At 47.5% G+C, this 144,179-nt stretch overlaps 3 protein-coding genes across 7 annotated transcripts; 1 reads left to right on the top strand and 2 right to left on the bottom strand.

Moving 5' to 3' along the window:
• Nucleotides 1–5,836: 5,836 nt before the first annotated feature.
• On the bottom strand, nt 5,837–9,228 carry LOC139050373 (DNA repair protein RAD51 homolog 4-like). Its single transcript, XM_070526626.1, has one exon. It carries the CDS (start codon nt 9,089–9,091, stop codon nt 8,108–8,110), a length of 984 nt encoding a protein of 327 aa, XP_070382727.1. The 5' UTR covers nt 9,092–9,228; the 3' UTR covers nt 5,837–8,107.
• Nucleotides 9,229–10,017: 789 nt separating this feature from the next.
• On the top strand, nt 10,018–66,770 carry LOC139051094 (AT-rich interactive domain-containing protein 4A-like). 5 transcript variants are annotated; one of them, XM_070528184.1, is made up of 21 exons: nt 10,018–10,273; nt 12,524–12,637; nt 22,044–22,112; nt 26,700–26,793; nt 27,965–28,044; nt 30,893–30,996; nt 37,241–37,549; nt 38,307–38,613; nt 39,904–39,976; nt 42,038–42,233; nt 43,716–43,866; nt 44,256–44,603; nt 45,429–45,677; nt 46,696–46,748; nt 48,329–48,571; nt 48,957–49,035; nt 50,937–50,960; nt 51,365–54,323; nt 58,586–58,732; nt 59,018–59,155; nt 60,940–66,770. In XM_070528184.1, exons 1-21 carry the CDS (start codon nt 10,271–10,273, stop codon nt 61,041–61,043), a joined length of 5,844 nt encoding a protein of 1,947 aa, XP_070384285.1. In that variant the 5' UTR covers nt 10,018–10,270; the 3' UTR covers nt 61,044–66,770. The 5 variants fall into 5 exon arrangements, with proteins under 5 accessions (XP_070384285.1, XP_070384286.1, XP_070384288.1 ...); XM_070528185.1 differs by having other exon boundaries at nt 44,259–44,603; XM_070528187.1 differs by lacking the exon at nt 10,018–10,273 and adding an exon at nt 20,233–20,546 and having other exon boundaries at nt 12,531–12,637.
• A 42,305-nt stretch (nt 66,771–109,075) lies between these two features.
• LOC139050379 (solute carrier family 22 member 7-like) lies at nt 109,076–111,377 on the bottom strand. Its single transcript, XM_070526640.1, has one exon. The coding sequence runs from the start codon at nt 111,254–111,256 to the stop codon at nt 109,385–109,387; it is 1,872 nt and encodes a 623-aa protein (XP_070382741.1). The 5' UTR covers nt 111,257–111,377; the 3' UTR covers nt 109,076–109,384.
• Nucleotides 111,378–144,179: the final 32,802 nt, after the last annotated feature.

Consider the following 144,179-nt stretch of genomic DNA (forward strand, 5'->3'; position numbering starts at 1 on the left):
GGCGCCGTCGGCTTTCCGTTCGCACGTGCGTTCGAATGCTGGCGCATTGACAAACGTGTCTAAGCTTAATTTTTTTCGCGAAACGGGCTATGCGCAAACTTCACATTTCACCATGGTCACCAGTCTCGTTCACCGCAAACATGTCGCCCATCTTCCCGTTCGCCGCAGCCACGTTGCCTTTCGTCGCATGTGCCTTTTGGCCGCACCTTTTCGGAAAACTAGGAAATACAGCCGTCGGAGGTGGTGTTGCATTGCTGACTACTGCAGCAAATCCTCTGTCTGTGCCCACAAGGAGAAGTGTAATTGTCATGTAATTCTCGGCCTTTTGGCTAAGATCAAGTAGTCAAAATAGACGGCGTACCTGTCCAAGCACTCGTCGACACTGGAACCCACGTATCTGCGATGAGTGCTAGCCTACGTAGACATTTAAAGGTCCTCACCTAAGCAGCTGCCCGAGTGCTTTGTGTGGCCGACGGTGGCGTGCTGGTTGTTCTTGGAATGTGTACTGTAATGGAATGACCTGCTTCTGTTCTCTTTGCTGTGATCGACAACTGCCTTCACGACGTGAACCGTGGATTGGACGTGTTATCCCTTCATTCTGCTCACATCGACTGCGCGACCGGCGTTGTTCAGTTAGAACTGCTTCAATTCGCCGATGCTCCGAGCGCCACCCCACCGCATTTGTGCTCGCTTCCATGACGTGCGTCTGTCACCCGAGGCAGTTCCGTGACTTTGACCGCTCAGCCACAGATTCCTGACGGTGAACATGTCCTTCGCCCCATCATCGACGTGCTTTTGAACCGGAACCTTGCTCTTCCGCATAGGCTCGTGAGGATTACTAATAACGGCGTCGTTCTTCCACTTCTGAATTTCAGCGTGTGCCCTCAAGTGAAATCCAGCCGGCATGTTCTTGGCCAGCGTTTCTAATACTTCCGAATTTGACATTGAAAGTCTGAATGCCGAGAGTGGTTTCTTAGCGCCAATTGCAGCTCGCAGCTCTGGTTCACTAATGGATGAATTCGCGAAGATAAGTGCACCAGACCTCACCTCGGCACAGGCCATGGACATACGTCTCCTCCTCGAAACGTACCGTGACACCTTTGATTTCGGCGACAAGCCTTTTGGCCAAACATCTGTTGTTCACCACTGCATATACACTGGAGACACAAATCCTATTCTTCGGCGTCCCTATCGTGCATGGCATGCTGAATGTCGAGTCATCCAATCAGAAGTGGACAAAATGCTCCGAAAAGGGGTCATCAAGCCATCAGCCAGCCCTTGGGCTTCGCCTGTTGTCCTTGTGGAAAAGAAAGATGGTACCTGGCGTTCTTGCGTTGATTATCGCCACTTAAACGAGATCACGTGAAAAGATGTCTACCCACTACCACGCATCGACGACGCCTTGGACTGCTTGCATGGAGCTAAATACTTCTCGTCCATCGATCTTCAATCCTGCTACAGGCAGATTTAAGTTGATGAAATGGACCGCGAGGAGAAGGCCTTCATCACGCCGGATGGCTTATACCAGTTCAAAGTCATGCCTTTTGGCCTATGCAATGCTCCTGTGACATATAAAAGTGTGATGAACTCTCTTCTGCGAGGCTACAAATGGACCACCTGTCTTTGTTACCTTGACGACATTATTGTTTTTTCTCCCATGTTCGGCAGCCACCTTACTCGACTCGCTGCCATTTTTGCAGTCTTCCAAATGAACTCCATGAAGTGTCAGTTCAGGCGCCGTCAGATTACCGTGTTGGGACACCTTTTTGACGCATCCAGTGTCCAACCAGACCCGGACAAAGTTCGTGGCATACGCAGTTTCCCTGTGCCACGTTCTGCTTCTGACGTGCGCTGCTTTGTCAGCCTGTGTTCTTACTTTTGCCGTTTCGTCAAAAACTTCGCTGACATTGCTCGGCCTTTGACAGACCTACTAAAGAAGAGCACGCCATTCTCATGGGGCCCGGAGCAGGCTCACGCGTTTGCCACTCTCATCGGGTTTGTGACCACCCCTCCCATACTTGCCCACTTTGATCCATATGCACCGACCGAAGTCCACACTGACGCAAGTCGCCATGGCAACGGCGCTGTTCTCGCCCAACAACAGAATGGTACCGAGTGCACCATAGCTTATGCCAGCCGCCCACTGTCACCTGCCGAGAGAAATTACTCCATCACCGAGCGGGAGTGCTTGGGTTTCGTTTGGGCTGTTGCCATGTTCCCGCCATATTTGTACAGCCGAATGTTTTCTGTCGTTACAGGCCACCTCGCACTCTGCTGGGTGTCTGCTCTTCGCGAACCAACAGGGCCTTTTCTGGTTTCTGGCTGGTTGTCTGCTCTTCGTTGGGTGTTTTGGCTCCAGGAAGTTTCACTTATTGTCAATTACAAGACTGGATGCCTCCACAAGGACGCTGACTGCCTCTCTCGTCACCCCGTGGATTCCCCTGTTCCTGCTGTGCATGATCCGGTGAGCCCCGTGATGGCTTTTACTGACATGACCGACATGCGCGCTGAACAACAACAAATCCTTACGGTCCATCATTGCCGGAGAGCAATCTGGCAGCACTGACAGCACGTGCTGCATGTTCGTGTTGCATGGCGGCATCCTCTATCACCGCAATATCAACCGTGACGGCCCCGAATTGCTCCTTGTCCTTCCTCGTCATCTGCGATCCGCCGCTCTAGAACAACTTCATGATGCGCCGACGGCGGGACACCTTGGAGTTTTGCATACATACGACAGCGTATGACACTGGTTCTGGCTGGGCCTTTACTGCTCTGTGAGTCGTTATGTCGCAACTGGCGAAATGTGTCAGCGTTGGAAGAAACCTCCCCTGCTCCCTGTCAAACGACTCCATCCAATTGAAGTTCTCTCTGAACCGTTCTTTAGTGTAGGCCTTGACCTGCTTGGCCCTTTTCCGACAATGACTACAGAGAATGAGTGGATCGCCATCACTACTGATTACGCGACACATTACACAATAACAAAGGTGTTGCCGACTAGTTGCACAACAGACGTCGCCAATCTTCTCCTCCACGACGTCATTCTCTACCGCGGTGAACCTCAACAGTTACTTACAGACCGCGGCCTCTCGTTCTTATCTCGAGTTGTCGACGACCTCCTGCGCTCTTGTGCCACTGAGCACAAGCTGTCCACTGCCTACAACCCACAAATGAACGGTCTTATGGAACGTCTCAACCAAACAATCATGGAGATGCGGTCGATGTACACCTCCAATGATAACCTGTATTGGGATGCCACGCTGGCCTATGTGACGTTCGTGTATAACTCGTGCCGACATGACACTGCAGGATATTCACCCTTTTATCTCTTGTATGGTCGCGACCCCACATTGCCGTTTGACAGCATCCTCCCTTCTGTGCCACGTGTTGCAACTGAGTACGCTCGTGAAGTCATTGATCGCACTCACATGGCACGCCAACTCACCCGATCTCGTTTATTAGCCTTGCAGCATTTACAAAAAGAGCGTTATGACCGGTACCATCGCGATATTAAGTTTGCGTCAGCTGCTTCGGTGCTCCTTTGGTCACCATGTCGTCGGGCTGGCCTCTCCCAGAAGCTTCTCTCTCGCTACACAGGGCCTTATGCAGTCCTATGTCAAGCTAACAATGTAAATTACAAGATTTCGTCACTACAGTTTGACACATCCTCAAGTCAAGACGCCTGATGACGTCATGCACGTTTCGCGGCTGAAGCCATACTTTGCTTGCAATTCTTGGCCTACCGAGCGTCGAGACGGTGCTTCAACACCCGGGGGTCCTGTTACGGAAGGATGAAAGAAGACAGAGAAAGAAGATCCGAGATGCTGGCTGCTACGTGTTGTTGGTGGTCAGCCATCTTTACTCTGACTCATGCTGTATATATATATTGTAAATATAGTCCTTCTATACTCCCAACATCCCCGTAACAATATATATATATATCTACGAGGGCGAATCGGAACCTCTTTGCCCCTATTTTTTTAACCAAATTACAGTACGAAGTCAGCACATCCATTCCCAGTGGTAGACCTTTCTTGGACTGGCCCAGCCTTACCTGCCGGTACTTCCACAGCACAGCGCTGCTGTCAGTTGTTGAAGATGGCGGTTGTGCTTCACACGACCACGGCATGCGAGCGAGGAAGTGTGGTTCGTTTTCTATGGAGCAAAGGATGAATGGCCATCGAAATCCACAGGGAAGTGCAGCCCATGTATGGGGAAAGGTGTCTTCTCGCTTTGGGAAGTGTGAGGTGGTGGTGTTGTGAGTTCGCGAAAGAGCTGTGGGGGCTTGCACGACAATGAACGTTCGGGGAGGCCATGTGCGTCGCTAGCTACCACAGTGGCATCTCAAATTTAGTGCTACAATGGGACAAATGTCTGAACCGCTGTGGGGACTGCATGGAAAACTATGATAAGGTATGTGGAAGATAGTATGTGTATTTGTAATCACCTGTATGTACCTTATTTTGTCTAATAAATAGAATAGGAACACTGACTTTCCGATTTGCCTCGTACATATCTATCGAACCTCTTACACCGACCAAGTAGCAGAAGTTGCCTACCAGCTCAGGCCACTATGTATGTGCTCATGATCCTTATGTCTTCGTGGTCGTTCCATCATCGTCATTCTAGCTTCGTTAACAGACTCTCGCCATGCCGTCGTAGTCACGCCTTCTATGCCAGCTTAGTGACCAAAGTTCTCTAATGGCCATTAGGTATGTGCTCGTGGTCATGATGCCATAGTGGCTGTTGCATCGTCGTCATTCCAGCTTTGTCATCCGACTTTCACAATGTTGTGGTCCTCACACAGTTGTGATTAATTTGTTGTCACACTGCCATCATGATCCCGTCGTAGTTGTTCCATCATCTTCACTTTAGCTTCGCCATCCGGCTATTTTCAGGCCCTCATTGTCACACAGGCTTCGTGGTACAGTCATCATACCGTTGTCAAGCCATCGCCGTCAATGCATTGTCATCATGCATTTGTTGTCATAGCGCCGTCGTAATACCATCACAATCGTTTCATCATGGTCATTCTAACTTCGTCATTGTGCCTCTTCATGCTGTCTTTGCCATACTATATTACCATCATGCCTCGTTGTCATGCTGTCAGCGTTGCAAACACTTTAGTAACGTCATCACTTTATCGTCATGCCATCCTCATCACTGCGTCGTTGTCAGTCACTATTATGCATCCGTTGTTGTTACAGTCATCGTCATGTCGTGCCATCGTTGTCATTCCAGCTACATGATACCATCATCATCATTCTATTGTCTTCATGTCATTGCCATCCCGCTATCGTTGTTGTACTATCATCATTTAGACACCATCATCCCATTGTCATGACATCATCATACAGCCTTTGCCGTTCCACTAACGCCATTTCTTCTTCATCATTCCATCGTTGTCACTTCACGCTTCATATCAGTGACGTGTCGACGTCATACAGTCGTCGTCACATCACTATATGCTTATAAACAACCTTGACAAGCGAGTACTGTAGCAAAGTGCAATGATACCGGAGCATATCGCACATATACGAAGCCAAAAGAAGTCTCAGAATGGCTACTACAGATGTTAAATAAATGTGACTTCGAAATACAGTGGGTCGCTACATTGCTCAAAGGCTAATTGCATTACCATGAGCAGCCATCATGAGATGAGTTCTGCCATAATTCTTTTCCACTTTGGCACTCACAATTCTATTGTATTAAAAAAACGTAAATACCGGTACGATAGCTTGGTATTCATGAAGTACCAGATTCCAGGGAGCCTAGCATGCACAACTTTTGAGTCAAAAATGCTGAAACCAGCACAAGATCAGCCAGAAGAAATAAATAAAAGATAGTATTGACATTTAATGAAAACTATTGTGAAAAACACTAAACATGTACATATGTAAATATGGAGTACGTAAATATATGTGGGTATGTGTGCGTTGCTACATGACATGATATGCTGAGAGATGTTTACAAAGCTATCGCTTGAAAGGATACAAATTCAAGGGTTGCTCTACGGGGGTTTACTTTATGGCGATAACAAATATATTGTTACAGGGAGATCTATTGCGCAGTCTTTCCACGAAGCATCAACGACCAGTTATCGGCACTCTTTCCCTATCTACACCAAGGTAGTGCGCTGTCGAGGGTGGGGTGTGCCAGATAAAGCACCAGCTCTGCCACTATAGCTTGTTTGATGGTGCTACTTTTTGATGCAAGCAGACGGTTAGTCACATGACCTTCTTTTTTCTTTCTTTTGCAGGCTTTCTTTATCAGCCGAAAAAAATTAAAATGCAAAAAATGCCTGGCTGATAACATGTCATATGTAGGTTTCTTTCAATTTCCTACAAATTCAAGAGCCCAGTCCTACTACACGAACTCAAGGCTGTCGAGAAGGCCTGCGATGCGGCGGTGAGGCTAGCCCTCTCCGTCCCTCTGTGGGAGTGGCCGCGATCCTCCCCCTATAACGCAGGGGTGGATTCCTTCGGGACCTGAATTGAATTCTTTATCTATCTTATTGACACCACAGCATTCGGGGTAGCAAATAAAAATTAGTTGATTGCAATTAATTAGTCAATTGAATGACATCAACAAAATTACTGGTGGCTACTCTACTTCGACTATGGACACTGTGGACATAGTTGTCGTTGCATAGAATGACCCGGTTTTTCCTTTCTTTCTTTAATGCAATGCATGATAGCTGGGACACCCCATACATAGTGAAGTTCATGCAATCAGCCATATTTTTCTCCGTGTGAGGTGGATGAAGACAACAAGTGTGATTTGCCTCAATGCATTTCTCTTCCCTGACAAAAAGGACAGTGCAAATTGCAATGTGACAGCTCAGCTCGTCGTTGAACTCTCCAGTGCTGTGGTCTTTCAGAGCATCTGTGCTTGGGGGCTCACACAGGGATGTATGCATCACCATAGAGAAACTTATTGTTGAATCTAACTGATTTCATTGTTAGTCGTATTATTTAATTCTTCTCTCATTGCCTTTTATAAATGTATATATATTTTTTTCTTTCTTTTTCTGTGTTCTTTTAGAATGACTATTTACTGGATTAATTTGTTTGCTTAAGTTTATTCATCAAAATTATTGATTTTTAATTTTCTCTATTGACACATTGCTAAAGCCTGCCTCACTCTTGACCAACCCCCTGAGTGGGTATGTTCCAATGACACTAACATTATCATCAGCAGCAGCATCCCGACTTTTTCACTTCGCAAGGGGGGAGAGAGAGAGAGAGACTAGCTTTAATGACATGCTGAAGATGTTAGCCTGGCTTTTCACCTGATATGCTACTCCAGGTACTGGGTGATTAGTACTATATATAGAGTGATGAACAATTAAAAGCACATACAGTCACATGCACACACACATACACTATAGAAATATTTACAAAGTTTCGTTAAGGCTTGTGGCCCACAAGAACATCAGCAGCGCTTTCGTGGCACATAATGCACAGGTGATGCTTTGCCATTGGGTGAGAATATGCCGCAGTTCCAAGCTTAACCAAGTTCACTTCGCGAATTCGTCGCTCAGTAGGCTGGGAAGACGCTGGAGCTTGACCTTCAAACATCGGCTAGGGCAAGACCGAAAAACTTCAAGCACACTTCAAGGAGTATCTTGTGCAGACTTTGGCAGGGGCTTCACCGAACAATGACTTTTCCATGGACTCGTGCCTCCTTTAAAAATGCTCCGCCAGTAACAGCAGCAGCACACTCTGCGACAGAAGCCACTCTTGGAGAATCTTATTGCTGTCATGCAAGCCCAGCAAAGACCCTACACCAACATGGTGAAGGAAGCCCTACACATTGCGAAGGGGAGATCTCAAGCCCAGAGACTTGTATCCAGTTATGCGAACAAGCATGCGAAGCCAATTCATGGCACGAGCCCAGTAAACACGCCAGGGACATGCGTCTGTTTCTGAGCGGCTGCAGCCACAAAGTGGTTTGACACAGGATTGACGCATGGCGTGTGTGCAAAGCGAGCTTTGTCTGGCAGCTTTTGACAAAAACGCTGCTTAAAGGTGGGACCGGGCTATCTTTATTATTATTATTATGGGCTAGCTTAATTAGTGGACAAGTCGATCGTCACAACGAGCACTCAGGAGTTCGCAACCACAGTTGTGATTCCCTTGGGCACAATTCTAAACCTCACGACTCTGCCCAGGGCGCTGGCGTCGGGGCTTTTCACCACTCTCAGTTCACGCGTTTCGCCGCAGTCAAACAGATCACCGAGCAGATTCAGCTCGAGGGAAACGGACGGCACGTCCTCCCAGTACCGACCCAGGGCAGGTTTCATGACGACGCCTTCCCCGGCCACGAGGTCGTTGGTGACCACGACGGCGATCCTAAACCGAGCCGCCAGGTACTGCAGCGCGTTGCAGAGGTGCGACAACAGCGACAAACCGCCGACGTACTGGTTGCCGGTCAAGACCGGAGAGGCGGCGGCCGCCAAGGAATCGACGAGTATCATTTTCACGTTCGATAAGAAAGTCTCGTCCTTTCTTCCCGCAGAGCAGAGCGAGTCGCGCACTTGGTCCACGACCTGAACCATCTCCAGCAAGTCGCAGACGGCGACGTGCCTAATCTTGGAGAGGACAGTTTCGGCTTTGACGTCACCGGTCACTCTGCAAGACACAATCTGGCGCAGTCTCTCGGGCGAGAAACAGCTCAGTGCGTCCACGTAGAGCGCGCCGAAGTGACTGGCGACGACGAGATTGGCGGCGAGGCTGTGGCACAGCTGCGTCTTGCCGCTGTTGCCGGCGCCAACGATTTCGGTGATGCGTCCGGTGTAGACTCCGCCGCCTATGGCCTCGTCAACGTTCACGCTTCCCGTGGTGAAGATGGCCGTTGTCTCCAGTAGCTGCTCGTAGAGTTCGACTCCCGTGCGCAGCTTGGGCGCGTAGATCGCTTGCAGTGAGCGGCGCAGTCGAATCACGTCCCCGTAGGCGAGCCCGGTGCGCTCGGCAAGAGTTTCGCGTTCGGACGACAGGCATTCGAGGACGGTCCTCACACCGGAGGCTCGCAGCTTTTCGACGACCGGCGCTGTCAACTCCGGGCAGAGCCCTACGCGCAGTATCGTCATGCTGACACGACGAGACGTTTACAAGCGCCGGGTCCACGCCGACGCTCAGCAGAACTCGAACTCGGATTTGAAACTCGCACCCACTCCTACGCTCGATCGATTGCGATTCGTAAACTTGCGGCGGCACTTCCGCTTTGAGCCACTTCCGCTGGCTCAAAGCACGTGACATAGACATATGGCGTATTTACCTAAAAATGCACAGTGCAAACATAACACAATGTTCTTAATGCTGATAAAATTACTGTTTGAGTACTTCTACGTTGTGTAATGAGACTAATAAAGCCACATTTGCTACATTTTTTTTATGCCACTAGGTGTCGACTTGTCTTTGCTTGGTGGCATTAAAACGCGATTAAGAAAAACAGGAATCCTGCAAGTTAGTACTTCTAAGCTTGTAGTGCTACAGAAAGAAAGCAATTTTAATTTACACAGCAAAAAATACAAAATAGTTTACTTTCTTTTAAGCGTTGCCGAATTTGTCACGTGTGCTGTGTCGCCACTTCGCGTACCTGGCGTCAGCTGTGGATCAGCTGGAAAAAAAAATAACCAAACTACTCCTTCTTGTTGCTTTCACGAGCGTATTTGTGCTGTTGTGACTTATCACCGTCATATTAAAACGTTCCCCTGGGCTTTACCACGCGTACACTCGTTCATAATTCGCATTTTGCTTGAAAGTATCGCATCAAAAGAGGGAATGTATAGTTATTCGAGCAGGGTTTTCCTATGGAGACAGTCACGACACGACTCGAAAGGGGCTTTTCCCTAGCGTTTGCAAAACGTGATCACTGCAAACAGTGGCGTTACAAACAGTGTGGCAGGTAATGCATATTTGTAAACGTGGGATTATGCGTGCACCGTGTCAACCGCTCGCAGCCAGCGCTCGGCGCGCCTACACAAAACGCACGCACGGAGCGGCGGCGGCCACACAAACATACCCGTGCGGCTGGGATGGTCATGTGACCCCAAGCGGGCCAATCACGAATAAGGCCATGGTGACAAGTTGTTGATGCGAGCGAGAGCGCAGCGGTGCTTCTGCCGATGCTATGAGCAGCCGTAACTTGTGGTGCGGGGATATTTCGAGTTAATTTCGTGTAAAATTTTCGCTGCTTACGAGCTCAACTCGGACCAGGGGCCGATTCAGCGGGCGTCGTCGACGCCCGCGAGCGTGACAAGTCGGAAATGGTACGTGAAACGTTTGCTTTGCGCTGTGAATCCGTATGTGTCTGTGTGTGTGTATACCTGCCTCCGTGCTGTGTACTACGAGCCGCCTAGGCCTAACGGTGTCTGCAATCGCCGATGCCGATCGTACTAGCCAGCGCTTGTCCGGCTCCTGGCTGCACGTACTCGGCACGTTCGTGCCTCGGTGCGTGTGCGCACGTCAGCGTTACGTATGTCTCAGCCGATCAGCTGCACAAAGATGTCGAGGGCCGACGACGCCGAGATGCCAGCAGCCGCGGAGTTTGGAGGGGGCAAAAAAACAGCAAAAGAGAGAAGCACGGCGGATGCTATAGCTTTTATTTTTCTAGGTCATGCCGCTGACTTGCCAGGTGAACGAAAGGTGCATCTGAAGTCGAAAGACGCCCGAGTTTCTGGTGGATTTTGTACCCGTGGCAGACGAACTACACTCGTCCTTGAGTGCAGTCAACCGTCAGCGGTTTGGCGTTGAGGATGGCGAACCGAGTCCGCGACGGAGCCATCATCCCTGGCAGAGCAGCCGTAGCGGTGCTGCTTTGAGGATGCGCGGTGGCTCTTGTTTCCTCGTTCCAGAACTCGGGAGCGCGTTACTTTTTCGAGTCTCTTTGTGCATGGTTGATCGGCTGGCCTAGACGCATCAAGGGGCCCTTCAAACAGCTGTCAAATACCTTATTAGGATGGCGCTTTGGTATTGCCCCACTTCGTAGAACAAAATGCTCACAGCTGTTTCGAGCACCGGCGATACGACGCTACACAGGCTTCCCTGCTGACGTCTCAAGCTCGTCGTGGCAGATGGAATTTCGCTGCTACCGCACGTGTTGCCATTGCCACTGGCGACGTCAGAAAGTGGGGCAAGTTTTTGGTTCCCAGTTTTGACCTTCGCTGTTCGCTTACGTGAACCTGCAGGGGGAGGGGGGGGGGGGGGGGTCTTTGACTTTGGGTGCTATGGCTGTTTCGGATCACCTCGCGGCCCGAGATAAAGGTTGGAGCCGCAACGCTTTGTGATTTTTTTTTTACGTCAGCAGTACACTCGTGTCTTAGTGATGACTTCGCACCTTATCGTTCGTGGGTTCTTGCAAGTTCATTCACTTATGCAAACCTAAAAGATAGGGTATGCGACGCTGGTTCATTACAGAAGTGAATTGGCGCTGTATAGCCTAACTACACACAGCCAGGAAAGATGGTCGGACTATGTGTGTGATCGTCCTTTCTAGCTCGGTGCCTTGTTTCAGTACACAGCACAGCTCAGTATCTATGACAAGTACATGCAAGTGCCATTGCTGAATCAATGCATCACAGTGCTACGGGGATGGCATGAAAATGCATGATGCCCATATGCAATGATGCATAGCGAAGCTGCTTGCATGGGCACCAGTACCGTCGCGCAAGAAAACGTAACACATCCGCACACTTGCCTCATGTGGTATAGGTTAAGCAACTGCACCATTGTTCTATGCAGTTCTCACGTGCTGAAAAAGCTTTGTCACACAGTCTGACCACTAACCTTTAGCGACTTTGACTGGAAAGGTATGACACACGATTTCGCGACTATCGAAATGGCATCGCCATTTTCTTTTTATGTGCAGCAGCACCATAAAGGGTTTCTCTCATTGTCTCTGTGCCCGCAAGATAAAAGAGAACTCGCCAATTCCTGGCAAGTGGCAACAAATGTAGAATTGTCGAGGCGCTGCCTAAAAAAGCCTCCCGTTTGATCACGAACGTGCGTCTGGCTGTTGAAGACAGTAACAACATTTGCAAGGGTTCACGTTGATCTGGTCACATTCTACTATGCCTGAGACTCTCTGCAAGTGTTGAGGACAAAGTTGGGAGCTCAGGTTCAGTGCTGGAAAAGCTAAGCCGGGAACCAGTAACTTCGTGCCAACCCAAGCATATGCAAATGGCTACATTTCTGTATTATGAAGGTCTAAAGACCATTTTGTCAGTGCTTCTTGGGAGCTATATACCACAGTGCTACATTGATGAGGAAAAGACTTAGTGTAAAGAAGCAGTTTGTAACTTCACAGCCCTATCCAGAACCAAATTCAAATGTTGTGTGCTGCCACCCCACTTCTTATTCTAGATGATCAGTTGCCAGGTGTCCTAATTCTTGACCTCCCAGAACCCGCATACCTTATGCAAACAGACATGAAAATTCTCGTGTGTTGGATTATTCCGACTAGGTATTAGAATTTCAAGAGTGTAAAATATTTCCACTGTTCTTGTTATTTTGTGTTTCAGGCTTCATCAGATGAGCCTTTATACCTGACAGTTGGGACGGATGTGAGTGCAAAGTACCGCGGTGCCTTTTGCGAGGCGAAAATCAAAAAAGTGAACCGCATGGTTAAATGCCGGGTGAGTCTGCAACTTTCTTCGATGTTTGTCATTCTGTACTTTGCTCGACACTGCCTTGCCGAAGACGGCAAATTTTGTGAAGCTGCATTTGTGGCCATCGTTTGACGTTTGGCTGACGTTGGTTGCGGCCTGTTAACGTTGCATGTTTCATGACAGTAGGCTCTTGCGCCCAAACTAGGAAACGAATACAGGAGACTTGACAGACTATATGCAAACTTTTGACTGCATTTTATTGGAGAAAAAAAAGGAAGCTTTATACATAGCCGATATGTGATGCGCATCTGGTAGGTGAGAACAAGAAAACAAGGCATATTCAAACAGACAAGCGGAATATAAAAACAATAACACATGCAGCATGCAAAGAAGGACCTATTTATGCGCAATGGGTGCCTAGAAATTCTAGTTTTTAGCAGTGGATCTTGCCATAGAAAATCCATCTCCTTTAGTTTACAACCCTATTGAAGCTACACTGACACAAGTAAAATGCAGTTGAAAGTTCATGCTTGTGTTTGTCGAGTCTCCAGTCTTTCTTTTCTAGGTGGTGCACAGAAGTCTACAGTCGTGGAATATTACCAAATTGTCCAAACCAGTACCCTACTTCATTTGTTGCGATAATGCCTAGGCTGCCCATGATGAGACCTTTAAGTTTTGAGGATACGAGAAAGGCCCTTTGCAGGTGATTTTTAAGTGTTCTCACCAAATGTATGTATGCAACACATGCACAGACACAAGCCTTTTATCATGCACTGGCCTGAAAGCTGAAGTAACGTCTGAAAATTTTATTTTCTGACCACCTCAGCTCGGGCGCCGTATTGAATAGTTCATTCTGATGGTGCGAGTCATTGCTGACTAAACCCCAGTGGGTGTTACCTCTTGAGTAAAGGAATTAGCGTGATGTCTTGGTTTGTAAACAGAAAAAGTTTGCCTGTCAAGTGTGAATAATTCCCAAGAGTGACCAACAGTGGGAATGCTTCTTAAACGCTTGCCACTGGTATCCAAGATGTTTGTATGCAGTACTTGTCATCCCTATTGTACCCATAAAAAGGCGTGCCACACTCTGCCAAAGCAGTACATATGTGATCTGAACCTCTGTTCTCAATTGCATTGAGTGCAGCAGAAGAAGTAAGTGGAAACCGAGGGGCTGAATTTTTACACTGGTAGGCATTACGTGTTCACTCCCCTAATCATTTTCATGTCTGCTACCATCCAGCGCTGGAACCCCAAAACCCTCTGTGAGGAAATTCCCAAGAAATAAAAAATCCTTAATGTGCCTTGAAGATTCGGACTGACGACCAACAGATTGGCTGTCCAGGATCCTGCTGATGGTACAACAGTGGACAATACTGATCCTGGAAGGTGTGATCATGCCAGCAGTTGCCAGGATTGGCTAATGCTCGCTTAGCATCTGTGTATTGGACAGAGCTGGTGTCTGTGCCGCCTTCGTTTTCTAGCACGTCACCTTCCCAGTTGCAAAGGCGGTCCTCTGTGGAGCCTTCTTCTACATATAACGACAGTGATGTGTCGCGAAGCAGATTCAGCTCCCAGGAAATGGATGGCACATCCTCCCCGTAGCGACCCAGGGCAGCTTTCATGACACCATCTTCCCCGGCCAAGAAGTCTTTGTTGATCACGATGGCGATACTAAACGAAGCCAGGTACTGCAGCATGTTGCAGAGGTGTAACAGCAGCAACAAATCATTGATGTGTTAGTCACCGGTGAAAACCATCATGCGGCGGTCGTCAAGGGATCGACGAGTATCATTTTCATGTTCAACAACAAGAACAAAAAGACTAGCCCTTTTTTCCCCAACAAGCAGATCACATCCTGCACTTTCTCTCACTCGTGTCTGCTTCGATTTCATGAGTCGTCTGCTAGTGCTTGCCTTCTTCCTCATGTTTACTGGAAGGCACTTAACGTCCTCACCTTTTTTTTCTTTCCTAGGATAGTGTGAGGCTTCTTAATGGGGTCGCCAGGTATAAATTTGAAAAACGCCGAACAAATCCAGCAGTAAGAAGCTAAAGGGTTGCTTTAGTAGAGAAAAGTGGCTACGTATGGATAGCTAAGAGGAGGAAGATAAAAGCCAGGTCCTTGCACTTCACCACCAAAAGGCGCAACTTCCACAAATTGAATACCACTCACACTTATTTTACCTCTCGAAAGGAGATTGCTCGTACGCACCTGCGAATGTTCACTCCAACAAACACTGAACGAAAGCTTACTGCACGTTGCTCTATCAACTATTGCGTCATTGCTTCGTATAATGAGTGAAACTGCAATTTTTTGTTAAAACAGCTACATAAAGCCGATAGGCAAGGGAGCCAATAAAAGTGTAGGGAAAACTAGCTTGACAGTTTTTCCTATGCTTTGCCTGGCTTCATTGTCTGTTGGCTTCGTTTCTATAAAGCGCAGCAGCTTCGTTTACACATGGTGGGTTGGTGGGACTTCTGTGTGGTTTGGACAGTTTCTTCGTGCATTTTGGGAAAGGCAGATGGGTGATGATTTGATATTTTGCCTTACCAGTTCAGTAATTTATTGCTTTTTATGGCAACGTGAAGAGGATTAGTTGTTTTCGGGAAGGTTGTGTAATGCGCGGAGCATTTAGCCAGCGATATATTGGAGTTACAGAATGGGGCTTGCAGAGGATTAGGTGGCATAATGGGACTGGGAAGTTTGCAGGCATAAAGTGTAGTCAGCTGACAGAGGGCTGGGGTAATTGGAGATCACCTTCATTCTGCACTGGACATAATATGAGCGACGATGGGAGTCCCATGGAAGGCCTGTTGGACATTGTTGAGGAGGGGAGAGTAAAGAGTGTGAGGAAAGTTAAGATTAAATGTAGCAGTGACAGCATCCTGTGGAGCACAGAGGCGATTACCTAACATTTCACTCCTCTGAAAAGGAGTAGGTGCATAAAGGTTGTTTTCTGAAGTGACAGAGACTCAGCTGGTCCTTGCACGGCAGCTGCTGTATCTGCGATTTTTGAGCACCGTGCTCTTCATATCCGAAAAAAGGACTGATGAATCAGTGGTTTTCTCTCTGCATGAGCGTGACTTTGTTTTCAGTGTGTTAAGCCGGCTAGATTGGAGACCATTTTCAGATACAAACATTCTTGGACCATAGCCCTCGCGTGTCACAGGCTTGGCAAGCAAAGTGGGTATTACTACTGTTTATGAAATTGACTGACCTCAGTGACCGATTGTAAATGTAATAGACAGTCGGGAGGGGTTGCAACTGCTAGTGCTTTCCTTTTGCTCTTTCATTTCATCCCTTAAACCACCGCCATGGTAACAACCAAGAACATACTTTCAGAAAGAGCCTGTTATACCTGTAAAGGCACCAGAATGCAGTTGTTTAAACTAGGTGAAAACAGACAGCACTTGCGTTACTAGACGACGCAGTCTTCATGTTTCTGAGGCTGTAGCAATGCGGAGTATGGCTGAAATGGCGTGGAACTATTCCAAGGGTTTTTATTCCAAGTTCGCCATTAGCCTTCCGTGATAGGTCGAAATGACTCAAACCAAGCCCAGATAGGCAGGCACCGCACCCATTTGGGCGCCGTCAAAACAATTTTCACCAATCGTGTAGGGCTAGTGGCGTTCTTGGAATAACAACATATAGGAATAGCTTTACATTATCTCAGCCCATGACTGGAAACGGAAGACTGTGGCCTAAAAAGGAGGTAAAATGTTTGTCATGCACAGTTTCTTCTGATATAGCGACTTGTGATAATTTTGTTTTGAGAAAGCCGTCTTTGATACTGTGCATGTTTCAGAGAGTTAAGACAAACCCTTTCATATGTTTCATTCTCTGATAGTCCTGCTGATTCCAACGTATTTGGTGATTGTCCCTCAACTTTGTACGCTTGTACAATCAGCTATATATTGTTCAACGTATTGTTCTATAGGTACCGTGGCCATGATTGCCAAACATTCTGGCTGAGAAGCATGTAGTGCTTCTGTGACCTAATTTTGAAGTTGGTTATCACTTTCGATCCATGCCCTTAAATATATTACTTCTGTTAGGCACCTTGCTTTTGCTTGCATCCTAATACTCGAACATGCAGACGACGGCAGAGATTCCGAATGTACGGGCAGCTTTTTGCAGGAGGTTTTCATGAGTTGCAGGCCTCTACTTGCAGATTGGCGTTGCCACTGAAAAGTGGCATGGAAGTCTGCTGTGCTATGGCCGGTGTCTGCTGCCTCGGTAGTAGAACTGAAACCAAAACCATCGTCATCATCGTCACCTCTGAAGTCAACAGAACGGCCGTAGCCACGGATATAGCCAATGCCCTGCGATGCCATCGGTTCTCCATTCCCTCTTTTCACGCTTTTGTTTCATTTCTCTCCGGCCGATGTTCCAATGTACTGCAACTGTGCAGTCATTTCTGTTTGTGCCATTTCTGCTGCTGATGCTCAGTATTCTTCATACCAGCGTGGCACAGAGTTCTCTCCAGAGGATGTCGGATCAAAAAAAAAAAAAAGAAAAGAAAAAGCTTGATGATGTTCAGTTGTACATTCTTTATCACATGTAGTTGTTGTCTGTTCCAGTTTAATATATCTTGTAATACAGTCGACTCTCGTTAATTGAGCCTTGAGGGGACCAATGAAATGAGTCGAATTAAACAAGAGGCAGAAGTAGTGCCAAAACGTGCTGCTGATTCATAATCAGTGCTTGCTCAGATTCCAAAATGCTCCCAAATCGAATGGGCACCCACTTTTTTGGGGTTCAAAGCAGAAAACTAACCTAGAGATCACATTAGAGCTGCTGAATAAAGTATAAAGTTGAGCGCGCAACCAATATTTTAGTAATGAAAAATTCTTGCATTAAGGAAAAGACGAAATCAGCAAATACCTTAATGGAATGGAAATTTATTTACCTCATGTCCATCGTAATTACTATGGACAGCACTTTATAGCCGTCTTATTAAAGGGCCCCTCACCAGGTCTGGCAATTTTGAGCTGCCAAGCGCATAGCATACAATGCGCGTTAGCGACCGTGTTTGCAAAGAATAACATCGCTGCGCGCCGCAGGAATGTCTAAACTTTAAATCCGAACGCCGTTTTCCCTTTCCCTCGCAGCGACCACGCTCCAAGCCGGACGGTGACATACTCGTGTCTCTGCGCCTAAGTACTCGTGCCCACAGTGCGAAGTCGCTCGTGGTGACGCATGACTTCGAGAATTATTCAAGGCAACATTGCTTAGAGTGATGAATTGAAGTTTAGAGAAATGTCTGCATGTTTTTTGTTTTACTTTGCACCGAGGCAAGAGAGACTTACTTCCGCTTCGTCTGCTTGTTCCCACGGTTGTGCAGTCACATGCGCAGGTACCGAAATTATGCCATTGTATACCATGTTCTAGCGCCTGATCATGCTGTGCGATCCGCTCATTCTGCCTCTGTATTCCTGTAGCACTGAATTATGCCGCTAGTCATGTGTCCTTGTGCACAGCGCGCAAAATCGTGCATTGCGCGAAGCGAGACAATGACAACAGCTTGCGTGCAATGCTGTCAGCGAAAAAGCTAAGCGCGGAAAAGAAAGAAAAAAAGCGTGGAGAAAAAAAGATGAAGGCGGGGCCCGTCACGTATGCGTCAGACAATCCTCAAGGTCCTGTATGGGAGAACGCAGGGAAGGAATTTCGCTTGCGGAGGCTAGACCGGGGAAGGGGAAAGGGTGTCTCGCTATGCAGTGGAGCTCGCCTCCTGAAATTGTGGGTTCACGGCACAGAGATATTTGTATCTCGGCTACTAATGAGCTGACTGGAAAAGTTTTTGCGGCAGAACGCTCCCTAGGAGACGCGTAACGACTAAGTGTATAACCGAAATTCGCTGTGGGGCCTGGTGAGGGGCCCTTTAAGTACCACAACATGTCATTCTTGGTATGGTCCATAGCACATTTGATAGTCCGCATTTATCAAGCGATTCCACAACAATTGCAAATGGTAGTATGTCCTACGCCTAGACTAACCACTTCGCTAATATTGCAGAGCGTCAAACACAAAAAGTATCAAAAGTGACTTGATGCTGCTTGCTTGACATGTGAAATAAGTGATTGTTTGAATGTGCTTTTGTAATTGGACTGCAAGCAGCAAGTCGTCATTGTCTTGTATGCAAGAAAATAGAGAAAGCACATTCTGTTGCCATCCGTCTTGCCGTTTTTGTGGTTTTAATTTAATCAGCACTTGCATGTTTCATGGCATGGTTACACGTAGGAAGTGATGGAACCTTAGTCATCTTTACTGAAACTCCGGTTTGGTCATACACGTCCTAGGGCATGGTCTTGTTGACACTCTATAGTTCTGCAAGCTTCTTCCTTGCTTGTTTGAAGTGCGCCAAACATGCAACGCCTGCTGCAAGTCTAAATAATAGGACGGCTTTATAGCAAGCACCACTTGTGCGCAGGGAAAGCCATTCCACTAAAAATAGTGAAACTAGCACTCTAATATTTATCCTGAATACCTCATTGATACACATGAAGTCAGTTCCATAACATTTATTGACTATTCTAGTTAAAGCTGAGACCATATTTGGTGCAGAAATGTAGGTAGGATCAAGCACCAAAAGTGCTTGATCGCTGTGTCAAATCAGATTTTTGCCTGTGGCAAGTCGAATGCCTGTTTCGTTGCTGTTATGACAATCATTTTATTTTTCCATGCAAGACAATAATGTTCTGAACTTTCTTGTAGTTGCACACATTGTCTCAGGATGTCACCAGTGATGGTCCTGTTCCAGTGCTTACGTGGGCTACGGTGACCATTTGAAAGTTGCTATTGGTGCATTCCAGTGCTGTGTTGCTTTCAGTCTAGATATATTTTTGCTTGCCGAAAGTTATTGTTTCCATGATGATTGGGCTACCTTATACATTCACGGTTAAAGAAGGGCTACAGATATCCAAAGCTGCTGCTTTCCTGACATGTTTCTTTTTTTTTTTAAATAATGGCTGGAATCGCTACAGAAGTTATCATTCTGAATAGATGAAAGATTTCCAAGGTTTCTTCAGGTAGTGTGCTGGGCCAACATATTGAAACGATTCTTTTACCAATGCATGCCTTCTACCCCTAGTCTTTGGTGTGCTTGCTGCCGTTATTTACTATACTGCTTCCAAAAAAGTACACTTGCTGTGTAGTTTGGTGCACAGTGATAAAGAGCAATGCACCAAGAGAACATAAATAGAACGAATATAGCTCAAAGGAGTAATTTCATATAAAATCTAAAAAGACGCATGAGATATAAAATTGTCACCATCTGCATCATTTGCAGTGTTAATAAATGTTGCATTTAAATTATGGGACTCTGATAATAAGCTTGCGTGACTTCCTTTCTGGACAGTAACAAGTAGATTGAAGCAAAACTAGGCATTCAAGATTACCGTAAATATGTACGTATGCAAAAATAAGTCGCGAATCGTTATTTATGTAAACAATAGAATTGGACGGAATACAATTGTTACAGAGTGGGGCTTCCGTCCTTCCTTAAGTTAGTATACCAGTGAGATGTTGAACTGCCTCAATTGCTGCTTGTGCTCCACTAGAAAGCGTCCTGTGCGTCGTACTGCTTGCAGCGAACGGAAAGGCAAACACCTGCAATGTCGAATTGCAGACTGCCTCTAGAGCGGCAGGACTGCGCAGTCCGCCGGCTCAGGCGAAAGGGGCGCCACCGCGCTCTGGCGAACTGCGGGTGGGGCAACATGTGGCATGGATTGCGACCGCTGCGGGCTTGACAGCGCCAACGCCACCTTTGCCGTTTGGCTTGCCCACAACCCTGCTCCCAGCTGCCGCCAGCTTCTGTGAACCCCTGCACCACCCATGTGTGGATGCCACTCCCACCGGAACGGAATCGCGGCCGCCTCCACGAGCGAACCACGTGATTGCGGCTGCGCTCGTGCTGACCTTCTCTCGACCGGGCAATTTCAGGTCTTGCACCGCCATTGGAACACCTATCTCTTGCGAAGAGCGTCAGATCTATCCTTGCCTCGGTGCGAAGGGGGCGCAGCAGGAAAGCACTTAGTTAAGCTGGGTGATTGAGGACTCTTATTTTATTATTATTATTGGCAGACACTGTATTTTCACGTGTATAACCCACACCAGGGTGCCTGAAAAGAAATTGATAGCCTTCTCTTTATTGCATTGTGCTGAGATCAGTTCTGGTTCAACTCTGTAAAGGACAAATAACAGATTGTAACAGTGTAAATGTGCGCCGGTGAGAAAGAGAAAAAAGTAAAACTCATTTATTTTTCAGAGAGCTCCAATCTCCCAAACGACACAGGTTATGCAGAAAGTGGTATTGCACTTTGTAAATCGAAGAATCAGTGCCAGAGTTTCATTTGTATACCGTGGTTTCGGCAAATACGCATTACAAACATTTATGCCAACTAAGCACATATGTCAAGATTTGCATGACTATAGAGATAGACTGCCGAAGAGTTGCAATCTTAGTTGGTACATATTCTTGAGATTTAAACCAGTCAAAAGACGAACAGAGGTGAGATATGTCACACACAGTGACTGGACTAACATCTGTCATTAGTCGCACGTTAACAGTTGTTGGCCCAGTCTTGTATGTCATGTCTCTCCTCTGTTCATCTTTTGACTGTTTTATAGCTTAAGAATAAAGATATGTCATGCAAGAAGGTGCCTATGTAACTCCTATTCCTACATTGAAAAGAAGTTACTTGTGCCAAATACTAGAGTTCTATACGACACTTGTCTTTCTTTCAAACGGAGGACATATTGATATTCCTTTAAAACTTTGGCTTCTTGTCGAGCAAGATGTTGGGCAGAATCAAAAACAACCAGCGAAATTTCTTGATTTCTTCAGGAAAAAATACTATAATCTATCGAAACACAGCGCTTGTCCTGTGTTCCTCCCTTGCCTGTGTTTATTTCGCGCTATTCTTTCACCGGTGGACTCATACCAACAAGCTTGCATTCATACCATTTTTAGCTATAATTGGGTTTTGTTTCTTTTCAGGTGAAATATGGCTTTTTTTATCATTGTTTTTTAGTTTGGTACCATTATAGTAACCTTGCCCACACCCCCCTAAGTAAAGAAAAAAAGAAAGGCTCTTAGGCTACGTGTAACAACAGCCAAGGTTTGGCATGCCGGAAGGCATCTTAAAATTTGAGGACTGGCAGCCATAACTACATTTGGACTCTACAGCAACATTCTTTGTCACATATAGATACTACAGTTAGGTGTGACTAGTTATTGTTAGACAAACAGCTTTGTAGCAAACATGGCTTTTAAATTGTTAATTGGTTACGTTGAACTTGGTTCCAAAAGGACGATCGTCACTCCAGCCTTATCTTGTATTTTCCTCAACTGTTTTCTTTACTGCTGAGGACATCAAATCTGCTTGGGCTGTTTCTAAGCACAACCTCTTTTTTTTCTTTCTTTAATTCCTGATGCAGGTTACCTTCAAGAACAACCTCGGCACTCACGTCATCCCTGACGACCACATCAAGGGAAACACTTTGCGGGTGAGCTTTGCTGCTAGAATGGTTTTTATTTCTTTTCTTTTTTTTTACAGCCATGGTTTTTATGAGCTTGCTCCGTCTAGTTACTTCAACGTCATGTTGTAACCGTCGCAGAAATTTTGCAGTCCTTTTGTGAGAAATTTCATCATCAGCCTGTTTATGTCCACTGCAGGACGAAGACCTTTCCCAACAATGTTCAATTGCCCCTGCTTGCAACAGCTGACCCCATCCTATGCATGCAAATTTTCTGATTTCATGACTCCAACTATAGTTCTCTGCTGTTCCCGACTGTACTTCCCTTCCCTTGGCGCTTAATCTGTAGCCCTAACAAGCCATTAGTTATGTGCTTATGCATTACATGTCCTGCTCAACCAACTCCATTTCTTCCTCTTAATTTGACAACTGTTGACTGCCCTCTTTGCCTTTCTGTCTCTCATCATCATCATGATTATTTTCACCACTGAATATGAGGTGAAAAAGGGAGAGCCGGAAAAAAGCGCCAAAATTTGTTCGGTTTGACAAAGCTCCGGTCTCCCAGACAGGCACCGTAGCGGCTGGTGTAGCAATACAATCACGCACAAAGTGTGGATATAACAGTATTTTCAACACAAATACATGCAGATACTTTCATGTTATAGAAACTGTTATAATACAGTTGTGTAAAATAACTTCCAATATGCAATTACAATCTGTTATCTTCCATATCATCATATAACACAGACTCAGTCTCGCATATCACAAGAATGCAAAAGCAATATACATACATACATACATACATACATACATACATACATACATACATACATACATACATACGTGTACACACACATACACACATATGTATATACAGTGAAACCTCGTTAAACCGTAGTCGGCCGGAGCTCGGAAAAAGTACGTACTAAACAGTAGTACTGTTTAAGCGAAATAGCATGAGATCGCCCACTTACCTGTCGATAACGGAGCTCAGAGAGAGTGCGATGAAAGGGGAAAAAACATGCAGTATTTATTCACTTCGCGGGACGTAAGTGTTATTTTCGTTTGATGTCGCGGCGGCCTAGCACGACGACAGCGGCCTCAAACTTACTGAAGCTGCGTGCCAGCTTCTCAGCCAGCCCCCCTCTTCTCGGCAAACACTCGCACGGCACGACGGATTCCTTGTTGGCGTTACGTATTCTCCGTGCACGCGTGCAGTAGTGCTGCATAAGTCCCGTGGCGCCTTTTTCATTGCCGGGTGCTGGAGTTCGGAAAACTTTTCGTTTGGAATAGTTACGTTATCGCGCCCCTGTTCTTGCGACGATCGCATTCACGAGGCTGACGTAACGCGCAGCTTCTGCCACTGTCGGGCCTGAATAGCCCGTGCTGTCGATTTCCGTGTCGTCCTCATCACTGTCGCTAGTTGACACTTCGGCAACAACAGCGGCAACGATGGTGAATAGTCGAACATCGTAGCCGACATCTCTTCGCGGTCGCAGCAGCGCTGCCGAGCAACTTCGCATTCCAAATGCCACACACTGTAGTCAACAGCAGATCCATGTCGCAGGCCAGCGCCGACTTCTTCGTGTCACGTTCGGTAGCACGGACGATGTCTAATTTTTCTTCTATGCTGAGCACCCGGCGTCTTTTTTATCCTAGCTTTGACATGACGCGAGTCCTCGCTTGCATGACGCCACAACGCTCTCTGGCATGGCGTCCATGCGGCGTCAAAATGATGTTGATGTTGATGCGGCTTCACATGCAAACGCACAGGGCGCTTGGAGGCCGTTGTACCGATCTCTGAGGCTTGTTGTTCTGCCGGGCCGCCCGATGGAGACGACGCACCGCCATGTTTGCGCGACGAAAAGTGGAAACGCTACGTTTTAACCGATGCGTACGCAATAAGCTGGTACGGTTAATGCGGATACAAAATACATTATGTTCAATGGGCGCTGAGTCGGGGAATTGACTTTACTACTTTTAAACCGAAACTACTGTTTAAGCGGGTACGGTTTAACGAGGTTTTACTGTATATATACATATACATACACATATATATATACATACACATACACACATAAATATAACAAATTTTATAGAAGTGTACAATAAACGCAAGTTGCCACCAGGAAACATTCTTTTTTTAGAAATTATTTTACATACCTGCAAATATATATATGCGCATCTATACTAAAAAAAAAATAGAAAAAGAAAATCTGCATATTGGGTGCTGCTTTCGCGATAGACACCTCGGCAACGTAGGCCAGGACGTCATCACATCCCCGAATTTTAGAAACGCAAAGACGCCCTTTGCAGCATCCAGTTTACAACGCAAACACTGCCACGTGGTCCAGGCACAATCACTGCAGCGGAAACCTGGATTCTAGGAATAATAGTTACAAGTGTGAGCGTATAGACACAACGAAGAGTATGTAATAAGTTCTGCGGAACTGTTAGAGCAGTTAACAGTACACATATATGAGAATAAATCCAATATTTTAATTTTCATTAGAGATAACACACCAACATTTTGTTGGTTAAAATAGTTAGTAGGGAAGGTAGTGTATGTTTAAGGCGTTGGCAGCCATAATTAGTACGTGAGAAAGGGATCTGCCATGGTGCCTGGCGACGATATGAATATGTGCTTCTATTTTATTGTAGAGTTGCCAGGGTTAGGAATGAATCGAGTTTTCCCAGCACAGCATTTTTATAACTTAGTAATGTTTTGAATTTATATATGTCACGAGCTCTGATTATTCTGTTTTGTTGGAAAAGCTCTTGCGAATGTTAAAAAAAAAGACACGTTCGTTATTGCCTGAATCGCTTTCTTTTGAAGTATTTCCACTATTTGAATATTTTGCACTGTAGTGTTACCCTATATAAGTGAACAGTAACTGAGGTGTGAAGGGAAATGGGCATGATAAATGAGACGCTTAACTTTAAAAGGTAATGCACAGTGTTAGGTTAAAATATGCCATCAGTGTTCTTCCGAAACTTCATGTTTCCTCAATGTCATCCTTTTACGTTGGATATTCGGGTCGTAGAGTTTCTTGAGCTTTGAAACAATGTGTGCCGGCACTCCTTTTAAGAGCCTCAAGTGGACAAAACGAATCTAGAGCCTTGCACTGTGGCAGCTCTCGTAACTGCTGTCTTGTCGGGGACCATTAAATCGAAACAATCAATTGGTTTCACATGTACGCCAACTTTCCTTTTCATGTCTTGTCAAAGTTAAAGTTTTTGCTGTGACACTAAAATAATCTGTGCTCCAATCACATCAGGCAAAGAAGACTGTTCCCATGTAAGTTATTGCTGCATTTTGTCTGGAATTAGCTGTTATAAAAGTGCGGGCAGCACAATTTTCTTTTGGTCTTCCTTCCTTCGACTGTTGCATTGTGAACCGCCGCGTGCAGTCTAACATGGAATGTTTGTGCGCTTAGCGACAGCTCAGTGAAACATTGTGCATTCACATTTGACGGGCTGGAGAAGATTGCTTTAATAGACCTTTTTTTTTTCCTAATTAGGAAACGTGCTTCTCTGCAGTACACATGCTGTGGCTTGTCGCTTGCAAAAAATATTACAGGAGGTGTTTCCACATTTCTCGTGTCTTAATATTGGCAAACTGTGCGTGCATGCAATGTTTGCAAAAATGACTGCGTCACCAGGAAAGCTAGCTTTACAATTACGAAAATAGGGTCAGCTTTCTGAACGTCGAGTTTTATTGACACACAAAACTAACTAGAGGCCTCTGGCTAACCATCGCTGACTAGGACTAGTTAGTTCAGTTCCGCGAGTGAAACCGCATGAGGAGCTCAAACACATGCAAGCACTTTTTGTGCATCTGACTATCAGTCATGATAGTTTATGTCAATGCTCTTTACTCTGCTTTATCGCAAACATTTGACCCCATGGAACAAAAACTTGCATGCAAGCACACGCTTACCGAGCTTAATCAGGAATTGCAATTTTAAAATGCAGTCAAGACATGAAACATGAGAGAATGTTGAAGTCTAGCAAATCTGAAATTGATGTGTGGCAGTGCTCCATGTGTATTAAGCTAAATCTGCATTGACACAAGCGTGCTTGAAAAGGCCCGAGTGACCAGGCTATCCTGTAGTTGAAAAAAAGTTCATTATAGCTTTTGGATAATTTAGACCAGCGGTCACAGTTCAGCCAAGCTCTTTAGAACTCTGTACAAGTGACAGCTTGTCAGTTTGAACGTCACCTGTTTTTGCCTCCGGTAAATTCTAGCTGTGCATCATTGTATGTTGTGCATTGCATGTTACAAAGTAGGAGGAGGAGGAATAAACTTTTATTGTAGAACCAGCACTTTTACAAAGTAGGAAAGCCATGTTTTTATAATACTGGAGTTTTGCCAGTCATAGGTTGTGTCTGTTGCCAGTTAGCTGTTCATTGCAAGTTGAGAATGGATGATGCAATACATGCCAGACTGATAATCAGTGTTCTGGTTTCCAAAAGATTGCAGGAAGTTAACAAAAGCCCTTTTTGTCAGCCCCAGTGACGTTTCTTTTGCATAGCAGGCTTGCACTAGTGTTCGCAGTTGTCCTTTCATGCTTTTGGGCATTGCTCTGACAAGTTTACGTACTTTCTAACGAACAGGTTGGTGCCCATGTGGAGGCCAAGCACCCAGACAGAAATCAATACTTTGAGGCTGTCATTGGAAAACTCCTTGACTACAGCCAGTATACTGTTGGTGAGTGCAGCACCCTGTAAAATGCAAAAAGCTAAAAGAACTGGTGGTAAGGAGAAGGCGACAAATGTGTCTCTTTTTTTCTACTTGTTATTGTTTATGACCACGAATAGTTAAATGTAAGCTTGAACTATCTTTTCCTCACAGCCATCGTTCTCTTGCCATTCTCGACTTTGAAAGTGTTATTAATCGCAGCAAGCAAGCCAGTTAAATTGCTTGTTGTTGTACAGAGTAAGTGTATTTTTTCTGGGCTCGAAGCAAAGAAATGTGTGCACCCAAATTGAACACAAACCCTATTGTTTTAAAAGAAGAAAATTTGACATGCAGAATTGTTTTTTTTACAAAACCGGAATGTATTCGCACATGGTGTGCAGACAGCTGTCTTTTAATTGTCAATGAGCCACAACAGGTAGTGTTTGGTCTGCTGCATTTGATAATCCTTATATTTTTGATAGCTTTGCAACTGTCATGAAAGGGATGTCACCCTCCCCTACTCTGTATAACGACATGCAGAAGTCTGGAACCTATTCAGGCGCCAATTATGTTCATTGAATATTTAGTGTCGCCACATTTTTCGCACTTTCAGGATCGTGAAAATCACATGGCTGCAGAACGAATTGAGAATTTAAAATTCTTCCAAGCCTTGTTTTGTCAAGTTTACAGAATGTGTACTCTATGCGAGAGCTCTCTACAGGAAGCTCATATATGAAAACGTCGGCTATTTCATGTCTAGCATAATTAGGAAGCACCTATCGAGCCACTTGAAAAATATGTCTGCTCTTAAACATTGTAAAAATCAGTGAAAGATTTGAACTCGCTACACAACATACTGACAGTGAGAGGAAACACCCAGCCAACTAATTTCCAATTTGTTTTACTTAAACGATTTGCACATATTATGGAAAGTTGCAGTGCGGTGCGGGTCAAATCAAAAGTGTTTCGAGATGTATGCAACACATGTTAAATATCCTTATTTTCATTGTTTTTGCCTTGTGCACTCAGTGCCTGAAAAAGGCCAAGGTAGGCCAATGCCTGTGCTATTACTTCCTCATATCTCATTGTAATGTACGGGCAAGTTTTGGGCTCACTTCCTTAGAAAAAATATATGGTCTGCCTTATATTTGAGTAAATATAGCAAGTGCAATTTTTGACCTGTTTTTCTCACGCTTCCCAGTGTTTGATGATGGAGACGAGACGACGCTGCGTCGGACTTCTTTGTGTCTCAAGAGCGGCCGGCACTTTGCGGAAAGCGAGGTTTGTTTGCCTGCTTGAAGTCCTCTTGCTGCGTCTTGCGCAGTGGCATGGCTTGCTCCTATGTTGTAGCAGTGTTGTCTTTTGTCTATTTTGTTAACTGTTGCTGTGGTGACGCAGTCTGCTAGCTTGCGGTCGTCGTGTGTGCACGGGTTTGTTTCATGTCATCAGAAAAGCAAAGCAAAGCAGCGCTGTACAAGTGAACTAAGAGTTGACCTTAGTTCATTTGCTTGGTACTGCTATTGGTGTTTTATGCGGCACCGCAAGCTGTCATGGTAATCATACAAGACATGTCCCCTACATGGATGAAGTTGAAGAAATGCCAGTCCTTCCAATGTTTAAGCAACTTGGTTGAGGAACTTGTGTAACAGCGTGAAACATAGGGAAGGGTCAACGATAGAGACAGAGTGAAAAGAGTGCTGACTTCCATCTGTTTATTCTACTGTCGATGCTATGCATATTTATACATACGAAGCGGCAGCTGACAAGGAAAAAAAGTATAAATGTATACATATGCATAGCATCGACAGTAGAATAAACAGTCGGAAGCCAGCGTTCCTTTCACCCGGTCTCTGTCGCCGTCCCTTCCTTATGTTTCGCGCTGTTACATGAGTTGCCATAACCCGACTAGCCCAGCAAGCAACCATTTTGGCAGAGACAGTTAACCTGTGTTCTCTCAAACATTGAATAGGTTTCAGTACAGTGCCACTACCATATGCTGCTGCCATGGCCGCCATCCCATGCCAGCTGCCAATCTTTCCACATGCTATCTATCGCATGCTCGGCATCTGTCTAGCAGGACCAGCGTGTGTGGCTCTCTGCGTGCTACCTCTATGCTTGTTATGAAAGGGAAAATTGTCATGTACCTGAATGTAGGCAGAGAAAACCCGTATCCCCGAAAGAAAGGAGGGAAAATTCATCCTGGTCCGGGATTCGCACCGGGGACCAACACCTTTCCAGGGCAGTCTCCCTACAGTCTGGAGGCTAGCCGATGGTAGTATTAGGGCGAAATAACTTGAAGCACAGAAACACTGAGTATGGATAATTGGTTCTGCGGAATCCCTCAAGGTGGGGGAAATGTTACGAAAGGGAAATCGCGCTGCTGTCTGCTAGCCTGCTGGTTACCTCAGGTGGTGGAGCGACCACCCTAGAAAGGCGTTGGTCCCGGGTTCGAATCCCGGACCAGGACAAATTTTTCCGCAACTGCGAAACTTTCTTCCCAAGAAACCCATGTGGGTATGATCTGTAGCTTCGTGCTACATCCAGGTAAATGAAAATTTTTCCTTTCATTACATTTTCTGCACCTTATGAGATTCTGCAGAACTGATTTGCCATCTATGCTTGTTGTATGTATTGCCTTAGAATCACTGTTCTGTTGCTTGCTGTAGCACTTGCCGATTCTTGAACATTAGTTCAACATACCTGCCAATTGTGCGAAATTTTCCATTAAGTTCGTGAACTTGGGTTCATAGAATTTGCAAACGTTCTGTCACATTTTTATAAAAATAACTTCTGTTCGTGAAAAAGTACCACTCGGCAGTCTCCAAACCTGCTGTTGCAAATATTCCTCTTTTGAAAGGACACCAGAGGAGTGTGCTTGCTGGGAGCAAGTTTGAAAAGTCCCCTTACACAGGTGAAATTGGCAACAGCAGATTTGGTGAAAAAAGTTGTTGAGATCCGTAAACAAATGCGTTGCTTGTTAGTCCCTAGCGTTCCATATGCGCTAATACTTGTGGGCTCTGTCCAGAGGTAAATAATCATTTATAAAGCCTGTATGTATGCCACAATAATAGAGGTGTGCGAACAGCAGTAATATGGACCAAATTGAGTATGAATTGAATAGTGCCAGTAGCGAATTGAACATTGAATATTTTTTCTGATTGATTGGGGAATAATGTAGAGCCTTTTTTCCCCCTAATATCGAACAAGTGCAACATCCTGGTACTCAACAACAGTAGAAAGTTCCTTCCTTCACACAGCATACAAAGCATGCGTTATTAAAAGCACAAAGGGAACATTAGGGAACAATAAGCACATTGTTCGCAAACTCCGAACTCTTAGAAGAATACGCGGTCACGCATTATCATGTAACGTTAGTAAGGGCAGCCATCCGGACCAATTAATATTTGTGTGTGCCATCGTGACTAGACGGCAGATTAAAGAAATTTAACCTTTTTTCTAGTTCGAATTGGGGCGGCAGGTGGTGGCAACTATTGTATAAAGTATGTTGCAGTAAAATGGGTTATGGTTCAATCCAGAGAAAGGACACAGGTGTTGCATCTATAAATAGCACCAAACAATACCCACAGCTGAAGGCCGTGTCTAAATAACCTATTATCGCAAGAGATTGTGTTCAGCTAGGAAAGTCTGGCTGGCTGAGCAACGCTGTATGCTCCAGTACGTTACGCCTACTTTGGATGGGATGAAAAATATCACATATTTGCTTCAATTTCATGTTTCTTCATGTGCAGCCGACGACGTAAGGTATTTGATAAATGTTTGTGGATTTTCGAATACTGTTGATTCAAGTACCTAAGTGAAATATCACTATATTTGATTCGAGGACCGAATTGAATAGGACAGTATCCGATTCGTTATTCAAAAGGTTTGAACGTTCGCACACCCCTACACAATAGGAGCAGGCTCAGAGCAACCTTTAAAAAGAAAAATGAGTACTCCCCCCTCTCCCATCCTTCCTGCCTTGAGAGTTGTTGCCTGGGATTTTTCGCTAATTTCATAGTTCACAAGTTGGCAGTGTATGCTTCATAGAAAGGCAAAAGAAAGCTGATGTTTGAAGGTGGGGGATTTTATTTGGTTGTTTCTTTAATTGTTATTTATTTATTTTGGGCAGACTTTGGACCAGCTTCCCCTCACAAACCCTGAGCACTTCGGCACGCCAGTCATGGGCTCCAAGCTCAAGCGGAAGCGCCGATCCATGCTGTCCATTGCTACTATGTAAGTTTTGTTTTGGTCTTCTCTCCTCCGCCACGGTGATCTAGAAATGAACAACTGTTCGAGTCAACTGAGGAAAAAAAAAGAAAAAAGTCCTTTGGTGCTGGTTGCAATGTGCATGTGACAGTATGCTGAGAGACATTGAGTTGCACGGACGGCAAGGTTGAGTGACATTTCTCGCTTGTCGGATGCAGTGTCGTTAATAAATTCTGTCGTTCCCTTGCCACTCCGCATAGCTAGAATGTAACGCCTACGTGGTGCATACGGTTGCAGGCCCATACGTTCTGATGCCTTTTCTATGCCTTGCCCTTTCATGCAGGCAAGTGTAGTGCTTTTTCTGGAAGCAACTTTCAGAATGCACCTAAATCTTTGTGTTTGAACCAGAGTCTTGCAGCATAGCAAAGAAAATAAGTCAAGGACAGTGCACTAGCATACACATGCAAAATGATAGGCATAATGTCTAAGGGCAGGGAGCTGGTAGTGAAAGCTAACAGAGGAAGCAGACATTCTGGTTTAGGTTAAGGGGGGAAGTGGGTCTTAAAAATTTTTTTCTTATTTATGGGTGAATCTTTAATAAACTCCACTGTCTGGGGTAACTTTTCGTGCTGATTTCAGATCTGTAATTAGATTTTTGATAGCTCTAGCAGTTCAAAACATATTGAGGTCTGAAGTCAAATTAATTTCAAACTCGTTACGGGGCTTTTTGATGATTCCGTCTTGCTAAACCAAAAACTAAATGCATGACACCATTGCTAAAGACCTACTGTAGGGGGTGATGCTATTTTTATTCATTTGGAAGCATTTTGCGGACAAGAAAACAATCTTGCATTTATTATGAACATTTTTTTCTAATTAGCAGCGAGTACTATACCTGAATGTAATTTTCATGACGGTGCAAGAGTAATGAAAATAGCATCACCCCCCAGATCATTTCAATACGAATAAAATGATACCACCCTTGTCATTTTTGGCCAAAGACAACCTAGAAAAAACACCCGTAAGGCGGAGTACAGTGTGCAAAAACATCGAACGGAAATAAACGCATTTGAAGTTTCAACCAAATGTAGCTTTTGCTGAAGTGAATCTACAGCAATACAAATGGCACCATTTTGAAGCTCTATGTTTACTAAGAATGGCCATACTAAATGTGTGACTGCACACTCTCAAAATAATAGCACACTGGCCACTGAACTAGCACAAGAAACTTTATTAGGCATCATGCTCTACAAAGAGCATGGTGCCTGGGTTTCAAACCGAAGTGTAGAACTCTGTGTGGGCATGAATATAGTTCCAGTGTTGTACATGCAGGCTGTCTGATTGATAGCAGTCTCCATTACAATCAGTGAGGCATTTTTTCATTTGGTATAATTGACCATGTTACTGAATGAAGGCTCTGAGTGTAAGTAGCCTTCCAAGTCATCTTCACCTGACAGTGGCTGTGGAACTTAGGATCAGAGAGCCAGTGATAGATATGCAGCTGCTAGGTGCTTTCCAGAATTTTACTTTGTATGATGCCTCGATCACTTCTGCAGCCAGGTGTGTGCCAGCCCAAGGGGCCTAGTGAACAGAGCTCATGATGAGGTTCTCTTTATGAAGGGGTGGTATGATAGATATTGTTACGAGCTATCGTGACAATATGATAATAGAGTGAACGCGCAATGTGCTTGGTTGCGAGTCCGATGTGCGAAATGCACAGCCGCAGATACAAGGAGCCGACGCGCGATGTGCTTAGTCGCGCAGTTCAAGGTGCCGACGCGCGAAATGCCTAGTCGCGGGCCCGAGGAGTCGACCCTCGACGCGCTTATTCGGGCAGTCTGAGGTGCCGACGCGTGAAATGCCTAGCCGCGGGCTCGAGGAGTCGACACTCGATGCGCTTATTCGCGCAGTTGGAGGCGCCGACGCACAAAATGATTAGGTGACGGTCCGAGAAGTCCGCGCGCGATGTGCATGATCGCCGAGTCGGAGACTCCCTATGCGCGAAATATTTAGCCGCGTTTCCGAGGATTGCGTGCGCGATACTAATTTGTCCCGAATTCGAAACACCGAGTGCTGAAAGGCTTAGCCGCATGTCCGAGGATTCCGCGCGTGAATGTTGATTGCGAAGTCTGCGTCGCCGATGCTCGGAATGCTTTTAGCCGCGAATCTGAAACGTCCACAAGTGCAGGGATCGGCCACGCTACTGCGATGTCCGCGTAGCGCCCGTTTTGACACGTCGAGATTACGGCGAGTGGAGACATCAAACTCGCGAGGTGCAAAGAGCCGAGCAGACGACGCGAGCGCCGGACCAATGGCGAACCGCGCTGGACCAATGGCGATCCGCGCTGGAGCCACGTGGCCGGCGCGGCCAATCGCAGACTCCAGCACGACCTTCAATCATTTGCTTTTTGTGCGCTTGTTTCTGTATGGAGGAGATCACTGAAGCGGCAAATTTGAAGACGGAGAAATGCGCTTTCCAACGAGACCAAGATGGCGGCGCTCGGTCGCGCCGTTCCGGACATATCGTGGCGTGAAAAACGCTGTTCTTTCTTGATTTCCGCGAGATTTTTCGCCACCTTGGCTGATAAAACGAATTTTTTTAGAGCACTTCTAAGTGGTTTACGGTGATGATATTTGGTTATCAGATAGAAAAGGGGTTATAGAAACTGAAAATGTGATTTTCAAAAAAATCAATTTTTTGGCCATTTTTTGCGATTTTAAAACCCGCGTCCCCCCTTAAGGGGGGACACGGCTCTTTGCGGCGAAAAAATCGCGAAAAAATCGATTTTTTGAAAATGAGATTTTCGATATCTACAGCCAATATTCCTTTAATTCACTAAGTTTCGAATCTCAGGGAAGAGTATTTCGTCCGCAATATCAATTTATAACATCACTGTGAGCTGCATTCCGCGCAAAAACAGCCCTTTTTATCGCGGCGCGTAGCTCTTTTTCTATGCGCGCGATCGCAGCCATCTTGGTATCGTCGGAAAGAGGAGCCTTCCTTCTTTAATTTCCCGCCAAAGGTGACTCCGTCGGTTCGCCAGTGACGTTGAAATCCGGGGAGAAAGAGAAGTCCGAACGCGCGATCCGATTCGTTGACTAGCGCACGTGACCAAAAACGCGTGCTGTGGTTGGCTGCGCGAGGTTCCCGTCGTCTGCTCCACTCCGCAGGCGACGCGACGGTGCGCCTCGTTGTTCTCAGTCGTACGTTCGTGACAAGTGCGGAACTATGTCCAATCCACCGGGGAAGTTCGCCACGAGGAACAAGTTCGGTAAAAAGAAGAAGCGAACAACTTATAACTTTCAGAAGCGCTCCGTTCCTTCGGAAAACATCGAGAATAGCCCACCGCCAACCGCGAATGTTGCCCAAGCCGTGGACGACGCCGAAGTAGGCCTAACCAGCTCACCAACGAGTGAAGTTGTTACGGACAGCGGCCGCGTTCGGCATGACACTGCAATGTTGCAACATGCGGATTTGCTGCAGAGGGATATGAATGCCAAAAGAAAACTTGAAGTCCTTGCTTCAACGCCAGCAACAAAACGGAAGTTGGATTCCCTCACTCACGCCGACGACGTTGCGGCCGCACCAGTCGACGTGGAGGTAGGCTTCGCTATCGTTTGTTTGGACGCCGTGAACGAACTGATGTCGTTTGTGAAGTGCAAGCTGTGCGGCGGTAGCGTCACAGTAGGCAAACGCGAACGAGAATATGGCCTTGCCATAAAGATTGTTATCGCGTGTGCGTGTTGCGGTGATATTGCGTCGGCGTGGAGCTCGCCCCGCGTGAACGGTAACCAGAAGTGCAACCCGTTTGTTGTGAACGTTCTTGCCGCGCGCGCGATGCAAGCCACCGGCAATCGGCGAACGGCGCTGAACGATATTTTTGCCACAATGAACATCTCCCACCGTGGTCTTCATACGAAAACGTGGCAGCGGTATGTGAAAAGGAAGTTGGCACCCGCGGCGGCACTTGCTGCCGAGAAGCAGACGGCACTGTGCGCGCAATCGGTTCGGCAACTGTACGACGAATTGGAGCTTGGAAATCCGGGAAATATTGCCGTGTCATACGACGGTTCCTGGATGACGCGTGGCCACTCGTCTCACATTGGCGTAGGCGCCGTCATAGAGCTGTTTACGGGGCTAGTGATCGACTATGTGGTGCTCAGCAACTTCTGCGCTGGTTGTGAGCGTGGGCCAAAGGATAATGACCCGAGTTATAAGGCTTGGAAGGAGAGCCATGCCTGTCAGAAAAACACCTCCAAGAAGGCCGGCGAAATGGAAGTTGAAGCTGCCCTCATCCTTTTCCAAAGGTCATTGCAACGGCATAACCTGAGGTACACCACCCTACTCTCAGATGGTGACAGTCGCGCTTTCCTTGCGCTGCAGGAAGCCAGAGTGTATGGATACATTTCAGTGGAAAAGGAAGACTGTACGAACCACGTACAGAAACGTATGGGCACAAGCTTGCGAAACCTTATTGCAAAGCATAAGGGACCTGGATTGCAGAGCCTTGGTGGTAAAGGCAAACTAACTAACGACTTAGTCACGAAGCTGACACGATATTATGGCTGGGCCCTGAAGACTCACAAGGGTGATGTGCAAGGAATGAAAAGGGCTGTGATGGCAACTTATCACCACACAACATCAAATGACTTGATATCGGACCACAGCTACTGTCCACCAGGACCAAGCTCGTGGTGCCGGCAAAATGCAGCAAGCGCTAAGGGTGAGGCAGCCCCTAAGCACCGCTACAATTTGCCTCCTCATGTCTGTGAAGCCCTGTTGCCCATTTATGAGCGCCTGTCTGATGAAAAGCTCCTTGAGCGGTGCCTACGGGGCAGTACTCAGAACAGCAATGAGTCTCTGCACTCCCTGATATGGGCACTGGCTCCAAAGGAACAGCATGCTTCACTGTTCACCGTGCAAGCCGCAGTAGCTGAGGCAGTTATGAAATTCAATGCTGGCTGTGAGACGACCTCTGCAGCAATATTGAAAGAGCTGCACCTCAACCCTGGTATACCCAGCATGAAACGCATGGTGGAGAAGGACCGCCGTCGAGCAGTTGCATCTGCAAAAAAGCGCAAGACCACTACGGACATGCAGAATTCTTTCAGGAAACGCCATTTGGGTGGCCGTAGTCAAAGTGACTACATTCCTGGTGGCTTTTAGCTACTTTCACTGTGAAATAGTGCACAATTTTTTCTGCACTTTTGATTAAAAGTGACATCACTTCTTTTTTCTCGTTTTCTCAAAACACTGATTTTTGACTTCTTGCTGATTTGCAGCAACCATATCTCTGCCTTCGAGGCAGGTAGAGGCATAATTTTTGTTGTGGCTCGTAGCTGAGTGTACAAAGCACACAGGTGTAGGAACAGATTATGGAATTTATGCTTCAAAATTTTTCAGTTCTGCTTTAGATCAGACAATAGGGCAACCACAATTGGAACAGTGAAGATTGAATTGCCATAAAATTACTAATATTTAATATATCAAAAACGTATTCCTACAATTGTGTTTTTTATGTTTTCTAGTACCTAGGCGTGTGCCGATATGAATTTTTGTAGCGCAGTTTTTTTTCTATTGTTTCCGCAAACGATGGACAATTAATTTCATTTATCTTCAGAACTAAATGGCCTACTGGAAAAATAATTACATATTTGAAATCAGCACAAAAACCTTAACAAGACTGGAAAGTTTCATTAATATTGATGAAAAAGATGATGAACATTAATTTAATAGCAGTGTCCCCCCTTAAGTAGACGAAGTGGAGTTGTGCAGGTCATGTGATGCATAAATTGGGTGAATAAGTAAATAAATAAATACAAACCAGAAGTCTGTAGCACAATGACTGTTCGGGGAAACAAAACATAGTCAACTACATGGAAAATCAAGAGGAGTAATGAGTGCTAGGCAACTTGTGGGCATAACATGACATAACAGAGGTGACTGGACATTGCTGGGAAAGGCCTTTGTCCTGCATGCATTGTGCATAAATAGGCTTGATACTTGATGGCTTTCCTTTTTTAAAAATGATACCCTTTGTTTGCTATGTGAAAGTTCCGGCAATAATAAAAAAAAAGAGCTCTGTTCGACATCACCGTTTACAAATGTTTAGGGCACGGGCCGAAGTGGGGTGCATGCCTCATCAGGTTAGAATGCTAATCAGGTAGTCTTGCAAAATAAATTTCAGAAAACGCAATCTGTTGCAGAAAATGGGCGTGTCAAATAAAGCGAGTTGAGTACGAAATCGTAATAACGATTATAATTCCACAGGGAAGAAGACAGCAGCGACGAAGAGTCTGCTCCCACCCCTCCGCCGGCCCCAACACCGCCCCGCCGGGCCACGCCCACTTCGGGGTCGAGAGGAAGCAGTGCCTCTGCGGGAGGGGGTTCGAGGGCCACCACCCCGTCCTCGGAGTGGCGCATCGGCCGGGTGGCCATCCTGGATACGGGCGACAAGCGCAAGCGGGACTCGTGGGCTCCGGTGCTCGTCGTGAACCCTACCGGGGCGACGGGGCAGGGCATCAGCACCCCTCTGCCTCGGGACGACGTCGTCATCCGGTCATTCAGGGATGCCAAGTTGTAAGTGGCCGGTGTCCGTTTCTTCGCACGTGTGCTGGTGAATTGTGAGGCACTGCCCTAAACTGGTCAACTCCGTGTGGCGTTTCCCCAAAAGTCCTCAAAATCCAAAAGATTAGGAACGGCGATCTGTTGTATTTTGTATTTTGTGCTTCATTTTCTGCTGTGTGCGTGAGCCTTATAAAGCATTTTGCATGCGTAGAGCAATATCTTTAGCACTTGGACGCATGTATAAGTTGGCAAAGATTGAGTACATTTCTCATGTCAATCAGTGGTGTCCTCTTGTCGCTTTCTGACTACGAATTAAAAGTGATGCTGAAGCTTCCCGTCTGTGTGCACCCACCTCAGATGCAAACGGTGTTTGTCTGTTTTGTTGATGATTGGTGTGACGTTCTCATGATCTGTACGAGACGTGCTCAGGCTCTGTGCCAGCATTCGAAACCCTTGAAGTGCCGTTTTCAAGGCCTTGAATGCACTTAAGATTCGTGAAGCGCTTAAAGCTGTTTCAGTTTCATTTTCGGCTAAGCGTAGCAGGGGTCGTTTTGTCGTGGGCACAATCCAAAAGTCAAGCGAAGTCAATCTGGTCGCCGAGCTTTGTTGCGGTTGGCACATTGATCGTTAACGTTTTCTCATTTATGGGCAATAAAAGAAAGTTTGCTGTCGATTACGTTTTGTTCCGAAGTGTCAAGTGCTTTGAAGTTTGCTTTGTCATAGACTTGGGGAGTTCTTACAAACGCTTGCATATGTTTCCCCAATGCAGCTTACAGGTAAACAAGCGAGATCTGCGCGAGTTCTCGCGAGACGACGCCCCCGCACGGGCCGAGACCAACCCCCTGCGCCTAGCCGTGGAGCGGGCGCTCACTTTCCTCGACCGAGGCGAGCTGCCCGCAGGTTGGCAGGGAAGCGCACTGCTCCTTTCCAGCGGCCCCGCCATTCCCTCGACTCCACCGACACCCTCCCGGGCCACCGCCGGATCGGCGTCGCCCGCTCCCGCTGCCAACGATGCGGGCAGCGGCAGCAACTCGGCCTCCACGGCCGACGATGACGGCCACGACTCGCAGTCGGACGTGAGTGCCGTGTTTTTCTGTCTCCCGACTGCGAGCATGCTCGACTTTCTGAAACTAAGCGCAATTGTTGAACAGGGGAGAAGCTCCGTGTCAGGGATGGCGTGACAATTCTATTACCGTGTGCTCTTTTCCCAATTGAAATCAAATTAAATTGGAGTTTGTTGTCAGTGAACACAGGATAAATGTTTACGGAGATATTTGGACCATTAGCCAATGTGGCTAGTTATCGGTCCTTGTCTAATACACGAGTTTATGTAATCAGGTTTAAAAGCAGAGGTGCTGTGAATAAATTACGCCACACGTGCACAAACATAACAACGTATCTTTTTAAACAGAGAAAATGCAAATCACAATCAAGAAATCAGGATATATGAGTGGGGAAAAAAAATAGAAATGACTAACGAGACAGTGTCAAACATACAAAAAAAAATTACAAAGCTCCATATACATTCGATACTAGAAACGTTCCCAGTAGGAAAATATTAATATACTAGAAATAGGGTACAAAGGACATAGACATAGCTTTCGGAATACAAGTTCAGTTGCTACATAACTGATCTTTAAAAAAAAGTGAACTTTGCAAGAGAATTTAAAGTTGCAAGTTTAATTTCGAGTGAAAATTTTAGCAGCAGTGGATGTAATTAATATTACGCAGTATACGTTCCTGCAGGTAGGAAGATTAAAGTTGCTGTTGGGTGCCTGCCTTGTATTACGGGTTTGTAAACAAAAAATACTCAAGAAAATTACTCATAGAAAATTAGTGTTGGTTGTAGTATTCACCAAAACTTAGCTTTGTCATTTCGTTGTGACATGAGTGGTAATGTGTCCGAGAATTCGCAGATGATTGGGTGCTTGGGCATTAGGAGACGAAAATGTTATAACTCTCTGTAACCCCGATTTGCATGGGGGCTTCTCCGTAGTGCACGTTCGCCGAACTGGTGGCAGCACCGGACGTGATTCAAATGAAGATGAAGTGCTTGCTTTGCATGCTGGGGTTTGTCTGCTGTTCGTCTAGAGAGTCGCTCCCACGTTTCTCACGTCAAAAGACTAACACAAGCTGTGTTGTTACGTGCTGACTGCAAAAAATGCCACCACTAGCTAGATGAAACTGCTTCGCGGGAGAGGTAGCCTTCCATACGTGAAAGAGAGTCTATTCTCTTACTTTTTGCACTCTGTTGGTGGGCTGAAACGGTGCTTTGCTTACATCATCACCAAGTTTGGTACGGAATGGAATTGAGTGAAAGGAATCTCACTACAGTGTGCTGATCGTGTGGTTGCCGTTTGGCGCAGGTGTCTGACGACGAGCCTAGTGAGGAAAAAGACCGGTTTGTGGCACAGCTGTACAAGTTCATGGACGAACGTGGTAAGTTGGCTTTCCCTTGATGCTTTTCAAGGCTCTCATTTAGGGGAGTCTGGCAACAGTAAGTTGCAGTGATGTTTTCTTTTTTTCTTTTCTTTCAAGTGTGTCTAGTGGCATGTCGTTGGGTTTCGTGTCATGCGTTTGGTTGTTTGTCTAATTGGGAAAATGGAATTGGTCAAAAAGCAGACTGCTAGACGCAGGTCCAGTCACCTGTTTTCTTTGTGGCACATTGAAACGTCTGGTAACAAGTTGGGATAGAGCCCATAACACACCAAACACGCACTCGCCTCCCCCCGCCCACCCTAGGAGCCCCCCCAAATGTTCAGAGTGTGAAGAAAATAAGAACTTGCCATAGGCCTTACATGCTGAGCTGTGTGAAGAAAGTTGACGCCAGAAATATTGAAGTGGTAAGTTGCCATTAGAACCAGAAGTTTGAATTGGGTGAGAGCTGGTACATGCAGTTTGATATCATAGACTGTGCCTGCGGCCTCTAGGAGTTCCTGAAACATGAATTCATCTGCCTCAGAGCACTGCAAAATGGGAATTTTCCTGCTCTAAGTTGTAATTTTTTTCAGCACTGTCACTGTCAAGTCCTGATTTGGTGATAGAAGCGTGTCATGCCAGGGCGTGTGACATAATTTGCAATGTGTATAAAAAGTTAATGCTGCAACGTAGGATCCTGTTGAACTTGTGATGGATGTGGTTGGCTTGTACAACAGGCCATGCATCCGACCGCATGAAGAATTTTACCACACGTCTGCTTTAGTGCAGAAACATGCTTTGTATTATTTGTATTTAATTAATTGGTTGATTAGATATACGCATGATTGACAGGCAGTTGAAGCTTTTTCACTAGGGATGTGCGAATATCAAATATAACCGAATCGAATAGCAAACCTTGGAATAAATAATTAGATTCACGAATCAAATATTTACTTATATAAATTTTTCGAATATTCGATGTATTCGGGGTAGAGACCCGTGCAGTGTCGCGTGTACCACGGAGACCCTCATGCTCGATGCCAACCAAATGTGCATTGCACATAGTTTTGTCGGTGAAAAAAGAACATCGAGCACGCCTCAGGCGGGCCGCGAGCTTGTGCTGACGCACCCTGGAGATTTTAGAATCTTCGACAGGTGCCAAATTGTGCCAAACTTAGCAATCAAATGGCGCTGATAGCGCCCGCTTTTTAGTGTCGACGCGCAGTTCTTTCATCTGTCGTGCAGATTGGCCTTACAGTAACCCACCTGCCGGAGAGTCGGGGTAGCCCTTCCGCATTTTGGAGAAAAAACTGGAAAGCAAAACACAGGGCCACTATTAAGCAGAGAACCTCATTGATATTTGGTACAACAGAATGTCACTACAGTCTACGCTCGTTATAACGGACCCGTGTACAACAGGCTTTCGGATATGACAGATCATATTTCAGCCTTACTTTGTCTACCTACTTTATTAATGCTACGAGGTTCGCATTTAACGGACCACACTACAATGGACTATTGGCTATAGCGGACGAAATTAGTGGCAGCTTTTGACAAAACTGGCCGTTTAAAACGGACTTCTTCCGTGTGGACACAGGCTGGCAACTGACTTGCGAGGGTCAACCGACTATCATCCTGGGCTATCAGGATCTGTTGTAAAAAGGGTCGGCTGTAATTCATCAGTTTCAGAGAGAAAAAAAAAATTGCGACCTTCATATACTGGAGCTGAGCTGTAATCAGTGCTGGAATGCTAATTTGCTGTTCCCGTGAATAAAATTAGACTGTACTGCATATCTTCATTTCCGTGTACGTAAGTTTCTGATAGATTGCTACTCGCTACTGTCTTGTCATGCAATGCTAAGAGGATTGCTAGTAGAAATACAATGCTAGGAGAAATACGGTGCTGGACATGCCCCAAGCAGGGGAAGCACCGTATTTCTTGCGATATTTGTTGTGAATGTTGTGCTACTTGATATTCGATTCTGAACATCTACCGTTCGGTATTCACACACCCCTACTTTTTGCCGCCGCACGCACACGCTAGAAAGCTCGTGACATCACTGCGCACTGTGAACACCACAGGGACGCCCATCAACAAGGGTCCCGCAATGGCTGGCCGCGACCTGAACCTGTACCGGCTGTTCCGGGTGGTGAGCAAGCTGGGCGGCTGCAACCGCGTGACCAACCACAACCAGTGGAAAACGGTGTACACCCGGCTCGGGCTGCCTTCCCCCGCCAACCAGTCCAATGCACACCTGCTCCGGGGGGCCTACAAGAAGTGAGGCTCGCCTGCTTCTCGGGCGGTGTGTGCGGGGCGTTTCAGCGTGATGCGCAATGAAACGGAAGATTACGGGTGTAACGTTTAGGGATAGGAATGGTGGCTGTGTAGGTGAGGAAGCAAACGGGCCTAGCCTGGTTAAAGTCAAGAGAAGGAGGTGGAGTAGTGCAGTCTGTTGAGTACGTAGAGCATATAATCAGTGGTCTGTTAGATTAGCAGAAAGTGTAACTTTTCTGTCCGTTCACTTCATTACTTCTGTTAGCTTGTTTCTTTTCCTTTTCCAAGGGGCAGTTCAGGTAAAACATCCACAACCGGTTTTACTTTTTGCCCTTTTTTGTTTTCCTAATGAATTTAATAAACAACTAGTACTGCGAAGGGACAGACTGGTAGGCCAGTTGGTATTGCATTACAGGATGGGTAACACCAACGGGGCATGCAATACAAAACAGAGAAGACAGATGACATGGCTCCAAGCCTTCGTCTCCGTTCTCGTCTTGCCCCGCTTGCATTGCTCATCATGAGTGCTAATGCTACTTTGTTGACTACGTTCATGTCATCCCCATTTTGTTTCCACTGTTGTGTTGACTGTGACAGTCGCGCAGTTTAGCTTGAACGTCTGCTTTTTGTGTACTGCCAGACTTATATCTTGAGCACTTTAACAAAGGGCAACGAGCTTGTCCTGTTGCCGTCGATGTGTTGCTGTCTCTTGTTGCACTTCAAAGTATCCACAACGAATTGCAACCAGGTAGCCTTCCTCGTTTAACAGTCTCGGAAGAGAACAGCAGTTTACGATAGGTAGCGAGGCACTGGAAGTGGTAAGGGAATACATCTACTTAGGGCAGGTAGTGACCACGGATCCGGATCATGAGACTGAAATAACCAGAAGAATAAGAATGGGCTGGGGTGCGTTTGGCAGGCATTCTCAAATCATGAACAGCAGGTTGCCACTATCCCTCAAAAGAAAAGTGTATAACAGCTGTGTGTTACCAGTACTCACATATGGGGCAGAAACCTGGAGGCTTACGAAAAGGGTTCTGCTGAAATTGCGGACGACACAACGAGCTATGGAAAGAAGAATGATCGGTGTAACGTTAAAGGATAAGAAAAGAGCACATTGGGTGAGGCAACAAACGCGGGTAAATGACATCTTAGTTCAAAATCAAGAAAAAGAAATGGGCATGGGCCGGACATGTAATGAGGAGGGAAGATAACCGATGGTCATTAAGGGTTACGGACTGGATTCCAAGGGAAGGGAAGCGTAGCAGGGGGCGGCAGAAAGTTAGGTGGGCGGATGACATTAAGACGTTTGCAGGGACGGCATGGCCACAATTAGTACATGACCGGGGTAGTTGGAGAAGTATGGGAGAGGCCTTTGGCCTGCAGTGGGCGTAACTAGGCTGATGATGATGATGAGCCTTCCTCGCCATCCTGCTACAGCGTTGACAAATGTTCTTTCCCCCCTCTTCTGTGGCTCTCATGAAGGTACCTGCAGAGCTTCGAAGACTTCTACCGCAAGCTCGGTTGCACGATGGTGTCGAACCCACGGTCGGGGAGGGTGCGTCACCGGTCGGACCGCATCATGACCCGCAACCAGGACCGGGGACTGGCCCTCTTTGCTCGCAAGGACAAAGAGGTAACCATTGCATGTTTTTCCCATTGTGCATGTCCGGCTTGCACAGTGTTGGTGGCGCGTCTAGACGTATTCACTTTTCTGCAAATTGATGGGCCAAATTGGAGGGAAATAAATGCAGCAGAGGGAATGATTGCTCTTTTGCGTTGATGCCGTTTTGACGCCATGTTGGCTTTGAGTGCTTTGGCTGCACGTTGTCAACGGACCATTTTTCCGAGAAAAAAGGGTAGCCACGATTGCCACGAAAAGTAGTGAAGTTAGTTTGTTTGGAACGATGGTGCACGTCATCGTAAACGCGTAATGCGTGCAGTGTATGTGTCGAATGTGCTGATTGCAGTGCTGCACCAAGTTTCACTGCGGGCTTTTCTCGTGCTGTCTCCCTTCATCTGTAGCAGAAGAAGAAGGAAGAGAAAGCCAAAGAGGAAGACAAGGACAAAGAGAAGGACAAGGACAAAGACGACGACAAGAAGGCCAAGGACAAGTCAGCAGCAGCAGCGGCCGCAACTCCCCCTGTTGTGGTCAAAGAGGAGCCGCCTCCAGAGAAGCCGAGACCATCGCGAACATCCAGGGTCAAGCAGGACGAAGAGAGCAGCAGTGGTGGTAACGGTACAGCGTCGGCCCCGTCTCCGGCTTCGGCTGCCAAGCCGACTGCTGCGACTGCGGCGGCAGCAGCAGCAGTAGCTGCAGCAACAGCAGCAGCAGCAGTGGCGGCAGCCACTGTGAGCCAGGACGACACTAAGGTAGGTGCGCTTCCTAGGAAACTTGAATTTGCCTGCTAATAAAACAAAGAGTGGAGTTGAGGCAGCCAGTGTAACATATAGAGCAATGAATGAAAAGGATGGGGGTCGAGGGATTTTTTTGTTAGGCACAACCTCATGAAGCCAACAAACAATGAAGCAAAGGAAGGTGTAGGGAAAATTTACGGTTTTAGTAGAAATATAGAAATTATGAGAGGGGTGCCTTGCACGAATTTGCCATGGCCTTAACTTCAGAGCCTTTGACAGGTGGCAAAGGCTATGAAGTGATGTAGAATTCAGCTGTAGTCACTGCTGGCATACTTATTTGGTATTCCCTTTTATAAGAGCATACCATACTGTACATCTTGATTCCTAGGGTACCCAAGTTACTGATAGCTTGCAACATTCTTGTCATGTAATGCTAGTAGACTCCTGACCATCTGCAGCACTATTTTATTGCAAAATATATGTAAACGTTAAACTCGGGGATAACTTTTCTGGTATTGCATTTGATATTTCGTTTTCTTTCTTGATTCAATTCGATATTTGATGCGAAATGTACTATCTGGTATTCGCCCAGCCCTAGTTTTGACATCTTTTGTAGCTCCTCAAGCCTGCTCTTTCTGATAAGAGTGGCTTGTTTTGGTGCTCTTAAAAGGATAATTAGGTAATTTACTAATGCAGTTACACTTATTTCCTTCTTTTGTGTTCCTTTAAAACCTTCAATTCTACCCCTCTTTTTCCCTCAAGAACTGTTACAGAAAGCCCGTAGAAAGCTCTGGAATGTTGTTTTTATCTTCTCTTTGCTTGGCCATGACTCCGAAACAGGTCCGAACAAGGGAAGATGCCCGCCGTGAGAAGCATGACAGCCCAGAAAAGCGGGAGGCCAAGTCATCGTCAGTGCCTCCGCCGCCGCAGCGCAAGTGTGAGAGTGTCGAGAGTGCCGAGACGGACTCCGCGAAGGAGCCGGCGGCGGCAGCAGCGGCGGCTGCAGCAACGCCAACTCCAGTGGAGAAGTCGCGAGCCTCCAAGTCCAAAGACACAGAGACCACTCCAACGACCACACCGAAGCGGCAGGTATGGGCTTTTGCAGCAGTGAGACGGCTGTTTGCTCTTTGTGCTTGTTTCACTTGTTCGTTTTGTTCTGTCGGGCTGCCGATTCTTCAGACATTTCCATTTATCGCTTGGAAGCTGTACTTCATCAAGTGAGAAAAAAGAGCAACTGGTAGGGCACGTGAGACCGGCATCTGTGGATTCGAAAATAGTTTGTGTGCCTTCGTGCTGTAATACAGCTGTAATTGGTGTCCAAATATTAATGGAGAGGCTTCCTGTAAGAGCGGGCCATACTGTATGTCGTGCCCAGTAGTTGGTATTGTATTGTCCTCGTGATGTTATGCCATTGTTGTACCCCACAAAATTCATATTACCATTTGCAGGCGGCAAAAGAAATTATATGCAGGATTGTGTGTATCTGTGCCGGATTGCATATGATCGTTGTGTAAAGCACCTATTCTGTGACTGTAGCTTTAACGCACAGACCCATAGGGTTATTATCTTTATCATCATCATCATCATCATCATCATCATCATCATCATCATCATCATCATCATCATTATTATTATTATTATTATGAGGTAATAGTTCTGCGGAAGCTCGCAAAGTAGAGAGAAGTAATTAATTAAGATAAGCATGCGATAACAGATAATGATAACATGAGTATTTTCCCTTCATTAATTACTTCTCCCTGCCTTGCTGTTTTCCGTGGAACTAGTACTTCAAACTCTTGCTTTTGCTTCGAGTTGTTGATAAATTCGACTTCGCCTTGCCATCTGCTAGCTGCCTGGTTAGCTCAGATCGTAGAGTGGCTGCCCCGGAAAGGTGGTGTCCCCAGGTTTGAGTCCCAGACCAGGAATAATTTTTTTTTTCTTCAACTGCGAGGCTTTTTCTTTCGAAGAACCCGTATGGGTTTCCTTTGTAGCAATTTGGTACGTTTGGGTGGGCGTCTCATTCTCCCTTTATTATTATTATTATTGTTATTATTATTATTATTTATTATGTTTGAATTGTGTCAATCGTAGTGCCTCTATTTTTCAGCCCAAAAAGAACAAGACAGAAGAGCCAGCTGAGAAGGAGAAGGTTGAAGACAAGTACGTAGCTTTGAATTTTTCACTCTTTGCCATCAGTAATTTGGTTGACACAAGTTGGCATGCACGCCTGTGATTGGGTAAATACCATATTTACTCAAATCTAAAGCACACTTCTTTTTCTGATAGAACGGGTCCGAAAATTGTGTGCGCGCTAGAATCGAGCACGACCCTAAATCTGCGTTACCATATCGCCATCGGCATTTCCAGATGGCCGCCTCGTACACGCTTCGAGCCTAGCTGCCGTAGCCTTCTCCTTGTGCTGTAGTGCGTGTTCTTAAGCATTGCTTCCTTTGGCTTAGGTTAGGGCGCCGTCCGTCTTCCCGTTTTCTACGTTTGCTCTATCAGCACGGAAGTGCCGACTGCAAAGACATGCTGAGTTCATCACAATGCCGCATTTAAAAGGATAGCGATCACGCGTGTGGAGACGGACGGAAATCGGGCCGCATCAAAGGCGTTCGGAGTTCCCGAAACTTGCGTATGGGACTGGCGCACACAGGAGGGGCGTTCTACTCCGGCGGCTGTTACCTACGGCGCGGTGATCTGGGACGGAGACAAAAGTCTACGCCTGAGTTAATATGCGCTGCTTTCTCGTCGCTTAGTTCGTGTCGAAGTGAGAGGCCCCACTGAGGTCAATTACGTCCCTCCTGCTACCGCACTTCCTCACTCCAGCGTTTAAAGTGTTTCTGCGGTCAGTTGAGTGAGACGTGTTTATGTTTGCTTATGCGGGATACCATGCTTGTTAATTTAGTTAGTAAGTGAATGTTTAAAAGCTCATACAGCCGATAAAAATACTACTATCCTTACTTTTCAGATAGCTGTCTACTAATTTGCTATCGTAATCGATGCTTCGCCTTTCGGGCGAAACTGCGACTTTCTTTATTTAACACAACTTTAGTGCATTGGGAGTAAAGCTTGCGTTTTTTCCAAATGAGAGAAAATAGTATTTCTGTATGAAAGAGTCAGGTGTGTGGTACTATAAAGGACTCTTCTTTCTTTAGGTCATGGCAACCGGATCCGTATTACAATCTAGGGCGTCTTTCTTTTTATTTTGGTCACGGAAACCAGTGTGCATTGCAATCGAGTAAATACGGTATTTGTGGGACTTACTATATTTGATTATCATAGAAATCTCATAATATCTCGCGAAACATTGCCCTTAGGAGTGGTACTTGCAGAAGGAACAAAGCGTGTTGAATTGAATAACAACAATCTCGTGCTGCTTGACAAAGACCTTTACCCTGGTTAGTCTAGTAACTAAGAACGGGCAAATACTGAGGAGTAGATTTCAACTCTAATCTAGAAGAAAAATATGCCAAGTGTCACATTGAATGCAGTCAGCTATCATGAACAGGGATGTAACAAATTATCAGATATAACAAAGTACAAAATTCGGTCGTCATGCTTCATTTCAATGCCATCTTCAATGCTGTCTTCACGAAGCTGTCCTGTTTGCCAGCATCGTCAGTATTGAAATGAAACATAAGATGGCTGCCCTTCACTTTGATGTCTAGCCGCATAATAGCAGGTGTTGGAATGCACCCTCAAGGCTGTCTGGCTGCCGTGCCGTCTTCTGGTTGCAGGACAAACAGCACTTCAGCGGCTCCAGTTGAGCCAGAAACAAAGCCGGAGCCGCTTCCCCGGCCAGAGAGTGGGGAGCCCTCGCGCAGGTGCTCCCTGGACATGAGCATCGACGTGGGCGACCGGGTCAAGGTCAAGTACGGGCGCGGCCGGCAGCTCAAGATCTACGAGGCGAAGGTGCTGCGCATTGAGGAAGAGTGCAGCGAGAAGAAGTTCTACGTCCACTACACGGGCTGGAACATGAGGCAAGGGTCGACAGCCTTTTCTCAAAGCCCTCCAATTCTTCTGTGGGGTTGGAACAGTGGCGCATTTAGATTCCTGGTTTTGGTACAGCTAAACCTCGGTTTAACGCAGCCAGTAGCACCCGAGAATTATGGGATTCGAAAAATCGAGCGAATTTCATTGAATTGGAAAAGCCTAAAATGCCCTTGCAAATTACATTGCTTATTCATGAGCAAGGCATGCATAATATTGTGCCTACATCGGCACTTATTGTAGACAGAGAGCACATTGAATGCTTATTGTGTGCCAATGTGGGAGCAGTAGACCTGCTTATAGGTTAAAGGCGTCTTTGCTACCCAAACTGAAAACGAGCATACTCATATGTTTAACAAATCTCACCCATTTCAGGTACGACGAGTGGGTCAGGAAAAACCGCATTGTGGAGAACGTCACGGATAAAACATCGAGAAGGAAACGCCTCCAGAAGGTGAGCCTAGACTGTCGATTACAACAGTTTTTTTTTTTACTTCGTAGGTTTTGTTGGGTTATTCTTACCAGTGTATAATCGATTAAGACATCTTTTGTGGGTTGTTTGATGCATCCTTGTGAACACAATAATTGCTCAATCAAGCACACTGTCTCCTGTCTGCACAAGCAGGCTGCAAGTTACAATGGATTATGCATCCTGTTGTGAAGCAGTCGCTAAACTCGCTTGGCTGATTGCAGTTGTCCTCTCCATGTCTAGTTGCACGATGTGTGTTTGTGCAGTTGATTCTTTAACAGTGGCTGAAATGTTATGCAGCTTTATGGAAAGGAGGTCGGGCACCCTTATGCCCCAGCCCCCATGCTTCTTTTTTTTTCTTCCACTTTTAAAATGTCTGTATGAAGGCACCGCACGTCACACACTGTGGAAGTGTGTGCTGGTCAGGCAGACCTATACACGCACTGGTCATTCTGGATGTATAAATGCATTTAAAGGGGTCCTGAACCACCCCTTGGGCTTCGGGAAAAACAGTCTGCAGATATCATACTCTGCTGTAAACGTCTCAGCCAAATTTCGCAGTTGTGAGCGGTGCATGATCTGGCAAGCAGAACGCAAAGTCATCTCTTTGTAACAGAAGCCTGCTCCTCCTTTCTGGATGCTTTATTTCGTAATATAGCAGAATCCCCATACATGGCTGCTATTTGCCAACAGCTGACATCAGTCAAGAAGGGTGTTTGCATCAGTGTGCTTTTTCCTACTGCTAACATATGTATTTATTTTACGCAGTCTAGTAAACAGGCTGAAGTAAGCAAGAATCTGCTTTCAAATCTCAATTAATTGCGTACTTCCTGAAGAAGCCAACTGCTGTCTGCATAGGAATTAAAATTTGGCCACCCTTCTTACCGGTGTCGTAGCCATTGTGCCTCGCTGATTTCAACTAGTTTTGAACACTGAACCAGCCTCGAACTACACGAAATATAAGACCAGGCCGCATGTACGCTTGCCAGTGCGTGCTCTCGCTGTAGGTTAGACGCCATGGCACATTTCGCTTCCCATTCCAAATTGGCAAGTTGGATGTGGCTACTATCCATCGGTCAAGCTGATGCAGGGCGAACACGATTTGCACCGCGTACGACGGCCAGACTGGAGCAAATGAGCCCGAGCGCGCACTGAAGCCCTGTCACGCACAAACACTGCGCAAGCACTCTACAGGTTCGTGTAGCTGCAGTCTGCTACGTAGCATGGATGCCGGGGGTGCCACAGGGTGCCGTGAAAAGTCCGCTGGCCGAGCGCGCTGCGGCCCGCCGAGGACAACTGCATTGGCGCAATGTAGGCGCCAAAATCTGAAGCAGTGGCATCTATGTGAACATCGAAAATGAAATTTTGAACTGCATGCCACGGTGACATTCAGTAGGCGGAGCGTTGTGGGCACGCTTGCTGAGTCGTAGCCTTTGCAGTGTAAGGCGTCTAAAGAAGGAGTGGAAGCAACGCGAATGAGATCATACGTGACCTTTGATTGCCGATAACACTGCTTCTGAGGAACACATTGAAGCATTTTTTTTTTGCGGCAAAGTGCTTCTGAAATAGTCCAATTTAACTTCAAATGCATTTCTCGACTTAGACAAAAAGTACTTCAGGGCCCCTTTAATTGAGTCATGCTGGTGAACATGTCGTAGGTCCCAGGTGCAACCATCACTAATTTTGTGTTGCTGTCGCTTGAAATTATGTACCCAAGCAAATGACCCACTTGGATCCTGCGACAGCTTACCCTATACATGAAATTGGTGTTGTAATGTTAGAGTAATATGGTGATACCGTTTGAAGTTTATTTGTCTGGGTTTGAATGAACTATTGTGACCTTGTGTATACGCACCCTATAATGTGGGATTTTCTATTGCTTTCAGGAGAAGCAGCAGGCAGACGCTTCGGTAAGTTCATCTCACATTGTTTGTGTTACATCAAGCTTTAAGCCTGGCCGCCCGCCCGCTTTGAGAAATGTTCCCCTTTTATGAAATTGGCTTTGAAGCGCAAGCAGGAGTTTGACTTTTGTTGTAGGTGTAGCTGTTTTACAGATAACTTGTTATTGGGATTGTTGCTGTTTCGGGTATCTATTGAAGTTGGTTGAAACCAACAAACTTTTGCATAAGCCACTAATGTATGCGGTAATGAAACTTTCACTTGGTAAATGTGCATTGCAATTTCTTGTGAATTCGCATCTGAAGCAGTTAAAAGTGTACTTATGAATGATTTGCCATGCTGCGTCTGGAACAGAAAAATAGAATACTGATACTCAGTTACCTTGTATTTTATGTGCTTCTTTCTTTACTTCCAGTCACAGCAGAAGGCGCAGTCCGGCCCTAATGGCAACCAACAATCGCCAGCTCAAAGCACACCGAACAATGCCCCCGGCCCATCTGAGTCTCCGTCTTCTGGCAAGAAAACTGTGCGCAGAGGTCGTCCACCCAGTGTCTCGTCTAACCGCAGCAGGGCCCTGTCCGCAACTCCACCCCCTGGGAAGCCATCGCCAAACGCTGTGTCCACACGGGCCTCGCGGTCAGAGCGAGCCCTGGCCTCCGATCAGCTGTCCACCAGCGGCTCAGAACCGCTGCGTCGGAGCCGGCGGAAGTCGGGAACGCACTCACCACCTGGTCCGGATGATGACGACGAAGGCTCGGGCGATGATGATGACGATGTCTCTCTGAAGAGCCACATCTCGATCAAAATTGAACCAGGTGAACCGTCGGAGGAGACGGAAAAGACTATGTCAGCAATGGCCACCGACTCCAGCGAAGATGCTCCGTTGCCAAGCCCAGAGCCAAAGCCGGACATCTTGGATCATGAGGTTGTGATGAAGGAGGAGCCTCCAGAGGAAGCGGAGGAGAAGATGGAGTGTGACGACGAGGACACGGACATCGACGAGGGCTCGGCCACAAGTCTGGCTGCATTCGTCGCAGCTGCACGAGCTCAGAGCAAAGAGGACGCGCAAGAGAGTGCTGCTGTAGAAGGGGGTGATGAGGAGAGTGAAGGTGAGCTGACGATGCACATCGACGAAGAGGCCTCAAAAGTGGCAGAGGTTGAGGAAGTTCTCGACACCACGGTCGCCGATGAAGAGGACAGCTTGCTGGAAGAAGGCAGCCTGGTGATCTTTGAGGACGAGAAAGCAGAAGATGTTGCCGATGACGAAGAACAGCCACCCACTGAGCCCGAAGTGGTGGCTGCTGCAGCTGTTTCTTTGAAACAAGAGAACGAATGCACCATTGCTGAAGAGAAAAGTGAAGTTGCCGAGGAGGAGCCAAAGGAAATCGAACATCCCGAGGTCATTCCCCCCATTGAGGCAAGTAGGCCTCCTACCATCACTGCGACGCGCGTGATTACCATTTTCCCACCAGAGCCAGAGGCAGTGAAGCACATTGATTGGCTGAAACGCGAAGAGTTGTCAAACAAGGAGGACATCCGTGAAGAGAAGGATGAAGAGGGGGAGGAAGCCGAGGACAAACCAGAGGTCGAAATTCCGCCCTCGCCACCGGCCATCGAGAATGAGGACAACATTGAGGAGGAGGAGGAGCTCGCGGCGGAAAGCATCAGTGACGTGCTTCTTCTACCCCCTTCGCTAGTTGCCAAGGAGGGTCCAGAGAGGGACGCCCTGCTCGCGCCGGAGCACTCGCTCCCTGCCTCAGAGTTTGACGTCTGCAAGGACGAGGATGAGGAAGATGAGGAGCTGCCCAAGGAAGAAGAGGAGGATGACGACAACGCCGAGCCGATTAGCCCCGTGGGGAGTGCTGACAGGGAGCCGCCGGCGAGTGTTGTGGACCGCATCGAATTTGTCAAGGAGGAGTCAGAGTCTGCGTCCACGCAAGACTTCTACAAAGTGGCCCTCTCGCTCAGCGACGATGGCAGCAACTCCAACGTCCTCCACATCGAAGAGGAAAGCATGAAGGGCATTGGGGAGCCTGTGGAATTCCCGCCAGTGTGTGGCGAGACGGTCGTGTCGGCTGCAGAGATTGAGGTAGGCCCCGCCGAAGGCAGCGAACCCTCAGCGAAGCGGACGGTTAAGCGGAAGAAGTTTAAGGGGACAAAGACAAAATTTGGAGCTGAGGGGAAGCTCAAGGGTCGTAAGAAGATGAAAGGTCAGTTGCTGCCGGATGGCACAACTGCCAAGGCTCCCCGCTTGAAGAAGTGCCGAAAAGTCAGTGACGGGGAGCCGCGAGTGGTCAAGAAGCGGAAAAAATTGAAGAATGCGGATGGCAGCGAGGAACCGACCGAATCCGGCATGAAGAAGGCGAAGCGCAAGATCCGTAAGGCCAGCAAAGACCATCCAGAAGCCGGCAAGAAAGGCAAGCGAAAGAAGCTGATGAGCGGCGCTTCGTACGAAGATTCTGATGACACGGGAGACGTCGAGAGGACATTTGCGGGCAAGATAAAACGTGAGAAGCGCAAGGCCGTTGCGCGCCCCTCGCCACCGTTCCACCATGACTACCTGTCAACTCTGGCCGAGGTGTGCGGTCAGGAAGTGGAGATGAAGGCGACGGCAGCGGCGGCGACAGAGTCTCAGGCTGAGTCGGCCGACTCTCTCTTCTTGCTGTGCGAAGAGAAGGTTCCGGCAAGTCCCACACGCGAGGGTGACGACGAAGCGTCGCAGCAGCCTCAGCATCACCATGCTCACGGTCATCATCACCATCATCATCACCACCACCATCACCATCACCAGCATCATCAGCACATGCACCACCCACATTCCTCACATCATCAACCATCGCAGCAACAGGCACAGCAACCGCCGCAGCTGCAACAGCAGCAGCAGCAAGGCCCTTCAAAAATGGACATCTTCACATCTGTTGCCGAGGCAGCCCTGGCAGGACCGTCGAGCGGAGATCCATCGGCGGCTGTTCTGGACAATACGCCCCCAACAACTCCAGATGACAGCGGCGGCGCTGAGAACGACTCGCCCTCTTCATCACTCGCGGGTTCACCACGACGAGATGGTGACAACTTTCATGGCATCGACGGCGAGAGCACCATGTCAGCAGACTCGGAGAACAGCCAGGGTTCCGCAGACGGAGCAGTTGGCTTCAAAGAAGGCGGTGAGGAGGACTCATCGTCGTCGAGGGAGACGGACAGTGCCTCTTCGGCAGAGCGGCACAAAATGCTGGCGGGGACGAAGCGGCCACCTTCACACGATGATGAACAGCTCCTTAGACATGGAAAGCGGGCGAGAAAAGCAGCACGCAAGGCACTTCTCTCTGCTGTGCGCAGGGACTCGAAAGGGAAGACGCACCGGGCATCACGGAGAGGTGAGTGGTATAAATCTTTTTACAGTGCAGTGAACAGCTGTCCATTTTGGGAAAAGCACATAGAATGCAGGCTTTTCCACAATGAACTGGGTCCAGTTTACAGTCAAACCTCGTTAATACATACCCCCTTAATGTGTAATTGCGGTTTAATCGTAGTCGCGAAGGTTCCCCTACCCAGCCCCCATTGAACCCCATGTATTGGCTGACCGTTTAAGCCGTAGTTACTCGGTGCCCACCAAACGGTTGGTGCGTAGTATTTTCTTTCTTGTTCTGCACGCACAGACACAAAGTCGGCAAAATCTCGTGTGCAGACGTTCGATTCTTGAGTTGTGACACCCGGATGACAGCCGCCAACGATAGTGACGTTTAAACATGGCCAGCGTGACGTAATTCCTGCTCGTACAGCTGTTGCCGATTGCAGCACACAAAAGCACGGCCTTCACGATTCGCTTCCGGTAATGCGAAGAAGCTGCCAGTAAGTATGCGAATTCATGGTTGCCATCGAAGCCAATCCAATCCAATTCAAATAGTAACCGTGCAGAAGCGCATTTTTTTTTTTAATGTATAAGCATTTCTATGCTTACCCAACGAGAAAAATGTCCCTCCGTACGTTTGTCCGTCCGTAAGATGACCGCTTTCAAGATAAAGCCCGCAACAGCCAATGACTGTACCTTCACGCTGCCTGTCGCTTCAACGTGAATGAGGCGGCAAGAACACAGCGCTCGCGAAGGTCTTGACACAAGCTGCACCCTGCCCCTTTCGCAGATTGCTTTCAAGATGTGGGCCCGCGCGTCTCTTCATTGTGTAGCGGTGGAAATGCAGCTATTAGCAGTCGGCACTCTGTCCATATCGCAGATAATTTTCAAGATACAGTCCGCATGGCCATGCCATACACGCTGGCGGCGCCAGCGTACATTTGATCACGATGTATAATAGTTCGTCATGCATGGATAAGGCGCTAATGAGCGATAACAGCTTATAATGATCGGAATGTCATCAGTGCACCCGGCGCCACCACCTGCAGTACTTTGCTAGCGCTATCAATTCAAATTGCGCCACTGTCCACACCATTTCATGTTAATTGCCACAGCGCTGTCGTTTGTTTATACTGGTCGAATCAAGTTTAATAACATTGATAATGACACCGGACTACGTGGAGATGAGCAACTGGCACAATGCTTACGCATACTTAGACAACTCCCATAGAAGTTCATGCGTGAATTTTTCTTCTTCCTTCCACCAGTGTGTTTGCAGTTGTGGTGTTCAACGGCCTTTGCTGCGGCGTGTCGTGTTTATGTTAGCGGGAAGTCGACGTTGTTATGTCCGTGGAGTTCTCGGGATAGCGACATTGTTGTCGCCGTCGCACCTCACTCGTCTTCAAAGGAAAGTGATGGCGACAACGACAATGTGGAAGTGGGCAACGGCCCTTCATTATCTGATGCGGCCCCGTGCTTTAAGCATCATGTGAGCTTTCGCAGAGAAGCGGCGCCTCATGGGCAAACTCGCTCGCGGCCTTATCAAGCCACCATGGCAGCAAGTGAAGAGTGCCGATTTTTCGCTACCTAACCAAAAATCAAGCCGGTCTGAGTGTGCGTGTTTGAGAGAATCCGACGTAGTTTATTTCCGGCCGGTAAGCAGCTTCTAAACTGGCATTGGCGGTTAATTCGTACATCGTTTAGTGCATACCTGAACGTCGTTCCCGGCCGACTACATATTAATGAGGTTTAACTGTACTACAGTAAAACCTCAATAATTCGACCTTCGTTTATTTTGAAAATCGGATAATTCGGGCTCATCCTTTGGTCCCGGCAGGCATATACATTATTTAATGTAATGAAACTATCATTAATCGGGACATACTATTTGGCTGCACATTGGTTAATTTGGACAACTCTTGGAGCTCACCAAGCAGGGAGCGCAGCAAATGTGCGATGCAAAAGAGCAAAAACGGCCGTAGCATCTGCCAAAATGAAGCAGCGGCATTCGCATCACCATAGTCATCATTGGAAATCGTACATGAATGGTAGCAATGCAAGAATGCTTCATGCCTGTTTGTGCCTTTAAAGCCTTTATTCTATGCACGGCGTTTACTGCCCTGCGTAGCACCTTGTTGGCCACGTGCATTCATGACTGCATAGTCGGCATCCGCGATTGCATCGGCAGCAGCCGCAGTTTCATCCGCAATGGATGCGGCAAATAGTAGTTTCATCTTGACTCGGTGCGTACGTCGGCTGCGCGCCTTCAGAACCGTAAGGTCGTCTTGCATGGTCATGTCGACAGCGGCCGCGGTTTCGCCCGCAACAGTTGTGGCAAACAGTAGTTTCGTGTTTACTCGGTGCAAAGCTGTGAAGGATTAACGCACCATCTACACACATCGCGATGGGGGTGACCTGGCGGCACTAGCGAAAAAATAATTGGGATGTGCGCACGGTATTGAAAAGCGTCCCCAATGAACACGTGTGTCGCAGCCACACTGTGAAGGAAGTTGCTTGGCCTTCGTGGCTGCGAGCACTAATCAGTCACAAGATGAGAATCGCAGCTTCTGCACTGGTTTTGTGAAGTGTAGAAGCAGGATTTGCTGATTCATTAAGTAAATAAAAGCGTGTCGACATGGTATGCACTTGCTTATGGTTTTCTTGGTACCCTCGACAATTTGGCATTCGGTTAATTTGGACATGTTTTTTCGGTCCCGTGAAATCCGAAGTAACGAGGTTTTACTGTACTACAAATGGAACAGCTGTCACTGCTGCACCTAGCGCTGATCCCATCAGCTTTGTGTCCCTGTCTTGAAACACCCGGCACTGTGAGGCATAAAGGCAGGTTTGCACCAGCCGGTTACCAAGCTGTTTACAAATGGTCACTTCAGTTGAGAAGCAACTGTTTTGTGTAGGTTGTGTCTGGAGGCACGTGCTTTGGTCACTCTCTTCTTTTTTACAATTTTTCCTTCCCTGCAGGGAACTCGGAACCACAGCCGAAATCGTGTCTGTACAACTTGAGGCACTTTGTAACAAGCTCGTCGCCAAAATATTTGACAAGAGCTCATGCTTGACACAAGTCAAAAAGCAGCAAGGGGCAAACGTGCGCATGATGTCGTGCACATGTTTGTCGTCACTGGAGATACTGGAGTCACTGGAGATACAAAAAACACGTCACACGCTTAATCGAAATGAGGGAACCTTCCCCCCGTCATACACGCGCTGCTTACGTCACGTTCTAAAGCATACATAAGCTTCCATGAACCTTCTGTCATCCCATTGTGAACAAGGCTTCCGTAGCAAAGCCGAAACATCTTTTAGATTTTTTCATTTTTTAGCACTTCTATGTTGGTCGGTGTCCTTCGTTTTATTTCTTAAATGCTTCATCCCGACCAGACGGGCTTCCGTCGAACCCTCGATTTCATGTTTGTCGTGTGAGCCGTCAGTTCAGATGGTAGAAATTTTTGCCTACTTGATGTTAACGAGGGCTCTCGTTGTCTCATCGTTTATCTATGTAATCCAGGTGGCCCGAGCTCATTTTGTATGAAAGCAAGCTCGAACTGCACCCATGTTTAAGACGTAGCGGTGGGCTGACTGGTCACACTTGCCAGTGTGAACATTGGTCTTTACAAGTCTCTCCTTGACGGTCACTGAGGCCAGTGTTCTCGAGCTATCACTTCAGAGGATACGATCACTTTTGTGAGACTTTGTCTGAACTAGTGGCTACGGCATTTCGCTGCTGAGCATGAGGTGCGCAGGTTTGATAGCGGGCCGTGATGGCCTCATAAAATGCGAGAACACTTGCGTATGTACACAGTGGAACCTCGATAAAGGAAAATCGCTTAAGCGGAACACCATCCTTATGGTAGGTTGGTTTTATATTCATGCAACGCTCTCTGCAATGTCCCTTAGTAAATGGAACTCCTGATAAACCAAACCAATTTCCCTGGTCCCATGAGGTTCCGTTTAAAGAGAGTCCACTGTATTGAGGGGCTCATTAAAGGACTCCAGGTGGTCAAAATTAATCCAAATTCCCCTAATACGGTGTGGCTCATTATCAGGTCGTCCCACTGGCACGTAAGACCTCAGAGTTTAATTTTTAATTTATAGGGTGGGGGGCACAAATCCCGTCGTACTGTGGATTTCATTTAATTGTTTTCGGTGAGCAGTCATGCAGTGATCTTCGTTGCATGGACACGCGAAAGCGCAGCTGTGCCGCTTGCCTCCTTCTGGTCAGACTCGGAGCACCTCGCAAACCGCCCCCGCTACTCTTATTTGCTGTTGCAGAGTCATCGTTGCCAATGTCGTCGACGTGCGACAGCCGCTCCTGCACGCCAACATCCACAGCAACCACATGCACAGCCATGACGCCCGGCAGTATGCACATGGGCAGCTTCCACCGGCCGTCCAAGTTCAACTTTGACCTGCCTCTGGGTACGTAGAGTTCTCGGACTTCTCCTCCTGGATAGGCCTTTCCTCTCTCTCTCTATTTCACTTAGGTTAGAGTGCATGCTGAAGAGCCAACCATTCATAATCAAAGATGACCTGGGGTGGAGTTTGGGAACCTCTCAGTTGATTTTGCATTTTTTTCTACAGTGTTTCCTTTGTATGTCGGTGCATGTCACAGCAGCTGTAAAATTGAAATGTTGCATTGGTGTATCATGGCTGCTATTGCCCCAAAAATGTGAAGTGTGCTTCCGTTGTGTGTTCGACTTGCAGATGGCAACATGGACGCCGAAAAGCGAATAGCAGTCCTCCAGGACCGGTTGACAGAGATCCGTAAGGTCTACATGCAGCTGAAAGCCGAAGTGGCCGTCATAGACCGGCGGCGCAAGCGTGCCAAGAAAAAAGAATCGAGTGAGTTTAAGTTTAAAAAAAAAATGGCTGTGGCTTAGGTAAGGTTAAGCCCAGGATGCGAAGCATACTAGCCTTTATTTTAGTTGTTGAACCACTGTTTAGCCTGGTGAACTGCTGTTGCTTGGCTATATTTGGTTCGGCTAGACGAAGAAACAACTCATGCGTTACTCTGCTTCGCCTTCAAGAGTGGAACGCGACAGCGTTCCCGTCGACCCGCCAAGGGGTGTAAGACAATGAGCTACGGCGCAGCGACTACGCGCCCCGCATTGGACGCGGTGAGCGTCGAGCAACGCAGCGTTCGGCGCGGCAACGAAATGTGCGCCTGAGCAAGCGACGCACGCCTGAGCCTTAGAAACAGCTCGTTCCTAAGGCAACACCGCATTCACTAGAGGCGCTTTTGTACCGCTTTGAAGCATCGTACTCGTGGCTCAGTGGTAGCGTCTCCGTCTCGCACTCCGGAGACCCTGGTTCGATTCCCACCCAGCCCATCTTGCAAGAGTTGAGCCAAAGCCACTTCTCCTCTGTCGTGACGTCATGGTGTCACGTGGTATTGAAGGCGACACCGCCGCGTCTGAGGAGCTGGGTTGAGCTCTCGTAATATGCTTCGTATAAAAAAAGCATCTCGAGAAAGGGGCTCATCTGCAATGCCCCTCATCAACTTTTTAAAAGCAGGGACCGGGCTCTTTAAAGATTCGCCGTGTGGCAGTTAAACTGGCAGCGTGCGAAGGCGATAAAAACGGCAAGCTTGAAAGGTGGAAGTTTAAAGGAAGTGAATGAACTTCTAAAAGCGCGGAAAAGAGAAGCAGTCAGTGAGAGCCTCGTTTTAAAGCAGACTTGAAAGAAGCTAGTTGGAATAAAATGCAACTCTGAAGTAAGAAACAAGAGTGTGAGCACAATAGTGGGAACTCCAAAGCCCATCGAGGGAAAAAATCAGAAGTTAATAAGCTAATGCAGTGTGTTTCACAGGCAGATGGTCAGCATTCTGAAAACAGTTAAACCTCCATATAACGAATTTCAGTATAACGGAATTCCCAATATAACGCAGTATGTAACTTCTTATCTATAGAGCACTATGTGTATTAAACTTCAGTATAGCGAAGTGTGCTTACAGATAACTTTAGTATAACGAAATTTCACTGTCACCGTGAGGGAATACTGAAGCAATAAATGGATACTGCTGCAGGCACAGAAGGTCAAATGGTCGAATTACTTGCGGCTACTTGTGAATGCACCTCTCTAGTCGTGCACCGCACCGCAGAGTTAAAAAAATATCATGTAAAGAAACCATCCGTCATAGACTGTACTTACTTGCAAAAAAGCTCGAACTTTGATATAGGAAATTAAGTTGCCAATTTTTTATTGAATTCGTTATATCGAGGTTTAACTGTATAACGAATATTGCATATAACAGAAGCCTTTTCATGTTTGTTTCATGTCCAGGTGTGTCACTACTTACTCAGGGGCAGGCGCCTGAGAATTTTCTCAAATGGATGTTCATGTGCATATTAAATGTTTTTTTGTGTCTAGTTTTATGTGATAAGTGATGAGTAGGCTGTTTGTTAATGAGTAGTGTTTGTTTTTACTGCTGTGTAACAGCTGTACTTGAACTATTTAACTTATCATTTGTTGATACTTCCGTTGTTACATTTTATTGCCCTCTCCTGCCCAAAGCCTGGCGCTCAGGCTAGGCAACTTTAAGAGCCTTGACTGCATCACTGATTGCATCATGAACTTGAGGCAGGCAGAAAGCGGGTAGTGTTTGATCGGCATGCACCTTCTTGCAGGCGCGCCTGTGCTGCCGAGTATCTCCGCTGTCATCGTCTCCCAGCCAGGGGCCTGTTCTTCTCCCCCGACCTCGCCGCGGCCCGTCGAAGTGCACTGTTCGTAACAGCGCGCCCCGGCACTCATCGTTTCCCCATCGCTTCTTCACATTCTCCTCCTCCGTCCTCCGCAACTGTGCCACCCAGTGCGGAGGACGAGTCCCGGCAGTGCTCATCGCGAAACCCATTGCCACCCTCGCCAACGCCATTTGTGAGGGGTGACGATGTGCCGCCCCTCGTCATCAGCCATCGTCAAAGAACCCTCTCTGCGTCTTCTTCGGTCTGCCCATATGTCTCGCGACCGTGCCCGGTGTACGCTGTCTTGCATGTATTGTTGTTCTTGAAGCTGTTTCCATTGTCTCGCATTTGTCGTAAGCGCTCCGGCAGAGCTCCGAATTTGTGCACCAAGCAAAATCGCAAGATCAGGAGTGCCCGGCGCCATACTGTATCCGCCGCAGACTCAACACTTCGAACGGGGATCCTAGATCTTGGGCTCACGGTTGAGACGGGGCTGGTCACAGTCGAAAAGGAGCTAGTTTTCTTGCAGGTTGTGAAGTGTGCTGTTGATTTTGTTTGTTGCAAAAAGAAATGTATTTAATCTTGTAAGCCTGTAAACTAAATAATCTACCACAATCTAATTACAGTCAGACCTTGACATAAAGAGCACAGATATTATGAAATAAATTAGAATTTTCTTGCCAGTATCGGCGTTTTACAGATGTGTTTTTAGCAAATTTCGGTTGTAACGAAGGTATTTTGGTAATTAGTGCGCCTATGAGATTTGACAGTATCAGATTACAGGCACATGGTGGCCCATCTATGTTGTATCAGAATTGCGGAGTGCATTTAGCTGTGGTTGCGTGTGCAAAGCATCACTTGCAATGTTCGGAATCGCACTGCCGTTCTCTTGTGACCGTGAACTTCATTGAAGCAAACTGTGTAAAATGGTGCCACGTCGCAATTTGAACCTTCAGAGGTGTGCATATTCCGAGGGTACTCGCTAGTGATTCTGCTGAACTTGGCTGTGGCAAACATTTTTTCTTCAATGCAAATCGAGCAAGAGCGATCGTATCAAGGCTGCCGTGAAAGGTGTTACTCGTGAGTCACTTTGGGACCAAGAAGGATCAACGAATGGCTACATTTCCGATTGCCTTTCACACCTGGTAACATGATATTATCAAGACACTTGCGCAACTTTCTGCTACTGCTTCTCGATTTGTGTCTTGGATTGTCTTGGCTCTGCCATCCAGAGGCGTTTCCAAGTTCCGTGCCCTTCACTCGGTACGCGGTGCAGAAAAGCGTTGTTGCAGTTGCAACAATGCTTTTGTTGTTGCAGTTCAAGCGTTTATGTCAGCATGATGACAGTACAGGTCGTGACTGGTGCGTTGATGTCTTGGTCAGAGACGGTCACAAATATCCGATTGTGCAGAGATTGTGCCTTGCCTGCTTGCGATGTGATTTAAAGGTTTGCGAATTCCAAGAAGGGCCACAATTTGTGCTTATTGCTACACTCTCCAAGGTGTCAGGTGCCATAGAACGCCGTGGCAACGTCGTGTGTGTAACATGCTATTTTCATTTATGTCACATGGTACTCTACTAACACAAATAGAATGTTATCATATCTTTTGTGAAATTATCAGGTTGACAAAAGTGCTTGGTGTTGTGCCGAGAGTGATGCTCTGAAAACAATGTTCTTGTTTCTTTTTTCCTTAAATTAATTTGTTTCACTCTTCATTGCACAATGTTCTCAACCACCAGGCTGAGCCGTGCAGCGAAGTCGGTCTGCTGCCAGTGTCAGGAGAATACGCACATTGTGGGAGTGGTGTACGGAGGGGCAAGGGAGTACCACACTCGTACGCTCGAATACTGTGATTGTGCTTTGCGTTACGTTTATGCTAGGTGCATGCGAATTGTACTTTTCCAGACCGAATAGAATATGAATTGAATAGTGTCTCAAGCAATTCTAATTGAATATGGAATGCCGTTGGAGTGCCGTAGTTTCCAAATAATGAACAGACATATTCAGCTGCGATATAAAACAAGGTTGACGTCCTAATATTCGAAATTTTGATGAGCCTCTGTGATTACATTGTGCATTATGAAGCATTGTTTATTAACACCCACAAATGGGAGCATTGGGGGAAAAAAAAATAACCAGCTTGGAGACATATGGAGGGCTTTTTGGAGACTGCGAATGATCACTTTTTAGCCAGTAAGATCTGGCTCCTCGAGCGACGTAACATTCTCCACTATTCGACTCCTTATGTTTTATGTCTATGTGGCTGCAGTAATGCAATTTAAAGTATTTCTGCTCCAATTTGTGTGATCAGGTGTTGACAACTTGGAAGCATTAGAAAATTATTCAAAAAATATTAGCATTTACAGATGCTGGCTATTCGATTTGAAGACCAAGTCGAATAGGACAATATTCAATTCATTGTTTAAAATTTTTTTATATTCACACGCTCCTAACTTATACTGCTTTTTTTTATTTATTTTTCTGCTCTCTGGGCCAAGAAAAAGTTCTTCCTCAAATTGTGTTCACTTTGTTTGTGCAGATATGATATTTAATTTTGTTTCTTTGTGGAAAAGGATCTATTTTTCGACACACGGAAGTTCTGATCAAAGAGAGTGCTGACAGATCACCAGTGTTGCCAGCCACGTTTACTTTTTTTTTCGTTGTATGGTCAACACAATATGTGTGTCACATATTGAACTTGTGTTCATATATCTATACCTGCGTTCATGTGACCCTCTATTGGTGACCACGTTCAGGCATTAACTGTAAAAAAAATGAAGAAAAATGCACTTTTTGATGCCTGTATAGATGATATTGAGAATCGTGAAAGAAATACTGCATAGGTAAAGCACAGACGGAATTTGTGGCTTTTAATAATGTGTCAGAAAAATTACTTGGATACTCGTAAAAGTGCAGTCCTGATTTTTTTATTTTCTTTACTGCATAACGTCACGTGTGAAACTCTGCTTGAGGTTGTACACTATTCTTTCTTTTTCTAAAAGAAAGCACCCCCTTGCTATTCGTCATTGGTTATAAGTGAGAAAAGGCATGATGGTCTGGAGATTCTGCATAGACGTCAGCACAGTGCAACTTTTGAATCATTTTTTTTCGCCGGAGAAACATTACAGTGTCGTTGAGTTCATTATCGGTTAGACATTTTCTTAAAGCATAAACTGTAATGCGCTTTCACGTTTTCAACCACGAAGCCCGGCAACCAGTGGCGCTCCACTGTGCTGCTCCTGTCCAAATGCAAATCTGCCATGCTGTTTCCCAACAAAGGATGCATTTTACTGCCATTTACTAAAATTGTGCTCTGCTAAACATGTCATGGAAAGACGTTATCTTGAGCTGCCTTTGTCGTCTTCCGTTTTCAGCTGATTGCTCTGCGATCTGTGTTGCAGTTCGGATGGCATTTAGTGTTACAGGCAATGCCACGTGCCGACACATCCAGATTGGGATGCAACTTTGTTTTTCTTTAATGCTGCGTGTACATTTAGAGAGATTCGCAATATTCCAATTCAAGGAATTGTCCTGTGTAGTTGAAAGGAGACACGCTGTGGCCATTGAGACTGTGTTGCTGAGGGGTTCAGGGCGACTCCATTCTTCTGAATCTAGGCCTAATTTGTAAGTCAGCGTCAGTGACTAACTAGGTCAGTTGCGAGTATTGTGCAGCTAATTAGTATTGGTAAGCTTTCGTGCTTCAGCAATGCCAGGTTACACACTTCGGATGTCTAGCCTAAATTACATGTTCTTTTCCTTTCCACGTCACTTCTGCTGAATCCTGTTTAACATAGTGGCATTTAGGGTGGCATAGTGGCACTGACTCTCGTTCAACGTGCCATGGCTTCCTTTCGCATTTCGGCATTTGTTACCATAACAATGGTTATGCTAGCGACGTATTTCTCCAACACCCACCTTCTGTTGTGTATTCTGTACGCACCAGGCACTCAAGGCCAGTGTCCCTGGTTACGGGACACTATGTAACTTCAGTTCGTTTCTGTAGGCGCACGTCTCATAGCTTTGTCACGTCTGTTAAGTTATCACGACACGAAGGAAATGTTTTTACAACTGCGGCAAGAATTTCACGCTTACAGACTTCTTTCATACGCTCAACGAATGTCGTTTTTCAGTCAAGTTCATATTATTGCCCTGCAAGGTCGCCCTGCAGGAAATGTTACATAACAGATTGTTTGCTTCAAAGTCAACTTACGAACTGCATAGCTTGCCATATGCTGTCGGCTTGTGGTGCTCCAAAACCGTTGAGCCAGGCAACCTTGTCACTTCACCTCAATTGGCAAGCATAATTGAAACCAGATTAAGACTCTTCTTTTAAGTCGAGTAGCAGGAGAAACTTGTTTGGTGTCTCCCAGATGCATTTCTTGTCTCGTCCTTGACTTTTTGTATCGAGGCACTTGCGAGAGGCCGACCGTTCAGCGGATGGCAATGCCAAATGCATACTGAAGCTCAGCTTGTTGGAGCAAAGTTTATTCTCGCTCCATGACGCAAATGATCTAACTATGCCAGTAGTCAATCCTGCGGTAGCGGGACCAAGTGGATCAGGCCTGCCCATGTCTTCGTCGAAGGATCATGCATTGGCCAGCCTGAGCAGTACAGGACTCCGCAACATAAAAAAAAAAAGAGGCAATAACTGGATCGAGTCGATGATGATGCAACAAATGGAGAGAAAAGGCTACAAGTTTTTAGCGGACTTTTTTTTTATTATTTATTTATGACCTTTTTACATGTTTTTACACTGTGTCGCATTGTAGCGACATCTCTGCGGCTGTACATATAGCCTTGATCATTGTTACATTTACAGTTGACGAGGTTCCCCTTCTCGCTTCTGTTTGTTTCGAAACCATAATCGCGATTATTATGTAAGACGTTCGTATCTATCGTAGCGGTAACAATTTCCTTTCGCCCCCCTTCTTTCTTGTTATAGTGATGGCTTCATGTTAAGTTATTTGTTCATTTGAGGAGACCCTTTCCTTCAAGGGTGTATGGAAGCTGTTGTGTTCCTCACAGGCGTGTGTGAAGCCTGTGAACGCAGACAGAGGATTTTGCAATTTCGTCAAACCCTATGAAGCCTTTGCCGCATGCTACGCCCAAAGATCGGCCAAGGCGCATCTAAACATTCGAAGGGAGACAAGTGCATGGTGTTTTCGTTGGAGGACATGCTTTCTGTCTGTGTGTACTCGCGTGCATTTGCGTGCTCGTCCACCGAGGAGCATCTGTTTTTCCCCGAACGTTTTTACTTGCTGTTTGCAAGAGACGTCTACCAGGAGTAACCGACTTGAGCGGATGTCGGTGTGGGACACCTGCGTTGCTCGTGCGGTGATCGACGGACACCTGTTTGTCATTTGTCCTGAATTCTCGGTGATGCGTGCCAGACAGCTCAGAAACGTTGAGGACAGAGAGACGTGTATTTAAGGCTCTGGTGTGTCTCCTTCGTTCTTTCACTTTTTTTTTTGTTCCTGTACATAACGTTGATGTAAAAAGACATGGTGCAATGACGTTGGGAGTGCTGCAAAAGAACAGTGGTGATTTGCGTTCTCCCTTGCGCAATCTGCGTGGAAAAGAAATGTCACTGCAACGTCGCCGACGCTGCAAAGCGTGCATGCCGTGGTGTCAACGCAAAGAGACTCTACGCTACGCGTGTGTGACAACTGCGTGTGTGCTTCTTTTTTTTATCACTGTCAGCAAATTTGTACTGACACTGCAGTCGCGTTGGTACAGGCAACATCACCATTTATTTTATTTATGTTTTCCTGCTGAATCTTTGTGTGCATTGTGTAACAAAGTCCACGCTTATGTTCCAGCGTGAGAAAGTGCTTGTACAGTTCCCCACATTATGATGGCACTTTTGCATGAGTTTTTAAATGTAATTATTACTGTAGCCATGCTGTGTGTTTGTCTACCTATGAAAGAATGATATCCACCCGCATAGTGTAAGCCGGTAAAATAAATGTTTATCCTACTCGCATTTGTGGCTCAATCTTATTTCGTTTGAATACTCTGTTCAAGAAGTATATTCAAAGGAGGGTGCAGTGCGTGCTAAAAGCACATGGAATGCATATGTAAGTGCGTGAATTTGCATGAACTAGTGTTGCAAGATCTGTTGGAGCAGTACTGAAATGTTTAGCTTCACTTGTATCCCCTTCAGGCAACTAATTTTGCCTGTCGATATTGTTGTAACAGATTTCTAACATTTTCAGCGTCATTGAAAGCACACAGCAGCAGAACAGATAAGGAATTTGAAGTTTTCTGCAACCTTTGTTGGGTCCACAAATGTGGCCTCCACACCTGAACTCTATAAATACTACAGGTGTGGAGACATAAGTGACTATTTCGTGTGCAGTATACTGTTTTCTTTTCCGGGTTTTGTGTTTTCCTAAATTCAGTGGGGTAAAAATGGGGTGTTATTTTTGAATGGAAGTTCCTTGCAGAATTTTTTCTTTCTCTGGCAAGAATCTTAGAGAAAAATCTGGTTTTATCTGGCTGCCCAAAGCTCTTGTTTTCTTTCTGGTAGCTTTTACTAGTGATTAACGCTAGCAACAGTCTCCCTTTAGGCATAAACATTCTGTCTAAGCAAGCGAAATCATTCGTAGGAATACAAAATGTCACGGAGCTGCTTGCGTATATTGTAACGGAATCGGAACATAACGAAGTCGGTAAAATCGGCAATTTACGGACTTGAATATCAAAATGTAAATATCAAATTGTAATTGCGTGTGAACACACTTGGTTATATTCAGGTTCTAGATAAATGGTGTTCCATGGACAAGAAGTTATGAAAATGTAAATATTTTGCTGTATCGGGAATATCATTACATTAATGTTTCTTATATTGAGGTTAAACTATACTCGTTATAGGCAGTATACATTAGCTATACTACATACTATACATTACCATATTATACAACAAAAACAACAAAGATGCTTGGGCGATTGTTTACTTTGTGCTCAGCACTTTTTGCTAACAATTAAAGGGAAAGAAGTGCAAAAAATAGTGTACAGGGTTATGCTTTGCAGAAGCTGTGATGCTTTTTTTTATCCTATATCCTACAAGACCTTGTTGACTTACGTTATCATTTGCATTCGGTGGATTTCTGTGTCGATCCTATGGGAGCAGTGGAGAGCAATTTTTTTCGCGCCAGCGCCGAGCGCCGAAACAGGCCGTCAAGCGAACTGATGGGTAGGTACTGGAAATTTAGAATTTGTTACTCGTCGCCCAGAAGTGTTATGAGCGATTATAGCTAATAGCGCGAAGCTGGAAGCTGGAGCTGGCTTGTACAAAGTACAAGTACTACCAATTGTTGCACGGAGCGAGCAAATGTCTAAATTTTGATACATGCAAGGATAGGAACCTATCGCAAGACCTTGAAAAATATTTCATGTTGCTCTTTACAGTAGAACACTTCAGTTATAAATTAATAAATCACGCCTCATGGCAGTTTCAGCGCGTACTTGCAGCCATCATACCGGTAACACCAGGGAGGCTTCTCTCACGTGGGGTTTGACTTGTAGGTGACAACCAAAGGTGACAGCCATGTCCATCGTGTCGCTTGTTGCTGTCGCCCACAAGATCGCTTGCATGTACTTAAATATGCCCAAGAGACAAGGATGTAAGAAAGGACAATTGCACGACGTGCAGTTGTCCTTTCTTTCACCTTTTCCTTTCGTCCAGTTGAAAGCATGCCCTACGTAGCTTATACTTTCAACTGATTTATTTAAACCCTTGTCGTCTTGCTCACAAATGTGCCAGTTGAACATGCTCACTGCACTCATGTGGCATCCAAAAAGCAATGTTCCTCTTCCGTCAACATCAAGGAAGCTACACGGACACATTATCTAAAACAAGAAAACACGCTGCACGACTACACGCTTTGACATGGGGATGTATTCTTGAACGATCACTAAATTTAGCATGACTTAAAGTACGTTGTACGATTCCAGCGGTTTTGTGCGAGCATGCAGCGAATCGGTGCCCTCTGCAAGTCTTATCTCCAAGTGACCACGGACCAGCTTAATATTGGAGTTACTGTACATGCATATTAAATATAGACCAGCTAACTGTGTTCCTACCCTTTTCTTAAGCGCACATTGCACATGTTAGTATTTTTAGCATGGGTCCAATCAGGAAATCCCTAAGGGTATGCAAGATCTTTTAAACGCCTATTTTCATGAGTACGTGATTCTGGTTTTGAGGCATTAGCTTGTTGTGCACAGTTGTGCATGCAGCGCCTGAAGGAGGATAGCTTGCATCAAAAGATGTTCAAAGGCCACCACAGTTCACGCGTGGACTATGCGCTAACGGCTGGTAAGTACCGTTGTGTCACGTGGCTTTGCCTTGGTCCAGCTCTGGCACCCAAGCTCCGAAGGGGGTGTGTTTCGCGACCCAGCGCTGCTGTTGCTGCGAGTTTTCTGTAGCTCTGTAATAGGGTTCACGTTTATATTCCTACGTAAGCGGGTCGAATCCGTTTGCCAAGCGCGCCTAGATAACGTTAGCTCAGCTACGCTCGCTCAACTCGACCGGGTCGCGTCTACATAAACACGACAGGCAAATCTAAGCCCGACAAGCGCGGACTCGACCCGTTTCTGACGGATTGACGTGAACGCCATAGAGAAATAAACGCCCCGAGGGAAATGTCAGCCTGAACCGTTGCAATGGGTCTCTCCGATTATCCGTCCGCCTCCGAGTCTATGGGGCGGAATGCAAAAACGCTAGTGTACCGTGTTTTGGGTGCGCGTTAAAGTATCCCGAGGGCTCAAAAGTAATGCGGAATGTCCCACTACTTATGGCTTCCTTCAAGAGTTTCTAAAACTTTCTTTTAAGTGTTACCATACGAGACATCGGTTGACTGTGTCAAATTAAATATCTATGGCGCAACACAACTAGCTTCTTGCTGGAAATTTCACACTTCGCGCTAAACGTACAGCTACAACTCTGTTCGTGTAGTTCGTGGTATCTATATAGTTTCTGTGGTTGCATGTGAGCAACGCAACGCATTTTCGGCGTACGAAACAGCTGCTAGCCTTTCTCGACAGCCAACGGAACATGGCGTCTGTCAATCTGGGAGCGGCTGCTGCTGATGCGCGATAAGTTTTTCGGCGCCGAGGGCGCATTTTCTCTTTCGGAACCATGTTGGAGGACGGCGTCAAGTGCAGCGTGCCGACATGCAACAACGTAGACGTAGAAGGCTGTGGCATGGTGTTTCATCGGTGAGTGGTGCAAACGGTATAGTTGTCGCGTGAGAGCGCCCGTACATGTACAAACAGCGTAGCGTTGCGACTGTTCCAACGTATACATTTTCCCGAGAGACGTTACGTAGGTTACGTCGCCGAGCTTTTCGACTTCCGGGCAACATTTAAGAAGCGGCCAAAATGCGCGATCACAACGCTGTCTGGTCCACCAAATCGGTATGATTTATCTTGTATGCGGGTTTCGCTTCTATCGCGTTTAGAGCACCGACACCTCAGCAGCGTTTTATTTTTTTGCACCATTAAAGCCCATGATAGGACAGCACTTTCCAGCACGTGATCTGCGCCTCTTTGCGGCAAGCTTGGTTTAAGTTTGATGCGCCGTACCTTTCGCGTTTCAGACAAAGCCAAACTAACTTTGTTTCGCTGTGGGAACGCTGGTCGTCATTCGCAGAAAGCGTTGTGGTGTCATGCTTCAACTGGGTTTCGATACATTCGTGACTTCCCAAATCAAACTTTGCATATGGGCGTATTTTACGACCATCGGGCAATCCTTGAAGAACGGCTATTTGCGCATGTAGCTGCAGTTTATCATTCGGCGTCAGCCAACATAATTGGCTTAATTGCTCAATTATACAGATTCTCTTTAGTTGAACTGGCCGTAGCACTTTCAAGTTGTCAGCGGCTGTAGTCGTTCTTACTCCAACTTCTCAGCTCAAATATTAAAAGCAAACAGTGATCCAATATAAAATGTCTAATTACCCATCTAGAAACCACATTTGCTTTAGGCCAACAAATTATGTAGTTGCAGAGAAAATCGTGGTTGTAGAGGCTGCATTGGCCTTCTGCAATTCCCACAATGAATGCAGGCATCCAAAGCTGTGCAGGCATTCACGAAATAATTCGCTACCACCCTCCTTGAGGCAAAAGACGTGCATAATGGCCAACAGCAACACTCTTTTACAAATAGTTCAGGCGTAAGTTATTTCTCTAGGAAAATTAGATACGTTTACGGCGTCCAAGTATGACATCACGAAATGTCACCGATCAGTGGTGTCCACTTGCACCTTGGGGTGCTGATACGAGACAGCGGGTGCTGGGAGCGATAGGTGATAAAATTTGGTGTGCTTAGAAAAGCACCTGTAAGTTCTCAGCTGTTTCTGGCACCCAGAAGCGCATATCGCTGCCTAATGAGGGCATCGGTTAACAGTCTTAAACAGCGCATAGTACAGGACGAGAAGCTAGCACACAACAGTGTTGTCGTGTGGTTGCTTTGAATCGTGTCCTTTTGCACTGTTTAAGACTGTTATAATTTACAAAGCTAGCCCGAGCAACAACCCTAGCATCGGCTAAGCTGTAGTTTGTGACTTCATAATGCTGACCATATGCACCTCAGCTCATTTGAACCTTTTGTGCAGGGTTGTGAGCATATTTGAAATTTCGAATGCAAATCCAATAGTCATTCATATTCAGGTAGAGAATTCATTATATGAAATTGTTGAATATTCCTTTCTTTCAAATGTCTTAGGTGTAACAGCACTAATTGGAGTCTCAAAGGATGAGATAGCGATAGAAGCGAGGACTGTTCTGAATGATCCTGCTGCAGGGAAAGTGCAATTTGTAGAGATGCCAGTTCCTGAGTGAATTAACGCACAGGGCAGATGATCTTTTCAGTAATTCAGCGCGAATTCCTTTCTTCTAGGTAGACTATATGTGAATTTGTTGCCTCAACTTAGAGAAAGCAGCTCGATCATTACTTGACCATCTGCATCACGTTTCCATCCCTCTAAAAGAATTTGACATGATGTGTTACTTCACTTCTCTCCTTGAACGAGCTCAATACTCAAAGTGAATCCAGTGATGTGCTTCTCCCTTGCTTCTTCATTATCTCATATTAATGTCGCATCAGATAACTGAAAGCTGTTGTTTCTCATTTACAAGCAGCTCCTTAGTCGACCGAACGTCCAGTTAGTTGGGAACGGCATTACATGCATTTAAGTATGCCTGTAAGTAAGCCACGTAAAAATGTCAGTAAGCCCCTTTCTTTACCAAGAAGACTCCACGCAAACTTTATATTTCACGAAACTTCAGAAAACTTCAGGTCATGACCCAAGACCCAAGAACTTGGGCATGACCCAAGAAACTTCAGGTGATGCGCCTTATCAGTCTACTGCATCGGAACACAAAGTGCGTTAATATAAGTTGTTTCAGTGTGCAGAAAGTATGTTTTTAAGTTTTACAATAAAGGACATGTGCATTACGCCTCAGGACGGATGCATAAAATTTTTTGTATAATTTACGGCAACCTTGACTTATAAAATTGTTGTGTACAGAGGGAAAGCGTTCAAAATAAGCGGGCTTAGGTTTTAACTAGCTCCTGCTACTTGATATTGCCACCAATGCCTTTATTGCTGCCAACATTTAGCGGGCTTGTCAGGGATCAAAACCGGAAGTCATCCAGGGCCTATGTTTGTAAACAGTGAAGGGGTCTACAGAAATAAAACATTCAATCCAATATTCGGTTTGGTTTTCTTTAACATTCCTATTCAATTCAATTAGGAAATGTCACTATTCAAACCTCGACCCTATTACTCTGACAACTTGCCATGTATGTACACCTCATAGTATGCTTCAAGAGGCTTACGTACAAGATCCCGTTTCCTTGGCAGGATGTTAGGGCTTGATTTTTCTACATGTCCTTCTTCAAACCTACCCTTAACATTCTGCTTGTTCACATTTTTCAATTATTCTTTGTATGCCATCTCTAACATTGCCAAACAGAACACAATCTGCTAACGATAGATCTTCAAAGCATTTCTCATTGAACCTTACATTCAATCCTTCCCAGTCTAGCACCTTGAATGCACTTCATCAGCCATAGCAGTCTAACTTATAACCAATGCACTATGAAGGCCTCTTTCAGCAATCTTTGATTGCCCTCTGTAATGTGTCGGCTGATTCCCACCTATGCCTGCAAACCTTCCTCATTTCATCACGCCAAATATAATTTCTCTGCCATTGCCGACTGCACTTCTCTTCCCTTGGCACCCACCCATTGTTACTTTAATATAGGTGTTGCAGATGCATTTAGTGGTTGTGAATCTAATGGACTTTTCTCCTTTCCACCTGGTGCTACCTTGCCCGATGTCGCAGGTTCCCCATCTCGCGGCCAGTGATCCTGAAGAAATGGCTCATCCAGCTGCAGCGGGAGGACTGGATCCCGACCATGGAGGACCGTGTCTGCAACGACCACTTCGACTTGCGCTGGTTCAGCGACAAGAATGGGGAGAAGGTGCTGCGATGGCAGGCCACGCCGACACTCGATGTGCCAGGACCAAGAGACGATGGAGAGGCCAGTCATTCGTATTTTCCCTTTATCACTTTGGAGGGACGCTTAATGGGGATATTAAGCTATAGCTGTCTCTTACAGTGGGAGGCTGCTTGGTAAGCCTAGAACAAGGGTGTTTACCATCGGAGAAGACCTGAAATTTTCGGGGAATCATTTAGTTCTTGAAAATTCTGGGAAAGGACGTAATATTTTTGCACCGGTTGCCTTGAATCGGGGAAATTGATGCCTGCGGCGCTTACAGACGCCACAACTTTCGCCTTTGGTGACTACGACGCACAAGACATATGCCGAATGTGGTTGCCCTCAGCGAGCCACAGTGCACTTAGCCAGTGGATTCGTGGCGGCACCCCGCGGTGGCCGTGGTATCTATGCCATGTAGGCGACCGCAGCTTGATGTCAGCTATTGGCCATTCTCAGCCATCTAAGGGAAAGACGAAATAAAATGTCCAGAAGAGCAGAAGAGAGTGAGGACAGGGCCTTCTGTTGAAAAGAAAGCATTTGACAGAAAGGTGACTTCGCGATCCACTTGCGTGCTCAAGGCACCAAGTACGACAGCAACACTTGGCTGAGCTATTCTCAGCAGCATATGCTACCCACGGACTATGTTATTTCACCAAGCCCGAGGGGTGGTTCAGGGCCCCTTTAACACTAGCCTTGCACTCTTTGTCATACTTGGTCCTGGCGTAATGAACCCCATACATCATTATCACCATAATATTCAAGATATTGCATGGTCTGAGCACATATACATGTGATCTCGGGTAAACAATAATGATGTCACGCGAGCTGCAACTACTGAGTAATATGCTCGATCGTCCACTCTAAGCACTCTAATACCATATACAGAATTATGATATCTGTTCTTGGTGCAGAGTTACGGGTATGCTTCAAAACTTGTCTTTAATATACTGATTTTTGGCAATTTGGACAAAAACATTCTAAGCCCTGTGGGGAAGTCGCATCACTGAAGACACGGATGGCTGGGCTCGACTGACATTACACTGTTCTTTCTTTGCCTCCGTGCTGCACAGTCTCACTGGGGCTGTTTGTTCTTTTGAAATTGACAATGAAACCCCACAGCCCATAATTAAAATCCTGCTTTCAGCACTCAGTATAACTATAGATTTTTGATGGCAAAACATCAAATGGCCCATCGAACGCAAAAGCTTGTGGCATCTGAAGCAGCAAAACGGCACCTAAATAGGCTGCAACACCTCATCACAGGCACCCCTCGACATAGCAGAGCAGGCAAAAGGGAACACCTGCTGTTGCGATAGCGCACGAAGTGTTGTGTGAGGGGAGAGGGCATCACCGCAACACCACGTCACCCTCGCTCTCGAAAGCCGGCATGCAGTCTGTATCTCTCTCTCTCTCACCGCCACTGGGCTTAGATGCTATGCGCGCCGGCCCGCCTTGGTGGCCGCTGCTGCTTCCTCAGTCTCTCGTCGGGCAGGACCTGGGTGGCATGCAGTGTTGGCACCACAGGCTGCTGCTGCTTACTGGCTCAGGCAGTGCGTACCGCTACGGTGCATTACTCGCAGCACAAAAGTCGAACGATTGCTTAGTGGCGGTAAATTGAACATTAATGCTTTTGCATTCACATCTCGTAAGAAGTGCATAGTGTCTTGGTATATTTTTTTCTTAAAGGCAGAAAGCATCATCCAAATTGGTTCATTTGTTGCCTAATGAGAACATTTATGAGCTTTTCATGCAATGGGAGTTGGCTCAGCTTGGCATAATGGTACCAAGAAAGGCTTAATGGAGTACAGTACTCCCACTCATTGCTTTTGGATTGCACTTACTGGCATGCTCAGTGTTCCATTGGTTGGGTTGGTTTTAGTCATTAGATTTGCACATCATTTATTTGTGGGTGTAATTTGCAAAGTTTGTGCTATTTTTATGGGTGTGTGTTTGCTTTTGTTTGCCGAATTTAGGCTTCAACTATAGATCCTAAATAGGGGCTTCTCAAATGTCCTTGGCTACTTTCCTTTCTCTTCAAAAAGCTATTACCTCTGCTTAATGCACATATCTTAATTTGTTTTAAGAAGCAGTAATCATGACACTCCAGACTTGTCAGTTCTTTCCATTAAATGAAGGTCCGAATCCTCTAAACACTAGCAAACCACCAGCCCCATTACTTCCCAAATCCACCAGTGTTCCCAACGTCAGGATAATGTCAGTGTTTGAGAGACTAGCTTTAACATCAAATGATACCTTAAAAGCGCATTAAAGGGTAACACAAAATGCTTTAGGCTGATAAAGTGTTCTTTGAAAATTCGATTGTCCTTAATTTCACAGTAATAGGTTCTTTATAGAAAAGAAAATGAAGGTCAAATTTAACTTTTTTTGAATATTGCAACAAAAACCCAATCTGGTACGTCAGTGGGTCTTCAAATTTTTTTTATATATTTAGATACATCGCCTCAGTAAAAGCTCCCAAAACCTGCCATGTTCAATTTTTTGCTCCTTTTGAAGAACGTATACATCATTTTTGCCTATAAGCGTTTAACTAGGCTCTGGAATATGCTGTCAAAATCTGGCTTGTCGTGGTCAGTCAGTGCAGGAATGTCTTGGCAGCATCATCACGTCTTTCCTTCTTGTGTCTTTTCTCACTCGCCAAGCCTCTTCCCCATGGTGAGAGTGCCGTTTTTGGAACAGTAGAACGATAATTTACTGCAGGCGAATTCATTTTTTGTCTTTAGTATCACCTTAAAGTGTTTTCCAACCTTCAGCCTCGCTAAATGGCACCCCTTTACGTGCAAGAAGTGTGGGTAGGGCTTGGTTTCCACATCAGAAAACTATGCGCCCATACTTCTTTAAGTGAGTGTCATACTGTTTTTTTTTTCTCAATTAACAGGAGTCTTCCACAAATGGAACGACGAGAGAACGAGTACCAAGGCTGCCACGAGGCAGTCGAAAGACGACGGTGCACTACCTTCTCCCCGACGTACATTTTGAGGTAATTGCCTTTTTTTTAATGAGTTAGCATTAGGAGTGTGAAAGTGGAAAAAAGTGTATGTGTGTGAAGTGTGGGAAGCCAGTTACGGGGTAGAGGTATATGTATGTATGTATATACATATATCTCGAATCCGGCAACATTGATGCCTTCAGGTAGCATGTGCAGGTTTATTGACCATTTGCCTTCACCCAGAGAGATCACATACTCATGAAACCTGTGGCAGAAAGAATGTTCTACATCTGCCGCCAAGGTTTGTGAGTAGTGGCACTGGCTAACACTCCCAGGATTATTTCTAGTACCAACACATAAATACCCCAAAAAGTGGATGGGAAAATGACGCCGCAGTAGCTCATTTGGTTAGACCATCGCACATCTAATGTGAAGACATGGGATCGTTCCCCACCTGCAGCAAGTTGTTTTTTCATCCATTTTCAATTCCATTTATTTATTATTTCTTTATTTCAGTGAGTAAGTACGAGTAATTTCCCCTGTGCTGTCTTTGGTGTCTCTATAGGCTTCTTATGATATGATTAATATATATATATATATATTGTCGCGAAGCACTTTGAGCAGTAAGCGTTCGCGACTAGAACGTTGGAGCAGCGAGAGGTAGTGTAGCCGACCGAGCACTGAAACAAGGTTGTTCTTCCTCGTCGTCGTTGTCTCTCTCTTAGCCACAGCCCCACTGCTCCCTATTTTACAGTACAGTTATCTCCCCCGCGGAAAAGGAAGCCGTCCCGGTGACCTACGGGTAGGACAGCACAGGAGGATCATAGTAGGGCTTGAGACGCTGGGCATGCACAATTTCGCGTCCACGGCGGCGATGATCCAAAGGTAGCTCGAGGGGTTCCACAATATAGTTGACTGGAGACGTTTGTTTGATCACGCGGTATGGGCCCTGGTACTTCGACGCGAGTTTCGGTGACAGTCCAGTGGTAGAGGCTGGAACCCAAAGCCACACTAGCGAGCCAGGAGCATAGGATACAGGAGCATTGGAACTTTCTCGATGGTGCTTCTGGCGTTGCTGGTCTTCTGACGTCAATATGCGGGAAAGCTTGCGACACTCTTCTGCGTGTGCAGCAGCTTCGGATAGGGTAGTTGTTTCCGTGGAGTCAGGGCGGTACGGAAGGATAGTATCCATTGTGGAAAAAGGTTCGCGTCCGTACAGGAGAAAGAAGGGCGAAAATCCCGTGGTAGTCTGCGTGGCGGTGTTGTAAGCGTAGGTCAGAAAAGGTAGGACATGGTCCCATGTGGTTTGGTCGGATGCAACGTACATGGCCAGCATGTCACCAAGAGTGCGATTAAAGCGCTCGGTCATGCCATTAGTCTGCGGATGATACGCAGTAGTGGTGCGATGAATGATGCGGCATTCTTTGAGGAGAGCCTCGATGACGTCGGAGAGGAAGACGCGGCCTCTGTCACTGAGTAATTCCCTGGAAGCTCCGTGGCGAAGGATGATGTGGCGCAGGAGAAACCAGGCGACGTCATGTGCAGAAGCGCTGGACAAAGGGGAAGTTTCCGCATAGCGCGTAAGATGGTCGATGGCCACGATTACCCAGCGATTGCCATCTGATGTGGTTGGCAGAGGTCCATAGATGTCGATGCCTACTCGATCAAAAGCACGTGCTGGGCAAGGCAAAGGCTGCAATGGGGCGGTTGAACGACGAAGGGGATCTTTACGGCGTTGGCAAACCAAACAGGAGCGGACATAATGATGGATGAATCGATACATCCCCCGCCAGTAGTAACGAAGGCGTAGACGCGCGTATGTCTTCAGTACCCCTGCATGTGCGCACTGGGGATCGTCGTGAAACGCTGCGCAAATATCCGAACGCAGGTGTCGCGGGATGACAAGCAACCATTTGCGGCCGTCCGGGAGGTAGTTGCGACGGTACAGGAGCCCGTCGCGAATGGAGAAGTGATGTGCTCGGCGACGTAATGCGTGATTGTTAGTGGGTGTCGATGGGCTGGACAAAAAAGCAGCATGGACACAATCCATGGGTCTTTCTTCTGCTCCAGAAGAATGTCCGTGGCAGCAAGGGAAGACTCGGACAATGAGGCTTTCGGGAAGCTAGCCTCGTCTGTTAGTGGCGAACGAGACAAGGCATCCGCATCCGAATGTTTTCGGCCAGAACGATACAGTACGCGAATGTCATACTCCTGCAGGCGAAGGGCCCATCGAGCAAGACGACCGGACGGTTCTTTTAAGGATGACAGCCAGCACAGCGAATGGTGATCAGTTATGACGTCAAACGGGCGGCCATAAAGATACGGACGGAATTTGGTTATGGCCCAAATTATAGCGAGGCATTCCTTTTCTGTGACAGAATAGTTCGATTCAGGTTTAGTGAGTGCACGACTGGCGAAGGCAACGACGTACTCGTCGAAGCCAGCCTTTCTCTGAGCGAGAACGGCCCCAAGGCCAACGCCACTGGCATCCGTGTGTATTTCAGTTGGAGCGCTGGGGTCGAAATGGCGCAGGATTGGTGGTGACGTCAAGAGAAGACGCAGCTTTGTGAAGGCGGCATCGCAATCCCGTGACCAGGTTGAAGGGTTGTGGCCACCATGAAGAAGCTGCGTTAAAGGTGCAATTATAGTGGCAAAATTGCGGATGAAACGGCGAAAGTATGACGCTAATCCAATGAAGCTGCGCAGTTGTTTCAAAGTCGTTGGTCGGGGAAACTGGGCAACAGCTTGTAGTTTCGCCGGATCAGGAAGTACACCTTCTTTCGACACGACATGGCCGAGGATGACCAGCTGCCGGGCAGCGAAGTGACACTTCTTCAAGTTAAGCTAAAGGCCAGCATCCGCGATGCACTTTAGGACGCGTTCAAGTCGAAGTAAGTGGGAAGGAAAGTCCGGTGAAAAGATAACGATGTCGTCCAGATAACACAGGCATATCTGCCATTTGAGGCCGCGCAAGATGTTGTCCATCATTCTTTCAAATGTGGCAGGCGCATTACACAGGCCAAATGGCATCACGGTGAATTCAAATAAACCGTCAGGTGTGATGAAGGCCGTTTTCGGACGGTCTGACTCAGCCACTGGCACTTGCCAGTACCCGGATCGTAAGTCTAAGGATGAGTAGAATTCAGTGCCTTGGAGGCAGTCTAGCGCGTCGTCAATACGGGGTAGCGGATAAACGTCCTTGCGTGTGATCTTATTAAGTCGCCGGTAGTCCACGCAAAAGTGAATTGTGCCATCTTTTTTACCAGCACTACAGGAGAAGCCCAGGGACTGTGCGAAGGTTGTATGACACCGCGTTGGAGCATGTCTGCAACTTGCTCAGCGATCACGCTACGCTCCGTGGCGGATACACGATACGGTCTGTGGCGTAAAGGCGCATGGTTGCCGGTGTCGATGTGATGGACAACAGTGGAAGTACGGCCTAAGCGAGATTGTTGTAGGTCGAATGACGTGCGAAAGCGGTCTAGAAGATGGATGATCTGGGCGTGCTGCGCTGGAGTGAGGTTGGGATCAATACTCTGGTAAAATGCTGGGTCACACGGCGGCGTGGGAGGAGAAACTTGAAGGGCCAGAGCGTCAACCGGAGGAGAAGCCGGGTCGTCAGGCACATCGTAAAGGAAGCTTGGTTCGATTTCGTCGGCATAACCAAGACACTCATTGTGGAGCAGCCTGGCAGGGCAAGGAAACAGGTTCGATACATAAAGTGCGCTCGAACCTTGTCGAATGGCAAGAAGGGCAAAAGGAAGCAAGAAAGGATGGCGGCGAGCAACAAGCTGAGACGGCGTGAAAAGAACTGTGGAGTCGGAAAACCCAACGCAGGAAATGGGTACAAGTGCGGCAGAGTATGGAGGAATCTCGGTGTCGGCGGTGACGAACACACGACTGGAAGTGTCATCAGTATCTTCAAAAACGTTGGTGCCAAATGGCGACAGCGTGAGTTCAGCACGGGCACAATCTATAACGGCATGATGAGAGGACAGAAAGTCCCATCCTAAAATCATGGCATGGGAGCAGCGAGGCAGAACAACGAACTCAATATGGTATAAAGCGCCGCTTATAACAACACGCACGGTACACTTCCCTAAGGGTTCAATCGGCGCAGCGCTTGCTGTACGTAATGAAATGGCTGAATAAGTCGTCGCGACTTTTCGAAGGGTAAGACGAAGCTGGTCCGAAATCACTGATATTGCTGCTCCCGTGTCTACAAGCGCATGAACGGCAATGTCTTCTGCATAAACTTCAAGGATGTTCGCAGGAAATAAATGAGGTCTTGAGGAGTTCGCTGAGATCGCAGTTCTTGCCTCTGGAACTGCGGTCCTTAGTTTTCCTCTCGGATAGCTTCAGGACGACGGATAAGCGGCGACAGAGAACGCCGACGGGGAGACGGAGACCGACGGGAGGCTTCGAAGGGCTGAGCGGCAGTAGCAGAACGGGACGGAGAGTCGAAACCGTTACTTTGTGCCCTCGGAGAATCCGAAGGATACCATCCACGCCGGCGGCAAAGCCGTGCTACATGCCCAGGGAGGCCACACGAATAACAGATAGGCCGATTGTCATGGGTGCGCCATGGATTAAGAACAGCGGGCGTAGACTGTCTGAAATATTGGCGAGGTGGGTGCACGGGCTGCTGTGGCGGCCAGTAGCTGCTAGGGGGGGCAGGAGAATATGTTGCAGCTGCTTGCGGAGGTGAGGGAAAGGCGCTGGTAAGTCTGGATTGAGTACCTGCAGAAGGAGGCCTTGGATTGGCGACAACGGCAGCGTACGTAAGTGGCACAGGCGTAGGAGGCGGTTGATGAGCAAGTGGTACTGCGTTAGTGACTTGTTCTTGTATCAGGTGACGGAGATCTGGAGACAAGCGCGGCTCTGAGGCTGGAGCGACTGGCAGAAGAGAGAGTTGGCGCGCCACTTCTTCTCGTACAAACTGCTTGATGCTGTCGAAAAGATCTGAACTGCAAGGAGCCAAAGTGACGCCACCACTCAGAGCTGAAAGCGCGACGTCCGGAGCGAGAGCTCGGCGCGTAGAAAGCCGCTGTTTGCGCAGCTCCTCATAGCTCTGGCAAAGCGCTATGATGTCGTTGACCGTCTGAGGATTCCTTGCCAAGAGCATTTGGAAGGCGTCGTCTTCGATGCCTTTCAAGATGTTCTTGACCTTGCCATCTTCGGTCATATCAGGGTCTATACGCCGGCAGATGTCAACTACATCTTCAATGTAGCTCGTAAAAGTTTCGCCCTTTTGTTGGGCACGACAGCGAAGCTGTTGTTCAGCCCGAAGTTTGCGCACAGCAGGGCGACCGAATACTTCTTGAAGTGCCGTTCGGAATGCTGACCAGGTGGAAAAGTCAGCCTCATGGTTGCGGAACCAAAGATGGGCGACCCCGGAATGGTAGAAAGGGACGTAGCCAAGCTTGTCAGCATCAGACCATTTGTTGTGGGCACTCACTCGGTTGTATGATGAGAGCCAGTCCTCTACGTCATGATCGTCAGTTCCATTGAATATGGGAGGATCCCGTTGGCGTGGCGCACCAGGGCAGATGACTGGAGGCGGTGCCATGGGTGGCGCGGTAGGGCTAGTCTCCTCAGGCATGGGAGATGTGACAGGGATCGTCCGGCTTCGGAGTTCCAGGTTGGCAATAAGTCCAGCACCTTCCACCAAATGTCGCGAAGCACTTTGAGCAGTAAGCGTTCGCGACTAGAGCGTTGGAGCAGCGAGAGGTAGTGTAGCCGACCGAGCACTGAAACAAGGTTGTTCTTCCTCGTCGTCGTTGTCTCTCTCTTAGCCACAGCCCCACTGCTCCCTATTTTACAGTACAATATATATATAGTAGTGAAACTCCGCCCCTATTCATATTGTCCAAGCTCAGGAGCCCCATAAACCACGAACATTGCCTAGAGGTACATTAGATGTATCAGTTGGAGATTCAAGACCTCCAATACAGGTTGTGGTTGCTCTAGGTTACGTGAAAATAACGTTGATGGTACCATCAAATGCCCTCTTTTTTACGTTGAAAAGATACATAAATGTCTCTGCTGGATATTTGCTCCATTTTTGGGATATTAGTGTAAGGTTAAAATGTGCTATAACCGCCTTACCCAGATGACATATTGTACATTCACATTACAGTGTGGGAACAATTTAGCATATCTTTATTGACGAACCGTCTATAGAACATAAAATTTTAATAACATTACTGAGAAATAAAAACTCGCCAGTCTTCTTGGCTTATCAGAGCTTTTGCATATTAGACAGCTTTAGTTTAGTGTACACTATACCATTGCGTACTCTATAACATAGTGGGTCATCAGTGCGCATGCGTAGAACGCTAAACAACCCATAGCGTATAGCGTACACACGCTATTTCTCAGATTTAGCATTAGCGTCTTTGCGTGGTTTGTGGATCTTGCATGAAACGTGGTGGTGGTCCCGGCTTACCACTTCAAATTGAAATTGGCGTTGCTTTTGTAAAATGCTCTTCGTTCGTAGTAAACGGCTTTCGCTTAGTCTCAGGCTGCTTCGACGACAGAGCATTATGAATAACCTTGTGGTATTTTCAAGATCGCTTCGCATTTTGAACGAGTCAAAGCCTAACAAGCCATTCGAGATGTCAGCACCACCTATCGCTACAGTCGGGAAATAGCCGCAATGACGGCATATGGCCTTTGCGATCCAAAGATCTCGCAGGCCAACTAAAAGTGTAAAAAACATGCACTGCTTAGCCTTCGCTTTACTATAGGATATAGCCTATGCTATAGTTGCGTACGCTAAACTAAAACTGTCAATTGCTTGCTATGTTGAATGTTATGCCCTCAATAGGCGCTATGTGACAGGTGCAAGGGGAGAATGCGACACAACAAGATCAGATACTTCGTTTGAATGTATAGGTGCTCATGCGTGTCCGCCCCGTGGGCATGCACAGTCCCTATTATTCAAGACCTCACACCTGGTACAAGTATATCATTGAATTACATCACGTTTTAAGAGTAAATTGAATGCACAAATAAGATATATATATATATATATATATATATATATATATATATATATATATATATGAACTTTAGGTGATACTGTTCAAACAGTGTGCACCAAGTGTGCACCAATAAAATATAGCTACCGATTGGTGCTTGAATGATATCCTATGTACATCTAATATACGTTATCAGGTAGCCTAACAATCATGTAGATTGTATGTCCTATAAAAAGCCACGCTTTTTCTTATAAAAACAGCACATATGCTAGACGTAACATGTACGTGACTTCAAGGCGACATTGGATCATTTATAGACGTTGAAGAGACGTTTGCAGTTCACAGTGTGTTTGAGAATTTAGTGGTTAGGATAGGCATTTGTTTCTTGGGTGTCAGAACATGGCTTTACTATTTTGCAACACATGAAGTAGGCTGCATCGTCATAGGCTTGATCGGGGATCTTGTCTGGGTAGTTCGTTAGTTAAATGTGGTTTAATGGCGCAAGAGCAGCTAAGGCTATGCTGCGCCAAACACGAGGTGTTTTAAAACCCAGTTTAGGAAAGAAGCCTGTGGTAATAATCTATATCTTATGTAAAAATCTAGTGTCTAGAAATTTACACATGGTCAGATAATGGGACTAACGGATGATCACCTAAAGTTAAAGCAGAGTGTAAAGGTATGTGTAGTTGATATAAGTTGTGCAAAAGGTTTCGTCTGTGTATTTCAGTGTATGTACATGTCAGTAATATATGTATAACTGTTAGTGGTTCTTGGCATTTCTCACATATTGGTGTGTCTTCTTCCGTAAGTAAATAATTGTGTGTGAAGTGTGTGTGCCCAATGTGCAGTCGACATAAATCTACTTCGAAGAACCGCTCCTGATAACATGACTTCCACACACCAACTATAGGTTTAGTGAGATGTAGCTTGTTGTCGGTGCAATGGCTTTATTTGTGTTGCCATTTTGACATTAAGGCTTTTATAATCGCACGGATTCTATCTTTATATGGAAGTGTTGTGTTTGTTACGTCTTTGTACGCTTCCATCGATGCACATCTGTCAGCTGCTTCGCTACCCGGTATCCCAACATGACTTGGAACCTAGCAGAAACGAATTGACCTCCCATATTTGTTAAATGCCCCATGTTTAAAATGTCTCCTACACACGGATTTCAGATGTAGAGCTTTCAGTGTGCCTAAGGAATCAGTGTATATGACTGCGTTTTTGTGTTTATCAGCTATAAACACAAAAACGCAGTTTCCGTTATGACCCCCACACCGGCGTGTTCTTTTGTTTTAGAGCCATCAGTGTAATATTTCATGTTATTTTGATATTTGTCCTGAAGAGCACTGAATTCTTGTGTAATGTGTTCATGTGGGGTGTCTCTTTTCTTTAGATCTGTTAACATCCAGTCACATAACTGTGTGAAATACTACCATGGGGGCAACTGTTGTGGTTTTTTGGCACTCTGGAGGAGTTCATGAGGCATGTGATAATCCCAACAATATTGATCATGCTGCAGGAGAAGTGGCCTAATCATGTTCGGTTTATTTGTATAGTGTAAGCGTGAGTTGCATAGTGTGAGGATGTTGCAGGCATATGTGTTGCGGTTATGACTGAATTCTGAGTACGTAGGAAAAAGTGAGTAATGCTCTGTGCTGCTCTAAGGAGGGTTCATTACACTCAATGTATAAACTTTGAATGGGTGATGTTCTGTAGGCGCCACTTGCCAGTCGCAGTCCAACGTTATGTACTGGATCAAGTCGTCGGATGTAGGACTGTCTGGCTGATCCGTAAACCACGGAGCCATAGTCTAAGAGGCTACGCACAAGAGACTGGTAAATGCGTAAAAGACACATTCGGTAGGAACCCCAGTGCTTATGAGATAAAACTTTGAGGGTACTGTTACGGAAGGATGACAGAAGAGAGTGGAAGAAGATTGGAGATGCTGCTGCGGCGTGTTATTGGTGGTCAGCCATCTTAGCTATTCTGACTCATCCTGTGTATATATTGTAAATATAGTTTTTATATACTTGCCACATCCCCGTAACAATATTCAGTGCTTTATTTGCCTTAATCTTTAGTATTTTAATGTGGGCTAGGAAGTTTAGTTTTTTGTGAAAATTTACTCCCAAGAATTTATATTCTTGTTTTACTGGCAGCGCAACTTCATCCAATTTTAAAACCAGCTCTAAGTACAATCCTTGTTTTTACGAGAATAGCACTGTAACAGTTTTTTTAGTAGAGAAACGGAAGCCATTTTTCTCAGCCGACTCCATTAGTTTATTTATTATTATCTGGAGCTGCCATTCACATGTTGGTAAGTTTGAGGCGCGGCACGGTATTTGCAGATCATTGACGTATATGGAGTACATAACAGAGGGGGGAATGACTTTGTTAATAGAGTTCATTTTTACTATAAAGAGTGTTGTGCTAAGTACGCAACCGTGTGGCATGTCATTTTCATTGATAAATGTGTGTCAGACCACAGTGCCTAGACGTATTTGGAATGTTCTGTTGGACATAGTATCAGCGAGACAGTGTAGCATTTCGCCATGGATTCCTAATGCAGCGAGGTCATATAAGATTCCAAATCTTCAAGTGGTGTCACACGCTTTTTTCTAGATCGAAGAACACTGCCAGACAGTGCTGTTTGTGTAAGAATGCTTCACATATTTCGTGTTCATGTCGGATGAGGTGGTCCGTCGTTGAACACCCCTTTTTTATACCCGCACTTATTAAAATCAATGAAGTTCTGTATATTAGACGTGAATGTTAATCTTGCATTTACAACACAAATCGGTAGTGTTGTCTTAAATTTGCTCTTAACTATGTACTATATGTATTCTGGTTGTTCCCCTCAGGAGTCATTTCACGCATTTGACACTACATAAGAAAAGTGCTTAATAAAGAAATGCATGTTGGGTAACTTACTCCCCAAAATTGTGTTATTTTTGAGGCTCTTTGCAGTACTTGAGCACTGTGTGGTAGTGTTTGAAGCACTCTCCTGGGTGGAGGCCAGCTTTTGCACTGTAGGTCTGTAGAGTTCTCATTGTTGCTTTTCTTTTCATGTGCTCTCATGCAAGAACGTTTGTTGACTATCCGAACGTGAACTATATTCATCCACGTCACTAAAATGATCTGATTTACTGCACTTGCACTAATTTCGTCCATAAAGCACACGTGCAGAAAATATCGTCGTCCAGTCAGTGCTTCATGTCACAAATTGCGCAAAAATTTGTTCAAGCATGGAGAAAGGAATAAAAATAATGGGGCTCTCATCTGAAGACATTGCGAAGTGCACCTATTAGTTAAAAAGTTCCTGAAAGCTGGTGCTACTAAAATAACCAGCAAATGTGAGCATGCGCATGTCAGGTGCTTCCCGACATCTGACTGGAATGAAAATTTTCGTGGTCATGTGTGGGGAAGTGCCTGACACATGACCGCAACAAGTTCAGTAGGTGAGATTTTTTTTGCATAATGAGAGCGACTCAATATTGTCAGATTTCTTTGGCTTAATGGCATGGGATAAGCATTTAAAGCAAATGAATCACGGGGCTTTTCTCTGTATTCGTTCAATTTTGTTAATGCTGTCGTCAGTATGCAGGTCCCACACAATGGCTGTGTATTCTAGTTTGGTTTTAATCATAATAGTATAGCTAATCTATTAATTTAGTGCATGCTAGTTGACGCACAAGTACATGGTCAAGAAAATGCAACGGGGCAAAGAGGACAGAGGAGCACCGGACGAGCACTTACTACGAACTGAAAGGGGTTTATTTAGTGCAAGACATATCTAGAAGATGGCACATACGAAAATTATACGCATGAAGAGATGCATCCAAATAGTTATACAGTTGAACCCACTTATAACAATATTCAATTGCCATGAAAATTTCATTGTTATAACCGATAATTGTTATAACCAGGTTGAATGAAAAAATCAAATAGGGGAATGACAGGACTGATGTGGGAGGTCAGTGCAGTGCCCCTCCCCACCACCTTCCTCCAACCGGCTGCTGATTCTGTTTATTCGTTTAACTGCTTCCTGGGTGCGCCGATCACATGTAGCAAGCCGTGGCTGTTGGCATTAAAGAATGGTACTGCTATAATAACTACAAAGAGGGGTCACAAGTGCCAAGCGATATGTGAGCACCACCGAGGCATTGCTTTGGTGGCCCCAGAAGTGGCCTCTTAAAAATTGCAAGAAAGCTGCCATAGCAGCCTGTCAGCTTGAGAAATTCAGAAGAAACACTGAGACGAGATCGCCACAAGTATCTTGCCACATACTTTTCAGTGGCTTGCACGAGAAAATGCTATGTCCATCAGCCTTGCATGCTTTACATGAAGCTTGCCGACATCCTTCTCCCTCTCCCATCCTTCTCCATCCTTAGAAGCTTGCTGGCTCACCCGACAGACCACCACCGTCTCCTCGATTGGATATTTTTACTGACTGTCAGCTGGTGATCCACACACGGGAACAAGTCTATCTTCGTGAACAAGATGCCCATCATCAAAAGAATCTAAAACGAGTAAATTAGATTCCTGCTAACTAAGGAGATCACCGGGCAGCATGCGAGACACTATTGACCACCTGCAGCCTCCCTACGTATGCAGCACCTCCTTCTTCACCACCAGAAATGGAACCCACAGCTACCATCCTCCACACCAGGCGACACGACCTGTGCAATTACACGAAGGACAGCATCCCCAGTACTGGCCACCCTCTACCTTCAGGCTTGCCAAGGGGTTGCCAAGTGCTAATATAAAAACCCACACTGGCTTTGCCCTTATGCTGGACATTATTGCACATTGGCAGGCACACAGACAAAAAAAAAGAAAAGAAAAACAGCGAGTGAGAAAATGGTAACAATGATCCAATCCCCCGAGGTTGCACTTGGCGGCCCCTCATGCAAGACAAACAGCGAGGCCTGAAATTCGGCTTTTACCATGGGAACGTCCTGCATTTCATGGCAGTCACCAAGAGTACGCGAGCACGACACTGATGCTGGACAAATGGACAACTCCGCAAGTAGAAACCTGTGAATGTCTTGTAGTGCTCTATGGGTACGCAATAGAGAACGAAATAATACGCATGATATGGTACTGCATTGCCAGTTCCCCTCCCCTTTCCCCCCACCACTTTATTATATTTTGTAACTCCCACCTTTATACACTATTTTTTTAAATTATTATTTATTTATGTTCTGCATGTTTCTGCCATCCCCTTCCCTACTTATGTGAGCCACCCTGGCAATAAAAGATCTACTCATTCATTCGTTAACCCCTTGAGGGTCGTATATTTTTTTTTCACCAATTGCGACCATCCAGGGTCGAGCATTTTTATTGCAGATTGAAAATCTTCAGACTTGCTTTTTTCGGAAAAAAATGTAGTTCAATTTTTTTAGAGTGACCATAAATTGACAAAAATATTTTGCATAGGTAAACATGAATTATTTATTTATGAATACAGATGGGCATCCATAATAAGTGCTGTTATAATAACATTAAAAAGTACATACAGTGATATATATATATATTCTGATTTGGCACTTGGGTAGTAGTACGCATTGGGAAATCGCCACTCGACCCACCTTCAGCAAAGAAATCAGCGTGTTGCTTTGTGTCCGTATGTAATCGAACCATGTATGCAAGTGCAAGCAAGAAAACTCTATGGTTGTGCACCTGTCAAAAAAACTAAATGAGTCAGAAACTTGCAGTAATTCTTTGTTCCGTCACCCACTAGGGGCAGTCAACTTTTGCAAGCCAAGTCTTGAGAAAAGAAATGCAGGTATTGCAGCATTGTTTGCTGTAAAGTGCTATCGTTTGTATACACCAGCGCCCACGTGTGAACAGATGTAATCAGATCCCTGCGAGCGACAGGCAGGCGAGCATCTAGCGGTAACCCTTCGAGAGATTAGAAACCAGATAGACGTCAGTTTTTTAGGAGCGCAAGGAATAGAAACAGTTAGCAAGATGAAAACAAAACTAACCACCCTGCGCCCTGTGCGAGCGATCACTGAAGCATCAGTATAAAGAAGCCGCGGGATGAAAACTGCGAAGCAAATAAACATATTACTTGTGCCCACACAGGGTAGCAGCACTTGCTGAGAAGCAGAGTTGAAAAATTGGTTTGTTTTTCAAACATACAAGGAGTATCGTAAAAATACAGCATTCACCGTGAGAAGGTCAATGACTAATGTATATACAGGTTGTTTCAGCGAACACATTCAACATTTTTTAAAGGTTGCCTGTGGCAGATAATTCTAGTTTTTGAGCCAGTGTACTCAAAGTGGCAGACGCTACTTGCAAAAAAAATTGAAATGCAAAATAGGCTAATAAACAAGGATCCACTAATTCTTAGCTAATTAGCTTATGACCCATATTGCAATTTACTAATTCTAGCAGTGGACTTCGCAAGGCGGATCCACTTGGAACGAACGCTTAGAACGACACCAGTTTCGAAATATAAATTTCCGAACTTTGCAGACAAATGCACTGGTGTTCCAGTTACTTCTGTGCTTCAGTGCATGAAATAATGTTTTGTTAACAACTTAACTGGAATGCCAATGCATTTCTCTGCAAAGTTCGGGAATTTATATCTCTAAGCTATTGTCATCTTGAAAATTCGTTCCAAGTGGATCCGCCTTGCGACTCCACGTCTAGAATTTGTAAATCGCAATATGGGCCAAACTATTTCAAAGCTGCATTAGTGAATTTTTATTAATTAGTCGGTTTGGCATCTCAATTTTTTGTGCAAGTATTGTCCGCCACTTTGAGTAGACTGGCTCAAAAACTAGAATTGTGTTATTTGCTGCAGGCAACTTTAAAGATTTGTGAAAGTGTTCACTGAAACATAGGTTTTTGTCTGTGCCACTGGCAAGCTAGTCTTCTCGCTATATATATATATATATAGGCAGGAGACTAGCTTGCCAGTGGTGCAGATCAAAGCCTATAATGTGTATGTATGTCAGTCTAAAAAAAAACCTTTCAATTGATAATTTATGAGTGTTTGTCCTGTGTTCTATCATCTTTGTCCCTTCATGCTTTCTTAACCTTGCATCCATATCAACCACCCAATTTGCCATTTTGTACAAGTATAGCACTCATAAATTGAAGTGTAAAGAGTGATGAATGCTTTTTCGTGTAGTTACTACAAGGAAATGCGACATGTATTCGCTTGTTATGCCATTTCTAAGTCTGGAGTAGTCCCAAGTGTACGTTTTGGAGTCTGAAGTAACCCACGGTTACTAATGCAGGTGAAACTGGAAATGGAGAAATGCATTGGAGTATTTCTGGAATTTTTCACGTTTGAATTTATGAGTGCTATACATGGCATCGCCTGCAGCTTTAATAGCATTTTTGTGTGCTAAAAGCATCATTACCAATAATGTACAGGCCTTTTGGAGCATGCGCTCTGTAAAATAATGCAATAATGTTGGGGACTGAGCCCTGTGCCATTTGCCAAAAACTGTGAAATTTCTAATAGTAGTCCATCTGGTGAGGAGATGCTGGAGACGCACTTCATAGGCCTTGCTTATGGAAGCTTGAGTTATGGCTAACTGACTAACTTGTGTGTCCTTTCTTAAGTGTAAAGTATGCACAAAGCTGTTGTCATTGCCAAGACTTTTTCTCTACAACGGCAAGCTTTAATGAAGAGCATAACTGCAGCAGCAAACTAGCAAGAACTTTCTGGCAAACTGGAGCCAGCTGTTCACTACCTGAGGGCCTGGTTTTTCAAAAGGGCAAGGGCCTTTCGACTACCTCATCCTGTCATACGGGAATTCCATTCCTTGGTTTCTCAGTTAGGCTGAAAAAGGATGGCAAAAACGAGTTGGCGTAATGTTCCCATTTTTACTGTCCTAAACATGCAACCAACATGGCTCCATGGTGTTGTCAGTGCAAGTTATCTGTTTGGACGACCTGCCCTGGCCTACACTTAGATATGTTGCACTTTAGCTTTGTTTCAGAGTTTGCTGTGGCATTGCACAAGTTTTCTGGCTATGTTGTCAGGCAAACTCAACAATTATGCAACTTGCTTATTGAGTGACATCACCACCTTGTAACAGTTTCACCGCTAACTGCACTCTGAGTCTCCACATCGGACCGAAAGAACCTTTGCTTTCTGCATGACTGTGCAAGAAGCTGATAAAATGCACTTGCGTTGAAACAAGGTAATATGACAATTGTAGTGATTTAGACAGGGAGGAAAGTGTTGGTCAAAGCTGCACCACTCCATCTGTGTCACATGAACATTTCTCATTTTTTAGGGTGTTCCCCAGAGGTCCTACCTTGACAGGCCCAAGCTGTTCTTGGATAATTCGGATCCAGATGAGCCCGAGGAAGCACCCTGTCGATCGTACGTCAGAAAGAAAAAGCGGCCTCATGAATCCTTTCAAGTTATGCCTGACGTTAAAGTTAAGAGGCCGCCGTCTCCCAGCAGCCTTGTCATGCGGAAACCGATCGACTCTCTCCAGGACATCGTCAATGGCCTCATTGAGTCGGGGAAGCTGACGCCTCTCCTGACCAACCTTCTGGAAAAGGTGTGCTCATCCACGTCTCAAGAAGAAATGGATCGCATCCTCAGGGACTACCGAGCGTCCAGTACCAAGGCGGCGGTGGTGAAGACCATCGGGTACCCGCGTGCGCTGCGCAGTCTTGCGCTGACGCTGCTCTGCTTCTCGCTGGAGGCCTACGAGGACGTCCAGAAGCTGTACGACGTGGCCATACCGGCTGTGCCGGTGGCCCGGGCCTGGATGAGCAACACGACATGTGGGCCTGGCTTCCCTGGCGCCGTGTACGAGAACATCCGGGACAAGGCGACTGCGAGCGTGAGTGGCCGAGTTATGTGCACTCTGGTCGTGGACGACATGTCGATTCGCAAGGAGATCTCGCACGACGGCCGCAATGTGCGCGGCTACATCGACTTCGGCACGGCCGTCGAGGATGACAGCCTGCCAGCCGCCCGCAATGTCCTCGTCTTCGTAGTTGTCTCGCTCGAGCTGGACTGGAAGGCGCCGTGCGCCTACTTCTTCATCGATGACCTTTCAGACCGAGACATGGCGGGCCTGCTGCGCCTCTGCATCTCCAAGCTACATGATGCACGTGCAGACGTTGTGGCCGTCACGTTCGGGGGCCCCACATTCAACGCGGGCCTCCTGCGCGAGCTGGGCGCCAATCCAAGCCCCGAGAGCATGCGGCCGTGGTTCCCGCACCCGGAGTGCCCCGAAACGAGGGTGCACGTTGTCTTCGATGCGCGTCAGATGCAGGCGCTGGTGAAGACGTCACTAGCGCTCCTTCACCGTATTTGCGACAGCACAGCGTCGGAGATTCGGTGGAACTACGTGATGGAGCTGCACCGCGCGCAGGCATTCATCTACCCGACGGGCCACCGCTTCACGAATGTTGACTGGGACGCGCTGCTCATGCGTGTCAACCTGTCGGAGCCCGTGCTGGGTATGAACTTCGCCAACGGCATCGAGTTCTGCGGCCGTGCGCTGCAGATGCCACAGTTCCGCGGCTGCGAGGCGACCATCCGCTTCATCAAGACTTTCCACCAGCTCACGGAGATGCTCAGGTCGACCGCAGCCACCCAGGTTTGTGGATTCTTGATTTCGTGTTAAGGGTCTTATATGCACTCCATTATGGCAGTAGCTTCACCGCAATATGGTTGTGTAACTCGGTGAAGGCTACACAGTGCATTCAGGTGAAGCATATTGACAGTGGGAAAAACTAATGGTGGAGCAGTGAAACTTACGAAGAGTAGGAATGGCGAACTGCTGCTTGATATAGGGCTCTGTCACGGAGCCTAGTATTTTTTTTTTAAATTATACCCAGTTGGCGCGGTAGAGGCATTGTGTCCCTACACGCAGAAATTTGTTCAGGGTGTCTGCCAACAGGGAAAATCAAGGATTCTCAGGGATCTTGAATAGTCTGGAAATACTCAGGGAAAACCTAGGGAATTTGTGCTTCTGTCAGGGAAAATGAACAGTAATTTTGTAGAAAGGGAACTAAGGTCGTGGTAAGTCTGGCTCCAGTAATAGAGAGGAAACGTTACGAATCCTCGTTGACGCCTTGTCTTCCGCTGGAGGTGTTGCCAGTGTACAGTCAGCGACCGACTTTCCGGACGCCCGACAATTCGGATGGCTTCGCGGCACCACCACGTACCCCATAGAGTCAATGTACAAGAACGCCGAACTCGAGAACCCTGCGCTGTTCGATTTCCGGACATTTTGCCGCGACCGCAAGTCCGAAACAGCATTAATCAAAGCCGCCACCAGTGCAGTCATTTTGATTACCTTGCCGCGTAGAACCGGCGCTCTCGCATGCAGATTCGCTGGCAGCCGTAGCCACCGCCGCGGCAACGCAACACCTAGCGGCTTCGACGTTCCTTATTTAAGCTTCTTGCCATTCCGTGCCGTGTTTTTCATTTATGGGGTTCGCCGCTTTCAGCAATGACACTGACTCCGCCTTTGTGGTACACACAATTGGCTCCGAAGCTCGGAAAGCACGGCGCGTTGTGCAATACCAGTTCCCGAAAGTAAGCTTCACTTCCCTACAGCAATGTCACGCGGTGAAGCTTACGCGAAAGTGTTGTGGTGAAGCCTAACGAGCGTGCGAAGGGGCAATTGTGACGGGACACGGTATGTATTTCTTAATTATACACGCGTGCACCCCCCATCTCCTGTCACAATACGAGCACCGATATGTCTATTATGTGTACTGGCAGGCCATCAGAGCTTTTTCGGATGGGCTTGTGGGGATTTGAGCCCTTAAGGGCAGTTAAAGACATGCATTCATTTTTTAGAAGTGCCCGATTTTTAGAATGTTTTCGTGGCCCCTAGGCAGTCCGAAAAATCAGACGTCGACTGTACAGCTGACCAAGAGAATGCTTCAAATGGTCCGTGGGGTGAACGCGCAGTGGAAGGAGGATGAGAACAGAAAAGACCTACACATTGAGGAATGAATGGGAAAGGAAGCATGCCACTGCTTCTTTGAAAGAGCTTTAGCTCAAAAAAACAAAGTTTTGGCTGATGCTGAGATGCAGGTGTGTCTTATTCAAACCAAAATAAACTCTTTAAAGCAATGAAATGCAACAATGAGGCGTTGTGCGTTGGCTGAGAGTATGTCAGGGACAGTTGAGGTTGAGTTACCAACTGTTGAGAGAATCTCACTTCTGACAAAGTTCAGGCCTCGTACCAGAGTTTGCTATCAGTTAATAGAAGTAGCTCATATTCTAAAATATTTGCTTCTGTATGCATCCGCTTTTTATTTGTATTTGAGACATTTCGGCTTGATTTGCAATGGGTTTTTACCATATTTTTCGAAGCTATTTTATTTGTTGTACATTTTAATAACCCCACCCTTCTGTTTTCTTTTTGATTAAAATAGACACTACTCCTTACTATTCAAACTGGATTAAGTACATTTTTATTTTTTTAACATGCTTACTAGAGAGTGACAGCTTTGGGCAACATGGTGTCAACCTGTGTTGAAAGAAAACGCAAAGAATTTGGAAGGAGGAGGAGGAGGAGGAGAAACTTTATTATTGCAGAAACCGTTGCACAGTTTATCCTGAATTTGGAAATGTGAACTTGGTAGACACCTTCATTATGTTCAGCCATTTTCAGCACATGCATCCCATCGCCTTCATTCTTACAACTTGTGGCCCTATTCATCTTGCACATACATATTTAAGTATTCATTCTTTCCACATACAGTTCAAGGCTGGAATGCTTTGCCTTCCAGTGTCTTCTTATCTGATGCAATCACAGCATTTGAGCTAGCTGTGTAGGTGCTCCAAATACAGTTTTGTGTGTGTTCTACGTTGTTATCATAATGTGTTCGTGTACTTTTATTACAGATGGGTATGGTTTCGTTTTTCAAAAACAAAAAAGAATGTGTGTTGGCTTCTACGATTACTGTATTTGATTCCCACCTGGTTGGTACTGAAGGTTTAACAGTCTCGGAAGAGAACAGCAGTTTACGATAGGTATCGAGGCACTGGAAGTGGTAAAGGAATACATCTACTTAGGGCAGGTAGTGACCACTGATCCGGATCATGAGAGTGAAATAACCAGAAGAAGAAACCCAGAGGCTTATGAAAAGGGTTGTGCTGAAATTGAGGACGATGCAACAAGCTATGGAAAGAAGAATGATGGGTGTAACGTTAAGGGATAAAAAAGAGCAGATCGGGTGAGGGAACAAACGCTGGTAAATGATATCTTAGTTGTAATCAAGAAAAAGAAATGGCCATGGGCAGGACATGCAATGAGGAGGGAAGATAACCGATGGTCATTAAGGGTTACGGACTGGATTCCAAGGGAAGCGTAGCAGTGGGTGGCAGAAAGTTAGGTGGGCGGATGAGATGAAGTTTGCAGGGACGACATGGCCACAATTTGTACATTATCGGGGTAGTTGGAGAAGTATGGGAGAGGCCTTTGCCCTGCAGTGGGCATAACCAGGCTGATGATGATGATGATGGTTGGTGCCCTTAAGGCCACAGCACACTTGTAAATACTAAACAAGTGCACTTGCCCATGCATCGTGTCTGGTCAGCAGTTGAAGAAGTGCACTTGCAGGCCACCAGAGCTGTTTGTGATGTGGCTGTGGTGATGGTGATTTACCCTTGTCTCATCCCCATTGAAGAGCCCTGTGTGTTGAGTGTATATTAAGGACCATGTGCTAGGCTCCTTAATAGGCTCGTACACAGGGCATGCCGTATTTAGCCTCAATTGTTGGCTAAATTTGGCTCCATTAATGGCTGCATGCTCAAATCAGATAGTGCATGTCTGTTTTGGGTGGTGGTTCTACCATAGCAGCCCTTAGCAAGTCCTTAGCATAACGTGGCTGTTCGTTAATCTGCATCTCAGTTACACTTTCCCATGCACAGCAGCGCAGCAGGTTTATAGTGGAACTAGGGTTCCATATTAAGGGTGATGCGGCCGCAGAAGTTCACAGCAGGCCACTCTTGGGGGGCGCAGGGCCTGTAGGAGGAAGCAAATCCATTATTAGTGACATCATCTAGTGACATTGTGCACAGAAAACTTGGTTTACTCTGCCACTTGAAGCTGCCCCACAATGGCCATAATTAGCTTTTTTTAGGTTCAAATTTTCGGTTCTAAATTTTAAGTTCTTATGATTAGGTTCTCACTCATCATGGCCTTCACCTTCTGTAGGAACTCAACCACCATAATGGGGTCTGAGCACTGCAGTGATTATTTGTCTTTGTCACAGATTATAAATGACTATAAAATGTTGTGTCCCCCCCCCCCCCCCCCTAAAAGAAAGGATTTGGCTACATTTAAGAAGGTGGTGATTTTCAAGTCCTTATTGTCGCCATGCAAGACATCTGGGGCTGTGTACAGCTTCACCTTTGTCCGACTGGTAGCTGATAACCTAGAGTAAATGTGCTAGACAGGTGACATTAGTCGGTGCTCGGTTACTTGGTGCGGGTCTACGCTCGCCGTTGCTGGTGACAGAAAATTTAGTGAAGGTGAAGCTAAGCATTTAGACAGATAGAATGAGAATGGCTTGTTGCCTGTTTATGAACACAGTGAAAGGCGAAGTTTTAGGCTGTAAATGAGAGAAATAAAGAACAATGAAAGTGTGTTGCCATTCTTCATGCAAATATGGTACACTGCAGTTTGCTTCTGTAAAGGAAAATACGCCATGTGCATGGCATCTTAGGAACACCAACGGTTGTCCATAATTAACGGGAGCGCTTTGTTATTGTTCAGTCAAGCATAACTTTAGCTGTCCTTTGTGCAATAAGTGGAGAGCATGGTGTGCTGTACAAATATTTATTGTATTAGATCACAGGCACTCATGTCCGACTTAACCTACTATGAGCATTTGAATGTTAATGAGGTGTCCCTAAAGAGTGGGTGACCTTGCACAGCAATCTCACTGCACACACTTCACGCCAACCTGGTAGCAGCATTTGGGATTCTGAGTTGCCTTGGTAACTGTTTACCTAAGGCTATTTATAATTTTATTAGAGATCGTTGCAAGATGAGCACAAGCTTAACTGAAGTTTTTCCAAAACAGAGCGAGTCAGTATATCATTTCATCGACGGTGGTGTCCACTTATAAAAAAGTAGAGTAATAAAGATGACTTTAGTAGGACATTCTTGAGGGCTAGTTGGTTCATACTTGAAGGTGGGTTAAAACTGCGCAAAAAACGAAGACAGTGAAAGAAACACACAATGCACCATTTGCGCACTTTTAACCTACCTTTAATAAAGAGGGCATTATAATTTTATAGCAGTGGCAAGCATCATAAATTGTATAGTAATTGCGAATGACCTCATTAACTAAATTTATCTTGCTATTCAATAAGAAACCATAGTGTACATAATGTAATTGCAAAATTCAAGAACTTTCAGTACTCAAGGCATGTACACTTAATAAAGAACCCAGACAGGAGCACCAGAGTTGAGGTATTTGTTTCCAGTATCAGTGAGGAAATACATTGACACTGCATACAGTTTTGACCTGCAGTGCTTAGAAAATGCTTTTGAGTAGGAGTGGCTGAGATATATTAACATCACCTTAGTGAAAAACACTAGTTGCATTTTCAAATGGTGGGGGCATAGATAACATTTGCGGACAAGACAGAGAGGGGATGATTGCTCATGCCAGCTACTCAGGCTCTTGACCACAATGCAGGGCGATGGGACAGGGCTATCTTCCTTTCTGAGAGCACAGCTCACTGTGTGGGGCAATAAAGTTTAATTGGAGAAAGCGAGAACAGAGTGGCGTCATGAGAACTCGATAAAGCCCATTTCTCACAGTGATGAGTAAGTTGAAAGTGTGATTTTTATGGACTGTATAATCTAGTATCAGTGCTTATGTAATACATATTCAACATACAATGTCTAGTAAACAAAAATACATCAGTATATGTGGTTATCATGATGAACATTATAATTACCATCAAACTGTACTCTAAATATACGCAGACATTGTGCAGTACAGCTGACTAGTAACCAAAGTGAAAAAGTTAAAACATCTCATTAAAAATGTTTATCTTATGCCTGGACCAGTGTTCTGTGCTTGCTGTACACAGTGAAATTGGCAATACCAATTGTTGTAACTGGTAATCATAATGAGTAGTATCATTATATGCAGAGGTGTAGAGTGTCATATGACACAGGTTATCTCCAGTCTGTGAATAGTGCCATGACTCTGGCACGAATGTGAACGATGAGCATTGGCTGTAGTAGTCTGTTGTAACAACAATCATATAGGTCACGACCGAGAAAAGCCTTCCTGATAGCTGCGGTTTCCTGAACTGATTCTCATCCTTCCATTTTCCACGTGCAGGGACACGGGGCCCCTCTGCAAAGGGAAAACATCGACGTCTGGAAGCCATTCCTTGAAAGCTGCAAGACTTACATCTCTAACCTAACCAACATCCACGGCAACCCAATCACGAGCACCAACCGGAAAACGCCCTACCTGGCCTTCCTGGTTACCATTGAGAGTCTGCTTTCCCTGTGCTCTAGGCTGCTGCTGGGCGAGGAGGCTGAGAGCTCCTCACCACCACCACTAGACCGGCTGTTGACGGGCTGCCTGAGCCAGGACCATGCCGAGGAACTGTTCGCTGCCATCCGCAAGGCAGCGCGGCGGGAAAGACTTAACGCCACGCTGTTTAGGATGGCCATCAAGAAGGTCTTGGCGTGCAATGACGGCCCTGAACGGCGCTCCAAGCACAAGCCCCTCAGACGCGGGGTGCTGTGCGCGGTGCAGAAGTTTTGCGAAAAGTACAAGCTCCCCACAGCCCTCAGTTAGCTCTCAAGGGCTGAGCGAACCCTTATACGCTGCATGAGACAGAGTAAAGGGAGCTGTAGTCGTGGTCATAGTCATAGTGCCTGAGTGGCACGGAGAGCCTGTGGGATGTCCATCTCATAATAATGTGTCAGGTAATGCACACTCGCAGCACATTTTCGGTGTCATCTGAATGGCTATTGAAACGTGTACTGGCACAGGATGAGGGCTCCAAACAGCGCTGCAAGGACAAGCCCTGTCAGACAGGGAGTGCTGTGTGCTCTGCAAAAGTTGTGCGTGAGCTTCCCCATGATCCTCACCTTCTTGAGGAATATATGTGGTGAGCTCTTGAAGGCTGTATGAGGCAGTTTAATCAGATGTACATATACTTGCGCATGACCTTTACGAAGCACAGGGAAGAACTGGTATTGCATCCTGCTGATAACGTGCAAATAATGGATTTCACATCATGGACTACAGCGTCATCTGGACGGCCACCAAGGTATGAAGGATCCTGTCATACAGTAACACTGAACAGTGAAGAAGCAGATGTCTGGGAGCTGCTGAGTGCTGTGCAAGTGGCAGAAGCTCTGCAAAAAATGTGGAAACTATCCTTGGCTGTGAGTTAATATTTTGCTCTTGTATGAGAACAAGTCAGGTTCATCCGTGTATATTTATCTGAGTCAGAACAAGTGAACTTCATCTGTGTACATACATTGCACATAGTGCTCGGTTGGCAAAAAGAACATTGTAAATGGCCTGCTAGAGACGCCCGGGGCGGCACATAATCATATGATGGTCAATATGTCGTCCACCATCATTCATTGTACAGGGTTCTTTAAATAAATGTTTACTGGTCAGAAAATGATGCTCCGGTATGCCGCGAACGAAGCTACTGCATGCAATATTTAGTGCTTGGAAATGCCACACAAGGGGTCACGGTGCGCAACATCTCACAAAAATAGTACCACTACAAAAATTGTGTTTTCGTTGGCTCTTCACTCTAGAACCTTGATACGCAATTAGTCAAGAGTGCATATTCACAATGCTTCACTTGCGAAGAAAGAGGCATTCAGACTTCAGCAGCAAATAGTAAATCAGATAACTCTTTGCACCCATGTGATAAATGAAACCAGTGAAAATTAGTACATTAATAAATTAAATCAGCACACTAACCTTGGAAGATGAATCGAATAGTAGGCATTCATTTTTGTTTTGCTCGCCATGGTGCCACCTAGCAGCTATGGCATTGCACTGCTAAGTCCGAGGTTGCGGGATCAAATCCCGGCTGCGGCAGCTGTATTGCGATGGGGGTGAAATGCAAAAATGCTCGTGTACCGTGCATTGGGTGCATGTACTAGAACACCAGGTGGCCAAAATTAATCCCGAGTTTCCTCACTACGGGGGCTTAAACTCCCTCTCCCCCGAAAATATAATTTTTTTTATTTATAACAGTTTATGACAGGAGGACGTCCTGAAGTAAAGTAACTGCTAGAAACACTGCCATGGACTACTATGTTTACAATATGAAAGGTAACGCTGTATTGAGAACTCAGCAGAATTGTGGCTATGGTGTTAGGCTGCTGAGCACGAGGTCGCGGGATCGAATCCCGGCCACGGCGGCCGCATTTCGATGGGGGCGAAATGCGAAAACACCCGTGTACTTAGATTTAGGTGCACGTTAAAGAACCCCAGGTAGTCGAAATTTCTGGAGTCCCCCACTACGGCGTGCCTCATAATCAGAAAGTGGTTTTGGCACGTAAAGCCCCATAATTTAATTTTTTTTCAGCAGAATTGAATAACGTGTACTTTATGCAATTTTCAAGGTCTTGTTTTCAATCATGCACAATTTTTGTATCTTGAACAATTGTTTAAGTAGTAGTTAAGAAAGACTGAGTCTTGCTATGTTTTGGGTCCTGTTGCTATATATATATAGATGGTTATTAGGTTACGTAATGAAAAGTTTCTAGTGCACGGCGGCAAGTTGAGAAAGTGCCTGAATACCAACACAGCGTGACCCAGGAGGTTGCTAAAAGTTATGTTCGGGAGTTTCACTTGTCAAAACCACAGTATGATTAAGAGGCATGCCATAATGGGGGCCCCCGCATTAGTTGTGACCACCTGAGGTTCTTTAACGTACCCCCAATGCATGGTACATGGGCGTTTTCGCATTTCACCCCCATTGAAATGCGGCTGCCGTGACTGGGATTTGATCCCGTAATGCCAAAGCCACTACACTACCACAGCGGGTAGTGTAGGCTGTAGGGTTGGGTAGTGTATGGTTGTTCAGGCTTCAGACATTCTATGAGGATCTCGAGCTTCTCTCAGTCTCCACTTAAGAGCAAGCTTCAGTCGAGGAACAGTCGAGGAAGTTTTCCCTGTCTAAGACTTCCTGACTCACGCAGTCCTTGACAGCTGTTTCCCGAGCTTCTCCACGAGGCAGTCCGTGACCTGTAGCGGGAAGCGGTTTGTATTGGCCGCTTGCACCATGACTGCTTCGGCCGCGTCCAGCCTTCCTTTCTCTACGAGCCAGAGGGAAGACTCGGGTAGGGTGGCTATACACCCTAACTCGGGCACTGCGAGTCAGAGAGGGCACAGGATGACTACCGGTGCCAGAAAGCGGACCAGCTTCAGGGCCCAATTGGTGGCCATGCGTCTTATGAAGACGACCCACAGGTCGCCCGCCGTCAGGCGCAGCACCGAAAGGAAGAGGACGTGGTGCGGCCTGTGCGCGCTGTGCGCGTCATCACCGCGAACGGGATGAAAACGCCGAAAACCGCGAGCATGGAAGGGGTACCTCCGGTAAGGAAGTGTGCCGCCGTGTAAGATATGCGTATAGCGCGTTGCCAGGAATGTGCCGACGGTGCAGGCCAGGGCCGCGACAGCGATCGTCTCGAGCACAGCCCTCCGGCCTACGTGATCTGCGAAAGCTGCCACCATGATCAGGAGAACAACAACCCTGGTGTTATGCAGCGTAAGGATGGCGACGAGCAGCAAACGTCGGCGACACACCTTGGTCCAAGAGCACACAGCACTGGTCTCGGCCGTCCGAACGTCCTATAGAGTCCCACTTTTCAAAAGGCCAGTGTCGCTGGTGTCCGGCTCGCGCTCATTGTGGAGGCATCGATGGTACCATCCGCCGGTCTCGGGAAATGCTGCGCCGTGTTTCCAAACGGAATTGGAGAGTTCAGAGGTCGGCTTGCAACGTTCGTAGATGCGGCAGTGTCTGAAGCATCCATCGGCCTCAATCGGTATGGCAGTATTCTTTCAATCGGCTGCAGGCATGTTGAAGCCGGTCAGCGGCTTGCACCAATGGTCGACCTCACTAGCGACGATGTACAGCACAACGGATTTGGCAGTAAACCGAGAAAGCTCCCTTAAATAATGAGAATTACGACACGCTCCTGAAAGGGGCCATGGCCCAATCTTCCTCGGCCGTCCAACGACTCGCTCTTTAGGAAGATCGGCGCTTCGCTGAGAGTCAGGATCTGCGATCGTCAGGGTCTGAGAGATGCGGTTCTTCATGTTGAGTTGGCTTGGACTCCGTGAACCATTACGAACGAGACGCAAGTCCGCAGACCACAAATGGAAGACTTATCTCATTGCCTGCTTCTTGTTTTTGTTTCCCAGTGAAATGCGCAAGCGGGTCTGGTGGATCGGCCATGAATCGGGCGATGAAAAAACTTATTTTAAAAAATAAATTAGAGTGAAATGAAATAAGTATCTTGCAGATGGGACTGCTAAGTTTGCTTGCTTGTTTGTTTTTCGTCGGCACAAATGGTACATAACCACCGTGGGGGATCGGCCAGGAATAGGATGGTTTGAAGCAAATGGATGAAAAAGGTTTAGAAAAAGAAACACTAGGGGAAGGTGTATTCTGCTCGGTGTTCAAAGTGGAACAGTCATGTAAAGTTGATTAGGAAAAGAGGTAAATAATTACTATATTTGACTGTTTTATGAAGACAGCCTATTGGTCTCAAGAATGAAATATTTCATAGCTGTGCAAACATTCTGATGGCTGTACCCTAACGTGGTGGCTCCAAACGAAAGCAAGGCTGTTTGTGCTGGCATCGCGTGCACACGGACAGGATTAGATTTTTCTAATCTTCAGCGTATATACATCTGCCTTCTACACACGTGAACAAAAATGTTTATAGCTCTTGCTTACTAGAATGACTGAAAGAAGGTTTTAATTTTTTTTAGCTGCAGCAATATGTTGACTCGAAGCGAAAACTGTGGCGTGGATTTTTCAAGGACTGATTTTAGCGGCTTAGGCTCCAAAAGAGATCGAGCGTTCATCGGCCTTCCGCCTGCGCAACTTCAACGTTCCTAACCGACGGGTCCTACTTACCACCGTTAGCCTCACGATGCGCCTTCATGTGGCTCGAAAAGATGTGGTTTTTCTCTGAACCGAAATCACGCGCATGGCTCACGGAGCGTACATCCGTAAAATGCAGTTTCCTGGTTTGGGATGGCATAATAGTCCCTGAACGTAACCTAACCTTAGTCATTCGGCAATGTTAATGCATACTTTACAGCAATAAGTTTTATGGGGCCGATCTCGGGCTCAAAATGGTGGAGCGAACCTTGCCCGCTGGATTCAGAGAGGTTTCCTCCTCACCGCTACACAGGTCCAAGGAAGCCGGAGCAGTTTTCTTGGGGATCTGCCGGCAGGTAAGTTGGTTTGAAGTTATTCCATGTGTTATGCTTAGCGCTCGTGTGGACAATGGACGAAGGAAGTGTCTGTGCGTTGTACGCGTTTCCTGTGTTCCTGTGTACTTGTGTTCTCGCCCATCGTCGGTTGGTCGTACGCGCTGTGTATAAACCGTGATTATCATTTTCTTTAGCTCTCGCAGCCGCATTTATAGCGGGCGCACCTAATCTGTGCACCAGTCGCCGGGCATCTGCCAGCGTGCGCCTAGCGCAGGAATTGCCGGTTTGATGACTGGGCAGCCGGCGAAAAAGCCATAACGGCTATGAAGAGCTAACGAATTTTAAGTTTATTGAGAGCAAACTTCGTTTGAAGCTAGCGCTTGTCCGGTCGTTTACTTTTGTGTCGTCGTCTTCCTTGCGCTGTTAAGAGGAAGCTTTAGCTCGGGCCCGACTCCGGCGTGGTGTTGCATACTCCAGGGTAGCGTATCGTACTGCTGCCGAGATGTAGCGGCGCCTGCCTATCGAAGCTCGACCGACGTTACTTATTGGGTAGCGTGGCGTTGCCGGCGGGCTGCAGGCATCCGGTAGACCATGGCGACCAAGCAAGGGCGAGACGATTTCTAGTGCGAAACTCGCACGGTTTATTCAAAAGTAGATGAACGAAAATGAGAAGAGCATGAAGTGTTCAAAAGTACATTTCGGAGCACCTTAAATAGGCTCTCTACAATCGTGGGAGGGATTTTGCTTCCGTCGACGTCATGTGACCGGCACAGAAAGCCTGCTGCAAGGAGGAGGCCGTCCCGCCTCCTGGAATTACAGACGCTTGCCCGTCTTTTTTGAGTGTTGCTGGTTCGTGAAAGTTCTCCTGTAGAGTTTGTTCGAGGAAAGGGTCCCTCATATTTCGCACACACACAAAAGAGGCCCGCAAACAATGCGGGGCCTCTGCCAGACCGGCAGACACCTGAAATGGTCATGGCGAATTAGGAAGTCACGCTTCGTTTCGACGAGGCCTGGTGGGTGAAGGTAGGGTGACAGAAAGTCTTTTCTGCACGAGGTGAGGGACGCCAACCATCGCAGAAGTAGTCACGCCTCATTTGACGACGCATGGTGAAAGAAGGGCGGGTGAAATTCCTTTCTGCACGTGGTGCCAGACGCCAACCGTAACAGCGGTCTATTCAAATACATGTAAAACGCAATTTTTTTTTCTGAGATAACTCCAGGACCGATTTTAATGAAATTCGTTGCGTTTAAGAGAGAAAGTTAAATTCTAGTGACTGTTGGAGGCGGAATTTTTATTTAGCGCCTGAATTTTGGTAAAAGGATTCTCAAAAACTCGCAAGTTTGAAAAAATATAGAAGCACGAAGTTTACAAATTAAAAGCTCTGCAACAAGAATAGATATCGCGGTTCTGTAAACGGCACCCATTAGATCAATGAAAACGGACAAATTCAATATGTCATTTTTTACCTTACATGAACTTTTTACGTTGTGTACAAGGGTTCCGCAAAAGCTCTATTTTCCTATTACTAAATTTTTTCTAGATTCATGTGTAACATATCAATTTTGTGCTCTTTACATGTGCTATTATATGCAATTCACAAAATTGTGATATCACTTTCCATTGCTGAGTTAGAGTTGTAAAGTTCATAGTTTCGTCGTCAGAAAATTTTCTATTTCTGCCAGTTCTTAATAAAAAATTGAGTACCTAAATCGCAAATTCGAAACGAACGGTCACTATATTTTAAGTCTTTCTTTTAAATGCAGCATACCTCGTCACATTTGGTGCAGTGGTTGCCGAGAGAAACTAATTATCCTTCTACATGTATTTAGGTTGGAGCACCCGAGCTAAAAGAAGTGTATAACAGCTGTGTCTTACCAGTACTCACGTACGGGGCAGAAACCTGGAGCCTTACGAAAAAGCTACTCAAATTGAGGACGACGCAACAAGCTATGGAAAGAAGAATGATGGGTGTAACGTTAGAGGATAAGAAAAGAGCAGATTGGGTGAGGGAACAAACGCGAGTTAATGACATCTTAGTTGAAATCAAGAAAAGGAATGGGCATATGGCAGGACATGTAATGAGGAGGGAAGATAACCGATGGTCATTAAGGGTTACGGACTGGATTCCAAGAGAAGGGAAGCGCAGCAGGGGCGGCAGAAAGTTAGGTGGGCGGATGAGATTAAGAAGTTTGCAGGGACGACATGGCCACAATTTGTACATGACCAGGGTAGTTGGAGAAGTATGGGAGTTTGCCTTGCAGTGGGCTTATCCAGGCTGATGATGATGATGATGACCCGAGCTAAAGGTTTATCTTAAGGCAGACATGCAGCGAACGCTCAACCATAGGGTCTCTTCCATCTGTCGTTCCGTACTGCCCAGGACTCGCGGGGGCTCAGCTTTCAGCCAATGGCTACGTTTGTACGAACCCGATAAAGTCCGGCGAGTCGGCTACTTGGACCAGAAAGCGGTCATTGGCTTCGCGAAAGCGCTAGCGGGTCGGGCCGAGTGAGCGTTGCGCCGTGTGCACTCAACACGCCTGTGTGGGTTGACTCGCTCTACCCGCTTGGCAAAATGCATGCAAATCGGTCGGGTCGGGGTGGGTCAACTCGACTCCCTGACTCGACCCGCTCGCATCGGGTTCATGTGAACGAGGCTAATGAAAGTTTGCGCATATGCAGCTCCTGAGGCAGTCACGTGCAGTCGGGGAACACAAATCGAATATGCCCACTGACACTTAGCATGCCAGATGAACAGGTTCAGCACCATCGTGCACGGCCGTTCGTTCGGGCCAGTTCTCGCAGTCTCCGGCAAAAGATGGCTGCCGGCCACCTATACAAGCACTGCATATTCTGGTCTTGTACTTACAGAATCGCGCAAATTTCACCTCAGGAATAATGGCGCACCTTCTTCGTAGAAAGCTACGCACCGTCGGCCATTTTCGGTCGCCCGTTTATCCAGCACGTCGCATTCTCCGTTTTCAAGGCAGCCCCCCCCCCCCCCCCCCCCCCCCCCCGTAGCTCCACGCGACGCGTGAAATTGAGCGTGACCGTGCTGCCTGCACGGTTCAATTGCGCCGCTGACTGCTGTGTCGTAATCGCCAGCTTGGCCAGCATTTAACTCGTTTTTTCTTGCGAGCTTTCTCGTCGGGTGTGTTTTCGGTTGGCGAGCGCGTTCGGTCTCCACTGTAGCGTTTTGACGTCGCTATGTCTCGTGCTCGCAAGCTCATAGCGGGGGAACGAAATGTACCAACGACTTCGTTGCCGTGTTTTTTTTTTCTTGTTTCGGCGTCGCTCGCGGAGAAAAGGAAAAGCAAGTACCAGCAGCAGCTTCCAAGTCTTGCGTGCCGGGATCACCATATACGAACGGGCTACGTGCTTTCACTTCGGCTAACGAGACTGGGCTGTTTAGTTAATGGGCAACAGCGCGCCGTAGGTCCGCCTTAAGTTTTGAAGTGCCGCAAACGGAGCACGCGCGTTTATGGCGTGCGTTTACTGACTGCCCTAAATGGAAGAGTTTCGGCCTCCCGGAGATATGGAAGTGTAGACGTATCATACGGTAATACCGGTAGACGTACCTAAAAACGACAGCGCTGATAATGTCCCCTTGTGACACCGGCACGAACCATAACACGCTAGTAAAATGTTTACCCCTCTTTATATGAAAAAGAGCATCTAAAAAACCTTTCGTGGTGATTACTTCGCACCAGTCGCGTTTATGCAAAACTTACAGGACATTTATCAGCGTTTTTTACAACGTGACATCGCACGATGGCTCCAGTAGCAACGCTATTTGCTCCTACGCCTTCCGATACTCCCGTGCGTAATTAACCTCGACGGGCCGGCCCGAGAGTACTTCCAAGCACCCAGCGTTCCGGTCCTCAGATGAACCTGACAACACTACCGCCACTTCACCGAGAACAATTACCGCTCTGACAGCGCGAAATTCAGGTTCACGTGCCGAGTGTTAGAGAAGACGTCACTCTCTTGTTGAGGGCGGCGTCTGATGCACTGGTTGGATCCGTCTGTGCTGCACTCGTGGACAACCTTGCCCTGAGTGCCCCTTACGCAATTAAAGGCGTCCCAGACCAGCACCATATTCTAAGGGTACACCATCCCCCTTCCCTCCCACCTGCCCCTAACCTTCAATTTCCCCTCACAGAGGAAGAATCATTCTGCTACCATGTCGGCATATGTCTACAAGTGTCTGGGAAACATCACAAGTGGATCCCTGGACTGAGGGTGGCGACGTTAGTGCAACTATGGCAATCCATCTTACGATTGGTGTGCAATTGGTTAAATGTTTTGTAAGGTATGATGAATATTGATTGACTGATTTTATTCACGATAAATATGTTTCGATAATATATTTTATTCACGCATCTGAATTGCTATATCTTCATCCGTTGTGACGACTATTTTGATTAGGACGATGGAAGTATTGCGATAGCGAAAGTTGTGTTAAGCAAAAGTGCGTAGTGTTTGTTGAGTAGATTTACGAGCTGTCTTTAATTGCTCTATATACATTTCTTCGCATACATTTTCTTTATAGACACATATGCACACACAGGTACATTTTAAGAAGTGTCTTGTTGGTACTCCGGCACCAGCACTGGTCGAAGGCACGGCATCACCACGTGCGACATAGCCATTGAATGAATTGCCTTAATTAATAGCCATTGCAACTTCGTTGGAATGGCCAATCATTAAGCGGACGAGCTCGACTTTGATAGGGTGCTATCGCTTTACTATAAGGATATAATGCTACACGTTCCTTGTGTCATCTTGACGCACTAATTCTGGGAGATTGGACAAGAATGAGCGCATGCCACAATCGTGTACCCAGGGACCTAAGTTGTCTACTAAGCGAGGCAGCAGCCAGCAGCAAGCTTTCTATTCTGGCATATACCCAGTGGTTCAAGCTAGTAGTCAACTTTTTGGTTCACAGGTATGTGAAAGAAGCTAGATACGAACAGTATACTAATCGCACTCAGCAAGGACTGCAGAACAGGGGGGCAGGGGGAGTACGGAGTACGGAGCAGTCTACACTACGACAGGTGAGGCGTAGGGAAAAAGGCGGTTTATGCTGCAGACACGTGTTAGAAATTGGTAGATCCTGCTCTAAGCTTGCTGCCTCGCACCTTTCCCACCGCGTCTGTAATCCAGTGATAAACTGTAGTGGTGGTCCCACGGAGAGAGAGAAAGAAAGAGACGGTCTCTTTAAAAAGACTACATGGCTTTATATTTTGGAGAAGCCTACACGGCATCTTTGAGAGCGTGGGTGCATTGGCTATGAATACAAACTATATATTGCAGGCCATTAAACGAGTAAGATTCGTCTTAAGCATACCGGTCCATCAAAAATACAAAAATAGAGAATATCTGCTAGTTTCTAAAAGCTTAGTTTCAGAGCAAGGCTAGCTTAATACAGTTGATTTGAACCTGATACGAGCATATTAGAAGCAGCTTCGTAAAGTTCGAGAACTCGACACCACCAAAGGAGTGCGCCCAACCTTCGTGGTGCTTGTCACTTTTCCATGTGGTCGGTGCGAGAGCCACGGGATGTCTTAGAACTGCCCGGAGTGCTCCTGGCACTGCTTTTCCGCCTCTTCCTGCCGGAGGACTTGGAGCTGTCCGCGCTTGTAGTCTTGAGCGCCTTTTCTGGAGTCTGCCGCACCAGGGTCCGCTTCATGTGGTCCATGGTAATCCTGGTGGAGTCCGAAGCTAGCCTAGTCACGATTTTCGCTTCCTCCACCACCGTCGTGCGTGGCAGGGCACGGATCACACGCAGACAGGCGAAAATGAATAGTCCGGTCACGCCAAAGAGCACGTCTTCGTGTGCGTTCGGCTTCAGTACGAAAATCATGGACGCGCACGTGGCCGCGACGCGTCCACTGGCGAACGCCCAGAAGATAGCGCCACCCCGTACGGCCGACGGGAACAGCTCGAGCACGTACGTGAGACAGTGAACGAAAATCACAGTTGACGCTCCCTTGGATAGCGCGAGCAAGACCTTGGTGACGGTATCGAGTCCGACGGCGGCGGCGATACTCAGCGCGCATTGGATTATGCCCGTCAGCACGAAGCAAGTGGTAAGTACCGTAATAAGGGCGACGCCGGTCAGCAGGAAGTGCATCGCCGCGTACGTCAACAGCGTGACCACCACCGTGAGGCCCGGGATCCAGAATTCCCCCAAACGCGCCGTCGAAAAAGTGCTGACGTGATAGACGAATGACATGCAGAAGCAGACAAAGAACATTGCCAACGCTCGACGTCGGAGGGAGTGACAGTCGATCAAGTCGTCTTTGTCTGTGTCTTTCTGACCCGTGCGATTTTCGACCTGTTCCCTGAGTTTTTGCACGAGACAGGCGGTGGTAGCAAGCGGGAAGTTGTTCGTCGTGGCAGCCTGCATCATGACTGCTTCTGCCGCGTCCAGCCTTCCTTTCGCGACAAGCCAGCGGGGTGACTCTCCTGCCACAGACAAAGCAGGGAGCAGGAAAGCCGTCGGAGCGAGTAAGATGGCCTGCTTCAGACGCCAGTCGACGACCATAGACTTGACGATGGCTTTCCAAACCTCGTTTATCGCAGCACTGACAACTGTCACGAACAGGACCTGGTGTGGCCTGTTCGTGTGCGTCATCACCTCGAATGGGATTAGGAAGGCGAAAACCGCGTATGCGGCGACGCTGCCCCCGCTCAAGAAACGTGCCAGAGCGTAACTCACGTAACTCGTCGCCACCATGGTGCACACCGTGCAGGTCACCACTGCCACGGCGGAGCCCACGAGCATGGCTCTCCTACCGACGTAGTCCACGAACGCTCCGAGCAGGGTAAGCGAGATGACCGAACCGATAGTCTGCAGGGTGACAAGGGCTGCCGGCAGCAAACGTCGGTGGCACACCATGTTCCAATAACTCACCGCACTGGTCTCGGCCGTCCGAACGTCGTAGTCCCACTCGTCACAGGGTGCGGCGCTTGTGTCGTTGGTGTCGTCGAGCTCACGCTCGCCGAGGAAGCATCTGCTGTACCACCAGCCGGCATCGGCAGGTCCAGAGCCAATGTTCCCATCTTCACTGGAACTGCTGGGTTGAACGGGGGGCTTGCAGCGTTCGTAGACGCGGCAGCGGCTGAAGCGTCCGTCGGCCTCTGTCGGTATCGCAATATTCTTCCAATCGGCTGCGGAGATGTTGAAGCCGGCGAGCGGCTTGCACCAATGGTCGACGTCAGTGGTGACGAGGGGCACAACGTCGGTTTGGCTAGTAAGCGAAAAGACTCCCAAAAAAATCAGAAGGAGCGTCCTCTTCTGGAAAGGCCCGTGGCCGAAGCCTTCTTCGCAGTCAAACGATTCACTTGTTCGGAGATCAGCGCCGGCCAGTCGTTGCGGGAACAAGAGGTCCATAGCCTGGTTGTAAGGTGCGGCACTTGGGGTTCAGAAGGCTTGAACGAGCTATACCTGAAGACTTCAGATGAGAGCTATCTGTACGGACCGACAGAAAGGAAAGCGTTTTTTTCTTCTTCTCGAGCGCGCGCTTTTGACTGTGTCTCGTTGTCGCGTGCCCTTAGATGGAGTCCTCTTCTTTCGTTGCTACTTACTGAACAAAAATTCGTTAGCGTGCTTTAAACTTTAGTCCCCTGCGTTTTCATATATATATATATATATATATATATATATATATATATATATATATATATATATATATATATATATATATATATATATATATATTGATAGCTCCAGCTCCCAGGAATAAATAAGTAATCTCATTAGTGTCAATGTCTTTGTCTTTCACAGTGCTTCGCAATCATGACAGGGCTTGTCGAAATCCCGTCATTGGTAATCACCATGTAGGAAGGAAAGAGAAGGGAGAGATAGAAGAGAGCATAGCGCAATGTGATTGAATCCAAACTTGATGGCCCAGCACGTGAGTGAGTGAGTGAGTGAGTGAGTGAGTGAGTGAGTGAGTGAGTGAGTGAGTGAGTGAGTGAGTGAGTGAGTGAGTGAGCGGAGAAACTTTATTGCAGGTCTGGCGAGGACGCGAACTCGTCGCGCACCCGGCTATTCCCACGTCGGTACCGGCAGGTCTAGTCCACCGGCCCGGTCGCGGGCACGCCGAACAGCTAGGATTTTCTTTTTTCTAGTGCGAATGGAGGCGCTATTGGAAATCTGGCCGCAGGAGTCGACGACAACGATGGCAAAGGTCTTCCCATCGCTATACTCTGCGGCGTCGACGAAGCTTGCTCTCATGTCTCGTTGCTTGATCTGTTTGAGAATGGCTGCTGCTCTGGTCTTGCGTCTGCCCTTGTTATGGACGGGATGGACGTTTCGGGGCACAGGGGCCACTGCGAACGTGTCTCGCATGCACCTAGAGATCGAGGTACTGATCATCGGGAATCTCGCAGGGTGGTAACCCAGCTCTTCGAGGAAGTGCTTACCTGCCGCTGTGGTGCTCAGGCGAATGGGAGCCATTTGTGCATAGAAATTGTGTACGTAAAGTGACATAGTACGAAGGCATTGATAAGCCTGAGGAGATTGTTTCGCTCATTCCTCGCTGCCGGTTTGCTATTCTGCGAACGAGGCGGTAAGCGTTGTCCGTCTTTGCGATGAACCTGCGGAGAGCTGTTCCGTTCCCGCCGTTGAATTCGACAAACTTGCCGAGGACACGAATAACGTCGACCCTGGGTATCGCCCCCCCCCCCGTCACAAGTGCGAAGACCGATGCTGCTTTCGGAGACTGGCTTCGAATCTTTGGGTCTGCCTCCCTTCTGTTTTCTGGAAAGCAGAAGCTCCGACTTGGCGGGGGAGCATCGAAGTCCGGTGGGACGGAGATACTCCTCGATCACGTCGATCGACTCCTGCATGGATCCTTCGACTCCGCCCTCGCAGCCGCCGGAGCACCATAAGGCGATGGCGTCGGCGAATATGGTGTGCTTGACGCCCTCTACGCTTGTCAACCTCTCGGAAAGACCAATCATACAGATGTTAAACAGTGTGGTTGAGATGACGGCTCCCTGAGGAGTGCCCCGCCCTATGAGGGTCACTTCGTCGGAGCAGAAGTCCCCAATGCGAAGCTTGGCCTTCGTGTCCGTTAGAAAAGAGCTGATGTATCTATGGAATCTGGAACCGAGACCCAGGTCTGAAATGGTCTTTACGATGAAGCTGTGGAGCACGTTGTCGAAAGCTTTCTCGAGGTCCAGACCGAGCAAAGCCTTCACGTCTCTGGAACGGCCATCCACAATCTGATGCTTTATTAGCTTCATTGCATCCTGCGTCGAGAGTCCGGCGCGGAAACCGATCATGTTGTACGTGTAAACCTCGTTATCTTCGAGGTACCCGTTGACCCTGTTGAGGACGACGTGCTCCATGACCTTGCCGACGCAGGAGGTTAGAGAAATCGGCCTGAGGTTCTCGATGTTCGGGGCCTTGCCGGGCCTGGGAATGAGCACCGTGCAGGCCATCTTCCATTCAGCAGGAACAACGCCGCTATTCCAGGACTCGTTGATTTTGTCGGTCAGAAAGACGATCGACGTGTCCTCGAGGTTTCTCAACATAATGTTGCTGACTCCGTCCGGACCCGGCGCAGACTTGCGGTTGAGCGCGAATATGGCCTGTCTGACCACGGCAATGGAGAAGTCTTCGTCGAGCTCGGGGCGTGGAGGACTCCGGTATTCCGGGAGTTGGGTCGCCGAATCTCCGTCGCGACGGACGGCCAAGTACTTCTGTACGAGTTTTGAGAGGAGGTCATCGACCGTGTGAGACCTGGTGGCTTCGTGATGAGCCCGGGCCTACGTTTGCCTCTGATTTGGCTTCGAGCCGCTTTCGTCGAGAAGGTGCTTGAGCATACCCCAGGATTTGCCGTTGCGCATCTGTCCGTCGGTGGATTCGCAGAGCTCGTCCCACTGTTGCTGGCATAGCGCCTTGCAGTGGTCACCGATCACATTGTTGAGCTCCGAGATATTTTTTCGGATTCTGCGATTGAGCCTTCGACCCTTCCATCGGCGGAGCAGGGCGTTTTTGGCCTCGATCAGGTGGGAAAGTCTGCTGTCCATCCGCTCGACGTCGGGATCGGTTTACACTTTCTTGGTAGCCGCGGAAGCGTCGTTCCGGACGCCTTCGCACCATTCTTCGAGAGTGGCGGGTGCCCTGGCTCTGCCGGGTTCTTCGCGATCTTGCAAAAGTGGTCCCAATCGATGAACGTGAATTCTGTGATCCTACTCCGAGACACCTTGAATTATGTCTAGAGAATGTAGTGGTCGCTGCCGAACTTCATCGCGGTGATCTCCCAGCCCACGTCTTCAACGCTCCTGATGAACGCGAGGTCGGGTGTCGAGTCCCGCGCGACGGTGTTGCCGATGCGCGTAGGAAAATCCTTGTCAGTGACCAGAGTGAGGTCCATCTCGTTGGCGTCTTGCCACAGGTTGCGCCCCTTGGTACTGTCGTAGACGTAACCCCAGATGCCGTACGGTGCGTTGAAGTCACCGACGACGACCAAGGGTCGATGGCCGGCAAAGTCGGTCGCTTTCTTGAGGATGGTCTTGAACTGCTGGCGCGAGTCCCTGGGGTTGCTGTAGATATTGCTACGGGATAGTATTTCCAATGACGGAGAGCCGAGCAGGAAGAAGACGAAGACGACGATTGGAAGCTAGCGCGGGCTGTTGCCTCTTGGCCAACTGCGGCGTATTGCCTTGTAAATATACTTGTAAATAGCTTTTCGTCGGTGTCTTCCTTCGTAATAATATTGAGGACGAACACTCTGTTTCTGCGCTGATTCCGCTACGGTACGTCGAGCAGGATCTCAACCATGACATTGAATTCTGCCACTCGCCAGCATGAGGTCGTGGTTGAGATGAGTTAGCCTTTTATCAATCAAGGTGCAAATCCCTCGCCCCCCGGGCCGGCCCGACACGGCCCTGTAGCCCTGGAGCGAGGCGGCGGAGACTAATGTTTCCCAAGGAGCAATCACTTTAAGTTTGACAGCGAAAGACCTGAAAAACTGCTGCAGAGTGGCTGTTTTGTTAGAATACACCCTGCAGTTCCATTGCCAAATGCGAAATCTTTTTGGAAGTATCTATCTCTGGGTGCGGTTCGTTACGAGGTGTCTGAGCAGCTTCTATATTGGCACCGGGCTTGGGACGTGCCAGATTGGCCCAAACGAGGGTCAGCTGCTTCCCGCAACGTGTGGAGACGGGCTGAGGTCCAGATGCTGGCTGGGTTCTGGAACCCGGGTGGCCCGTTTAACCGGATCTGGATCTGGATCGGACTCTGGATCTTGACATCGACCTGGCTCTGGAGACGGAGCGGCTCCTGGTGCGACCCCTGGAGCGGCCACGAGACCTGGATCTCCCCCTGGACCGGCAGCGGCTGCGACCGTATTGGTGTTCCGGCGACGCTTGCCGGGCTTGATTCGCGCCCTCCATGGGAGGGAAATGTTCGGCGTTGAGGGCGCGGGAGCGTTCCCCCCGTCTGCACCTGACGAGATACGGTGTCGGAAATTTTCGCTTGCGCTGCTTGGCGGCGGTAAGGTGGTCGGTGGTAAGGTGGTAAGCTTGCAGATGGCGTCGTTGGGCGAAGGGCAGACGTCGGAGCGTAGCCCGAGTTTGCCGCAGCTGTAACACACGTCCATTTGCTTGCGAAAGAAAGTGCACCTGACGATAGTGCCGCCGTACGAGACAAAATTTGGCACCCGGTATCCCTCGAACAGGACCACCACGGTGCCGGTGTTCTTGATTCTTTCGGCGCCCAGCGCCGCGAGATTAGTCGGGTTGACGAGTTTTTTGTCGATCGCCGCGAGCCCGTCGGTAAGGGAGGCGCGTCGGATGACGCCCTTGAACGTGTAGTGGGGGGCGGCCTCGTAAGCGCTCACCTCGAAACGTTGACCGGCGGCTGAGATGCCCTCGATACCGACGTAGCGTGCAGCGTTGTCCCTCTTTGGTGCGCTGATCACCATTACGTTTTGTTGAAAGTTGGGGCACATCGTGTCGGTGTCCCGCGACGCCGAATGGAGCCCGTCAGCCTGCCATATAGCGTCGGCGACTGCGGTAGGTCCGCACTTGCTGGTACACAGGCCTCCCCTGGGCCGCACGACGATCTTTGCCTCTTCCTTGGGCATCGGAGGCATCCTGGCCCCTCGAATGATCTTGCTTTTAATGCCCGCGCGGTCGGCGCGGCGTCGAGCGTTGGAACCGGCGTTATGCTGAACATCGGCCGCACTGGCATTGGCCACGTTTCTCATTCTCATTGAAGAACGCCTGGCGGCAACGAGCTGCCACCCGGAGTCTTTAGTTATGTCCCCGGGGGATAAAAGCTCCCCTTCAACCTCACACTCCATCACAAATCCGTTGAAAAGTCTACGACGAGAAGAGCTGGGCGAGCGATGCCTCGCTTCGCGAATCCTAACAACGTTAGGCTCAGCACACAGTCACGACGTAGTCGAAACAAAAACGGCAAGAAATGCACAAAAGTCCACCCACCCACAAAAGTCGGATATCGGCGTGTTCCTCTTGACTTCACGGATACGAAAATGTCGAAAGTTCAGGGGCACACACTCGAAAAACATCCGAAAATGTTGGCAAAAAGCAGGAGCCAAGTGAACCACGTCAGATGTGGCTTAAACCACATCTGATACATGATTACACCACAAAGTACCTGGTTGCTTTTAGTGTTACTGCTTTGCACGCAGGGCCATGGCAGGGAAGCCGAACAAGCAAGTACCGAATAAAAACTCCTGGCGTAGCTACTGGGAACCAAACGTCTCAGCAAATCTCGACTCTTGCTCCGTGATCTAAACGCAAAGGTTTTGTGTTCGCTTGCCAAGGCTGGCTGCCTGACGTAATGCTCCCTCCTATAGGTTTCCTTCCTCCATCCTTCCTCCATTTGCTTTGTGGCTCCAGAACGAGAAAGGTACGTGTACAGACAGGCTATCCATACCTTGCACAGGGGTAAGGAATATGGGTATATAGGTATCAGGAGTAGGAGATATGTGAAAATACAAAAAAGGAAATAATGAGCAATATAAGACTATCTGTCAAAGTTCTTGCGATCATCTATGATGCTTCATTGAACACACAGAATAGCCGTTATCCTTATGACAAGATTTCCTGAGTGCATTTGTTCGAAAACCAAGCCACGAAAAGAAAACCGTTTAAACCTTATTCGTCAGCGCATACAAAGATGATTAATGAAGTCGTAATCAAGGCCTGTCCGGAAAATTTTTTGCAGAAATTTTTTGTCCGTTTGGTTGAAGACGGTTCAATTGGACCAAGGTCATCCCTGCTGCCGCTATCTGCATGTCATCATGTGCAGCTTTTTTGGATATCATGGTTTAGTTCGCATGGGTGACACATTTACCTTAAACTTGGTGAACTTCCCCGCGATGGCGTAGTGATGACGTCAACAACACCAAAAATAAAGAATTTGAAGCTATTCCTGCACCCTGAACTTCGCCCCGAAGCTTGTACCACAGGCGTTATCTCTGTTCCTGATAAAGAGTAGCCGCCTGCCGGCTCGAAATAACTTACCCTTTGAGCATTTAGTCGCGACTCGGAAAACGCAGTGATGACTATTTTCGAGCTTTTCAGAGGCTTCCCGAAAGACCGCCATGGTTCAGTTCCTTTTAGCCTGCGAAGTCAGCTTGTTAAAATAATCGTCGGCAGCGCTCCGCGGCACCTTTTCTTGAATCGGAACGTATGCCGTACTTGTTGGTCAAACTTACCATCCGAATGTCGCACATAGGCTATGGGAGACGCTGTTGTGGACGGCTCTTGATTTTTACCTATTGGTTTTCTAAGGTGCCCCGAATTATTACCTAGTAAATTTTCTCATACGAACTCATGGGCTACCGCAGCAACAGCCAACCGAGAAAGGATGTGCTTAATTTTAAGCTAGAGACATGAACAAGTCGGTTTTCCTGCTTGACACATAAGGCACGACAAAAGAATGGTGCAAACTGTGTCGTCATCTGTTAGCACGCTATGGCCGAAGCTGCTCACAATAGTACGTGACATTTACTGACCAGCGGGCCAGTTACACCTTTGGGTATGATACCTTACATGCAGTTAGGTCTCAGACTACAGGAACGTAATTGTTATCCAGGCACGTTAAAAAAGGCTGCTATTTAAGACGATTCGGCTGTAATTCGTGGGATCTGTCTGTTCTCCACATTGTCTGCCATGCTTCCGTTCGACCTTTACAATGTAGCCGCAGTGTAGACTAGCATATATCGAAAACCACAAAGCTTGCCCACATATCCAAAGGGAACGTGAACAACTCGTCACATTTACTTGCACTCGCGAGTTGAGCTACTGTCAGGAATAAAAGTATGGAATGTTGCGGTTGGAGGAAGGTGAGAGTCGGCACATAAGGAAATTTGTTCGCATCCTTATCGCGTGAAGATCGGTACCAGCCGTTGAAGAATGGGTCATGGAATTCACTGTCGGTCATGTGACAGAGTGCATGTCCCTGATTTCAGCTCCGATTCGCCATGTAACAGAGGACCAGGCATTTTGCTCATATGGGCAGTTGCCAGTTACTCTACAGTTGTGGGGCACTGGCGTCGACTGCAAAAATTACGGTGCCTCTGTTCGACGCCTGCCGACATTCTCACCTTATTTCGCACATATGGCTTCAGCTGAACTCCTTCCACCGTCAACTTTTGTCCCGAAATTCGGACACCCTGTCAAGGTTGAGTTTTTATGTTTCACCCGGCTAATTTAGTTGTCCCGAGATTTATTTATTTATTTATTTCAGAATACTGCAGGCCAACAGTTATGGCCCATGCAGGAGGGGCTATACAAGGCATGTAAATACACTGTGACATCAAAAAATAAAAAGAAAGAACGGCAGTTTAACAGATTGCCGCTAATAGACAAGCAGAAAAATATGTATACACATGTACATATTCATACATATGTATACGCTTTCGCACATATGCAGCTCTCATTCACTCAAACAAATGCTCTTCTAGAGCTTTAACAAAATTAGGGGACTGGAAGATGGCCCCTGGAAGACAGTTCCAGTCGGAAACGGTCCAGCGGTTTCAACTTTGCCACGATGCCCGCATTTGTGTTGGCTCCGTTCATAATTATTGAGATTTTAAATGCGCAAGCATTTATATGTCTCTTTACCTAGCGAGGAAACCTGTCCCTCAGTCCGTCGCTCCGTCCATCCTTCACGTAAGACGTTCGCTTTCAAGGTAGAGCACGCAGCCGTGAACGAATTCACCTTCGTGCTGCCTGTCGCTTCAGCGCGAACTAAGCGGCGAGAACGCAGCTCCAACGAAGCTATCAACACTCGGTGTATCGTGTCCCCGTCACAGACCGCTTACAAGATAGGGTCCACGCGGCCACGCCATATCGAGCGGAAACTGAAGTACGGCGAAACACGGTTGATAATGTTCGCTGTCGCTGCAGCGCTGTCATTTATACTGCTCGGATCAATTTTCATAACATTCATAATGAGACCAGGCTGCGTGGAGATGAGCAAGCGGCACAATGCTAAGGGACACTTAGACAACTCCCAGAGGGGTTTCTGCGTAAATTTTTTTAGGCGTTGTAACCATAGCACGCCCCCGGACCACGATACTCAATAATTCATTTTCCTGAGGCCTTCTGCAATCTTGTGCCTTCTTTCTCTTCATCACCTCACTGAATTAACCATCGAGTCTAGCCTGTTTTGACGGCCACACGCCCACGTAAGTCCTAAATGATCCGACGGCTACGGGACTGAAGCCGTTTAAAGTCAAGTTTATCGTGGACACGGCATCCATTTCTTCCACTTCGAATTATACTACTCCATTAAGGAGCGCGATACCGAAGTGTATGATTTTCTAAAATATGTTGTTATTTTGCAGCAAACAGTCGGGCGTAGTCATGCGTCATTGCATCCTTACGGGATTTCATCATTGCGAACTGTTTTTTCCAATAGACAGTTTTTTTCCAGCCTATTCATTCATTGCGCCCTCAACAACATTACTGTGAAGGTGCTTCTTTTTTACTACACTGCACTAATAGGAAGGTGCTTCTTTTTTACTACACTGTACTAATAGGTGAACTCGTTTTCGGCTTCTGTTTATTTCGTAATGCCATATTCTTGCAATCGTATGTAATGTACACAGGGTACTAGGGCACCCTCAAATGTAATGTGTTGGCTTCTCGCCTGAGCACCTCCTCATTCTGATGCAAATAATCAATATAACTTGAACTCATTTCTTCAGCACTAAACAATGAATAAAAACGCTGTCGTCTCTTTCGACATCGACAAGGGCCGTAATACTCAACCTTCTGACGCCTTCATTCGCAAGCCTGCTTTTTAGCAGTCTGTGATCTTGTACCGTAAACACGTCCTCCTGATGCCTCTGATAGGAAGTTATCCGCGAGCACCCAACATAAGCCGTCATCACACAACTCCAAGATGGTTTGGCGACAGGAGATACCACGGCGTGTCACGCAGGCATACGACCAAAGCTGATTCTTATGGCTTCGTACATGCTATTTTGTGCGTCATTATGTCGCCTCCTACGAACTCCGCCAGAGCTTGAAAAAGTCGTGCATCTAAGCTGATTGTGTTCTTCAGTCTGTTGACATACCATAGGAGCGCTTTCATTATGACAGCTTTTAACTCACTCGGCCCTTTCCCTCTGTTCATTTTCTCAACGTGTGTGTCTGTCTTTGTGGCTACCAATTACGACCAATGGTAAGCTATCACTCAAGCCTTCAAGACTACACGCGCTGCTGATGTCGCAGGCTTTCTTCAGCACGGCGCGCATGTTAAATATGCCGATGCTCTACGCCTCCCCCCCCCCCCATCTATATCGCGGACTTTGCTCGCTGCTATCCCTCCAATGCCATCGCAGAGACTACTCTCTCGTGCTAGACACAACACAAGGAGGCAGCGCTCCTAATGGAGTCTCAGTCACGCGGTGGTCCACATGCTGTTGATGTACATTACCGCTGATCCCTGGAATAGGATCGTGGCCATGTCTTTGGTGACATTCGCGTGTAACTCCTGGCAACGCGACACCGCTTGTTAGTCATCCATTTTTTTTTGGTCGACAGGAACATACAACTCTTCGGAATATACTTTTGGCTTTAGATGCGACCTCTGATTACACTTTATGTGCTCGAGGCGGTATTGCCCTGACCAATCACACAAAAGAACTCACTTGTGCCCACTTATGCGCTTTACAGCAATACCAAAAATCTTGATGCTATAGTCACACTTGGATGGCCCGCTAATCACCAGAACCACTTGCGCTTGCCAGAGAGAAAACGCGAAAAACCGGAGAAAACGCAAAAAAATGTCAGCAGCAGCTTCCAAGTCTTGCGTGCCGGGATCACCATATGCGAACGGGCTACGTGCCTTTGCTTCGGCCACCGAAACTGGGCTGTTTAGTAAATAGGAAACAGCGCGCAGTATGTCCACCGTAACATTGAAGTGCCGCAAAGGCAGCATGCGCGTTTATGGCGAGCGTTTACTGACTGCCGTAAATGGAAGAGTTTCGGCCTGGCGGAGATATGTCACCGCACACGCATTATACGTTGGACGGGTATACGTATCAAAAAACGACCGCGCTGGTGACACCGGAACGAGCCATAACATGCAAGCAAAATGTTTACTTCTCTTTATATGAAAAAGAGCATGTACAAAACCCTTTGTGGTGATTACTTCGCACCAATCGCGTTTATGTAGAACTGACAGGACATTTGTTAGCGTTTTTTTACAACTTGACGTTACACGATGGCTCCAGCAGCAACGCTATTTACTCCTACGCCTTCCGATGCTCCGGTTTACAATTAACCTCGGCTCGCCGGCCTGAGAGTACTTCCAAGCACCCAGCGTTCCGGTCCTCGGATGAACCTGAAAACACTACCGCCGCTTCACCGAGAACAATTACCGCTCTGACAGCGCGAAACTCAGGTTCACGTGCCGAGTGTTAGAGAAGACGTCACTCTCTTGTTGAGGGCGGCGACTGATGCACTGGTTGGATCCGTCTCTGCTGCATTCATGGACAACCTTGGCCTGAGTGCCCCTCGCGGAATTAAAGGCGTCCCAGACCAGCATCATATCCTAAAGGCACGCCATCCCCCTTCCCACCCACCTGCCTCTAACCTTCGATTACCCCCTACAGAGAAATGGTCATCCTGATACCATGTGCCCATACGTCTAGAAGTGTCTGAGAAACAACACAAGTGGAACCCTGGACTGATGGTGGCGACGTTAGTGCGACTACAGCAATCTATATTACGATTGGTGTGTAATTGATGAAATGTTTTATAAGGTATGATGAATATTGATTGACTGATTTTATCCACAATAAATATGTTTCCATAATATATTTTATTCACACATGTCAATCGCTATAGCTTCATTCGTTACGACGATTATTGTGATTATGACGATGGAAGTAATGCTATCCCCGCAGGGGCGTCTGCGCAAGCAGGCGTTTGGTGTGTTGCGACACCACGGACCCGAGCACACGAGGGTTGGACCCTCCCGCGTGTAGCCGTGCGCGGCTTAGCCGTGTCCGGGGAAAAGGGGATCCTGGGGGTTGAGCCAATGCCGGGTGTTTGGACCTTTACGGCCCCTCGGCGGCGGCAACACACCCCTTTGGCCTCGGCTTCACGTAGACGGCACCCCCGGACTGACCCACCCGGGGGAAATCGGCAGTCGCCTTTTCCTGTCCTCCTCTCCAATCTTCGTCTTTCTCTCTCGTCTTTTTCATCTTTCCTGTCTTCTCATTACTTCTCCTCACTTCCTAGTTTCCCGGCGGCAAGGGTTAACCCTGTGTAGCTAGCCAGCCTTGGTTATGCTGTATTTGGTTATAGCAGCGATGTACGGCTGGCGTTGGCAGGGTCTCTCTAGCAGGAACTCCTGTCACGTCCCCCTGTTGGGCTCCATGGTGGGTGGTCGGCATCACGGCCGAAAACCCTACTGAACTTATGGAAAACGCTTTTCCCAAACTCCCTGATCGCCCTCACAAACGAGGGCGCACCGAAGATCTCTTTCAGTTTTTCGGACGACAAGTCCAGAACTTTCCTAAATATCATGTGATCCACTCAGAAAACCCAGACAAACTAGTGCGTAACATCTCACCGTTCCTCGTTTCGAAGTCTTTAACTGAAGTTTTTGGAACAGGATATAAGGCGTCGAGAATGACAAGTGGTGATCTTCTCTTGGAGCTCCACGATAAGAAGCAGTACGAGAAACTGCCGAAACTTGTCTCGTTTGGCGAAACCCAAATAACAGTAACTCCGCATCGTACCATGAACACCACCCGCGGCGTTGTCTCGGACGATGACATGCTAGAGCTCACTGAAGCTGAACTCTTGGAGGGCTTCAGTGAACAGAATGTAATAAATGTTAAGCGAATTAAGATCAGGCGAGACGGTAAAGAGATCAACACGAAACACCTTATACTCACGTTCGGTTCAAGTGTCCTCCCCGAGTCCATCGAGGCCGGTTATATCAAACTTCGTGTTAGGCCATACGTGCCAAATCCTCTCAGATGTTTTAAGTGCCAAAGGTTCGGCCACAGTTCACAGAACTGTCGAGGCCGGCTGACATGTGCCAAGTGTAGTGACACTGAACATTCCTCCGAAACATGCCAGAAGACTCCACATTGTGTCAACTGTGATGGCGAGCACGCCGCATACTCGCGCGCCTGCCCGTCCTGGAAAAGAGAAAAAGAGATTGTGACAATCAAAGTCAAAGAAAATATATCTTTCAAGGAGGCACGTAGGCGGGTGTCATACCTGTCTAAGAGCAGCTTTGCCGATGTGGCGCGTAAGGGGGCAGCGTCGCAACGGCCTCCGGCGGCTGTCAGACCCACAGGCAGTGAGTCGGCAGTTACGCCATCTGCCCCCGCGGCGGTTGCAGCTAGCGCTGCTCCGTCAACCGAGGAGAAGGGACCATCCACCCCAAAGGTGGGTGCAGCCGAGGCTGCCCCAACCTCCGAGGCCCCTTCCAGCGCTGGCAACGTCCAGCGCTGCCAAATCCCTCAGGGAACCCCATCGACCTCCGGGCTGGTGGGCGCAGGGGTCTTGCCCTCCAAGGCGGGACTCCCTCTGAAAACCTCTCGCTCGCAAGAGCGCTTGTCCGGCGCCTCACACGAGGCAATGGACACTACACCTGACCCCAAGGCGCACCAAACGCCTAAGGAGCGTCGAGAATCGCTCGAACGCTTCAGAAAGAACAAAACACCTATTACAGGGCCTCGAAAGGGCTCTGTACTATAAGGCATCCACTCCGTCTCCGTAAACACAGCACCAATTCACCTTAAACATGGATACACAAATCATCCAATGGAACATCAGAGGTCTCCTTAGAAACCTTGATGATTTGCAAGAACTTATCCACAAACATAATCCAAAAGTGCTGTGTTTACAGGAAACTCACCTAAAATCTAAACACACAAACTTTCTCCGTACGTATCTGACGTTTCGCAAAGATCGCGATGATGCCGTCGCATCATCGGGTGGTGTTGCGATTCTTACTCATAGAAGTATTGCATGTCAACCTTTACAGCTACAAACGCCCCTTGAAGCAGTGGCGGCTCGAGTTGTCCTACTAAACAAACTCATCACCATCTGCTCCTTTTACATACCCCCGCATTACCAACTGAACAAACATGAATTTCACTCCTTGATCGATCAATTGCCAGAACCTTATGCTGTTCTTGGCGATTTCAATGCGCACAGCTCTCTGTGGGGCGACTCTCGTATAGATGCGCGAGGTCGCCTTGTTGAACAGTTCCTTTTCTCTTCTGGAGCGTGCCTTCTCAATAAAAAAGAGCCCACATATTACTCTCTTGCAAACCGATCCTTTTCGTCAATAGATCTCAGTATAGTCTCCCCGTCTGTACTGCCTGAACTTGAATGGGAAGTTACCGACAACCCTTACGGTAGCGATCACTTCCCTATACTGCTAAGATCATATAAAGAAAACGAATATCCACCATACGCTCCTAGGTGGAAGATTGAGACAGCTGATTGGGAGAAATTTCGATCTCTAACTAGTATCTCATGGGCTGACCTGTCTTCATTAGAAATTGACGCTGCAGTCGAGTTTTTTACAGTATTCATAATAGATGTCGCATATAAATGCATATCAGAAGTAAAAGGCTTGGCCTGCAAACGGCGTGTCCCATGGTGGAACGACAATTGTAGGATCGCTCGTAAAAAACAGAACAGGGCGTGGGGGTTGCTACGCGCTTCTCCCACTGCAGAAAATCTACTCAACTTTAAAAAAGTAAAATCCGAAGGCAGGCGAACCCGCCGACAGGCCAGACGAGAAAGTTGGCAGAAGTTTCTATCAAGTATTAACTCGTTCAGAGATGAGGCGAAAGCCTGGAACAGGGTCAATAGGATAAGAGGGCGACAAGCACATGCACTCCCTTTGGTAAACACAGAAGGTGATACCCTACAAGATCAGGCGGACTCACTTGGGGAGCACTTTGAGAGTGTGTCAAGTGCCAACCATTACTCGCAATCCTTTCTGAAATATAAAGAAATAGAAGAATCCAAGCCACTCATCAATAAATGCCGACAGAATGAACCATATAATTGTCCATTTAGTGCTGCCGAGTTGAAAGCGGCCTTGAGCGCATGCAAGAGTTCCGCACCAGGATCTGATAGAATCTTATATGAAATGCTCAAACACTTACACAATGACACGCAACTTACACTACTTACACTTTTCAACACCATCTGGGATGCAGGGTACCTTCCAACCGCGTGGAAGGAAGCCATTGTAGTCCCTGTTTTGAAACAAGGCAAAGACCCTTCCTCAGTGGCAAGTTACCGCCCGATAGCCCTCACAAGTTGCCTTTGTAAGGTGTTCGAAAAAATGATAAATCGGCGACTCATCTTTTTCCTTGAACAGAGCAAAATTCTTGATCCTTATCAGTGCGGCTTCCGAGAAGGACGCTCCACAACTGACCACCTTGTACGTGTAGAAGCAAATATCCGGGACGCATTTGTACACAAACAATTCTTCTTATCCATATTCCTTGATATGGAGAAGGCGTACGATACGACGTGGCGTTACGGAATCTTAAGAGACTTGTCAGAAATGGGCATCCACGGTAATATGTTTAATATAATAAAAAGCTATCTGTCAAATCGTACCTTCCGGGTAAAAGTCGGCAATGCACTCTCACGTCCTTTTACGCAAGAAACGGGTGTACCCCAAGGAGGCGTGCTCAGCTGCACGCTATTTATCGTGAAGATGAATACGCTTCGTGCTTCACTACCACCCGCCATCTTTTACTCTGTCTACGTGGACGACATTCAAATAGCTTTCAAATCCTGTAACCTCGCAGTCTGCGAGAGACAGGTACAGCATGGCCTGAACAAAGTGTCAATGTGGGCAGACAAGAATGGGTTTAAGATCAATCCTAACAAAAGCTCTTGTGTTCTTTTTACAAGAAAGAGAGGACTTATCCCAGATCCTTGCATAGAACTGCGTGGACAACAGATCCCTGTAAACAAAGAACACAAATTTCTAGGTGTCATACTTGACTACAGACTCACCTTCGTCCCCCACATTAAACATCTCAAAGAAAAGTGTCTAAAAACAATGAACATAATCAAACTTCTATCCCAGACTACGTGGGGTAGTGACAGGAAGTGCTTAATGAATCTCTATAAAAGCCTCATTCGATCACGACTAGACTATGGCGCCGTGATTTACCACTCTGCCGCCCCAAGCGCACTAAGGATGCTAGACCCAGTCCACCATCTAGGAATCCGTCTGGCCACTGGCGCATTCAGAACGAGTCCCATACAAAGTTTATATGCAGAATCGAATGAGTGGTCTCTTCATATCCAGAGAACATACACCAGCCACACATATTTTCTGAAAGTCCACGCAAATCCTCAACATCCCTGTTTTAATACCATTCATGACATGACATATGCTACACTCTTTCGCAATCGTCCCTCCGTAAGACAGCCTTTCTCGCTGCGTGTGAGGGAGCTTAGTGAAGAAATGCACATTCCACTCCTCGAGCTTCGCCTAATGCATCCAGCCAAGCTGCTACCTCCTTGGGAGTGGCAGCTCATACAATGTGATATATCTTTCATGCAAGTCACAAAACACGCTCCAGAGATTGAAATCCTAATGCATTTCCGGGAACTCCAGCACAAATACTCCTGCACGGAGTTCTACACAGACGCATCGAAGTCACACGACGGGGTGTCCTATGCAGCCGTCGGTCTATCCTTCTCGGAATCCGACGTACTGCATCCGGAAACTAGTATCTTTACGGCTGAGGCCTACGCACTGCTGTCGGCCGTAAAGCATATAAATAAATCACAACTCCAGAAATCAGTTATATATACGGACTCCCTCAGTGTTGTGAAGGCCTTGATGTCATTTTCTAAGCACAAAAACCCAGTCATCAACGAACTCTATTCCGTCCTATGTAAAACGTATATATGTAACCAGCATGTCATCATATGCTGGGTGCCCGGTCATAGGGCCATTGAAGGCAATGTTCTGGCGGACCAGATGGCCACATCAGTTGTATCGTATTCTGTAAATCCTACCGCAGCAGTCCCTGTCACAGATCTGAGGCCCTACTTGCGCAGAAAACTGCGGAACTACTGGCAACGCTCGTGGGACAGGGAAACAAACAATAAACTGCATGTAATCAAGCCACAATTAGGTTTCTGGCCTCCCGTAACAAAATCCCGCCGGACAGATGTCCTATTCTGCCGTCTAAGAATAGGACACACTTTCGGCACACATAACTTTTTACTCACTGGAAATGATCCTCCAACTTGCGGTAGATGCGGGGACAGGCTGACCGTCCTCCACGTCCTCTTGGAGTGTCGGGAAGCCGAATACGAAAGAAAGAAACATTTTCCCTTAGCATACCAGCAGCGCATCCCCCTTCATCCCGTTATGTTACTCGGCCCAGAACCTTTATTTGACACCAACGCAGTCCTAAGTTTTCTGAAAGATGTTGTTTTGCATGTTTTTAGCCCACATGTTCGTAGCGGGTCCTCTCTTCAGAGGATACCGCCGCGATAGCTCTTTAGTATAGCACATGCCTCTAGGCCCTTGTGTTTCAAGGGCTCTGGCGAGGCAGCAGTGCTTTAAGTAATTTTACCATCCTATACATTTTTATTGTGCATCATTCTTCTACGATGGATTTTAATGTTCATAGTATTCATCATTAGTCATCGCCATAATTTTATAGTACATAGATTTTACGCACTTTACTGCGACTATTTTAGGCCACTTTACAGCCAAGTCACATCTTCCATAATACATCCTTAACACTACCACCAGTCATGGCGCTCTTTGGCCAAACCTGGCCCTTGCGCCACAAAACAACATACATCATCATCATCATCATCAAGTAATGCTATAGGGAAAGTTGTGTTAAGCGAAATTGCGTAGTGTTTGTTGAGTTGAATGACTAGCTGTCTTTAATTGCTCTATATACATTTCCTCGCATACATTTTCTTTATAGACACGTATGTACACACAGGTACGTACATAGGTACACACAGGTACACACAGGTACACACAGGTACACACAGGTACACAGGTACGTGTACACACAGATGAAGTGCCTTGTTGGTTCTCCACCACCAGCACTGGTCGAAGGCACGGCATCACCAGGTGCAACATAGCCATTGAATGAAATGCCTTAATGAATAGCCATTGCAATTTTGTCGGGACGGCCAATCATTAAGCGGACGCGCTCGACTTCGATGGCATGCTTTCGATTTACTATAAGGGTGTAACGCTACACGTTCCTTGTGTGGTCTTGACTCACTAATTCTGGGAGATTGGCCAAGAATGAGCGCATGCCACTATCGTATACCCAGTGACCCAAGCTGTCTACTAAGCGAGGTAGCAGTCATCAGCAAGTATATTCTGGCATATACCCAGTGGCTCAAGCTAGTAGTTAACTTGGGTCACAGGTATGTGAAAGAGGTTAGATACGAACAGCATGCTAGTCGCGCTCAGCAAGGACTTCAGAACAAAGGGGCAGGGGGAGTCTGGAGTGCGAAGTACGACGCAGTCTACACTACATGTGAGGCGTAGGGAAAAAGGCGGTTTATGTTGCGGACACGTGTTAGAAATTGGTAGATCCTGCTCTAAGTGTGCTGCCTCGCACCTTTCCCACCGCGTCTCTAATTCAGTGACAAACTGTAGTGGTGGTCTCACGGAGAGAGAGAAAGAAAGAGACGGTCTCTTTAAAAAGACTACATGGCTTTATATTTTGGAGAAGTCTACACGGCATCTTTGAGAGCGTGGCTGCATTGGCTACGAATAGAAAACTATATATTGCAGGCCATTTAAAGGAGTAAGATACGTATTAAGCATACCGGTCCATCAAAAATACAAAAATATAGAATATCTGCTAGTTTCTAAAAGCTTAGTTTCAGGGCAAGGCTAGCTTAATACAGTTGATTTGAACCTGATACGAGCATATTAGAAGCAGCTTCGTAAAGTTCGAGAACTCGACACCACCAAAGGAGTGCGCTCAACCTTCGTGCGGCTTGTCACTTTTCCATGTGGTCGGTGCGAGAGCCACGGGATGTCTTAGAACTGCCCGGAGTGCTCCTGGCACTGCTTTTCCGCCTCTTCCTGCCGGAGGACTTGGAGCTGTCCGCGCTTGTAGTCTTGAGCGCCTTTTCTGGAGTCTGCCGCACCAGGGTCCGCTTCATGTGGTCCATGGTAATCCTGGTGGAGTCCGAAGCTAGCCTAGTCACGATTTTCGCTTCCTCCACCACCGTCGTGCGTGGCAGGGCACGGATCACACGCAGACAGGCGAAAATGAATAGTCCGGTCACGCCAAAGAGCACGTCTTCGTGTGCGTTCGGCTTCAGTACGAAAATCATGGACGAGAACGTGGCCGCGACGCGTCCACTGGCGTACGCCCAGAAGATAGCGCCACCCCGTACGGCCGACGGGAACAGCTCGAGCACGTACGTGAGACAGTGAACGAAAATCACAGTTGACGCACCCTTGGATAGCGCGAGCAAGACCTTGGTGACGGTACCGAGTCCGACGGCGCCGGCGGCGATACTCAGCGCGCATTGGATTATGCCCGTCAGCACGAAGCAAGTGGTAAGTACCGTAATAAGGGCGACGCCGGTCAGCAGGAAGTGCATCGCCGCGTACGTCAACAGCGTGACGACCACCGTGAGCCCCGGGATCCAGAATTCCCCCAAACGCGCCGTCGAAAAAGTGCTGACGTGATAGACGAATGACATGCAGAAGCAGACAAAGAACATTGCCAACGCTCGACGTCGGAGGGAGTGACAGTCGATCAAGTCGTCTTTGTCTGTGTCTTTCTGACCCGTGCGATTTTCGACCTGTTCCCTGAGTTTTTGCACGAGACAGGCGGTGGTAGCAAGCGGGAAGTTGTTCGTCGTGGCAGCCTGCATCATGACTGCTTCTGCCGCGTCCAGCCTTCCTTTCGCGACAAGCCAGCGGGGTGACTCTCCTGCTACAGACAAAGCAGGGAGCAGGAAAGCCGTCGGAGCGAGTAAGATGGCCTGCTTCAGACGCCAGTCGACGACCATAGACTTGACGATGGCTTTCCAAACCTCGTTTATCGCAGCACTGACAACTGTCACGAACAGGACCTGGTGTGGCCTGTTCGTGTGCGTCATCACCTCGAATGGGATTAGGAAGGCGAAAATCGCGTATGCGGCGACGCTGCCCCCGCTCAAGAAACGTGCCAGAGCGTAACTCACGTAACTCGTCGCCACCATGGTGCACACCGTGCAGGTCACCACTGCCACGGCGGACCCCACGAGCATGGCTCTCCTACCGACGTAGTCCACGAACGCTCCGAGCAGGGTAAGCGAGATGACCGAACCGGTAGTCTGCAGGGTGACAAGGGCTGCCGGCAGCAAACGTCGGTGGCACACCATGTTCCAATAACTCACCGCACTGGTCTCGGCCGTCCGAACGTCGTAGTCCCACTCGTCACAGGGTGCGGCACTTGTGTCGTTGGTGTCGTCGAGCTCACGCTCGCCGAGGAAGCATCTGCTGTACCACCAGCCGGCATCGGCAGGTCCAGAGCCAATGTTCCCATCTTCACTGGAACTGCTGGGTTGAACGGGGGGCTTGCAGCGTTCGTAGACGCGGCAGCGGCTGAAGCGTCCGTCGGCCTCTGTCGGTATCGCAATATTCTTCCAATCGGCTGCGGAGATGTTGAAGCCGGCGAGCGGCTTGCACCAATGGTCGACGTCAGTGGTGACGAGGGGCACAACGTCGGTTTGGCTAGTAAGCGAAAAGACTCCCAAAAAAATCAGAAGGAGCGTCCTCTTCTGGAAAGGCCCGTGGCCGAAGCCTTCTGCGCAGTCAAACGATTCACTTGTTCGGAGATCAGCGCCGGCCAGTCGTTGCGGGAACAAGAGGTCCATGGCCTGGTTGTAAGGTGCGGCACTTGGGGTTCAGAAGGCTTGAACGAGCTATACCTGAAGACTTCAGATGAGAGCTATCTGTACGGACCGACAGAAAGGAAAGCGTTTTCTTCTTCTTCTCGAGCGCGCGCTTTTGACTGTGTCTCGTTGTCGCGTGCCCTTAGATGGAGTCCTCTTCTTTCGTTGCTACTTACTGAACAAAAATTCGTTAGCGTGCTTTAAACTTTAGTCCCCTGCGTTTTCATATATATATATATATATATATATATATATATATATATATATATATATATATATATATATATATTGATAGCTCCAGCTCCCAGGAATAAATAAGTAATCTCATTAGTGTCAATGTCTTTGTCTTTCACAGTGCTTCGCAATCATGACAGGGCTTGTCGAAATCCCGTCATTGGTAATCACCATGTAGGAAGGAAAGAGAAGGGAGAGATAGAAGAGAGCATAGCGCAATGTGATTGAATCCAAACTTGATGGCCGAGCACGTGAGTGAGTGAGTGAGTGAGTGAGTGAGTGAGTGAGTGAGTGAGTGAGTGAGCGAAGAAACTTTATTGTATGTCTGGCGAGGACGCGAACTCGTCGCGCACCCGGCTATTCCCACGTCGGTACCGGCAGGTCTAGTCCACCGGCCCGGTCGCGGGCACGCCGAACAGCTAGGATTTTCTTTTTTCTAGTGCGAATGGAGGCGCTATTGGAAATCTGGCCGCAGGAGTCGACGACAACGATGGCAAAGGTCTTCCCATCGCTATACTCTGCGGCGTCGACGAAGCTTGCTCTCATGTCTCGTTGCTTGATCTGTTTGAGAATGGCTGCTGCTCTGGTCTTGCGTCTGCCCTTGTTATGGACGGGATGGACGTTTCGGGGCACAGGGGCCACTGCGAACGTGTCTCGCATGCACCTAGAGATCGAGGTACTGACCATCGGGAATCCCGCAGGGTGGTAACCCAGCTCTTCGAGGAAGTGTTTACCTGCCGCTGTGGTGCTCAGGCGAGTGGGAGCCATTTGTGCATAGAAATTGTGTACGTAAAGTGACATAGTACTAAGGCATTGATAAGCCTGAGGAGATTGTTTCGCTCATTTCTCGGTGCCGGTTTGCTATTCTGCGAACGAGGCGGAAAGCGTTGTCCGTCTTTGCGATGAACCTGCGGAGAGCTGTTCCGTTCCCGCCGTTGAATTCGACAAACTTGCCGAGGACACGAATAACGTCGACCCTGGGTATCACCCCCCCCCCCCGTCACAAGTGCGAAGACTGATGCTGCTTTCGGAGACTGGCTTCGCATCTTTGGGTCTGCCTCCCTTCTGTTTTCTGGAAAGCAGAAGCTCCGACTTGGCGGGGGAGCATCGAAGTCCGGTGGGACGGAGATACTCCTCGATCACGTCGATCGACTCCTGCATGGATCCTTCGACTCCGCCCTCGCAGCCGCCGGAGCACCATAAGGTGATGTCGTCGGCGTATATGGTGGGCTTGATGCCCTCTACGCGTGTCAACCTCTCGGAAAGACCAATCCTACAGATATTAAACAATGTGGTTGAGATGACGGCTCCCTGAGGAGTGCCCCGCCCTCTGAGGGGCACTTCGTCGGAGCAGAAGTCCCCAGTGCGAAGCTTGGCCTTCCTGTCCATTAGAAAAGAGCTGATGTATCTATGGAATCTGGAACCGAGACCCTGGTCTGAAATGGTCTTTACGATGAAGCTGTGGAGCACGTTGTCGAAAGCTTTCTCGAGAGCTTTCTCGAGGTCCAGACCGAGCAAAGCCTTCACGTTTCTGGGACGGCTATCCACAATCTGATGCCTTATTAGCTTCATTGCATCCTGCGTCGAGAGTCCGACGCGGAAGCCGATCATGTCGTACGTGTAAACCTCGTTATCTTCGAGGTACCCGTTGACCATGTTGAGTACGACGCGCTCCATGACTTTGCCGACGCAGGAGGTTAGAGAAATCGGCCTGAAGTTCTCGATGTTCGGGGCCTTGCCGGGCCTGGGAATGAGCACCGTGCAGGCCATCTTCCATTCTGCAGGAACAACGCCGCTATTCCAGGACTCGTTGATTTTGTCGGTCAGAAAGACGATCGACGTGTCCTCGAGGTTTCTCAACATGCTGTTGCTGACTCCGTCCGGACCCGGCGCAGGCTTGCGGTTGAGCGCGAAAATGGCCTGTCTGACCTCGGCAACGGAGAAGTCTTCGTCGAGTTCGGGGCTTGGAGGACCCCGGTAGTCCGGGAGTTGGGTCGCCGGATCTCCGTCGTGACGGACGGCCAAGTACTTCTGTACGAGTTTTGAGAGGAGGTCATCGACCGTATGAGACCTGGTGGCTTCGTGATGAGCCCGGGCCTACGTTTGCCTCTGATTTGCTTCGAGCCGCTTTCGTCGAGAAGGTGCTTGAGCATACCCCAGGATTTGCCGTTGCGCATCTGTCCGTCGGTGGATTCGCAGAGCTCGTCCCACTGTTGCTGGCATAGCGCCTTGCAGTGGTCACCGATCACATTGTTGAGCTCCGAGATATTTTTTCGGATTCTGCGATTGAGCCTTCGACCCTTCCATCGGCGGAGCAGGGCGTTTTTGGCCTCGATCAGGTGGGAAAGTCTGCTGTCCATCCGCTCGACGTCGGGATCGGTTTACACTTTCTTGGTAGCCGCGGAAGCGTCGTTCCGGACGCCTTCGCACCATTCTTCGAGAGTGGCGGGTGCCCTGGCTCTGCCGGGTTCTTCGCAATCTTGCGAAAGTGGTCCCAATCGATGAACGTGAATTCTATGATCCTACTCCGAGACACCTTGAATTATGTCTAGAGAATGTAGTGGTCGCTGCCGAACTTCATCGCGGTGATCTCCCAGCCCACGTCTTCAACGTTCCTGATGAACGCGAGGTCGGGTGTCGAGTCCCGTGTGACGGAGTTGCCGATGCGCGTAGGAAAATCCTTGTCAGTGACCAGAGTGAGGTCCATCTCGTTGGCGTCTCGCCACAGGTTTCGCCCCTTGGTACTGTCGTAGACGTAACCCCAGATGCCGTACGGTGCGTTGAAGTCACCGACGACGACCAAGGGTCGATGGCCGGCAAAGTCGGTCGCTTTCTTGAGGATGGTCTTGAACTGCTGGCGCGAGTCCCTGGGGTTGCTGTAGATATTGCTACGGGATAGTATTTCCAATGACGGAGAGCCGAGCAGGAAGAAGACGAAGACGACGATTGGAAGCTAGCGCGGGCTGTTGCCTCTTGGCCAACTGCGGCGTATTGCCTTGTAAATATACTTGTAAATAGCTTTTCGTCGGTGTCTTCCTTCGTAATAATATTGAGGACGAACACTCTGTTTCTGCGCTGATTCCGCTACGGTACGTCGAGCAGGATCTCAACCATGACATTGAATTCTGCCACTCGCCAGCATGAGGTCGTGGTTGAGATGAGTTAGCCTTTTATCAATCAAGGTGCAAATCCCTCGCCCCCCGGGCCGGCCCGACACGGCCCTGTAGCCCTGGAGCGAGGCGGCGGAGACTAATGTTTCCCAAGGAGCAATCACTTTAAGTTTGACAGCGAAAGACCTGAAAAACTGCTGCAGAGTGGCTGTTTTGTTAGAATACACCCTGCAGTTCCATTGCCAAATGCGAAATCTTTTTGGAAGTATCTATGTCTGGGTGCGGTTCGTTACGAGGTGTCTGAGCAGCTTCTATATTGGCACCGGGCTTGGGACGTGCCAGATTGGCCCAAACGAGGGTCAGCTGCTTCCCGCAACGTGTGGAGACGGGCTGAGGTCCAGATGCTGGCTGGGTTCTGGAACCCGGGTGGCCCGTTTAACCGGATCTGGATCTGGATCGGACTCTGGATCTTGACATCGACCTGGCTCTGGAGACGGAGCGGCTCCTGGTGCGACCCCTGGAGCGGCCACGAGACCTGGATCTCCCCCTGGACCGGCAGCGGCTGCGACCGTATTGGTGTTCCGGCGACGCTTGCCGGGCTTGATTCGCGCCCTCCATGGGAGGGAAATGTTCGGCGTTGAGGGCGCGGGAGCGTTCCCCCCGTCTGCACCTGACGAGATACGGTGTCGGAAATTTTCGCTTGCGCTGCTTGGCGGCGGTAAGGTGGTCGGTGGTAAGGTGGTAAGCTTGCAGATGGCGTCGTTGGGCGAAGGGCAGACGTCGGAGCGTAGCCCGAGTTTGCCGCAGCTGTAACACACGTCCATTTGCTTGCGAAAGAAAGTGCACCTGACGATAGTGCCGCCGTACGAGACAAAATTTGGCACCTGGTATCCCTCGAACAGGACCACCACGGTGCCGGTGTTCTTGATTCTTTCGGCGCCCAGCGCCGCGAGATTAGTCGGGTTGACGAGTTTTTTGTCGATCGCCGCGAGCCCGTCGGTAAGGGAGGCGCGTCGGATGACGCCCTTGAACGTGTAGTGGGGGGCGGCCTCGTAAGCGCTCACCTCGAAACGTTGACCGGCGGCTGAGATGCCCTCGATGCCGACGTAGCGTGCAGCGTTGTCCCTCTTTGGTGCGCTGATCACCATTATGTTTTGTTGAAAGTTGGGGCACATCGTGTCGGTGTCCCGCGACGCCGAATGGAGCCCGTCAGCCTGCCATATAGCGTCGGCGACTGCGGTAGGTCCGCACTTGCTGGTACACAGGCCTCCCCTGGGCCGCACGACGATCTTTGCCTCTTCCTTGGGCATCGGAGGCATCCTGGCCCCTCGAATGATCTTGCTTTTAATGCCCGCGCGGTCGGCGCGGCGTCGAGCGTTGGAACCGGCGTTATGCTGAACATCGGCCGCACTGGCATTGGCCACGTTTCTCATTCTCATTGAAGAACGCCTGGCGGCAACGAGCTGCCACCCGGAGTCTTTAGTTATGTCCCCGGGGGATAAAAGCTCCCCTTCAACCTCACACTCCATCACAAATCCGTTGAAAAGTCTACGACGAGAAGAGCTGGGCGAGCGATGCCTCGCTTCGCGAATCCTAACAACGTTAGGCTCAGCACACAGTCACGACGTAGTCGAAACAAAAACGGCAAGAAATGCACAAAAGTCCACCCACCCACAAAAGTCGGATATCGGCGTGTTCCTCTTGACTTCACGGATACGAAAATGTCGAAAGTTCAGGGGCACACACTCGAAAAACATCCGAAAATGTTGGCAAAAAGCAGGAGCCAAGTGAACCACGTCAGATGTGGCTTAAACCACATCTGATACATGATTACACCACAAAGTACCTGGTTGCTTTTAGTGTTACTGCTTTGCACGCAGGGCCATGGCAGGGAAGCCGAACAAGCAAGTACCGAATAAAAACTCCTGGCGTAGCTACTGGGAACCAAACGTCTCAGCAAATCTCGACTCTTGCTCCGTGATCTAAACGCAAAGGTTTTGTGTTCGCTTGCCAAGGCTGGCTGCCTGACGTAATGCTCCCTCCTATAGGTTTCCTTCCTCCATCCTTCCTCCATTTGCTTTGTGGCTCCAGAACGAGAAAGGTACGTGTACAGACAGGCTATCCATACCTTGCACAGGGGTAAGGAATATGGGTATATAGGTATCAGGAGTAGGAGATATGTGAAAATACAAAAAAGGAAATAATGAGCAATATAAGACTATCTGTCAAAGTTCTTGCGATCATCTATGATGCTTCATTGAACACACAGAATAGCCGTTATCCTTATGACAAGATTTCCTGAGTGCATTTGTTCGAAAACCAAGCCACGAAAAGAAAACCGTTTAAACCTTATTCGTCAGCGCATACAAAGATGATTAATGAAGTCGTAATCAAGGCCTGTCCGGAAAATTTTTTGCAGAAATTTTTTGTCCGTTTGGTTGAAGACGGTTCAATTGGACCAAGGTCATCCCTGCTGCCGCTATCTGCATGTCATCATGTGCAGCTTTTTTGGATATCATGGTTTAGTTCGCATGGGTGACACATTTACCTTAAACTTGGTGAACTTCCCCGCGATGGCGTAGTGATGACGTCAACAACACCAAAAATAAAGAATTTGAAGCTATTCCTGCACCCTGAACTTCGCCCCGAAGCTTGTACCACAGGCGTTATCTCTGTTCCTGATAAAGAGTAGCCGCCTGCCGGCTCGAAATAACTTACCCTTTGAGCATTTAGTCGCGACTCGGAAAACGCAGTGATGACTATTTTCGAGCTTTTCAGAGGCTTCCCGAAAGACCGCCATGGTTCAGTTCCTTTTAGCCTGCGAAGTCAGCTTGTTAAAATAATCGTCGGCAGCGCTCCGCGGCACCTTTTCTTGAATCGGAACGTATGCCGTACTTGTTGGTCAAACTTACCATCCGAATGTCGCACATAGGCTATGGGAGACGCTGTTGTGGACGGCTCTTGATTTTTACCTATTGGTTTTCTAAGGTGCCCCGAATTATTACCTAGTAAATTTTCTCATACGAACTCATGGGCTACCGCAGCAACAGCCAACCGAGAAAGGATGTGCTTAATTTTAAGCTAGAGACATGAACAAGTCGGTTTTCCTGCTTGACACATAAGGCACGACAAAAGAATGGTGCAAACTGTGTCGTCATCTGTTAGCACGCTATGGCCGAAGCTGCTCACAATAGTACGTGACATTTACTGACCAGCGGGCCAGTTACACCTTTGGGTATGATACCTTACATGCAGTTAGGTCTCAGACTACAGGAACGTAATTGTTATCCAGGCACGTTAAAAAAGGCTGCTATTTAAGACGATTCGGCTGTAATTCGTGGGATCTGTCTGTTCTCCACATTGTCTGCCATGCTTCCGTTCGACCTTTACAATGTAGCCGCAGTGTAGACTAGCATATATCGAAAACCACAAAGCTTGCCCACATATCCAAAGGGAACGTGAACAACTCGTCACATTTACTTGCACTCGCGAGTTGAGCTACTGTCAGGAATAAAAGTATGGAATGTTGCGGTTGGAGGAAGGTGAGAGTCGGCACATAAGGAAATTTGTTCGCATCCTTATCGCGTGAAGATCGGTACCAGCCGTTGAAGAATGGGTCATGGAATTCACTGTCGGTCATGTGACAGAGTGCATGTCCCTGATTTCAGCTCCGATTCGCCATGTAACAGAGGACCAGGCATTTTGCTCATATGGGCAGTTGCCAGTTACTCTACAGTTGTGGGGCACTGGCGTCGACTGCAAAAATTACGGTGCCTCTGTTCGACGCCTGCCGACATTCTCACCTTATTTCGCACATATGGCTTCAGCTGAACTCCTTCCACCGTCAACTTTTGTCCCGAAATTCGGACACCCTGTCAAGGTTGAGTTTTTATGTTTCACCCGGCTAATTTAGTTGTCCCGAGATTTATTTATTTATTTATTTCAGAATACTGCAGGCCAACAGTTATGGCCCATGCAGGAGGGGCTATACAAGGCATGTAAATACACTGTGACATCAAAAAATAAAAAGAAAGAACGGCAGTTTAACAGATTGCCGCTAATAGACAAGCAGAAAAATATGTATACACATGTACATATTCATACATATGTATACGCTTTCGCACATATGCAGCTCTCATTCACTCAAACAAATGCTCTTCTAGAGCTTTAACAAAATTAGGGGACTGGAAGATGGCCCCTGGAAGACAGTTCCAGTCGGAAACGGTCCAGCGGTTTCAACTTTGCCACGATGCCCGCATTTGTGTTGGCTCCGTTCATAATTATTGAGATTTTAAATGCGCAAGCATTTATATGTCTCTTTACCTAGCGAGGAAACCTGTCCCTCAGTCCGTCGCTCCGTCCATCCTTCACGTAAGACGTTCGCTTTCAAGGTAGAGCACGCAGCCGTGAACGAATTCACCTTCGTGCTGCCTGTCGCTTCAGCGCGAACTAAGCGGCGAGAACGCAGCTCCAACGAAGCTATCAACACTCGGTGTATCGTGTCCCCGTCACAGACCGCTTACAAGATAGGGTCCACGCGGCCACGCCATATCGAGCGGAAACTGAAGTACGGCGAAACACGGTTGATAATGTTCGCTGTCGCTGCAGCGCTGTCATTTATACTGCTCGGATCAATTTTCATAACATTCATAATGAGACCAGGCTGCGTGGAGATGAGCAAGCGGCACAATGCTAACGGACACTTAGACAACTCCCAGAGGGGTTTCTGCGTAAATTTTTTTAGGCGTTGTAACCATAGCACGCCCCCGGACCACGATACTCAATAATTCATTTTCCTGAGGCCTTCTGCAACCTTGTGCCTTCTTTCTCTTCATCACCTCACTGAATTAACCATCGAGTCTAGCCTGTTTTGACGGCCACACGCCCACGTAAGTCCTAAATGATCCGACGGCTACGGGACTGAAGCCGTTTAAAGTCAAGTTTATCGTGGACACGGCATCCATTTCTTCCAATTCGAATTATACTACTCCATTAAGGAGCGCGATACCGAAGTGTATGATTTTCTAAAATATGTTGTTATTTTGCAGCAAACAGTCGGGCGTAGTCATGCGTCATTGCATCCTTACGGGATTTCATCATTGCGAACTGTTTTTTCCAATAGACAGTTTTTTTCCAGCCTATTCATTCATTGCGCCCTCAACAACATTACTGTGAAGGTGCTTCTTTTTTACTACACTGCACTAATAGGAAGGTGCTTCTTTTTTACTACACTGTACTAATAGGTGAACTCGTTTTCGGCTTCTGTTTATTTCGTAATGCCATATTCTTGCAATCGTATGTAATGTACACAGGGTACTAGGGCACCCTCAAATGTAATGTGTTGGCTTCTCGCCTGAGCACCTCCTCATTCTGATGCAAATAATCAATATAACTTGAACTCATTTCTTCAGCACTAAACAATGAATAAAAACGCTGTCGTCTCTTTCGACATCGACAAGGGCCGTAATACTCAACCTTCTGACGCCTTCATTCGCAAGCCTGCTTTTTAGCAGTCTGTGATCTTGTACCGTAAACACGTCCTCCTGATGCCTCTGATAGGAAGTTATCCGCGAGCACCCAACATAAGCCGTCATCACACAACTCCAAGATGGTTTGGCGACAGGAGATACCACGGCGTGTCACGCAGGCATACGACCAAAGCTGATTCTTATGGCTTCGTACATGCTATTTTGTGCGTCATTATGTCGCCTCCTACGAACTCCGCCAGAGCTTGAAAAAGTCGTGCATCTAAGCTGATTGTGTTCTTCAGTCTGTTGACATACCATAGGAGCGCTTTCATTATGACAGCTTTTAACTCACTCGGCCCTTTCCCTCTGTTCATTTTCTCAACGTGTGTGTCTGTCTTTGTGGCTACCAATTACGACCAATGGTAAGCTATCACTCAAGCCTTCAAGACTACACGCGCTGCTGATGTCGCAGGCTTTCTTCAGCACGGCGCGCATGTTAAATATGCCGATGCTCTACGCCTCCCCCCCCCCCCCATCTATATCGCGGACTTTGCTCGCTGCTATCCCTCCAATGCCATCGCAGAGACTACTCTCTCGTGCTAGACACAACACAAGGAGGCAGCGCTCCTAATGGAGTCTCAGTCACGCGGTGGTCCACATGCTGTTGATGTACATTACCGCTGATCCCTGGAATAGGATCGTGGCCATGTCTTTGGTGACATTCGCGTGTAACTCCTGGCAACGCGACACCGCTTGTTAGTCATCCATTTTTTTTTGGTCGACAGGAACATACAACTCTTCGGAATATACTTTTGGCTTTAGATGCGACCTCTGATTACACTTTATGTGCTCGAGGCGGTATTGCCCTGACCAATCACACAAAAGAACTCACTTGTGCCCACTTATGCGCTTTACAGCAATACCAAAAATCTTGATGCTATAGTCACACTTGGATGGCCCGCTAATCACCAGAACCACTTGCGCTTGCCAGAGAGAAAACGCGAAAAACCGGAGAAAACGCAAAAAAATGTCAGCAGCAGCTTCCAAGTCTTGCGTGCCGGGATCACCATATGCGAACGGGCTACGTGCCTTTGCTTCGGCCACCGAAACTGGGCTGTTTAGTAAATAGGAAACAGCGCGCAGTATGTCCACCGTAACATTGAAGTGCCGCAAAGGCAGCATGCGCGTTTATGGCGAGCGTTTACTGACTGCCGTAAATGGAAGAGTTTCGGCCTGGCGGAGATATGTCACCGCACACGCATTATACGTTGGACGGGTATACGTATCAAAAAACGACCGCGCTGGTGACACCGGAACGAGCCATAACATGCAAGCAAAATGTTTACTTCTCTTTATATGAAAAAGAGCATGTACAAAACCCTTTGTGGTGATTACTTCGCACCAATCGCGTTTATGTAGAACTGACAGGACATTTGTTAGCGTTTTTTTACAACTTGACGTTACACGATGGCTCCAGCAGCAACGCTATTTACTCCTACGCCTTCCGATGCTCCGGTTTACAATTAACCTCGGCTCGCCGGCCTGAGAGTACTTCCAAGCACCCAGCGTTCCGGTCCTCGGATGAACCTGAAAACACTACCGCCGCTTCACCGAGAACAATTACCGCTCTGACAGCGCGAAACTCAGGTTCACGTGCCGAGTGTTAGAGAAGACGTCACTCTCTTGTTGAGGGCGGCGACTGATGCACTGGTTGGATCCGTCTCTGCTGCATTCATGGACAACCTTGGCCTGAGTGCCCCTCGCGGAATTAAAGGCGTCCCAGACCAGCATCATATCCTAAAGGCACGCCATCCCCCTTCCCACCCACCTGCCTCTAACCTTCGATTACCCCCTACAGAGAAATGGTCATCCTGATACCATGTGCCCATACGTCTAGAAGTGTCTGAGAAACAACACAAGTGGAACCCTGGACTGATGGTGGCGACGTTAGTGCGACTACAGCAATCTATATTACGATTGGTGCGTAATTGATGAAATGTTTTATAAGGTATGATGAATATTGATTGACTGATTTTATCCACAATAAATATGTTTCGATAATATATTTTATTCACACATGTCAATCGCTATAGCTTCATTCGTTACGACGATTATTGTGATTATGACGATGGAAGTAATGCTATCCCCGCAGGGGCGTCTGCGCAAGCAGGCGTTTGGTGTGTTGCGACACCACGGACCCGAGCACACGAGGGTTGGACCCTCCCGCGTGTAGCCGTGCGCGGCTTAGCCGTGTCCGGGGAAAAGGGGATCCTGGGGGTTGAGCCAATGCCGGGTGTTTGGACCTTTACGGCCCCTCGGCGGCGGCAACACACCCCTTTGGCCTCGGCTTCACGTAGACGGCACCCCCGGACTGACCCACCCGGGGGAAATCGGCAGTCGCCTTTTCCTGTCCTCCTCTCCAATCTTCGTCTTTCTCTCTCGTCTTTTTCATCTTTCCTGTCTTCTCATTACTTCTCCTCACTTCCTAGTTTCCCGGCGGCAAGGGTTAACCCTGTGTAGCTAGCCAGCCTTGGTTATGCTGTATTTGGTTATAGCAGCGATGTACGGCTGGCGTTGGCAGGGTCTCTCTAGCAGGAACTCCTGTCACGTCCCCCTGTTGGGCTCCATGGTGGGTGGTCGGCATCACGGCCGAAAACCCTACTGAACTTATGGAAAACGCTTTTCCCAAACTCCCTGATCGCCCTCACAAACGAGGGCGCACCGAAGATCTCTTTCAGTTTTTCGGACGACAAGTCCAGAACTTTCCTAAATATCATGTGATCCACTCAGAAAACCCAGACAAACTAGTGCGTAACATCTCACCGTTCCTCGTTTCGAAGTCTTTAACTGAAGTTTTTGGAACAGGATATAAGGCGTCGAGAATGACAAGTGGTGATCTTCTCTTGGAGCTCCACGATAAGAAGCAGTACGAGAAACTGCCGAAACTTGTCTCGTTTGGCGAAACCCAAATAACAGTAACTCCGCATCGTACCATGAACACCACCCGCGGCGTTGTCTCGGACGATGACATGCTAGAGCTCACTGAAGCTGAACTCTTGGAGGGCTTCAGTGAACAGAATGTAATAAATGTTAAGCGAATTAAGATCAGGCGAGACGGTAAAGAGATCAACACGAAACACCTTATACTCACGTTCGGTTCAAGTGTCCTCCCCGAGTCCATCGAGGCCGGTTATATCAAACTTCGTGTTAGGCCATACGTGCCAAATCCTCTCAGATGTTTTAAGTGCCAAAGGTTCGGCCACAGTTCACAGAACTGTCGAGGCCGGCTGACATGTGCCAAGTGTAGTGACACTGAACATTCCTCCGAAACATGCCAGAAGACTCCACATTGTGTCAACTGTGATGGCGAGCACGCCGCATACTCGCGCGCCTGCCCGTCCTGGAAAAGAGAAAAAGAGATTGTGACAATCAAAGTCAAAGAAAATATATCTTTCAAGGAGGCACGTAGGCGGGTGTCATACCTGTCTAAGAGCAGCTTTGCCGATGTGGCGCGTAAGGGGGCAGCGTCGCAACGGCCTCCGGCGGCTGTCAGACCCACAGGCAGTGAGTCGGCAGTTACGCCATCTGCCCCCGCGGCGGTTGCAGCTAGCGCTGCTCCGTCAACCGAGGAGAAGGGACCATCCACCCCAAAGGTGGGTGCAGCCGAGGCTGCCCCAACCTCCGAGGCCCCTTCCAGCGCTGGCAACGTCCAGCGCTGCCAAATCCCTCAGGGAACCCCATCGACCTCCGGGCTGGTGGGCGCAGGGGTCTTGCCCTCCAAGGCGGGACTCCCTCTGAAAACCTCTCGCTCGCAAGAGCGCTTGTCCGGCGCCTCACACGAGGCAATGGACACTACACCTGACCCCAAGGCGCACCAAACGCCTAAGGAGCGTCGAGAATCGCTCGAACGCTTCAGAAAGAACAAAACACCTATTACAGGGCCTCGAAAGGGCTCTGTACTATAAGGCATCCACTCCGTCTCCGTAAACACAGCACCAATTCACCTTAAACATGGATACACAAATCATCCAATGGAACATCAGAGGTCTCCTTAGAAACCTTGATGATTTGCAAGAACTTATCCACAAACATAATCCAAAAG

The sequence above is a fragment of the Dermacentor albipictus genome, chromosome 10 (assembly GCF_038994185.2).
Source record: "Dermacentor albipictus isolate Rhodes 1998 colony chromosome 10, USDA_Dalb.pri_finalv2, whole genome shotgun sequence".
NCBI classification, from domain to species: domain Eukaryota; kingdom Metazoa; phylum Arthropoda; class Arachnida; order Ixodida; family Ixodidae; genus Dermacentor; species Dermacentor albipictus.

What these genes read in the sequence shown, in the direction of transcription:
- LOC139050373 (XM_070526626.1), bottom strand. Translation starts at nt 9,091, where the DNA reads ATGACGATACTGCGCGTAGGGCTCTGCCCGGAGTTGACAGCGCCGGTC.
- LOC139051094 (XM_070528184.1), top strand. An exon ending in TTGCTCGCAAGGACAAAGAG is followed by an intron (nt 43,867 to 44,255) that starts GTAACCATTGCA and finishes CTTCATCTGTAG; the next exon opens with CAGAAGAAGAAGGAAGAGAA. An exon ending in CAACTTTGACCTGCCTCTGG is followed by an intron (nt 58,733 to 59,017) that starts GTACGTAGAGTT and finishes TTCGACTTGCAG; the next exon opens with ATGGCAACATGGACGCCGAA.
- LOC139050379 (XM_070526640.1), bottom strand. Translation starts at nt 111,256, where the DNA reads ATGGACCTCTTGTTCCCGCAACGACTGGCCGGCGCTGATCTCCGAACA.